The following is a 116,156-nucleotide window of genomic DNA, read 5'->3' on the forward strand; positions in this document are numbered from 1 at the left end:
GGAGCGCAGCTGGGAGGTGCTGGGGTGGGATGTTGCCCTGCGACTGGGAGGGGGCGGGCACGAGGTGTGCTTCCCAACTGGGAGTGGTCTCAGCATCATCCCGGGATGCGGGGGCCCGGGGGTGGTGCAATGAGGAGGGGGCTACGGGTGTGATGAGCCTGTCAGGCCTCAACTCCCCGTGTTGGCGAAGCGGGAAGGGACCGGGGGGTGCAGGGACCGGGGGGGGCAGGGACCGGGGGGGGCAGGGACCGGGGGGGGGGCAGGGACCGGGGGGGCCGGCAGAACAGGGACAGGGCAAGAGGGCACGGGAGAACCGGGGCCACCACCGGGGAGCGGGAGGGCCCGGTGCCCTCACCGGGGCGCAGGGTAACGGCCGGGGTGCGCCGGGGGATGGAGGCAGGTGAGCGGTGCAGGGCACGGGGGGGGTGGGAGCGGGGTGGGCGCAGGGCAGGGGGCTACAGGTCCCGTCCCCCCCCCCCCCCGCGCCCCGGGCACCGACCGCCCCGCCAAGTCCTGGCGGCACAACGGCGGGACAACAGCTCCCCCGCGCGGACCGCGGCGGGACAGGCGCGGGGGCAGCCCCGGCACCCTCTCGGTTACCGAACCTCGGTGCCCGCGTCCTGCTCACACCGTGCCCCGTCCCCCCGCTGCCCCCCCCCAGGCTGGGGGTCCCGGGGAAGCTGCTGCGGGAGCGCGAAGCCCCGCGGGAAGCGCCGGGGTTGTTCGCCAGGCGGTGCGGGCACATTTTGGGGGGATGTCCGTGCCCGGCGCTGGGGCTGGGACGTCCCGGACTCGCCCCCGGGGGGTCCCGGCCCCGAACCCCCGGCCCGGGGCGGCCCCTCCGGGCGGCGGCGAGCAGAGCCCGCCTCCCTGTGACGTCACGACGTCACGGCAGCCGCCGCGCTCTGATTGGCTGGCGCGGCCGCCCGTCACGGCGGGGCTGGGGGGTGGGGGGGGCAGAGCGCGGCGGCCGCCTGAGGTAACCGGGCGGGCCCGGGGGAGCGGGCAGCGCCGGGCACCCCCCCCGCCCCCGGGGCCGCTCTGCTGGCGCGGATCTGCGGCGGTGGGAGCGGGGAGGGAGCGGGGAGGGAGGCGGGAGAGGTGGCGGGGCCGGGCTGAAAGGTGGAGGCCTGCGGGGAGCCCCGCGCCGCAGCCTTGGAGCGTGAGGGGGGAGGGGGGGGGGGTTGGGGGGTCCTCGCCTCCCGTGGGGGGTACCGGGGAAGGGGCTGGTTTAGGCTTTGAATCGCCCCCACGGGCCGGGCTGGTGTAACACGCACCTTCCCAGGCCCCAGGGTGGGTCCCCAGTGCCCCCCTCTCCTCCCCGCCCTGGGGGGTCCCCACAGCCCCTTACAGCAGCCTGCAAGTGCCCCCAGGGATCGGGGGACCCCCGCCCTGGGGTGACCCCCACGCCGAAAGCAGGGAGGGCCTGTAGGGCTGCAAGGGGAGTACCTGCCCCCCCCCTGTCCAGGGGTTGCAGGGCAGCAGGGAGGTGCCAGCACCGGGGTGCACCCCCGTGGGTAGGGCTGTCCCCCTGGGTGCTCATGGTGGCCTGTGACACCCTGAGAAACAGCACCACCCAGCCGAAACAGGGGGCAAGAAGGGGTGACAAGGCCAGGAGGGGAGACTTGGGGGGTCCCAAGCCATGAGATCAGACAGCAGCACTGCCTCAAGCAGGGGCAAAGCCCTCCCTGCTCCTGCCACCTCTGAGCTGCAGGGTGGCAGCAAGTCCTGCCCCCCAACCCCCTGGGGAAGGGGCCTGTGGGGTCAGGGCAGCTCTTACCTTCAACTCCCAGGGGCTGCAGTTGACCTTGCTGACACTTGCAGGAGTAAAAAGGGGTGATCTGGGATGAAAATCTCTTCTTCCTCTCCCATCACAGCACAGACCAGCTCCTGCCACCACCGAGCCAAACTGGATTTCAACCGGTGACCTGTAAGGTAAGATGCTGCAGCACCTGCTCCATCCCCAGGCTGCTGAACACCACGCAGGGCCACCCAAACTGCCAGAGCTGCTATAGAAGAGGTTTTGTGTCCAATAGGACACTTGCCAGCAAAGTCAAGCCACAAATACTATCTATTTCTTTATTTGTAAAGGTGTTTGAAGTCCTTGAATTTACCCTTTGGCCACCTTAAATCTAGTTTCTAATCCCCAGCGCACTTAATCACATCCACTGTGGTTTGAATTACAAGATGTCTGGGGGGGGGATTTATAGCTTGTATTGCTGATTATACCTTGACTTTATTATACTGCAAATATCTAACTTGTGGTCATGGCTGAGATTTACAGTCCTCAGGTAGGTGCTTAGGATAACTTTTACCAACTCCAGATGTAATTGAAGGTGACTGATGGGGCTGTTGCCAAAAGATAAACATGTAATCTGTGAAACATTAAGACAGGGAAAGAAGAGGCAGAATAGGTGAAAAGGGTGAGCCTTAAAAAAAAATAATATAATTGGTCTGGCTGAGCTGTCCCTGCCCCAGAAGGGTTTTTGGGTTTGTGGGTCTCCAGAAAATAAAAAGGATTTAGATCTTTGTTCTTCCTGTTCTCAGCTGAAGGTTTTTAGAGTTTGAAACAGCCCTGGGGATGGGTAAAGGATGATAAATAGAAAGGGGGGTACTCACAGAGCTGACACCTGCCCCCCTGTTCTTGGGGGAAGTTTGTGCCTCTGGCTCTTCTGGACCTGACCAGTGGTTTGTCCCTGTTCTGGAGGAGCAGCGAGTCCCGCGCGGGCACGTGCCCCTCGGCCAGCATGACGAGTGAAGTGGTGGAGAATGAGTTTGAGTTCTACTCCAAGGCTGAGAAGTACTGGAAGGACGTGCCCGCCACAGTGGATGGCATGTTAGGGGGCTACGGGCACATCTCCAGCATCGACATCAACAGCTCCAGGAAGTTCCTGCAGAGGTTTCTTCGGGTAGGTGGCCAAGTCTGTCCTGATCCCAAAGCCTTGTCCCTCCAGCATGGAGCTGGGATCTGCCCTCCGAGTCACTCCGTGGGATCCTCTGTTGTGGGTGTGCCCCATACCCAGCCCCATCCTGCATGGTTGGCCCCCATTTCTCCTCTGCAAGTACCTCATACTGAGATTTTTAACCCCTTGTGGTTGTTGTTCTAGGAGGGTCCCAACCGGACGGGGACAACCCGTGCTCTGGACTGTGGAGCAGGGATCGGCCGGATCACCAAGCGGCTGCTCCTGCCCCTCTTCAAGACTGTGGACATGGTGGATGTGACAGAGGACTTCCTCACCAAGGCCAGGAGCTACCTGGGAGAGGAGGGCAGGAGGGTGCGCAACTACTTCTGCTGTGGCCTCCAGGACTTCAGCCCCGAGCCCAACTCCTACGATGTCATCTGGATCCAGTGGGTCATCGGTGAGGGTTGCTCAGCTCATGGGGGGGGGGGGGTCTCACCAGCCTGTTCTCTGTGCTCCCCACCTGAGGAGCAGATGCCCCACACACTGGGGAGAGAGCTTTGGGCAGGAAAGCACAAGGCCTGCGTTAAGGATGAGCATCACAGCAGAGATGGGAGGCTGGCTTAGGGACCTGCCCTCCATGGGTTCTGTTCCTAAAAACCCTCAGAGGCCCGGGCAGACGTGTGGGATGGATGGACTAGGATAGAGCCCGGGGGACACGTTGGACACCCCAAGCTAAAGCTTTCACCTGCAAACAGCTCAGGTATTGAGCTGCCTGAATCAGGAGGGATCCCAACCTCAGCCTCTTGGTTTCCTTCTCTGCTGGTCATGCCTTCTAACTCCTGCTCTGCCCCTCCAGGACATCTCACCGACAACCACCTCTCCGACTTCCTGAAGCGGTGCCGCGCCGGCCTGCGGCCCAACGGCATCGTGGTCATCAAGGACAACATGGCTCAGGAGGGTGTGATCATGGACGATGTGGACAGCAGCGTCTGTCGGGACCTGGACGTGGTCCGTAAGATCATCCGCCGGGCTGGGCTGCACCTCCTGGCTGAGGAGCGCCAGGAGAACTTCCCTGATGAGATCTACCACGTCTACACCTTCGCCATGAGATGAGGGTGGTGGGAGAAGGTCTCTCCGGGGCCAGCTCGGAGCACGGGCCAGCAGGGGGGTTCCTGCTGGGGCCCTTCACCACGGGGTGGCAGATGGCAGCCAGGGTGGTGCGACTCCCTCTCTCCAGGGCTGGTGGCAAGGACGGGGCTTTGTCTTCCAAGTTGCTGCTGTTTGTGAAAAGAGGCGTTTGCCAAATACATTTTCCTGCTGTTGCACTTCTGCACATGGGCTTTGTCAGACACAGTGGTGGCTTGATGCCACCTTTAGGGCCTCTGGCCAGGAGGAAGAGGGTCTCTCCTGCAAGAGGCATGTTCTGTGGGCACAGAACCATGGTCACACAGGGCTGCTGTTAGTGACCAGGAGCTTGGAGCACCTCCATGACGGTTTGGGCTCCCTCCCTTCCTTGGGTGTTTGTCCCTTTCCTGCTCTTGAACTTGCTGCTCACAGCAACAAGCTGGCCAAGGCAAACAGGAGAAACCTGGCATTTCCCTGTGGTGGGTTGGGGAGGCCAACACTAGGGTCTGGGGCTTCGTGGGGGCCTCTTCTTTAAACCCACGAGCAGTTCTCTCACACACACACAGAGCAGAAGAGAAGGTGGATGTAACTGAGGGTCCCCCACATCCTCCCTCTCCAAGCTGCCCCCAGCCCATCACCACAGGCTCATGGTGGTTCCCAGCACCTCCTGAACGCTGGAACAGCACCCCAACCCCACCACTCATTTTTGAACATTTCCATCTCCTTGGCCACATCCACTTCATTTTGCCCAGGTCTGTCACCAGCTCATCAACTCTCCCAGCAGGCAAACAGACCCCCAGTTGCAGCCCCTCCCTCCAGCCAGGCTCACACATGATCCTCCCCCTCCCACCAACCCCTGCAGAGCCCCCTCCTCCACCTCATCCCTCCTGCACAAGAAACAAGCCCCTTGTGATTATTACAAAAGGCCTCATTTAATTGCTTGTTTCTCATTCCAGACACCAGGGAAGTGTTTGATCACATTATTACTTTTAAACATCAATTCAGCAAGACCCACAGCTCCAGCTCCACAGGGTGGGAGAAGGTACAACACAGATGGTGCCAGGAGGGCAAGGGGAGGGGATACAACCCTTCTGCAGCGAAACTGCCAGGGGGATCCCAGATCCACCTGTTACTGTTACCTGCTCAGAGTAGATTTTTCCTCTTTTCATTCTCATCTGCATCTGTCCCCCATTACAAAAAAAGACCCCAAACAACAAAAAAAAATGGGGGGAGGGAGCTCAGCTCTGCAACCAGTCTTTGGCACATCACAAAAAACAAGATGCCTACAAGTGGGGGGCAGGCAGCTGTGGCAAGGCTGGGCCACGGGACCTCCACATGCAGTCCCAGAGTTTGGAGCTTCCAGTAGCAGCCTGGAAAGAAAACCCCAAGTTCTGCTTTGACTTCTCGTTCCTGGGAAGGAGGAACTGGAGACCATGTTGCTGGAACAGTCAGGGAGGGAGAGCCAGGGAACGGGGAGGGAGGCACAAGGCACCCAGCAGTTAGCTGCCTGTTCCTCAGCCTTGTGCAGGGAATATGCACCACAAAGACAAAAAACATCCATCTGTCTGTTTTGGAGTCCAGCACTTCTCAGGTGTCCTTGGTGGATGCTCTTCTGTGCCAGGAGGATGGGATGCTTCCCATGGGAACTCAAGAGGGTGGGGAGCAGCCAGTCATGGCTTCCAGCACCACCTCCCCTCACCCCCACTACACCCCTGGTTTCAAAAGCCTGGATGAGCAAGGAAGGCAACCACATCCACATGGAGATGCTGGGCCTGCCTACCATGGCTGCTCCCACCAACAGGAAACCAGGACATGAATGCCACCACTCTCCTGGCTTGGGAACACCTTCTGCCAGCACCCCAGGACACCTCACAGTTCCACCACTCACCTAAGGCACGGCTTCAACCTCCATGGGCCCAGGTGGGCTTTAAACGGAGTGGAGAGGGAGCCTGTCCCACAGGTCCTGCCCACCAGGCCTTTTCTTAAAATCCACACAAACCAGCCTTCTACCCCAGTGTCCAGCCCCAGGGCTCGCTTCACCCCCCAGGGCTCTACCCACCTCCCCACAATGTGCCCCAGAGCAACGAGGCCTCCACACACACACACAGCATTGTGCCCCCCCCAAAAAAAAAAAATCACAGCCCAGAGACACCGTGGGCAGCAGTGGCCAAGCCATGGGCAGGAGGACAGCAAGACCTCTTGCTGTGGGGAAAACTGTCCCAGAGCAGAGAGATGTGGTGGCTGCAGGCACACCATGACCGTGGAGGGGACACACAGAGCTGTAACTCAGAGGTCATCGTGCGTGGCAGCAGCGTGGTCAATGAGGAGGTACCACTTCAGCCTGTCTGGAAGAGGTAGAGCCTTGATTTTGACATCTACTGGCCATGGTTTGAGGTGCTGCCGGATAAACACCCTGCAGAGATGTTTCAGTGCCTGTGGGGAGCGCTCCAGCTGCTTCAGAGAGCAGAAGAGAGTCCTGATCTTCTCCCCGTGGTACTTACAGATGCTGGTGTTGACCTCAAAGTTGCTGGGCAGCTGGATGGCTTGTGAACTGGCCATCATGAGTTCCAGCAGAGTCTGACCCTTCTGGATGAGGTCTGTAGAGAAGCTGTCATCTTCAGAGATGCTGAGATCCGAGCAGAGGCACTCAAAGACAATGTGGAAGCCTGACCAGCAGGAGGGGCCGTGGAGGGAGCAGTTGTAGGCAGCACCCGACTCCAGCAAGAAACGCAGCAGCGGAAAGTGGTATTTGAAGCTTTGGAAGCAGAGGTGGGTGAGGGACTCAGGGGCTGGGCACTCACTGGGGTTGGCACCATGGGCCACCAGCAGCTGTGTGACACGAAAGCAGAAGTGACTGATAGCCTGCACCTCCTCAGTGTTGTTGCACACCATCTCTCCCAGCAGGAAGATGACATAGGTGAAGACAGTGTCACCATCTTCGGTGGTGGCTCTGACATCTGCACCTGCAGGAAGGGACAGAGAAGGTTAACTGGCACTGTAGGCAGTGAGGCCAGGGCTGCACCAACTAGCACTGCTGGGCTTTGCTCTTGCTCAAGTGCAACATGAAGGAGTTGAGAGGGCAGTGCCTGGCAAATTGGGCCTGAGGGATGGTGGATGGAGAGGGGAGAAGGTTGTCCTCACCTCCCTCCAGCAGGAGACGGATGCTCTCGGTGTTGTGGATCTGGACGCCGTCACTGCTGGCCAGGGCATGCAACAGGGCTGTCTTACCTGCAGTGGAGCCAGCAGTCAGACAAGTGGATGACCCCCCAAAAGGCAAGAAGGAAAACAATCCACTTCACCAGCCAGAGAGCCAAACGTGGGCAGAAACAGCCCTTTCCCTGCTGGCAGGTTCCTACTGTCCCCATCCCAACACACAGCTGTGGGGACAGGGTGACAGGCCACACATGCAGGGTGGGTAGTGTCCCCAGAAGGCACATGTGCCATGGCAGTTGGTTTTGGACTATGTGAGCACCCAGGGCTGTGAGGGCAGAGCCCTGTCCCATCTCCCACAGCCTGCAGGGCTGGTTTCAGCTCCCTCCTGCACCTGACCTAGCCAAGACATGAGGAGAAGGCACAGAGCACCAGGGAGGTTCTGCAGCCTCCACCATCTTCCGAACCAGTTTGTAACCAGAGCTTGCAGTAGCAGGAGGGAAGGACCTTGACCCCATGTCCTGCTCCAGCCCATCCCTGCAGGTGGATACTGGGGACACTGGGGCTGGGGGAGCCAGAGGGGGCACACGGACCATTCTTGTCAGCTGCGTTGACATCAGCCCCCAGCTGGAGCAGCCTCTGGAGACATGGCAGCCGCTCAGGCTCCTCGCTGGCCAGGTCCAGGGGGCTGCTCTCATGGATCTGCATGGAGCAAGAGCAGGAAAAACCACTGGTGAGGATTAAAGACTGTTTGTGAGTGCCTCCAGGGAGTCACTGCTGGGGTTTCACCATACAAGAGTGTGTTTCATCCCATCCCCAAAAACTGAAGTGAACCTTTCCTGGTGTGTCCACGGGGAGAGGTTTGTTTGCCTCAGCCCCTTCCCACCCATCTCAGCCAAAGGCAACCTGAGCTGCCACAGCAGCAGAGCCCTATGGACAATGGGCACGGGAAGGGGAAGCAGCATGCAGGGAGGGGGGGGAAGCAGGGAGGGCTGTGCCCCCACACCCATCCTGCCCAAGGGGACCCAGCTGAGCCCCTACCCGGTCTCTGCGGTTGACGTCGGCCCCGCGGTGCACCAGGAACTCCACCATGCCCGGCTGGTTGCGCAGCACTGCCATGTGCAAGGGGGTGTAGTAGGTGACTGGGTCTGAGGACAAAACCACAGAGTCAGACAGAGAGCCAAGGGCTTCCCCAGAGCAGCCCTGACACAAGTGCAAGGGGGCAGCTGGGGAGCGCCCCGAGAACACAACGGTGCCAGCGAGAACGGGGCTGTCACAGCAGCCCCAGCTCCTGCTTTTGTAACGGCTCCACCTCTGGGAAAAGCCCCCAGAGCTGCAAACTGGCCCCCCAAGTCCATAACCATCCCCCCAAGACCATCCCTATGGCTAGATCTGGACAAGGGCTGCCACAAGGCACATTCATGCTATCCCAGCTGGCAGCAACCCCCCCCTTTCTTTCCCAGCTATCACCCAGGGCAGCTTCTCACCAGCTGGTTCCTCCTGGCCAGCCCCAGCCCCCTTCCCTCCAGCCTCACCTTCAAAGCTGAGGTCAGCTCCAAACTCCAGGAGGGTTTCTGCAGCAGGAACAAGCCCCAGCTCAGCAACCTTCAGCAGGGCATAGCTCACACCTTCCTGATAGAACGGGGAGTGGGTCTCCCTCTCCAAGACTCGTCTGACAGCCAAGAGCTGGCTCCTGTCACTGCCTAGACAGGCAGGGCTTAAGACACAAACACAACCGGTTAATCAGCTCCACGGGACACATCTTGGGTGTGTTTGCAAGGGTCAAAGTAGCACCAAGGAGGGGTGGGTGGAAAAAGCCCCAGTGTCTCCTCTGGTGGGTCTCCAACCAGCTAGCTGTGGGATTATGCAGCAGCATCAGGGTCACAGCTGCACCCCAGCTCAGGTTTCAGTGCCATGGATCAGGCAGAAAGGGCTGATCCTGGGGAGTCTGTGTTTGCTCTGCTCCACCCCCACATTCCCAAAGAACAGCAGCAAGAGGAGGGTGCACAGGATGAGCTCCTCACCAGGGCCAGGATTTGCTGCCAGCCAGTGCAGTGCCCACCCTCGGCCCCAGCCCTGAGCTCCAGAATCACCCCCTAACACACCAGCTGGGTGTTTACCCCCAGAGCCCTGCCCATAGCCCCTTTTCCTCACCTCCCACAGGTGCTCTGCTGCTCCACACCTGCTGTCACCAGCAGCCCCAGGATCTCATCTACCAGGGGTTGATACTCAAAGATGATCCTGCGGAAGCCGTGCAGGAAAGGCATCGTGCTCTGCTCTGACACACTGCCCAGGGCTCTCCAGCATGGCACTGGGGCCTTCCCCCATGCAGGACTCCTGGTGCTGCCTCGTTTTCCAAAGGGCTTTTCCCTCCTTTTAAAAAAAACAAACAAGCCTTTCCAGCAATGTTGTATGTAGAAACAAACAAACAAACAAACACCACAGTCTTTTCCTCCCTCCTTTGTCAGTTTCTAAAAAGGCAACAAAGACCAGCACGGGGATCTCCTCCCACACCCCACCGAGGTGTATCCAAATTATCTCCCGCACGCAGAGCTGAGTTATCCGGGCACAGGAGGGAAACACACCCAGCGGGGCCCAGCCTGAGGGCAAACGCCACCGCAGAGGCTCTGCCAGGAGCCCGCACACGCTGAGGGAGCTGAGAGGGAAGGCAGAGGGAGCAGAAAGGGCCGCCGAGGTGCCTGCGACCAGCAAACCTCTCCCGTTTTCTTGCCGGGAGAGCAGGGCTGGAGCAGCCCCCGCAAGGCCGAGGGAGCCGTAACTGCCCCGCGCCCCACAGGGGCCACCCACCCCCCCCGGGGGAGAACCTCGACGGCCTCAACCTCACGGCGCCCTGCGGGGGCAGGCGCGGAGGCCCCGGAACCCCGCGGGGGAGCCAAGGCCGAGGGCCCCGGGAGCGCCCCGGGACGGGCTCCGCGGCTCCTCGCGCCCCCAGAAGGAGCGCGGCGAGCCCGGGATTGGCGGCAGAGCCCCGAAAAAACCCACCGGACACCCCCGGACGGCCCCGCGGAGCGCGGCCCCCGCAGCCCCGTCCCTCCTCGGCCGCTCCGGAGGCGGCGGCGGAAGCGGAAACCCCCGCGGGTCCTATTTATGGGCGTGGTCTGCGCGAGGAGGAGGCGTGGCCCGGGGAGGGGGGCGTGGTCCTGCCGAGGGGGCGGGGCCTCCCTGGCGGGGCGGGGCGGCGCGTGGCCGGCAGGGGGCAGCACGCGCCCGGGGGAGACACGCGCCGGGGGCGCGCGCACGGCCCGGCCACGCCCCCCGGGGCAGCCCCCAACAAACCCTCCCCCCCCACACCCCGCCCCCTCCTCCCCCCCCTCCCCCGGACGGCCCCCGACGTCCCGGTCAGACCCACCCCCCCCCGGTGCAGCACCCCCCCGGGACACCCCCCCGGGACATCCCCCGGGACACCCCCCCGCTTTGCAACCCCCTCCCCCTCCGGGACAACCCCCCCCCCCAGACACCCCCTCCCCGTACACGCCACCCCCGGGCACTCCCCCACCCCGCGCACCCCCCCGGTGCATCCCCCGCCCCCGGTATACCCTCCTTCCTTCCCCCCCCCGCCCCGCCACGCCCCCCCGTGCACGCGCCCGGAGGGGGTAGGGGGGGGGGGGCAGGTGTGCGCGGGGCATTTGCACACTCACGGAACTACACCCGCGCACCCGGGGGCAGCCCCCTCCGTGCACACACAAGAGCACGACCCCCTCTCCCTTCCCCCGCCTCCCCGGGCACCCCCACACGCATCAGCCCCTTCCAAACACCACTCCCCCCCCACCCCCAACCCCCCCTCCCAGATGTGCGCAGATGTGCGCGCAGAGGCACGCGCACACGTGCACGAGCGAGGTGCGAATGCGGGCACTGAGCTGCCCCCCCATCACCCCCCCCGCAGCGCCTCCCGCCGCTTCCGTTCCGGCTCCGCCAGCCCTGGGGGGGGGCCGTTTGGGGGGGGGGGGTGACAGGTTGGGGGGATGCGGCCACGCGACCCCATGCAAACCCCCCCCCCGTCCCCCCATCAACTCCCACCCGCAGCACCCACCCCCGGGGCTGCTCACACACACCCCCCCAACCCCCGGCACCGGGTGGGGAGGGGACACCGGGTGGGGAGGGGACACCCACGGGGCTGTCCCCTCCCCGGGGATCGGGGCTGGGCGGGGGGCTCTGCCCTCAGCACACCCGGACCCTCCCCTGCTGAAAGAGCCGCCGGGGGGAAGCGTTAGCCCAGGATTTATGGGCGTTATTCTCATCATCGTTATTTTTATTATTATTATTATTATTCTGGTGGAGTTTCCAGGCGCGGGGAGCTCCGGGGGGGGGGGCGGCGGTGGCTGAAGCCGCCTTGGGTTTCCTATTTACGTATTTATTTTATTCTGGCGGAGAACTTCCAGCCCTCGCGGCAGGCAGCCGTGCCCCGGGGGCAGAAGACCGGCCGGGCATTTTTCTGCCCTGCCGTCACCTTCCCCCACGGTTCCCACCCTTCCCTTCCTTCCCCACGCCAAGCGGGGTGCCTGGGTGGGGGTACCTGCAGCCCCGAGCCCACCTCCCCAGGGGTCCCCAGCCCCTCTGAAGAGCAGTGACGGGCTCCGATGCCGCGGGGACGTGCTGCCGTGTGGTGGCACCGCCCTGGGCATCAGCCTGGATCCCCTTCTGGGAAGGTGTTTGTTTTTTTTTTTTTTGGGGGGGCAGTATCTCCTTGTCATCATGAGTGGGGTGGAAATAACCCCACCCAAGCTCCCTGGGCGGGGGAGAGGGAGGGAAAGCAGCAGGAGGAGTAACCGGGCAAAGCCTGGACCCCCTGTGGTGCAGGAAAACCCTGGACCCTTCCCTGTCGGGGGGGGCAGCACCAGGCACAGTCACTGTCCCCTGCTGCGTGGCACGGCTCAGGGTGCAGCCCCCCCATCAGACACCACTCCAGGGGGGATCCCCCTGCATTCCCCACCCCTGGCTGGGAAAGGAGAACTGGTGAATCTGGGGTCACCCCACAGCACCTCCAGCCTCAGCCATGTCGAGAGGGGACCCCAGGCTGCCCCAAAGGGCCTTTGCCTCCACCTTAATAAACCCTCAGCTGGAGAGGAGGCTTTTGGGGGTGCGGAGTGAACCCAAACCTGGCTCAAAACCATCCCTGGGAGGTGTCAACCCCAGAGCCCAGGGCCAGGCACAAGGGAGCCCTTCCCCACATCATCCCTGCCCTGGTCCTGCCATCACCCAGCTACAAGCCACATCCTCCGGGGAGGTAACTCCTCATCCTCACGTTTCTTGGGCAGGAAAAAAATAAATAAAAATTAAAATAAAATAAATAAATAAATAAATAAGCCATTTTGCAAACAGGGATGTGGCTGGTGTGGTCAGCTGGGGTTTGGAGAGCCTGGCTAAAACAACAGCATGGGGATCTGCCCCCTTCCTCCCCACGGCCTTGGCAGGGAGGACTAGGAAGAATGTGAGTTGGCCATCCATCAGGGAGACAGAGCAACAGCCAGCCGAAGAAAGAGGGGCATTTTAGGAGGAAAGCCAGGGAAATTTGATCATTAAGAAATCCTCCTGGCTGTCTGGGGGAATTTAATTAAATTGCTGGAAAGGGCTGTAAGCACATCTGGATCCAATATGTGCAGCTTTGATTTTTTTTTTTCTTTCTTTCTTTCTTTTTTTTTTTTTTTTTAGTTCACTCTTTTCCCATCTCGCTGTTGAAGGAGGGGGGGGAATAAAAGGGAAATAGCAGAGCCACAGAGTATTGGTTCATCTGGGACTGGGATTGCTGGCAGGGAAAGAAAGAGAGGGAGAGAAAGAAAGAGCAAAAGAAAAAGGCAGAAACAGAGAAAAGCTGGGAGAAAAACCTTCACCAAGGGCCCGGCCAGGGTGTTTTTATAATGCTGCTGACCACAGAGACAGGGAGCTGGGAGGGAGCAAGGGGGAGCTGGGAGAGCTCTGGGGGGAGAGGGGAGGAGAGAAGCCAGCCCATTCCTGTGGGGACAGGCAGGGTTGGGCACGGGGATCTCCTGCAGCAAGAGCCTTCCCAGCTGTCACCCCTGTGGGCAGCACTGCCCAGTGCCCTCGGTGCCAGGGGCAGGGTGAGGATGCTCCAGTCCCCTGCCCCAGGCAGGACAGAGGGCCACCTGTCCTGAGCAGGACACGGGGCCACCTCACCTGAGCAGGACACGGGGCCACCTGTCCTGAGCAGGACACGGGGCCACCTCACCTGAGCAGGACACGGGGCCACCTGTCCTGAGCAGGACACGGGGCCACCTCACCTGAGCAGGACACGGGGCCACCTCACCTGAGCAGGACATAGGGCCACCTGCCCTGAGAGCAAGTCCCTGGGTCCTGGCCAGGCACCATCAACCCCTCACTATCTCCCCATCCCTCTCTTTACTATCTCCTCACTCCAGAAACCTTACAGTGGAGCAGAGGTGCAGCTCCATAATAAGAAAAACCCTTTCACCCATGGGGGATGTGGGCAAGCCAGCCCGGTTTCCGTGCACGATCACATCCAGAAGGCAAGATTTTGGGAATACTAAGGAGAATGAGCACCTGGGTGCTGAAGAGAGCAGCCCCATTCCAAGCAATGCTCCAAGGATGCTGCGCTGTCCTGCCCCAGGAGGAGGGCTGGGGCTGGCAGGGGATGAGCTGATCTGTGCCATGGCCAGAGCTGTGCAAGTGTGAGATATTATCCCAGTGTGAGAGAAACATCAGGAAATCCCTAGGAGGACACAAAGCCAGATTATAAAAAAATCATCTTTCGGGGTCTTTTTTTTTTGTGTGTGTGTGAGGTTGTTTTGTTTTGTTTTGTTTTGCTTTGGGTTTTTTTTTGTTAAAATGAAGGACTGGCAAATGAAAATGAAGGATGTGGCCCAGAATCACTTCACCAGCTCCAAGGTCCAGTTTCAATCACTTAAAACATTATTTTAACAAAATAGAAATAAAATCAGAAGAGCTTGCAAAAGAGAATTAGGAAACACCAGGAAGGGGGTTTTAAACAACAGGGTCTTGCTTCAAATGCCTTGTGTGGCTGGTGGAGTTAAGGAAAAAAAAATGATGCTGGGAAAAAAAAAAAAAAAAAGGGAAAAAAAAAGGAAAAGCAAATCCTACAGCTAAAAAGGAAATTGCATTAATACAGATTGTTTTATTTAAAAAAAGCAAACCCTGACCTCTACTTCAAAAAAGTCATTAGACATTCTCCTTCTGAAAGGCCGACAGGGGATATTACTGAAAGGCCAGTTAATTTCTCAATGACTTACTGTTCTTGCTCTGCTCATGGAAATGTGTAAAGAGTCGGAGGGTAATTTAAGGCACCCTGCAGAAAGGTGTGTAAATCTTTGCATGTCTAAAGAAACTTTACCAGACCACTAGGATTGGGAAAAAAGAAAATGCTTGCCCTCTTTTCTTTTTTTTTCTTTTTTTCTTTTTTTGACTTTCCTTTGGAACTCTGATCCCCTTTGATCATAAAAAAGGTCGTATTTCACCCAAAAAAATATCAGCAATCACAGGGCCCGAGGAAGTGCGAACCCAAGGGGGTTTCAGTGATGATTATTCCCTCCATTTAATTATTTAATGCTGCGAACTGAGGGAAAGCTGTCTGCCCTGGAAAAGCCAGACAGTTCAAGAACAAGGTCTGGCCCTGAACAAGGAGGAGGAAAAGGGTTATAAATGGGGCTGGGGCTGCTCTGTCCCCCTTCCTGCCCCTGCCCCTTCATGGGCCAAGACCAGCCTTCCCACAGCCCCCCCCCAAAATAATCACAGCAAGATGTTTCCAGCCTCTGCGGCCAATGGGGGAATGTTGGGGGAAGGATGGGGGTCCTCATTGCCCCAGCCCCTTCACCAGCTCTGGTTAATCATTACCTTCCAAGAGGACGTTTCTGTCCCTGAGGTTGATCCTTGAGCAGTTTTTCCTGGACGTGGTGTCAGTCCCATCCTGGGAATGATCTGTGCCCACAGCTGTGGTGGAAAAAACCAGGAGAAAGTGGGTAGCTGGGCAAGGAGGAGGGGGACACGGGGCTGTGTTGGGTCCCCCAGAGCCCCAGTCCCAGGGGTGACACGGGCATCTCCCCACCCTGAGAGCAAGGAGCAGGAAGGGGGGGGGGGGTTGAATGACAAGATATGCAAATTATATACTAATATATGCATGGAGTGCATGACCACAGCTCACGGGATCGCCTGGCACCACGCACCGGCGGGGATCCATCCTGCTGGGTGCTGGGCAGAGGCAAAACCCCCGCCCTTGGGGAGCAGCCTGCGGGGGTGCAGGAGCAGAAAGTGGTGTGACAAAAATCCGTGATTTACACATCCAGGACCAGACACGGTGCTGACTCCCAAAGCAGCCCTAGGGCTAACCCATTGGATCAATAAATGGACTCCCCCCCAAAAAAAAAAAGGAGGCAAGGGGAAGGGGGCTTAAGCTGGTTTGCCCACTCGGGGAGCCCCCCGCGGAGTAGGAAAGAGCCAAAATCTGCCTTCAGCTACACCCCTTCCAAGCTGGAGAGCTCTGGGAAGCCGCTTCCCCGTCAGGAAGATCAGATTTGGCAGCCCTGGCTGGCTGCAGACCCCGCACGCCTCCGACTTGGAGGAGAAGGGAGAGCAAGGAAAAGCTTTCGACAAATGTTAAAATAACTCAGCCAGGGGTTTGCCTCCCTCGGCTGCTCTGGAGCCGAGATGTTGATGAGCTCAGAGCTGAGCTGCCGTGGCCCATCTCGCCCCGAGATTCCGCCTCGAGCACAGCCCGGCCCGGTGTGTCTGCCCTGCTGGGCCCGGGGGAGAAATCACGACCCTTTTCTGCTCCTCACCCCGAGCCTGGTCCTTGCTGGACACCAACAACCAGCCCGCAGGCTCTGCTCCCCTCCCTCCTCCCCACCCCCACCTGTATGGGTATATATATATATATATAAAGATATATATATAATTTTTAAAGAGGAAAAACTCCTTTTTCCTCTCCCGGTGGCTGGTTTTCATTAGGGAGGTTTCTTTCTAACCCCAAGGGAAGCAGCCTATGAGTTTTTAACTGTGGTGCAGGACGTAATTATCTCATTAAGGCGAGAGAGCCAGGCTTTTCCCAGGAGAGGTGACCTTGCTCCAGGGTTGATGGGGACCGGGGCGGGGTGTGGGGGAGGCTGGAGGTGTGGGGGGGGTTTATCCCGCTCTAACCTGTGGGTCACCTCTTCCTCCAGCCCCACTTGGGGCTGGGGAAACCCGGCCCCTCTTCCACCCCCTATCCCTCCCCACGGAACGCAGCCACTTACACTTGTTGATAGAAGCACTTAAAGCAGAGGTTGGGGAGGGGGGAGGATGATGTGGATGGGGTAAGGGGGGGGAAGCGGGTCTCCTTTCCTCTCTGCCCCCCCTCATCCTCCCACCCCCCTTCTCCGCGGCTTGGCTGCCGGCGGGGCTCGGCCCTTGGCAGGGGGGCAGGTCGCAGTGCTGGGGAGGGTTTTGGGGGGGGGGGGGGGGGAAGAGGGGCCGCCCCGCTCAGCTCGGAGCAGGGGCGTTTGTTTGAACAGCTCCAGAGCAAAGAGTAAGGGAAGAAAGTTTGGGCTGGGAGCGTGGCTTTTTTCCCCCGACGTCAGCATAAGGCGGAACAGGGGCTGGGGAGGGAGCCGGACTCACAGGGCAGCCGTCATTTTTTTTCCCCTATTTAAAAAAAAAAAAAATCTTTTTTTTTTTTCCTTTTTTAAATTTTTTTTTTTTTTTGAGGGGATCGGGAGGGAGGGGTGAAGGGGAAGGGGGCCGGGGAGCGGCCCGGCACCTCGGGGTGGGCTGGGGGTGGGAGCCATGGACTCGGCGCCAGCCTTCGCCATGGACAAGCCGTTCGCCCCCAGCGCCGTGCGCGGCCCGGAGCCACCCGAAAATCCTCAAAGCCGGAAAAACTTCAGCGTCAGCCACCTTCTCGACCTGGAGGAGGTAGCGGCCGGTATGAACGGGACCCCTTCGGCCGCCCCTCCGCCCGCCGGGGGCGGCAAGGCCATGCCGGAGCCCTCGGGAGGCAGCAGCGGCAGCGAGGCAGCGCCACAAGACGGTGAGTGTCCCCCGCCCTGGGATGGACCCCTCCGGTTCGGGACAATTTTGGGGATGGGGTGTCCCCGGTGTCTCCCCCCGCACCGGTCCGGGCTGCGGAGCCAGCGGCCAGTGCGCAGCGCAGCGCGGACAAAGGGGGTCGGTGTCTCCCCGCAGAGGGGTTGGGGGGATCAGGGAGGGATCACCCCGGTCTGGCTGTCAGAGGCACACCGCACCGGGGCTGCGGGACACCGCACCGGCTGCCTTCCCGCCGTCACCGGAGGTGCCGGGTACGGGACGGTCCCGCGCGGCTGGTGCGTCCCGAGGCTCCATAGTCTGAGGGGTCCCCCCAGTTCCCCGGGGCTCCCCGCCTCGGTTTCCGGGCCCGAGGAGCGGAGGCGGCCCGGCGGGGCAGCGGGGACCGGGACGCGGCGGGATCCCTCCCGCTGCAGCGCGTCTCCGGGCCGGTAACACCGGCAGCAACGGGTCGGCGGGGACACAGTCGGGGCTGGGAGAGAGGACAGGAACCGACCCAGGACCCGGCTTCGTGGCGCGTTTTTAACGGGACAAGCCCGGCTCTCGCCCGCACCGGACAGCGCTCAGCCCTCCGCGCCGCTCCGCCGCAGCCCGGCCCCGGCGCATCCCGGCTCCGGTGTCCGGGGTGGGTACGAGGAGGATTCGTCCCGTCCCTGTGGCCAAAACCCCGGTCCGGGAGCACCTGACATCTCCCAGAGCTCCCCCGGAGCCGGGTGTCTCCTCGGGGGGCAGAGGCAGCGGAGGGGAAACAGGGATGGAGAGGGAAGACAGAGCATGGGGTGCAGCCCTGCCACCTCCCCCCGCCACGGGCCGTGGTGCCCACCCCGAGGGGACCCTGGGGGTGGCATCCTCCAAACCTGCTCCCTGGCTGGGTTTTGGTACCCCAGCTTTGTTTCTACAGCCCTGGGGTGCTGATGGCCTGACCCATGCTTGGCCAGGGGTACAGAGCCCACCAGAGAATCTGTGCCAGTGGAGGGGGCTCAGTTCACCCCAGAGGCTGCCCAGACCTGCAGCGAGGGGCTCACAAACACACAGGGAGCTTCCTCTGTCCCCTCCCGCAACTCCCGCATCGCCTGCAGGTCTGAAGCATCTTTCTCCCACCCCGCACAACCTCCTTCCTCTAACAGAGAACCCCCTCCCGAGCCCCGCAACCTGCCTCTGCTTGGGGTGCTGAGGGCTGGGTGGGGCCGGGCGCTGCTTTCTGGGGTGGGATCTGGTATTTTCAGCGTTATTTTCCATCCTCCCTCCCCTTCCCTTGGGTTTTGTTTGTCATTCTTGCATTGCCTTTTGGGACCGTGGGGAGGTTTTCACCCGCTGATGGGACCATCCGGGGGAGACATCATGTCATGTGGGATCAGTGCAGCTTTTGGAAACCCAACCCAGCAGCCAGCCCGTCTCACGGGGCTATTTGCAAAACAGCAGAGCAACTATCGCCCTGCTGAGCTCCTAACACACCCAAAAGAGTGGGGACTGAGGGTGGTGCAAATACCAGTGAGAGAGAACGAGAGGTAGGGGGGCTGGCTGATCCCTACAAGCCCGTTTTTTACCCTAAAAGCCCGTTCCTCCTGGGGCAGGGACCCTGTGGGGTTTGGGCTGCTGATCTCAGCACGGCGGGACCGCGGGGGATATTTCCCATTAGCACCTGTTTTGGTGAGGCTGCAGGGATGAAGACACTGCCAGCATCTTGGGGTGCTCCAACAACTCATCCAGGAGTGGAAACATTTCTCCTCCGATCCCACCTGGAAAGAGAAATACCTGAGCAATGGGAACAGAGAGCAGCGAGCAAGAACAGAACAAGGAAACGGAGAAGAAAACCTGTGTGTGCACAAACATCAACCTGTAAGCCCCGTTATCCACTCCCTAAACTGGGATGCAATTCCCTAAATCAAGATGGGCAGACTCTAAATACCACGCAAATGCCCTGCCTTAGCGAGCATCAGCCAAATTTTCGCTACACATCTGGGATGCTTTTGTGATCAGCGTGATGACAGCAGAGGAACTTTTACTGGTAACGTTATCTTTTATTGGCATCCTGAAGTAAAACAGCCTCGCAGAGTTTTCTCTCGTCTTCCTCTTCTCCATCGTGGGTTGGTTTTGTTGGTTTTTTTGGTGTTTGTTTTGGGTTTTTTTTCTGCCAGATGCAAGTTTGGAGCCTCCCACGTCGGTGGCAGAGGGTTCAGTATCAGTGCAAATGGACCCCGGTTCCCGAGGGTGGCTCCGCAGGACGCAGCTCAGCGCGCCGGGGGGGATGGAGGAGGAGCAGCTTCGACCCTGCAATGAAGCCAATGTCACCCCCTCGGCCGGGCAGGGCTCACGATAGTGCGGGGACCGCCTGCCCCAGGCTGTGCTCAGCAGGCTGTGACCTCGACAAAACCCTCTGCTCTTCCCCAAGCGGCCGCAGCCTGAGAGGGCTCCTGATCCCGAGGCTGGCAGAGCCAGAGAAGCTTGGGGCAGGGGGTTATTCTTTATAGAGAGGGACTCAACCCCTTCCTGCCCTTCCTCACCAGCCCCATCCCACAGCATTGCCCACTGTGGACAGAGGCAGCTCCACGTCTGGGGCCCTGAGCTCATCTCTCCTCCAGGAGCAGCCTCTTCCTTAGCCCCTTATAGGGCTGGCACATCCCTTCCTGCTGGCACCAAGGACCAGACCTGTCCCCACCTCCTTCTTCAGCCAGGGCTCAGCCCCTGCCTTGGCCCCAGCCCCAAACTGGCCTTGAGCACATGTGGCACATTTTTGCTGGGGGACAGTTGCAAATACCAGCCGTTGCTCTCATGGCACCTAAAAATGAAGAAGCAGAAATCCCACAAGCCAGGCAAGACCAAGGAAACCCCAAGGGGCTCCTCATCCTCATCACCTTCACCCTCCCCTGGAGCAGTGCAGCAGCTTCTCATCGAAAACCTTCTGCACAACTTCTGAGGTCTTGAAAGCTTGTTCACCTCCTTTCATTAGACTAACAAATAATGTGTAACACGAAACATCTGTTAACAACAGCCCTTAATGTTCTCAAGATGATAAAGCAGGAGGGTAATTTTAGCCAGCAGGCCTTGACTGATGGCTTTTCAAACAATGAACTTACTTTTGGTGCCGCCTGGGGATGGGAGAGGGAGTTGGGTGCTGGCTTCAGCGTCGCTTCAGGGCTGAAAACTCAGAAAGAGCCACTTTGTCATGGCCAGGCTCTGAGGAAGGGCTGTGGTCCCTCTGAGGGGATCCTCTGGCATGGGGTGGGCAGGCACTGCCTGTTTGGCTGAGGCTGGTGTGACCAGGCAATGGGATGGGGAGATGTAAAGGCCCCTGAATATCCCATTTGCAGAGCAGCTCCTGTGGGCCCTTCCTCAGCCCCAGGGTGGCCAGGACCCTCCAACCTGCACCAGGGCTGTGGAGATGCTGAGCAGGGCAGTGATGAAAAGAGAGGAGAGGCCACACCCAAGGGTGCAGAGGTGGTTAAGATGATGTTACAGCAAATTGGTTTTAATTACATAAATGAGGGCAGGTGAAAAGGGGCAAGTGAGGTAGGGAGGGGCAGGGACCTCGTAACAGAGTGGAAAAGGGGAAGAACTTGCTTTTGAGGTCAAGTGGTGGCTGATTGCCCTGAGCAGCTGCCAGGACTCAGGCACCTTCCCTGTGGCAGGGCCATCCCAGCTGATGCCCCCCATAGTGGCCTAGTCCCAGGGTTGTGCTGGTCTTGGCCCAAATGACACATTTCTGTTGTGCTTTTCTGCCTTCCCAAATGCCTCCTGTCTCCACTGGATGGGTGGCACAGCCTGGGGATACCTTGACCCCCTCCAAACACCACAGTTGCAGAAAAAAAGGCTGGGATGTGCTCATGGGTATCAGCCTTCCCTGGGACATCCATCTGTGTACGTGGCTTGGCTGCAATTAAACCCACTGTCATTAACTTAGGGCTGACCTCCTACATCTGGCTCAGGGGAATTCAGCTCTGGTGGGCCACAGGTATGAGGAGCCATCTGTGGTCCCCCTGCCTCATAACTACAAACCCATAAAACTCCTCTTCAACACTCATCTACTTTACATAGTTCCAAAGGTGCTGGAAATGCCCCAAGCCCCTCTACTGGGAGGTTTTCCAGGGTTTCTGGGTGACCACTCAGGGGGGGAATGGGGTTGTTGGGACCTTGACTCAGTGCCCACGATGGGCAAAAGGCTTTGAGAGGTGTCTGCTGGATGTGGCTACAGCTCTCCACAGAGATGCTCTTGTGCTTTTGTTCCCTGAAGGAGACAGCAGAAGTCCCAGCTGCTCGGGGTGGCAGCAGGACCTGCTCACCCCAGCCTGGAGGATGAGGTTGGGGTGGGACATGACCCGCCGGTGGGCAGCAGGGCTGAGGTTTGGGGTTGACAGCACCCATGGTTCCTGGCTGCTCCCCCAAACAGCATCAGCTGTGGGTACCTGGGCATGGGAGCTTCTGTCCATGGCATCTTCCAGGGCTTGCAAACCTCCTGCAGGCCCTCGGCAGGGACAATTCCTGTACAGCAGAGCTGGGAATGGTGGCATCCAAAACAGGGAGGGAGGCAAGTCGTCTCGGTCCTTGTAAGGCCAGCACAGGCAGGCTGGGTGGCACTGGGACAGAAGCCATCCTTGCACAGCCAAGACTGTCACCTTCAACTGTATCCAGCCCCTGTTTGGGGACATCTCCCTCCTTGGAGGGCTTTGAGGGTGGCAGACCCCAAGACAAGGGGTTTGTCTCCATGCAGGAACGGTGCCGCGGGGCTGCTGGAGCAGGACAGTCCCCAAGGAGGGGACAGCACAGCTGGGCCTTGTACCCAAGACCAGCACTTGTCCGGTGCCCGCAGTGGCAGGTCCCGGGTGCAGCATCCCTCAGTCTGTACCGAGCAAGCGCCGATAAATCCGGGCGGGTGCTCCCCGCCCCGGCCCGCCCCCCCGGCCCGCCCCCCGCTCTCCACATTTGTTAGCGCTTACCCGAGGCTGGCGACAGGCGAGGGATGGATGGGGAGTATGATGTGTCCCGGCTCGCCAAGACAGTTTCCAGCCGCTCGCAGGGAGCCCAGCGTATCCCAGTCAGGCACAAAATAAAAATGGCCAAAGGGACAAACCCACCCTGCACCCCCTTGGGCTGCTGCAGGGGACGGCCCCAGCCTGACCCCTCCAGCCAAGGCTTCTCACCCCTAATAGGGGATCCCCGGTCGTGGCTCTCACCCTCCGTTGCTGCTGCCGGGACCTGCTGTCCTGCAGGGTGTCCTCTCTCCCGTGGACAGGGAGAAACTGATCCCAGATTCTTGCCCATCTGAACCCCGTCAGGTGGGCGGGAGTGATGCTTTCCCATGGCACGGGCAGGCTGAGGGGCTGGGTTAGGTGACAGCCCTGTGGAAACCAGCCAGGGCAGCACGAACTGCTGCCAGGTGCAGGCAGGGAGGGACCCTGGGGTTGGGTCACAACTAGGAGACCCCAGGACTAATGAGGCTTCTGGCAGGGGGTCCACTGTGGTACTGCCACTCTCTACTTCTCTGTCCCCTTCAGCCACACCTGCTCCCCATGCTGCTCCTCCTATGGTGACACCTGCTCACCATCTCAAATCCCCCATACCAGGACCTGGGGAGATAGGTCCCCCCTTGCTAGAGGAGCCAGAGAGCTGGAGCAGCCTTGGCTGGGACAGGAAAATCACTTCACCCCCACCCTTCTCATCACTGGGATTTATCTCCCCTCAGCACCCACAGTGAGCCAGGTTTTTGGCTGCCATTGCTGGGGGATGCTCATTCCCACCTCCCTTTTCCAGCAGGACCGTGGGGCAAAGCTGCAAAAGCCACTCTCCACCAGGGTCTGGAGGGGACAGTGGGGCGGTCCTTTGTGTACTGGGGACGTGGGGCTTTGCCCCAGTCCCTTGGGACCTGGCAGCACCCACTGCTGTGCTTTAAGCCCCATGGCACAGCCATGCCCAGCCCAGGAGGGTGCTGGGGCACCTTGCCTGTCCTCCCCCAAGGTTGTTATGTCTAGCTCGACCAGGAACAGCTCAGTGCACTACTATTTCCCCTCTCCTTTTGGGCTGTTATTTCAGGGAACGGGGCTGATTCACAGGAAAAATATGAAATTTTGACTCCGTGCAGCCAAGACGGGCGAATTTCAACGAATCAGCATTTTAAGAGAGCCTGGGTGTGTGTCTGTAGCTGGGAGGCTGATGAAATGATTTGGGGCTTTGAGGCTGCTTCATTAGGAGCCCTCCTCTCTCTCAGGGATCGGGACTGATCACCCTTTCACCCGGGGCTGATTTCTTCCAGCCACAAGGAATTATCCCTTCAGAGCTGAAAAAACACGGAGCAGAAGGGATGGGGTTAGAAGGAGGAAGGGATCCGGGTGCTTTAGGGCTGGCAGAGGCTCGGTGTCCCCAGGCTGGCACCTTGTCCCCTCCCTGGTGCACAAGCAGCAGCTGGAAGGAGTTCTCCTCCCAGGATGGGATCCTTGAGGCACAGGGCAGGCTCAGAGCATCCTTTAAAATGCCAGGGCAGCAGGTTGAGACCGGGCTGAGCTGGGACTGGGCAAGGATTTAGACTGGGGTTCACGCAAATCAGGTTTTTTTCCTGGCTGGTAAAAGCAACTGCAAAGAGGGTTAAAGTCTGGTGGGCAGAGACGGTGTCTCCTGCCCCATCCCGGGTGCCTGTGTGGGGACAACGATGCCCAGTCGGGTCAGGGAGGAAGGACTGATTTGGGGCTTCAAGGTGGTTTTTGCAAAGCCTGCTACCCAGCGCTGCCATGGCACCGCAGAACTGGGTTGCACTTCACTAGACATCCCCAAATTTCCAAGAATGAAAAAGACCTCAACAAATCCCACCTTCATCCCTGTGGCATTCCCAATGCTCACGTTCGCCCTAGGGACACATGGCTGTGGGCAAGGTTTTCCAGCTTTCCCATGAAGGAAATGCCCAGTCCGTGCTCAGCATCCCTGTCTGGGCACTTCCCTGCCCTGCGCTCCCCCCAGGAAAACCAGCCCTAATGCTGGGACCTGCTAGAGGCATCACTGGGGGATACTGGGGGGGTGTCCAGTGCCCACCCTTGGGGCAGCCCTTTGCCCACGGGCAGCCCGTGCCAGTGGCTCTGGCTGTGGATCCCATAGCAGAGAGATGGCGGGTAAACGGGATGCTGATGCTGGGGGAAATGGTCCCAGCTTGGGGAAACACGCACCCCTCTGGGGACATTATGGAGACAGATGGTGTCCCCCCGGGGAGATCCCCAGCCCTGCACTGCTGGCTGCAAACAGCAGCGCGGGGCGGGAGCACAGGCGTTAATTGAGCAGGAGGCGTAACGAGGCCACAGCGCTGCTCCTTTACCCCGGGGCTGGGAGGCTAAAGAACCCCCGGGAGCCGGGGCAGGGCTGGGGGGGAAGACGACACGACACACAGCTCAGGGCGAGGGGGGACACCGGGGGTGGGTGTGGGAGCCTTCAGAGAGCGGCAGCGCCCGCCGCCGCCCCCCTCCCCTTCCCTCCTCATCCCCCTTTGGAGCGCGTATAATAAAGCAGCTTTTCAGCTGCGGCTGCAGTGATAGATCGGGAAGAATTGTAGGAGTCTGTTACAGTCTGTGTGTCTCGGGATGGAGCCTGTGGCTAAGCCCGGCGCCAGGCTCGAGCGCTGAACCAGATGTGCGGAGGCGCCATCCTCCCAGCCACCCAACCCCGGGGGCGGCCGCTTCACACGCGAGGGGGCTGGAGAGCACATGGCCGGGGAGCTGGGGCTGCGGGGGGCACACGGCGGAGCTGGAGAGAGAGGGGTGTCGGGGGGGGGGGGGGGGGGGGGGGGCAGGGCTGGAGGAACATGGCAGCGCTGGAGGGAGAGGGGAGTTGGGGGGAGGCAGTGCTGGGGGGCACATGGCAGCACTGGGGAGAACAGGGTGTTGGGGAGCACACAGCAGTGCTGGAGAGAATAGGGTGCTGGGGGGCACACAGCAGTGCTGGAGAGAATAGGGTGCTGGGGGGCACATGGCAGTGCTGGGGAGAATAGGGTGCTGGGGGGCACATGGCAGCACTGGGGAGAATAGGGTGCTGGGGGGCACATGGCAGTGCTGGAGAGAATAGGGTGCTGGGGGACACATGGCAGTGCTGGAGAGATCAGGGTGCTGGGGGGAAGAGCTGGGGATGTGAAGGGCAGCCCGGGTAGAGCTGGGGCAGAGAGATTGGGGCAGTGTGTTGTGCTGCCCCAGGCTGGGGGCTGCACCCCAAGTCGTGCAAGGCACTGGGAAGGGTGAGGGGGGGTGTTACATTGCAGCCTGAGCTGTGCGGGGCGTTGCAGTGTGTGTATGGAGGGGCTGCCTTGCTGGGGGGGTGCTGGGATAGGAGGATGCACATAGGGCTGGGCAGCAGCTTGGCTGAGGGGGCAGGGGATGGAGCATTTCCCAACCCCCCGGTGCTGTGGGGCTGCTTCTGCCTCTGGCAGCCTGCTGTGGATCCAGGAGAGGGAATAAGAGAAGGAAAGGAGAGGGAAGGCTGAAAAAAGAAGGGCAGAAGGGATGCAGGAAGGACAGAAGGATGGCATCCCACCAGGGACAGCTGTGGCCGGCAGCTGGGGGGGGGTGGTTGCCCCATGAACTGGGATCCCACATCCCCAGCAAAGGTGTGAAGCAGAGCCCCTCCATGGGGCGCTGTGGAGGGGACATTGGTGACACGGGGACAGTGCTGCTCAGGGCCCTGCTGGCCACGCTTCTTCCTCACCCGTTTCACTTTCTTGGCTGGGCCGGCCACATGGCTGCAATTTGGGGATTGTAAATACCCCCGGGGAATTTTTAAATTAAAAAAAAAACCCTAACAACCCCCACTGTTTTCGTTTAAATTAAAAGACACTGAAGCGTTTCTATTAGTATTAGAGGTTTATGAAACTTAAAACAAATGTCAAAACTGAACTACCAGGCACCGTCCCCTTCGCGAAGCCTTCGTGTGTTCCACGTGACCTGTTACCCACCGGGGGTTAAGTTTTCATGGGATTTGTATGACAGTGTCCAGAGGTCCCTGACCTGCACCCTGGGACCTCAAACTCTGGTGCCATCATGTCCCCCAGTTTGCTCCTGGCTGGGTGTCGGGGCTCCCCATGGACCTGGGAGGGAACGAAGCCTTGCGGTGACAAGGTGAAGGTCTCAGTACCACTGAGCTTTGCAGAAGTGGGACCCCGGTGCAGCTGTCCCCACCCTGGCATCTCTGAGGTGTCCCCTGGTGTCCTCCCTGTGGCCAGCACCTGCCTGCCATCCCTGCCATCCCTGCCATTCCCACTATCCCTGCTATCCCCGCCATCTCTGCCATCCCTGCCATCCCCACTGTCCCACCATCCCTGTGCACAGCTCTGCTTTAACCTGGAAACAGTTAACCAGGCTGGGTTTTAAAAAAAAAAAAAAAAAGAAAGAAAAAAAAAAAGAAAAAAAAAGAAAAAGATACGAGCCACTTATTAAAATGAATGTTTTACAATAAATTTGGCGAGAGGCCACCGACCTCAAATGAAAACCAGACCGGAGGACAGCGATGCTGGCCAGGGCTTCCGGGACGCCTGTGCCTGCACCCACCGGGGTCCTCCCGGGAGTGGTGGTGGGATGGGGTCCTGGCCATCCCATCCCACCCATCCCATGGCTTGTGCCAGTGTCTCCCGGGCAGGGACACCAGGCAGTGGTGACAGGACAGGCTCTCAGCAGGTGTCGGAGCTGGGCTGGTGAGAGGAGGCATCAGGAGGGGACATCAGGGGTGTTTCCAGCTTTCCTCCCAGTCCCTACCCATCCTCTTCCCTCCTCTTGGCAAATCCCAGTGGGATCTGCTTTCCCTGGTAAGCTGGGGCTGGGTTTCGGTGCCGGCTGCCACGGCGCCTGCCCTGCTAGGGGCTTTTGCTTCTTAAATTTTAAAAAACCCCACTGTATTTGGGGGCAAGGTTGGGCGAGGAAGGCTGGGATTGCCATGCCAGGGGACCCTGGGCCAGCCTTCCACACAGTGTTCCTGCCACTCAGCCCCAGCTGATGAGTTTTGGTTTTCAAAGGTCCCAGTGAGGCTCCCAACACCAGGATGCTCTGAGGCACCTGTTGTCCCATCCCCTTCCCAACCCCTCCAGGGAAAACCACTTTGCAGTTAAAGCTGAGTTTTCCGTGGAGCTTTGGAAGTGCAGGCGGGTGCTGCTCTCAGGGCTAGTGCTTGCACAAGCCTCATTAGCATTAATTAATTACACATGCCTCAAGCCCTGCTGGGAAACCATGTAACCTGTAGTGTCAGGCAGCTGCTTATGAGAGATGTTGGCACCTCTGTGGCTGCATCATGGATGCACCAAATGGTGTCTGGAGAGAAGCAGCATCTGCCATGCTCAGCCCCAACATGTGGCAGCGGGGTCTGTCTGTCTGTCCAGGCACCATCCATCCTGGCATTGTCCATCCCAGCATCCCACTGTGGGCAGCTGCTGTGGCTGTCCGCCCTCTGAGCACTTCCTCCTCACCCAGGGCTGACCCAAACCCCGGTGTTTCAGCAGCAGGGCTGAGCTGGTCGTGTCCCAGTGCTGCAGGAGCTGGTTCTCACATCTGCTCCCCAGCCCTGCTCCGTGCTCAGCTATTTAACACAAGGCATGAAGGACACTGGCAGAACTGGGGGGGCTGCAGTGGCCAGGGGCTGCATCCCCAGGGGCATCCTAGGGTGCTAGAGCAGGACAGCCCCAGTGCTGGTTGAGTTGCACCATGAGAAGATCCCCTGGCCAGGAGATGAAAGCAAACCCCCCGATGAATGCCTGCTCTCCCAGCAGCTGGGGGAGAGCCAGTGCCTTTTGTTGGTCCCCGGGCCCCCACTGCAGGGGCTGGCAGATTCATGGGAGAACAAAATTAAAATTCCTGCTCCCCCGTTGGTCCCTGTTGTCTGCTTGGCCCTAGCTCAGCACTTCAAACCCACCACGGTGCCTTATCCTGGGGCTCTTGGCTGTGCCTTGAATTCTTGGGCTTGCCTGGCCGTGCAGCTCCTGCCACCTCCAGCCTCATGGCCATGGGCATCCACCTGAGGAGCCCTTTGGTCTGGTCCAGCCTCTTGGATCACTCCTTGGCAAAGCCAGGAGCCACAGCACAATATGTGTCACATCCCTGTGTCTATCCTGTCTCCCCCTCTTTGGCATTTCCAGAAGACATGATCAGTTTTTTGGAGGCTCAGTGTGGTGGCCCCCAGATCCATCTGGGAAAAGGGGGACCCCAGGGAGGAGGCAACCCCCTGGACCTGTGCATTCCCCTGCCACAAGCAGGGAAGATGCCAGACCCTGGCCAGGCAAAGCCACCCAGGACAGCAGGCAGTGACCACCACAGTGCCACTGTCCCCACCGCCGCACAAGATGAGGGACCTTTCCTGGGACTCCTTTCTCCTCACCCTGCCATCCCTCAGGAGGGAAAACCAGGACACCCAGAGGGGAGCAGGACCCCATCTCGTCCCCAACTTGTCCCCTCTTGTGGCTCCATCCCTGCAGAGACCTGACACAATGGAGGCCACGGCAGCGCTGGAGCCGGGACAGCCCATTGTGTCGGGCTGCGGTCGCAGCCTCCTCGGAGCTCACGGGATGCTCTTGGCAGCTCCTAAAAGCCCTTCTCCAGCCTGGAGCCACCCGCTGCCGCACGGGCACGGCTCTGGGAGGGAATTTTTTTTTTTCCTTCCAGATCCCTGAGCCCGAGGAATACACTCAGTGTCTTTGGGGGCCCCAGGCTGGATGCCCTGGGCTGGTGCCATCTGTTGGTGGGCACAGCCAGGCACAAGGGATCCCGGGACACAGGGAAGCAGGGTGGCTGGGAAAGCTGGGAAAGCTGCGCCGAGCCCCGCGTCAGCGGCTTGCAAGGCTGTTCCTAGAGCAGCTAATTTCAGGGGATGTTGGCAGTGCCAGGCTCTGTGATCTGGGTCCTGCTGAAGGGCCAGGGGCTGGGGTGCAGGGGTGCAGCCCAGAGCTGGTGAGCCTGGCAGCAAAGTCTGTCCATGTCCCCTTCTCCCAGGTGACCCCCACCCCAGGTGAAAGGTGGGGGATGGCACCACCACGGAGAGGGGGGCAGAACTTATTGTGCTGCTCAGACCTCTCCCACTGGAGCTTCATGGGCAAAGATGTTCCCCAGCCCCTTCCTGAGGCTTGACAGCACGTCCCTGATCCTGCCTCCTCCTTTGGGGAACGTGGCTGCAATTAATCCATTAAATGCTTTCCCTGACATAGGAGCAGGTGGTGCCACAGCACCATTCCCAGAGCTCAGTCCCAGCTGGGCAAGCATGACCCTCCAGCCAGGGCAGGATCCTCTGGCATGGTGGGAAGGGCTGTGAAGTGTTCAGGAAGGACTTGGCAGATCAAAATCTTGGGGATTTACCTGCTGCATCATGACTGCAGCCCCATGGACTTCACCAGCTTTCAGTGCACGACGCAACTGGCTGGGTCCTTGCCTGGCTTCTCCAGGATCTGGTTGCCCTCTCCTCACTGGGACACCTCCTGACCTTGTCCTCTGACACACCCAGGTTTTGCAGCAGATAAATCACCAGAGCCCTTGCTGGAGAGCCAGCTTTGAATCCGCTCCCAGTCTCACCCAGGAATTCAGCAGCTGCTGCTGGGCCAGAAACATCCCCAAGAGAAGCAGCATCCTGCAAAACGAGGCTCCTCCTTTCCAGGTTCCTTCTGGTCCCCAAACCCAGCTAAACACCATGTTCCCACCACATTTGCTGTGTTAATGATGAGGATGGGCTGAAAACGGGATGCAGTGCTGCAGCTGGGTTGCAAGCACAGGTTGGACAAATCCCAGCTGGGATGCAGGGATGCTCGGCTGGCTCTCCAGGATTTTCCCAGCTTGCTCAGGCTTCCATCTGGACATGCCATGATGGGTGCCTGAACACCACAGACCACCTCTGGCATCACCACCAGGCAGCAATTCCAGCTCCTGGGAGGTGCGAGGGAAAGAGTCTCCTGGGGCTGGGTGTGCAGCTGTGCATGGAGCATCCCCAGGAAGGATCTTCCTGAAAATCAGGTCCATGCACAGCCGGGAACAGCAAACAGCAGCACTGGGTGGTTTCTGGCTGGGGCAGCAGCAGCTCTATAACCATAAACCAGTCTGCTGCTGCCTGTCAGTGCACATGGGCTAAGGCCCTCCCGGGACAGCCTTGGCCTCTTTCTTGGTCCAGGCTTTTGCTGCTCCTTTTTAACAGAGACACTTTTCCCCCAGCAAAACTGGCAGCCTGTAAAAACGTGTCAGCGTTTCAGTTTTTTCACAATTAATGAGGTGAAACATCCTCGGAAACATTTCGCTGTAATGTTTCTCCAGTAGCTGAGACTTGCCCTTCTCTTAAATATTTCATGTTCACCACTTGAGCCGAGAAAGTTTCCTTCAGACTCAGCACATTTGGACCCCCCCCACCGGTTTCAATCCTAGCCCCCCACAAATCTCCGAGAGCCTTGGGCATTCCCAGGGTCTTCATAAGGCTGGGGCTGGGCTGGAGAGGAGCTGGGAGCAGTGGTGGGTTGGGATGAGGAGGTTGGAGCTGTCTCCCAGGAAGGTGAAGCCTGGGGAGGGGCTGGCAACCCCCATTCCCCAGGGATACCCCATCTCCCATGCCCACAGGTTGTCCCTGGAATTGGTTTGGACCTCACCAAGCAAAGCCAGGACCAGCACTCTGTGGGCAGGGGTTGGTGGCCCCAAGGGGCTCCTCCCTCAGGTATTGGGGTGAAACCACCCAAAAAACTGAATTACTCTGGTGTGGTTTTGCCCCCCCAAGCTGCAACGCTGTGTTGGTCCCACAACAGTTGGAAGACCCAGTCCCCATGGAGGGGAGGCTTCCTGGCTGCTTCCCAGCCCCCCCAAGGCTCCCCCAGATCATCAGGGTAGATGAAAGACCCATAGCAGTGTCAGCAGCTCCCACCACTGCTTCTGTGATAAATCCAGTGCCATCTGTGCCTGCCAGCAGGGATGAGCCCCTGGCTCCCCTCTGAGCACCCCTCCTGCCATCCCTCCTCCCCGCAAAGTCCCAGGTGGGCAGGTAACCCCCCCCAGGGCTCCCAGCCTGTCCCCAGCCACGTCCCAAGGCAGGGCAGCTCTGGCAGTGGCTGCTGAAAAGGGGGTTCAGCCACACTCAGCTGCCCCTGCACCCGCAAATCACCCTCTGCTTTGGGTCATCTCAGCTGAAAGTCACAGGATAAAAAGGAGCCGGAGCAGGAGAACACAGTGGGAGAAGCAATTCCCAAAGCTTTGCTCGGGCACTGTTTGCCACCATCCGCAGGGAAACGCTTCCTCCCCATCACACGAATTCGGGGAACAAGTTAAACAATTGCACATGGAACTCGGGCGGACGTCACGGCCGGAGCTCTCCTCACTTCCCCCGGGTCTAGGGAGGGATGAGGGGAGTCCCACATGTTTACCGAGGGAGAAACGAAAGACATTGTTTTTCCAAAGGATTTCTTGGCTGTAAAAAAGGCCTCCACCACCCTGTGGCTTCCCTGATGAAGGCCCAGCGTTAATTTGTTAAATCCACATCAAGTGCCCGGAGAACCCGTTGTTTATTTTTGCTAATTCAGCCGGCCGAGATCAAATTGGGGTTTTATTTGTTAAGGATAAAACCTTAATTAATAAAAGCTATTTATTTGGTTAGAGCCGGCCGCAGCCCGAGGGTCAGATATGCCACGATCATTATTTCAAGTAAAACAAACCCAAAACGTCTCTCAACAGTTTGAAAAACATAGAAACTTAGAGGGCTGAATTTATTTGTCTTAGGAAGAATTTACAGCTAATTCCCTCCAGGCTATTTCAAACCCTTAAATTATACCCAAGAAGTAAAAAAAAAAAAAAAAAAAAAAAAAAAGGGGTGGGGGAGGAAAGGAAAAAAAAAAAAAAAGCCATTCCAGGCAGAGAAGGGAAGTAAATGGTATGGCAGATTTGATTATTTGGCTGGGGAGGGGGGGGGGGTGAAAAATTTAAAGCTTAAAAGGTCTTTGGCAAACTGCTCACAAATAAATGGAACGCGTGAAATAATTTAACGGCAGAAAACTGCTCAGGGGCCCGTGGAGCAATGGAAAATGAAACACGTTGGAGGAGACGTAGCCTGGGTTGGGTTTTTTTTTGTAGGAGAAAGTTGAACTCAGGCACTCCTGGCATGGCTCCCCCCCAAAAAAGGGAGAGGATTTGCACCCCAAAGCCAAGGGGAAGAGTTGGAGCCAGCGAAGCCTTTTCCCAGGGTGGTGGTTGGTGGCATAATCTGAGGGAGGGATGGGCTTGTGGTTGGCCAAGGTGACCACAGTGGGTTGCAGGGACAGTGCTGGGTTAACACTATGTTCTCTGCAAAGAAACCCCCCAAAATTGGGTGTCTAGAGGGGATCTGCCCAGCAGGATGGAGCTCACCGCCAAAAACCATCCTGAGGGATGAGCTGCCCTGCTGGAGCATCCCTGCCCGGGGACACTGCAGTCCCTGGGACTCAGGGCTTGGAGCTGCTGCCTGGGTCTGGCTCCCAGCTGCTCGGGGCCGTTTATCACTTGCTGATGCAGGTCGTAAGTCACAGCCGAAGCCTGGGTGGAAATCTAGTGAAAATTACCTCTTTACAGCACTCGGCGGCTGCCGGGGGCCCTGCCAGCGTGGGGCCCCCCTTGGCAAGCCCAGGCTTCGGCAGCTGAGACCCGCCGAGTCCTTCCTATGGAAACCTGACGGAAGCACAGAGGGGGAAGGCAAGAGCTGGAAAAGCGGGACGGGTCGGCGCTCGGCTGAGCCGGCGCGGCTCTGACCCGCCTGGCAAACCGGGCAGGACCAGTTGCTGCCCAGTTCCCCGTGGCTTGTCAGCGGTCCCGCACGGAGAAGGGCTTTGGGGTGACTCCCAGCACCCCACGGCACCCCTAGGGCAGCTGCTCTGGGGCAGGCAGTGTTGCCTGAGGTTGGGGGCCGTGAAGGGAAGGGCTGGAGGTTCCCCAGGCCACAGGCAGCCCCCCCAAAACTCGACCACATCATGGGCAAAGAGACTCGTGTCTTTTCCAATGCACTGGGGCAATTGATGGCTTTATTTTTGGGAATCACACGGGGCCCATCCTGCTCTGCTTAAAGCCCCTGTCCCCCTCTCCCTGTCCTCCCCGCATGTCATCTTTCGTTATTCAGTAACATTATCCCCCCCCTTTTTCCCCTTTCCCCTGCATTTTTTTTTCCCTTCGGCGGAAACTGTCATCGGTGGGAGATAAATACACTGAAGGGAAGGTGGCTGGGGGGAGGGCTCAGGAGTCTGCTCTGACCTCAGGGCTGGAGAATCACACCAATCCCTCCAGCCATGCCCCAAACCAACCCCCAAATGATAATGGTCCCATCAGGGCAGGGAACTGGTTTCTGATTCCTCCATCAAGGATTCAGTGAATCCAGTTAAACCCAAATCCCATGGATGGGTGGCAGCGAGATGGCAGGGGGCTTTGGGGGACCCACCCAGTCCCCTGCCCTGTCCCCTCCCCTGTGCCACAGAGCGCTCAGTGATGCTCATTTTTGGAAAGCTGATTTGGGGCTACTGAAGGACCTTTGACAGCAGCAATCGGGCCTGTCTCTGCTCACTGTAAACCTGCCAGGTGCCCACTGCCAGCCCTGAGGGTGACATTGAGCTGGTCCCACCAGCCCACCATGCCCGAGCTGATGGGGAAAAGATGTTGAACGCATTACCAAGGCTCATCCTTAGGCAGAACAGAGGACCCAGGTGCAGAGCTACTTCCCAGCAGTAGGCAGGTGAGATGGAAATTGGGCAGGAATGAACACAGCTGAGAACTGAGCTGGAGAGCAAAGGTTGCTGTGGTTGATTGGGGAGCTCTGAGCTACACTGGGGTGCACCGTGTTTTAGGGGGAGTGTGAAAAGTGGGGAAGGGCTTTTGGTCACTATCATCCTCAGAGAAGCTCCCTGCAGCATCCTACAGAGTTTTGTGGCACAGGAGAAGATCCCTCCATCAAATCCAGCTGAACCAAATGCCCCAACCTGGGCACAGCCCAGGACTTGCAGCTCTCCAACCACCCAGGAACCACCAGCCCCCAGACACAACATCCTGACCCAACTCTGGTCTCATGTCTCCATCCCAGCACCCCTGCCAGCCCCATACAAGAATCACTCAGCACTGCTTGGCTCCCACAGCCATTTTGCTCTTGCCTCCATGGGTTTGGGGAGATAGAAACCAGCCAGAAATGGGGCCAGATCCTACAGAGCTGGTGTGAGAGTTAATTTAAGAAACTTTCCCTCCTCCGCCTTGCTTTCAGCCAAATTAGAGGGGGTGAGAGAAGCCATCACTTATGGAAAAGTCCTATAGCCAGATTTTAAAACAGGGATGAAACCAAAGGGGGTTCATAAATGTTATTTATACATTTACTAGAGTTCTGTTGAAATCATTGCTGGTTCAGTGGGGGGCAGGGGGTGCCCTTCATGACGGCACTTTTTGAACCAAGCCCCGGTCTATAATTTCCCCAGGGGTGGCCATAAACCCACAAGGCAATGTCTCTCACCCTCTTACATCCTGTAGCTCCTTCCCAGCCTGATGGTTCCCATTTTGGTCCCAGGCTCCTGCAAAACTCAGGGACAACCATGGCTGGACTTCATGTATTTTAATCCAGCAGCTCGTTAGCTCGCGGAAGGAAAACAGAACCAAAAAAGGAGTTTAACTAAAAGGGGCAACTGGAAAGCAGAGACTGGCAGAACATTTGAAGCTGCAGGAACAAGGGCTGGAGGGAATCTGGAGAATTTTATTTGTGAACCTTGAAACATGAACAGCAAGGAAGGGCAGCCTGTGGTTTCCTGGCCAGGGAAAGGACCTCAAACCCACATGTATTTCAGGCACGATGCTGTTCACCTTGTCTTTACCCAATCAAGAAGGCCATGTCCCAAATGCAAGAGCTCAGGCTGTTTCCAGCCCAAGGGATGGTCAACCAAGGTTCAGATGCACCTAGAACACAATAAAAGACCCAGAGAAATACCAGTAGCTGCAGCAAGGCCCTGGGAAGCGGGTGGAGCTGCTTTTCCTCCCCTTCTCATCCAGGGATGTTCTCCTCTCCCCTCCCCATGGTCCCAGCCGTTTGTCCCCCAAAATGAAGCAGCATCCCTGCATGTGACTGGGAGACCTGGGCACCACCACTGGCTCCTTTCCCCACCTCCACAAGCCTGCATCTCCTCCCAGCCCAATATTTCATCCCACAACAGGTCAGGGTCATGTGGGAAACTCATCCCTCCCAGGCCCTGGCATTGATCCTTGCTATAACAAAGCACCAGAGAAGCCATCTGCTCTTTCCAGGAGGCCACTGCCATCAGCTATTGGGGTCTTCCTGCTCCTCATAGCTCCTCTCAGGATAGGACAGCCCTTGAGAGTGGTATACCCATCACAAAGGGGCATTAGGAGCTTGATGGAGAAATTGATGGAGATTTCATGGCTTGAATTATTCAGAATTAAGGTCCAAGGTTTTTCTGGCCTTAAAGATCTTGGAACCCATAATCTCAACAGCTCAGTGGTGTCTTCAAGAAGGAGATGTAATATCCCTTCCAGTGTATTTTGTTACTTGCTCAAGTATCTGAAAATGCTGCTCATCTACTTAATAACTATCAAGATAGCTTATTAGCAATTATTTATTCCTTGAGCAGATTCAGGGAGCAATAATTCCTGCCATCATGGCCTCTGCAATGATACAGAGCAGAAAACTCCAATATAACCCTGCTATGAATCAGAACGTCATAAAACTATTAACATTTCAAATAATTCCAAAATACTTTCCCACCAGTAGGTACAGATTGGATCCAGATGCCTTATTAACAGGAAGAACAGTTAACCAGTACCTCTGTAAGGCAGCACGACAGCGAGACGTGTTCCTCATGAAGCCTTTGCAAGCAGCTGCCTGGGTATCTCAGAAAATGACTCTATAAACTTGCCTAAACCTGGTGATATTAGTGACAAAGAGGAGATTAATCTCAGCCTGGCTGAGAGCCCAGGATCGATACTGAGAAACCCAACTACACCCTCAGCTTCATGTTTCCATGAGCCAGCAAAGCCAGAAATAAACCCTGCAGAGGCTGAGCTCTGCGAGACGCGCTGGTGTTTGCTCCTAGCTCTGAGGACCAGGTTGGAAGAGCAGATGTTCAGCTGCAGTCTTGTGTCACCTTGGGGACCATGCTACAGCCAGGGATTCAGGGGCTGTGAGCTGAGACCCACATCTCAGAGATCTTTTGGTGCTGAATTTCCATTGCCATCCATGAAAGATTGAGCTAAACCTTTAGAAGAGCCAAGCCCAAGACTCCTAGTGGACATGTCCCCATTGAGGTGGGGGCTCTGAGATGCAGTCCCAGCAGTTTGGGACCAGAGCTGCCCCAGAGTCCACTGAGACTGGTATTTAAAATTGAGTCTGGCTGTTTTTAGCAAGATGTGAAACCACCACAGGTCTTCCAAATGCTGGGTTTAACCCTAAACTCCAGCAGGTCCTGAAACAGGTTATGATTCTCATGGAGACCACAGGGTTGCTTCTGACAGAGTCCTAGGTGCCTGCAGGGAGCAGAGCTGGTTTGGAGCAGGGCAGTGCAAACCCCCAGGATGATTTTGAGCCTGGCCAGGTCCCTTTGCGGGGTGCCTGGGGTCTTGCTCAGGTCTGGTTCTCACATGGCCTCTCCTGTGCTGTTCCCACAGGTGAGAGCCTGAGCCCAAGCCGGGGGGCAGCCAAGAGGAAGAAGAAGCAGAGGAGGAACCGCACCACCTTCAACAGCAGCCAGCTGCAGGCTCTGGAGAGGGTCTTTGAGAGGACGCACTACCCCGACGCCTTCGTGCGGGAGGAGCTGGCCAGGAGGGTCAACCTCAGCGAGGCCAGAGTCCAGGTGAGCAAAGGTTGGTGTGGGAGAAAACAACACCTTCTGCCTTCTCCCCAGGCAGGAGCAGGGACTGTCCCCTCTCCCATTTCATCCCGCACACGACCACAATCGGTAGGACGGATGCTCGGGACATCCCTGCTCTCACTGGGCTCCCCACTGACCACCTTGCCCCCCCCCCACAGGTTTGGTTTCAGAACCGAAGGGCCAAGTTTCGCCGTAACGAGAGGGCCATGCTGGCCAACAGGTCAGCATCACTCCTCAAATCCTACAGCCAGGAAGCTGCCATCGAGCAGCCCATGGCACCACGGCCCACCACCCTCACCCCGGAGTATCTCTCCTGGACCAGCACCTCCCCATACAGGTAGGTGCAGGCACTGGAGGAGGTGGGGAGGAGGTGGCCATGGGGCAGGCTGCCTGGGGACTACTCCATCACCACGGGACTGCAGCTCTGTGCTGCTGCTGAGGACACAGGGGGATTTGTGGGGCTGAGCTTGTCTGGTTTTGCTTTGGGAACCTGTTTCAGCCCCGTCTGAGCATCCCCTGCCCCACGCTCAGCAGGCTTCCCTGCCTCCAGGCATTTCAGGGCCCAAGTAGGGGCCCTGGTTGTTGCAAGGGGTTCACTTGGCCTCATGCTGACCCTTCCCACATCTTGGCATGGTTGGTGGCACAGGTCTCTTCTGGTTCCCAGCTCTCCCCATCCAGCCATCTAATCCAAAAGATCAAGGCAGGGCCTCCTGGTACATAGTTTGAGGGGTTCCCACATGCATCCAGCCACAGAAAAATGCTGAAGCCTTGACTGCACTTGTGGGAGATGCCTAAGAGGGAATGTGCTGGGAAGCCAGCAGGACCTCACGGGGCACAGGGTCTCTGTGAGCCGTGCCTCATTCCTCCCCTGCTCCCTCCCCACAGCACTGTGCCCTCCTACAGCTCCAGCGGGACCGCGACGCCCACCCAAGGGGTCAACATGGCCAACAGCATCGCCAGCCTGCGCCTCAAAGCCAAAGAGTTCAGCCTCCATCAGAACCAGGTGCCGACCGTGAACTGACCGGGGCAAAGCCCACCCCATGGCCTCAGCTGGGACACAGCGTGGATGCAGCTCCTGGGCTGGTCCAGGAGGAACCCACCACCTGCCCAACCCACGTGCACTCATCCAAAGTTTCAGCACCTCTTCTCTCCTCTTCTCTTCCCTTTTGAAGGTAGAGTCAGTCCCAGGCCGACGTGGCACATAATTATAGCCACATATGGAGCAAACTTGGTTAGGAACTTGCTTTTCCGCACACCCTTATAATAACGGCTATATATACACACACATACCCCCCACGCGCTCTTCGAGGACAAACAGACTTGCCAAGGGAACAAGAATTTGCTTCCAAACATGGAAGGATCTTGGACTATTGGATTTGACCAATTTGGGTATCTCACCCAGAGAGCCAAAGAGTTATTGGGTCTTCTCCTCCCGCAGGGACAGCGGCAGCGGTGGGAGGGTCATGAGCCCACTCAAAGCCGACCCACACGTTCACCTCTTCATGCATCCCCATCCACAGTGCTTGGGAGAGACTTTGGGAAGCTGACAGCTCGTCTCTGCCATGGCTAGTCCCAACCAGCACTGTTCTGCTTCCATTTAAGAGCTGCCTATGTTGATGGCCTCAGGCTTTGCCCCTTCCCAGAGCGACTAGGTGGGGATGGAACATCTCGACAGACTTGCTGGGAGCCTGTGAGCTCTCCCTCGAGCCAGGGGAACATCACTGGTCCCCAGGCAGGCACCACTACCCCTGCCTCTGTGGGTTTGCCAGCGATCCAGCAGAGCCCCAGGTCATTGAACTACCCCAGGGGAAGAGAAAATTGGAAAAAGCTGTTGGGTTCCAGCGGAGTAGGCGGCTCCCGGAGCTTTGTGCCAACGGCAAAGGAGGCTTCGCCTTCCGGAGGCAGCGGCGCAGATGTGCGGGGCTCTGGGGCTGGTGACTCCACGGGGGTGGGCTTTTTTGGTTTTGCAGAGAGGAAATGGTTTCCCCCCTCAACCCACCCTGTTGTGCAGCCTAATAAGGCTGCAAGGTGGGACATGCGGGGGATGGACACGGGGTGGGCAACCTCGGCCCAGGCTTGGGCCGCCCCAGTCCTTTGCCCGTGGGACTGAGCCACGGAGACGCACCCTCCACCTTCCCCTGCCAGGGCTGCAGCAACAGGGGAGGAGTCAAAGAAATTGAGGTTTTACCCTGTGGAAAAAAAAAGCCCTCTGGAAACAAGACCACCCTTTCCTCACCCACTGCAAAGAGCCACCAACCAGCTCAGATGGGTGGCCTTGATGGAGAAGGCACCAGCGCTACTTGCCTGGGAGGGCTTAGCCCAGCTGAGGACTGCAGCACTAGATCTGAGGATGAATACAGCAGTTGCTAAGGTGCTTCTCCAGATAAACAGCCTCTGTCTGCAATGCCAAGGCTGAAAGTGCCCCAACTACATGTGTGCCCACCCAAGACCCCATCATTCCCAGGAGCATCCTCTCCTTTCCCACTAGGGCTCTCACTGCAGCCACACGTGGTACCCAGCAGCCATGACACCAGGACCCTCAGCCTCACCCTGCCTGTCCAGGGGGACTCACCCAGTACCTGGAGCTGGATGTGCTCCAGGTGAGGCTGAACCAGCCCCTCCATCCAGCCCCCAGCCCCAGCTTTCTCTGCTCCACCCAACGCAGCCTCCTCTTCGGCAGGCAAGGAGAGGGCACAGCCTGACCAACCCTACCCACCTCCTCCAGGAAGTAAATTCATCCTAAATCCCCACCCTGTGCCCCTACCCCTATTTCTAGGGCCGGTATCCCCCTGTTGCCATGCCAGAGGGAAGGACACAGCTCCCCAGACCGCAGCAAGACACCACACAGAGACCCAACAGAAGCAGAGACGTGCCAGGCTTGGGGGGGAAGGAGACAGATCCACTGTGGATCAAACCATCCACCATGAGAAACAGCAGGAGGAGGGGGCTGGGGGGGTCCTACTCCCATGGAAAGCACAGGGCTCTTTTTTTCAGTTACACAAGATGAAACCACAGGGATATAAATGTCGCTGCCTCTTTGAGAGCATTAATGAAAATAAACCCATTTAATAGTTTGCAGATGCCGTTTCTGTAAACCTAAAAAAAGCAGGGAATAAATATTTCTTCACTAAATATCTATATGTATATATATATTTGAAAACATTCGCTCCTAATCTTAGGGCCCCTCCTTCACTGTGCTCTTGGCAGCTCTTTGCAGCTTGTCAGTCAACACCAAAGCCTCCCCAAGACCAGATACAAACTGCAACCACAGAGGGGTAGCAGGATGGAGGGATTATTGTAATCTAAGCTCCCTCTCACCCTTTCTATTTGTACATTTCAATTACTTGTAACAAGATCCATGGTGGATTTTTTTTTTTCCCCTTCTCTTTCTGCATGTCTGTGTTTTGGAGATTTTTTTGTAAGGTTTTTGTAAAAACAACTCTTGTGAAATAATGGAGGAATAAATATTTTACTGAGTAGAGACGTGTCCAGGCGTGTGATGAGGATGTGGCTCTTTCCTCACAGGCTGCTGTGGTTTCCCCACCTGCCCTGGACAAGCAGCATGGGCAGGGGACAAACTGCTCTGGGCCAGGGGACAAGGCCACCTTCACATCACGTGATGGTGGCATCTCAACAGCTCCTCCCTAAGACCTGGATTTCAGCCCAGGCTCCCAAAAAGTGAGTGGTTCACATGCCCTGGAAGAGGGACAGGAACAATGGGGGAACAAGTTAAGGCTCCATGAAGCTGGAAGGGGGCAGAGGGACTTGGGGACCCTTGAGGTGATGCCTGGAGATGGTAGAAACTCAAGGGGCACAGAAAACAGCCTAGCAAAGGTCCTAGATAGATCTGGCAAGGCCCTGCAATTAGCTGCTATCTTATTTCATTTTGGAATAATGAGCTGGGGCTATAGAGGAAAGAGCATTAGGGAAGAGGACTCTGCTTTTGCCCTCTCAAAATCCCACTGGGAGCGGCAGAGTTCATAGGCTCTGCCCTATGAACAGCTCTCAAACTCCCCACAAAGCAGCAGCTCATGCTAACACCAGCCCCAGTTCACACCTATGGCCTTGGAAGCAGCTCCCACCTTTCACCCCCAGCAGCAAGGGAACAGCCTGGGATGTGTCCAGGAGCAGGCAGCAGAGCCCCTTGCTGAGGGGTTATCAGGTCAAATCCAGCATTGTAAATGTGGGTGGAGACCTGCAAACACTAATGGATGCTCTACAGACATCAGGGATGAGCATCTGTAACAGACATTCCATCCTCCTGGGACAAGTGACCACCAGAAAGTTATCACACAGCCCTGGGAGGCAGAAACAGGCAAAGAGGAGGTCTGGACCTGCTCAGAGAATTGGACCCTGTGGAGAAATAGGATTTGTCTCCTACATCATCACTGCAGGCACATCCAGGCACTCAGATGCTGCTCTGTCAAGTGCACAGACTCTCTAAGGGCTGGGCAGCACAAGCACTGGGAGCCCAAAGGAGCATCAGATCCTGCTCTTCCAGCCTCCACCCTCTGCATCGAGGAGGGCATTGACCTGGTGAGCTGCACGCTGGGCACTGGTGGGGTGGGAAGATGTGGGACCCAAAGGGCAGCCCAGACTCACGGGGGGCTCAGCAGAGCCACACAACTGAGTGGATTTGGAAGGGCAGAAAGTGCCTTCACTGCTGCTGTAGGAACCCACAGCACAACTAAAGCCTGAAATCCATCGCCCCAAGATGCTGTAGAAATCAAAGGTATAAAGTGCATTCAGAAAGGGCTAGAAAGTTAATGGTGGGTGGGTCTGTTGGGGCAACATGGCAGAGATTCAACTGCCTGTGCAGAAATCTGCTGCCCTGCCAACTTCCAGGGGTGAGGAAGGAATACCCCGGGTTTGCCTTGTTTCTTTTACCTGCCTTAGTCTGCTGAATTGCAGCAGACTCATCTCCTCTCAACTCCTGTGGTGCTGCCAGTGCTTCCAGCAACGTGTCCCAGCTTTCACCAGAGGGGAAAAAGGCTCATCCTGTCTCATCCCAGCACTTCAGTGCAACACCTAGTAGAAGGGGAGCAAGGCCCTGTGTTGGGCATCACCCCAAGCCACTGAGTTTTCTGATCTTCCCGCCCTATTTTAAGTTCTGGGACAGGAAAAAAAGGGTGTGACCACACAACAAAGAGCTTGAAAGGAACATGAATCTTCCACGATGCAGCCACAGAGCTCCTTGTGCCATGCTGAGGGCAGCAGGCAGTGCTATGGACACAGGGATCTTATCTCAGTGCCTGGAGCAGTGCTGGTGTCCAGAACCACGACCAGCTGCTGGGACTTGGGGCACCCACACACAGGTTACAGATCTGACCCGTGGGATGTGCAGCCCACAAATCCATACCCAGCCACGGTCCCACATGCCCACAGCTCCACCATCCCTGTCACACTGCTCTGCTGCTGCTTTGCAACCACTTATTTATTCATTCAGTAAGTGACTAGTAGATCGTTAAGGTCATTTGTCCAACCTCCTGCTTAGCCCCAGGCAGAGAATATTGCCCAGGCAGCATCCTCATGTCCTCAGCATGTGGTCAATGCAGAACATCCCTTTGGAGGGCATCCAGCCCCAAGTCAAAAGACCATTGGAACTTAAGAACTTGCAGATCTCAGGGCAGATTCTTCCAGTGACTCATTACTGCTAACTGCTAGAAATATGTCACTTATTTCCTGCCTGAATTGTCCCAGCTTCAGTTCAGATCCCGCTAGAGCAGAAGGTCCCAACCCCTGGTCTGCTGGCTCCCAGGAGCTGATGGATTTCCGCATGGTCTGCAAACTGGGAGACAGACAAGCATGGAGAGTTACAGCTCACCTGGCAGGGTCTGCACTCCACAGGGAAGGCTGCCAAGGAAGAGCAGCTCGAAGGCACTGTGCTACCTCCCCTCCTCTTCCAGCACAGGGGGCTCTTTTCCTCCTAGGAAGGGGTCTGTCACAGACACATCCGTCACCAGAACTGATTTCTGCAGGAGAGCTGCTTCTCCCTCCACACACCACAACTGCCAGGTGGGATGGAAGGTTGCAAGAACATCATTTCCCAATTGTTTCCTTCCCCAAAGCAGTTGATTTTCAATCAGCTGTCTCCCAGAGGGCAGGTCTCAGCTGCCGGGAGGACATCCCTGTGCCCCTTTTCCTTGTTTCTGACCCCACAGCCTGACCCTTGAGTGTGGCTTTGAGACCGATGAAAATTTGAAGTTTTCCCTGCCTTCTTTTAACGAGACCGATTTTGTATTGTCATCAGCATCGGCTGCCACGGCAGCAGGACAAACCAGAGCTCACATTTTCCAGCTTCGCAGGGATGCCAGCCTGGTTATTCCCGTCCAGAATGGATTGGACAGACAGCTCGTGGTTCCAGCATCCTCCTCTCCCGCTACCCCCGAGCTGAGTCCTCCTCCCTCTGGTGGCAACGAGAAAGTCCGGAGACACTCCGTGTCCTTCTGACACCACCTGGGAGCTTCAGAAACACGTACACATAACAGCAACGTGTCATCTGCCAGCAGCTGAGCCCCTCCGGGCCTGGGGGATGCAAGAGTCGCCCCAAACTCTGTGCTCCGTTTGGAAGAAGCATCTCCTCCCTGCAGCTGATACTTTGCTCACTGCTGCTTCTTTCCAGACCCCTAAAGGAAACAACCTAAGGCAGCAGCAAAGCTTCTGAGGAGCTGGATGGGATCTTATCTGCTGAGGGTGTAACGCTCTGTCACCGTTTGGGAAGGAGGCAGAAGGCAGAGGTTCCCCGGGCAGTGTCACAAAGCCGAGGAAGAGTTTTCACCTGCAGCGGGGCTGGGAGAGAGGGCAGAGCAGCCCGCCCCGGGGAGGCTGGTGGGCACAGGAGCAGGCACCAGCCTCCTCCTCAGCCCGCTCCCCACGGAATGACACGCAGCCTCCGTCCGTCCGTCCCAAACACCTCAAGCCCCTCCCCAGGGCCTGCCCACAGCTCCGGGGGTGCCGGGGGGCTCTGGGGGTGCAGCACCCCCGGGCCGGCCCTGGCAGCCACACGAGGGAGCTGCAGCCCCGCGCAGGGAGCGCAGCCGCCGCAACTGCCGCTCGGCTCCGCATCCCACCCCACGCGGGGCCAGGGACACCCCCTGCGGACCCCTCGTTCCTGCCTGGCACCCACGCGGCCAACAAGGACATCTCGCATCTCAGTTTCAGAGCCGGGAAGCGAGAATCCCGGTGGGTAAGGGTTTTCCTTGTGCCAGTTTCTCCCCCCTGCCAGGGGGCTGCAGGGAAACGCCGTTATCTTTTCCTGGGATGTCCGTGCCTGTAGAGGTGGCTCGTCCCACGCGCCCTACAAGCCACGGGAATCCCAGTTCCTCCAGAGGAAAGAGGGGATTTGAGGAGCAAAACCCTACAGGACGGGATGGAAGAGCTCCACGTCTGTCAGATGAAACGGGAGCTCTGGGGAGGGCAGAGAAGGCAGAGTGACCTGTGTCACGGGAGAGGTGCCCAAGGGGAATCTTGGTCTCAGACCAAGAGGGAAGGCCTGGATGAACTGGAGACATTCGGGAAGCAGCACAGACAGGTAAGGAAGGGATAAGCCCAAAGCTCAGGGATAGGAGGGAGCCTGGGGCTGAGCTGGCTGGAAGTGTGTGGGAGGGGGAAGTGACTGGTGCTGGGTCTCTGCCCGCTTCTCCCCCACCTCCAGACACCCCGGGCAGAGGGCAGACACGTACTGGCAGTGTGAGTCATATTCAAATATTTAGGCACCAACCTCTGTTGTTCTGCAGTCCTAGGAGGGTTTTGCAGTGTTACTATTTCAGGTTTGAGCCAAGCGTGAAAACCAAGTTATTGGCACATCCAACACACACACACCAAACCACAGAGACTGGGAGATGCAACAACCATCCCTGCTCTCCTGGAGCTGCAGGAGACCTTGGGCACATCCTTCCCCATCACCAACTCCAGAGCAGGAATCTGGGAGAAGGCAGGGGATGCTTTAGCACCTCAAACACCTTGGTCCTGGGAGAGCCCTGGTGGGGCTTGGGCTGAAGGAGCAGCCAAGAGCCAGGCCCTGTCCTGCCTCCCACCAACTTCCATAGCATTTCAAAATAAGCACAATGGTTGGGCCTCTCTGGAGTTGGCCTTGTGGGCTTTTTCTGTTTGTTTTCTTGGAGCCAGGAGAGTTCACGTTCCCAAGCTTTTCCCTGCAGCCAGTACAGCAGGGTTTATTTTTTTTAATAAGGAAAAAAAAAAAATAAGAAGAAGAAAGCAGAGCTCTGCATGTAACCTCAGCTTCCCTGAGCAAGGCATCAGCCCCAGGCACTGAACAGGCAGTTTAGAAGAGGTTGAAGGAGCTGGCAGCTCTGGGGACCAGGGAGGTTATTTCTGCAACTCCATTTCTTCCTTTCCATGCCAAAATCTCAGTCCTGGCTACATCTCTAACCACAGCAACATGTATTGGAGAGAGTCCATTTTGTAAAGCCACTGCCTTTCATATGTGAAAGAAAAAAACATAAAGGAAAGAAAAAACTACCAGTGAAGCCATTTTGTCCATTTCAACCACCTAACACAGACACCAATGGGGCAGCACCTCCCAAACACCAGCAGTTAAAAAAAACAGGGAAAAGAGACATTTGTTCCCCAGCAAAAATAAAGGGCTGCTGAGCTGAAAAGTACAGGTAGCTGCTTTGGAAGTCATAAGCACAGACATGAGACCAACCACACTATACCTGAGCTTCTGCAGTCCTCCAGGATTTAAGTGCCAGCTTGGCTCTGTAGCACCAGGTTGTGAAGAGCTGGGACAAACATCTCACCCCACTTCATGCTTTGGGGGAAGCTGGGATGGAGGAGGCTTGGGTGAACTCCAAGCTTTGTAGCAACCTAATCCCCTGGGAAGGAAAGTGGAGCAGGGGCCCAGCTCTGCTGAATTTAAAGGATCAGCACAAATAATCCACACCTGGAAAAGAGCTTCCTCTGCAGACCAGGTGATTCCAGAGGAAAGGGATGGCTCTTTAGGAGTCTCAGGGCACTCCAGGCCCTGCAACAGGGTTTAGCAGAGCACTTTGCAGCTGGGGAGCCATCCTGCTGGGGCTGGGCCCAGCTGCTGCCCAGCTGTATCTGCTGCTCCTGAAGGAAGGATGTATCAGAGCACAATGATTTGTTTTTATTGGGAATATTTGCTTCCTGCCACCAGGATGCATGTGCAGCAGCAGAGAAATGTACAGGGGTCTGAGACCTTCTGCAATATGTGAGGAGCCCAGACATCTGTTGGGGCTGTGTAAATGAGAAGTGGCCAAGAGCAAACTGCTGAACCTGCAGTCCTGCCCACCTCCCCTTCCACAGGCAGGAAGGGCCTCTGCTCCAAGCCTCACCAAACAGCTTTGCCCAGCAGGGTCAGGGCTTCCTGGTACAGAAGCTGCTGCCCAAGCTGGGGAAGGGCTCAGGGCATCAGCCTGAGCTGGTGTTTCACCCTGTGCTTCGTGCACGCAGGTGCTCAGTGAGGTCTCAGGAAGAGCATCTCTGAGGTCAGAGGGGTTCAGGGAACAGCTTCAGTGCTTAGGAGAGGTGGAAGGGGAATTTATTTTTGGCTCGTTCTGGTTTCTTCTTATGATCTTAGTAAACATTTGCATCGTCCTCAGAGGAGGGAGGAGGCACTGAACAGCAGAGGCTTCGTCCTGCCTTGTCCTCCACAGGGATGCTCCGTTGTGTGTGGCTGTGCCCTGGACCAGCCCTTGGTGCTTTGGGACAGCTGTGTGGCACAGCAGCTCAGGAGGGTTTGTCACCCTGCGATCCCCTGGTCCCAGGCACACTGCAAAAGCAGCAGTTTTCTCCCGTGGGACAGTTCAAAGCCACTCTGCTCGTTCCCAGAGCTTTCTGCACACACCAGCTAATCCAGGCAGCGCGGCTGGGCAGCGAGGACAGCAGGAAACAGCTGAAAGAGAACACCCCCCGAGCGCTCCCGGCACATTCCCCAAATAGCAACGGCCCTTCTGCAGCCGGGGAAAGGCTACAAGCTGAGAGGGAGAAATTCAGTCTGCTGCTCTGGGAGGCTTTTCAGTGACATGTGAACGTAGACACCACCCCTGGGAGAAAGCTCTGTCTGAAACTGCAACCCCCCAGTCCTGTGTGAGCATCTCAGTTCTTTCCAGAAATCCCAGAGCTTCGTGTCCGGCTCTCTACAGGGTAAGGGGTTCCTGCTGGCTGCTCCAGACATGTCTCTCTGCATCTTGCCATGGTCAGACTGAGATGGAAAAGGCCTGGCTGCTGCTGGTCTGGAGCTGTTGAATGCCAGCTGTGGAATGTCCTTGGTGGGCCAGGCAGGCTCCTGCCTGCAGCGAGGGACCCCGCAGGGAGCTGCGTCCCGTGGCATCAGTGGAGGTGGAGCTGGGAGCATCAAACACTTTGGTGGCCTCACAATGTCACCCCTGAGCCTGTGACTTCCACACCACAGTGCCTGGCAGGCACCTGCCTCCTGGCCTCCTCGCAGGAGAGGGAACCTAAGGGACCTCCCACCCCACAGACCCGCACAGCTGGGCAGGAGGAGGGTGGTTTTGTAACCCCCCTCTGCTACCGCCCCCCAACAGACTTCATGGGACCCCCATGATCTTCCCTTTCTGATTCTTGGGGTATTTGTGACCAAGAGGAAAGAGCACATCTTCCCCTTCCCAATTCCAAATGCAGTTGAGCCAGAAAACCTTCTTCCTTCCCTCAGTGAACCCCCTCCTTCCTTCAATGAACCCCTTTCTCAAGGGGCAGTCTGGGTGCTTTCCCCCTCCCACCCTTAGCGAAAGTGAGAGCAACCTGCCTCTGCATCCCCTTCCCACTCCACAGGGAGCTGTTCTCCTTCTCTCTGGTGACTTCCCTGCCCAATTTCAACAGCACATGGACTTCACCAAGGCTGCACTGAACACCCTTGAGGCGCAGAAACCTTCCCTGGCAACACACCATGTGCCCACACACACACTTGCACACGCACACCCGGTCCAGCCGGGGAAACCAGCAGAGCTCAGGACGAAGGGGGTTTGGATGGTGGGTCTCACTGGGTGTTACCAGTACGGGGTGGTGGCCAGGAGGATCTGCAGGGCCATGGAGAAGCAGGGCAGCTGAGCCACGCCATAGGCCACGGAGCGCGTGGGAGCCTTCAGCTGCAGCAGGTAGGCGATGGTGTGGACGATGCGCCCCACGCAGAAGATGAAGAAGTGGATCCTGGCCACTGTGGGACTGGGACCCAGCAGGGAGTAGATGGCTCCAAGGAAGAGGAAGGGAAAGATGTTCTCCATGTCATTGCGGTGGGCTCTGAAAAGGAGGATAAGGTTGCTTCTTCCCACCAGGCTTCCCTGCTGTCTCCCACCACTTCCAGCCAGAGCATCCAGCCCAGGGTGGAACTGGCCCCTCTCTTCTGTGGGACAGGGTGGCTGCAGCCCCCAAAGGAGTCAGATCATGTGCAGGCAGTGGGATTTCACCCCCCCTTGTCTCTCCCTTGGGATGCTGCACTCCTGAAGCTTCCCCTCCATGACTGGGACACCTTTGCTGCAGCAGATGACAGCTCGAGGGCTACAGCTTTTAAACAAACAGAGCAAAACAAAGCCCCTGCAAAGCTGCAGAAAGCTGAGAGCTGGTGCAGGGCCAGCACAGCTCGGCCTAGACCCAGATGTGGCCACGTTACACAACAACAGGGAGGTTTCCAGACCGCAGTTTCTCTGGAAGAGAAACTCCCAGGATGGAAGTGTTTGTGGCTTCACCCCTCTCCATAAATGCACCCACAGGGGACCAGGAAGGAGCATCCCAAGCACCCCTTGCACCCCTGTGCTGTGCCAGCAGCACCTGCTTCATTGGACCAGAGGGCTGGAGGGGTGGCTGTGGCTCCACCATGGCCTGTTGACACTGATGGGCTCAAGCCCTGCCCTCTGGGCCCAGGCACCACAACATCACCTGCACACACCCTGCCAGAAGGGGAGCAGGTGATGTCATGGGCTGTGTCTCTCCTTCCCAGGTACCATCCTGTGAAGGAGGGAAACCTGTCCCCCAAGCAGGAAGGCTGTCCTCGCCCTCCCACCTCCTCTGCCTCTCCTCCTTTTGTTTCCTTGAGGTGCCAGAGCTGCTTTCTCCTGCACAGAGCTCCATCCCTATGCTTCAGTGGGGACTCTCAGCCTGTGCCCTGGTTGCTGGGGACAGATCCAGTAGCACAGCCAGCCCAGTTGCCTTTTCCCCCATATCTCTGAAGGTTTGAGAGGCAGAGATGAAGCCTTGATAAGAACTGCCCTCGCTTCCCCATTCCTGTGCCCCAGGACATTTAAATGTTCATAAAGCCCACGGAAGCTTTAATTAATTAAGTGATTTTTTTCCCTGAAGCAAAGGCCAAGATGCCTGTGCTGATCTGTGCAAGCTGAGAAGTGCCTGGGAAGTTTCAGGACACTCAGTCAGAGCTCATGAGTGCAGACACAGGCTGGGATAGATCTGGCTGAAAACTGACCCTGGAAAAGAAGGGGGGCTGTGTTTCAAGCTCCCTCTTCTGCTCCTGGAGTCATGTCTATGGAGCAGTGTCCACCCTGGCAAATGCCAGTTTCTTCAGGTGAAAGTTTGCCAAAAGCTTCTCCATCAGAAACCTTCAATACCAAGTGCCCAGGTTTCTCTGGAGGGTGACTGCCCCAGGCAGGATCAGTCTCTGAGCAGGGAGATGGCGTGTGAGCTGCAGGGAAGGACTCTGGTCTCCCAGCTCACCTCAACCTCTTCCCCTTCACTGCAATGCCCAAGTGAAGGTTCTGGGGATGGGGACATGAGAGAAGGTTCTGGGTCCAGCAGCTGCTTCCCATCACCATGTCACATGAAATGACATGTGTGCTGAATGTCAGCCCCCACCACTGTCCCCCACTGCCCCCTTCCCACACCAGAGCTCAGGCACCAGCTCAGCAGGGCCAGGGCTCCTGAGGGTAAAATTTGCACCTGAGTTGCTTCCAGTTCTGGCTTTGCTGAAGCACCAAGTGGTTGCTTAAGCTGTTGTACCCAGGAAAGAGCTACCCTGAGGGCCTTCAGCACCCCATTATCCCCATAGCAGGCAGGAAAGCAAGGGGCTTTGTCCTACCTGCTCTTTCCACCTCCTTGGGGAGCAGTCCCTAGCTTAAGATCCATGTCCCCAGGAAAGGAGGGTGAAGAACATGGCAAGGAGCCTGCTGGAAACCCTATTTCAGCTGCTCTTTGGTGTGGTTTCGGGACAACATGGAGGAGTTGGACTAGAAAAGACACTAAAATGAGTCCGTCTGTTGTAGCAGCAATGCCAGGAGGACGCAGTGGGGATGAGCTGATCAGAGCCTGGACACAGAGGAGAATATTCCCTGCCAAACCCAGGAATCTGGAGGGGAGCTGCAGGAAGCCCTCTGCTCCTCCTGCCCAGACAGTCCCTGGGCAGAGCCAGACCCTTCCCAGACACCAGGACAGGCCCACATGCTGGAAGGACAAACAGAAGAACAGGGAGGAGAAAGGAAAGAAAAGAGCTGAGACCCAGTCAGGAGTGTCTCCAAGAGGCAAAGGGGAAACCTCCCTCCAGGCTGCTGCTCTGCCCTGCACAGAGCCCAGCAGCCTGGCCATGGCTCTGCTGCCCTCCTGGTAATGCCTGAGAAGAAAACCCAACATCACCTTCATTCAGGGGCTTCATCTGTCTTCCCCAGGGCTGTGAACAGATCAGCAAGGACTGACTCTGAGTGCTTTAATTGTACAAGTCAGATCCCAGACTTCCCCAGCTCTTTGCTGCAGCTCCAGTTATTTATTTTTATGGAAGTCTGTCATTTCTGACTAATAAAAGGAGAATTATTATTATTATTACTTACATTATTTTCTTTTCCCTAGCAAGGAAACAGCTCATTTGCTGCCCTCCTCCCTCCGGAAGCCTGGGGATTAGGTGGCACTGGATGTTTTATAAAGCAAATCTTGTAGGCAGCAAGAGGTGAGTGGTGTGGTTGCCCACCCACAGCTGAGCTGGTGGCCAAGGGCTCAGTGACAGCAGGACATGGCTCCAGCCCCTTCCCTGCACATCACCAGGGCCCCTTCTTCTGGGTAAGGGACAGCAAATCCAGCCCAAGGCTGAATCACCCCATGTTTTACCTCCCAGGAATTGAGCCCCACAGAAGAGGGGGAAGATCTGGAGTTTGCCCTGGGAGGCAGAAATTATTGCAATCATGTCCAGTCTCTTCCCAAACCCCCAAGAAAAGCAGCCCCATACAGCACTGGGACCAGTCACACAGTTCCCTGCCCAAGCTGTGCAAGGATCTGGGGACATATGGGGTCCTGTCGTAGCAGGGCATGAGGAGCCTTTGGGTGTGGGTACAGGACAAGCCCTCAGGGGCTTGAGGAACTTTAAGCATCAAGAAATGGGTTAGAGTGTGTCCAAGTCAGCTGTTAGACCCAAACCTGAGTGTCCTTGCTCCAGCGCACACCGTGCTTCCATTAAAGATTAAACTGCTCTAGTGTGCGAGGTCCCCATAGCCAAGCTCCAGGCATTCAACCCATCTAGGTAATTACTTAATTAATGAGCCCTTTAGCTTCCCCCTGGTTCCTTGCCAGCAGCTGCCAGGGATGACCCTGCAGCACAGGGGGAACACCAGCCCCTCTGGGTACTCGCCTGCGGCAGCGCTCCACGTCGGGGTCCTCCCGGTGGTACTGCAGCCCCCCGTTACGCAGCGCATCCTCCGGGTTGGCAAACGCCTGCAAGAGATGTCCTCCTTAACATACGTGCCTGGAATGTCTTCAGGAGTTTCACAGGTAGAAGTTTTGTCCCTAATCTTTCAGATCTGAGGGTTTCTTCCTGCCCCAGTTTCCCAGCACCTCTCACAAACGCAAGAGCGGCTGCACCTCCGCGTGCGCAGTCCGGGGGGTTAAACCCTGCTCTTCCCAATGGGTTTTCTCTGTCCTTTGAAAAACTCAACTCTGCCCATCAAGCAGGTCCCAAGCTGGGGGCTTCAAGAGAGCTCTGGCCTGATCCCGGTCCATTTCTCCCCATGAGACCCACTGAAAATTTTCCAAGGCCCAGGTGAGGTGCCTGCTGGCACAGAGCTCGCTGGCACCAAATGTGGCATCAAAAAGATAACAGAGACTGACAGATTTGTTCACCCTACCAAGAAAGGATGTTTTCTGGCTGGCTTTTTGGCTGTGATACTGTGTGACTGAAACCAGCCCCACAGAAACCTGACCCTACACTAATAAACTTACAAATAATAATGATTTATATGAGCTCCCCATCTATGTTCAGAAGTTGTTCCTTAGAGACCTGGTTACACGAGACAGCCTCACTTGGAAAAGTGCCTGGAAAGGTTCCTGGCACTTTCTTTAATCATGTTATAAGCCCAGATTGTCCCAGGGCTGGAGCATCATTTAGAAACACAATAGGAGAAGCTGAACCATTCATTACAATGATGCTACAGCAGAGGAATATCTATCTTTGTGTTTTATTTAAGAGCAGAAATCTTCCCTCCTGCTACACTGATGCAGCTGGAAACTCCACAGATACTTTAAAACAGATTTTACAGACAGCTGAGTTTTGCCAAGAGTTCAAACTGAGTTGCAGGCAATAAAAGGTCCAGTTAACCCCTTGTCCTGATGGCAGCTAGAACTCCCAGTCCTCCCTGTATTTTCTCCTGTGATGAAGAACCATTTCCTCCAGCTATTGTTTTTATTCCCCACGACTTTCTGCTCTCCTGGAGCGTTCACTCAGCAATTCTACCTCTGAAAGCACAAAAGCTTTCTGCTACATTGCAAGAAAAAGATCATAGCAGTGATTTGGGGTTTTTTTTCCCCTCTCCTTTTCTTCCAGAGTCAGCAAGTTAACTGTAAACACTCTAGAAGCATCTCACCTGCATGGCATTTTAGATCTGAAATTACTATTTAGATTAGGATTCAGAAATCATAAACATTAAGCTACAGATGGTAGAAACAAACAAAAACAGCTACAGAGAAGTGAGATATTTATCTGCTGCATCTATGAGACATGTTTTGCTTTCAACTTCAGTCAAAGAAAACTCAGCTTGCTTCAGGAAAACTTTGTTGGCCTTTACAGGAAAAAAAAAAAACAAAACCAAAAAAAACCCCACAACAACCCCAAACCACCACAGAAACCTGGAGAAAAAGCCTGGAAGGGAGAAGAAGGAAAAAGAAAATGGATCTTACCTTCTTTCTGAGTCTCACTTGTCCCGTAATGATGGCAACGATATACATTTTGATGATCAAGATTGTGCTGTAGAACGTAAATGACAGAAACACCTCGTTTTCCATCACTTCGGGGGAAGGTGCCGCTCGGTCGCCTGCAGCAGTCAGAGCCAGCAGAGATCTCCTGGGCTGTGAGAGGGCTCTGGGGGAGAGGGGCAGGAACAGCCACGTTTAAAGACAACAGAAGGCACCAGTGTTTCTTCGCTGAAAGCCCCCAGCCCCCACAGATCCCCTGGGGATGGGCAGGAGTACGAGATGTGGCAGAGCTGCCGGTAAGTGAACTCAGCCTGGGATGCTGAGCAGGCGGCTGCTCCTCACTCCCTGACACCACCCGCTCCCTGGGGATGCAGCCCCCCTCCACCGCGTGGGCCACAGCAAGGCTCAGCCTGGCCACAGCTTGACCTCTTGTCTCCTTAAAACAGCCCACCACGACCTCCCCTGCCCCTCGTCCCCTCCTGTCTGTGCCCAGAGGGACGGAGCCGCACAGAGCATCCCGCACCCGGCCGGGCACTGCTCACCCGCTGCACCCGCTGAGCAGCCCTGGGAAGGAGGAGAAGTTAGGAAGAAGGTAGGCACCTACCTCAGCTGCATCCAGTCCTTTGCTCCTGTTTTCTCTCCGTCCCCGATCTCACAGCCCCCCCGCTCCGTGGCAGCGCTCCCAGTACAACCCAGTCCCGCCCAGTGCGGGCTCAGCGCTCAGTGACAGAGGCAGCTCAGCCCTCCCCTGCGCAGCCACCTGCCGAGGGATGGGACACAGGGGACAGAGCTGTCCCTTGCCCCACCAGCACCCATCACCCGGGGGCCTGGGCTGCCCCCGCACACCCCGGCTGGGAGAGCAGCTCCTGGACGGACCAGCCTGGAAGCAGAACCAGGCAGGTCGTGGACTGCAAAGCCCCAAACCTGCAAATAGAAATGAGCAGCAGCCTGCCTGGCCCGTCACGCAGCTCGTCCTGCCTTGCTCGGAGAGGGTGAATCAGGGCAGTCGGGCTGTAATTTTGTCCTGTTTAGAAAGTGGCATTTCAATTTGGAGCTGGCTCTCCCCAGCCATCAGACAGTGGTGAAGAAAGAGTGGGCTCCAAGCCTCTGCAGGCAGCTGGGCTGCTCTTCCAACGCAAACCTTTAACTCCTTCTTCCCCAGCCCTGGCCCCGCTGCTGGCAGCAACAAACCTCCCGCCAGCCGGGGGGGCTGAGACCTCTCCGGGTTGTTAGTGCTGAAGGGCTGGATTTGGGGTTCGGTTCCTTGACACAGAAAAAAACCCCACACACAACAAACTAACAACAAACTTGTTTCAGGCAAATGGAAACTCCTGGAGACTGAGTGGAAAATGAAGGCTTTGAGGATGTGAGCATTTTTATAATTGATACATTCAAATAAAAAAATCTCTTTCAGGCTACATCTAGCCCCAAAACCAATGAACAGAGTACAACAGTTTGTCATTTACAAGACCATCCACCAAAGCACTAGTGCCTCTAGGACTAGTCTAGTGGGAGGTGTCCCTGCTCATGCAGGAGCATTGGAACTTGAGGATTTTTAAGGTCCCTTCTAACCCAAACCATTCTATGGTCCTATGATTCTATCTATGACTCAATTTTGTTCTTCAGGGCTTTTAAACTTTTTTATTGCCAAACGAACCCTGTTTTTTCCAACAGAGTCCAGAGCAACCAAACGTGAGCACTGCACTCAGCCCAGGACCAGGCTCTGCTGCCATTGCTACAGACCCTGTTGTACCCGGTATTCCCAGCAAACGGCACTGCTCCCAACCTGGCAGGGCAGAGCTCAGAGCCAGAAAGACCCTTCAAGCACATGATCTCCCCCTCCCAGCACAAAGATCTGCAAATTATTTGCATTTGCCTCTGAATCTCCCTGGCCTTGGCTGCTCTGCCCTGATGCTGCAGACCCAGGGTTGCCACAGGCTCCTCACGATGCCCTGGCTCAGCCTCGTGACACCCGAGTGTCCCGAGAGCCTTTGGAGACCCCAGATGCTTGGTTTCCAGAAAGAGGTACTCACAGGTGGTCACCACCAACTTGGCATCAAGGGCTACTGCAGAACAAGTCCCAGCACAGCCTGGCATGGAGCTCTGCAGTCAGAGATGGAATGTCTCCATCAGGCTGCTTCCATGGAAGTGGGAATGAGGACACCAGGACACGCAGCAGCCAGGTGGATGCAAACACTGGGGTAAGGTCTGGGATGTTCATCCCAGGTCCCAGAACAGCTTTGCCACCAACCTGCATCCAACCCCACTCACATCTCCTTGGAGCTGGGAGGCTCCCAGGAGCCTGGGGGTAGGGCAGGCAGCCAGACCCTTCAGCAACACATCATGCACTCCATGGAGCCTCTCCAGTTTTTACCAGCTGAGGATCCAGCCCACGGGCTCTTTGGCAGGAGACCTTTTTCCCTCATGCACCCTCTTCCCCTCCCAAGGCAACCAGCACACCTCACTGAGCAGCAGGACTACACACAAGCTTGGTACCACCTGCAGACAAGCCAGGACTTCTCCTGTTTCCCAGAAAATACTTTCTCCTCCTCAGCTTTACTCAAGCACTGGCAGGGAGCCCTGGGCAACTTGCACCATCAACTGGCACAAATTTAAATTGAATGGAGTGATCAAGAAGCACAGTTTGTTTAGGCACAAGCCCCTGGGGCATACCCAAGAGTGGTAGTTGTATGTGCTGGGCAAGCTCTGTGGTGTATAAAACAACATGTGGGCAAATAAAGTTGTTTTTTCATTGTGTTTCTGCATTTCAGACCCTCTTCCCACCACCCTGAGCTGAAGCTCAGTGGGGAGAAGGGGTGTCTGTCAGCACAGCACCTGCCTGGAGTGGGATGTGGGGCAGGAGCTGCCTGTAAAGGCAGGTGTGATGCTGCTGGGGTCCTGGTTCTGTTTGATCTCTCAAGTTTCAGGGCCTCAGGCTAGGTAGGACATCCAGAGCTGCATCATCCTGGCTTTCCTGACTGTAGGCAGCTGCCAGGAGCACGTTCAACCATCCCATTAATCCGGGTAGAAGCAGGCTGTTAATATTCATGGTTTGATCCTCCTCCATGGGTAACATCCTGCTGTGACAGAGCCATTGCTTGAAGGAGACCAGCTCCTAAGGGTAGTGTGTCTTTAAACTACAAACCTTCAGCACAAGACGTCTCAACCCAGGACAAGACCTACCCAAAAGCAACACCACTAGCAAAAAACCACTTTTCTGGAGAAATGATTAATGAGAATCAGGGTTACGCTTTGAAAGATATAGTCATCAGGTAAGGCTTTCCCCACAGGGGAAAAGTAGGAGGGTTTTCTGGAGGAGGATCTGAGCTGCAGCAGGCTGAAGGAATGAAAAATTCATGGGAGGTGCTTGAGAAAAGTACTTAAAAATAGAAGCCTCTAATAGCAATTCTGCTTTGGAAAGAGTATGGAATAGAAATCACTCTCAGTTCCCACACAGGTTGTTATTTATTTAACCAGCTGAATTACACGACACTATTATAACTCCATGTTTTTCCACTATTGCTATGCTGGGGAATTTCCTGGTGGCAGCTACATGAGAGGACTGGTTGTGCAATCAATCCTTGTCAACAGAGCATGGGCATGTCTGCTGGGCTGGCATGGCCTGGGCCCCAACCTGGGCTCAAAGGGCAGCAGATGCTTTGGGCAATTACAGCTCAGAATCCCCAAAATTTTCCCAATGAGCAATTACATCCCACAGCCTGGGCTGGGCAAAGAGCCCGAGGGGACATCTCCAGCCTGGAGGAGACATGCAGGCGGGTGGCATTTCTCCAGCATGTTCCCACAAGCTGGTGGAAAAAGGTGAAAAAGACCCCAGCTGGAATTGTTTCCTGCCCTGTGCCTGTAGCTCAGCCCAGGATTCCAGGCAGCACTGAGCAACTTTCCAAGCTTGTTCTGAAGGTACTGCAGGCACTGGTGCCCTTTTCCCTGCCATTTCTTCCTGTTTCTCCCAGCACAAAGCCTTGGAGCCTGCAGACATGCCCTCCCCAGTGATCATTTGCCCTTGGCTGCACCCAGCCCTGGGAAATCCAGCTGCTCACGGGAGGATGGCTCATCGAGCACAGCTTCCTTTTCAAGGCATGAATGGTTGAGCTATTAAAGAGAAAGGTTTCTTCCCCAGCCTGCATGAAAAGTCACCTCACCATGCCCCACTGTCTCCCCTGGATGAATGAAATCCCCTTGCTCCACCTGCAGGTCCCTGTCCCCCAGCTCCTGGGCTCCTCACTGCTCTCTGCAGCGTGCAGGACAGCAGAAGATACTGCAGAGTCACTGAGCAGTGAAACCACCAGCATTAGCATCTCCTGAGGCAAACGGGATGCTTCAGTCCTTGGCAAACTCCAGCAGATTTTTTCTGTTTTGCATTTTAAAGTGACTGTACTGGCTGGAGCTATCTGAGAGACCTCAGGCAGGAGGAATGTAGGATCAGACTCTCCCAAATAGTCCTTCACACTCAGAAGATCAGATGCCTGCAGCAGGAGAAAGCCAGCAGGAGAGGCCCGGGGAAGGGGCAGGGGTGCAGCAGCTCTGGGTCTCAAACAAGGAGGAGCAGAGGAAGATGCTGTTCCTCAGCCAGCCCCGGGACAGGGACCAGGCCCAGGGCCAAGTGAGAGGCAGTGGCCCATCTGCCTGCCTTCTCCTTCCATCCATCCCTCCCTGCCTGCTCCCATGCGGCTACCCAGCTCTCAACCACCCTCCTGCCCCAAGCTGTCACACCCATCCTGGCTGCAGGGGAGTCACCGTGTCCCCTGCTGCTGTGACAGCAGGAAGACACTGGAAGAGAGGCCGTCAGGCTGTGAGCATGTGGGAGACAGACTGTTTTCTCTTACTCTGATCCTCACATGGATTCACGCCTGGGCTTTCTGTTAGAGGAAAGAATTCCTTGGCTATGCTGCTCTGTGCCTTCAGGGATGCAATCCAGCTGGGAGAGAGGCTGAGGGAAGTTATTTCTCCTCTTCTTTCTCCCCCTGCCCCAGCTGGTCTAAAAGCTGGCTTTAGGCAGAGCTACACCTGCCACTGCTGCCACCAGGAAAGGTGGGAGACAGGCCCTGGGCTGTGTGGGAAGCTGACATCTCTCTCACTCAGCCACACCACAACAACTCTGGATGTGTTTCTCTTCCCAAGAACCAGATCCCATCAGCTGTAAACAACAGGCAGAAAGCACTTATGTTGTTGCCCAAAAAACCAGGGAGTTTCCCCACCAGGCTGGAAGAGATGAGAAACAAATCCTGCTGCCAAAAATTTCCGAGTTGGGAAATTTTTCCTAGGCTTCAAGCATTTGCAAAGCTACAAAGCAAATACAGATGCTGTGGTGGGATGCTCCTGAGCAAGAGCAAAGGTAAAGGATGCTGCTTGATCCTGCTGCCACATGCTGTGTTATGGAGCAATGGGAATCAGGGCATGTTTTACAGTATTAGGAGCACTGGCTTGTTAGCAGGGCTGGGAGAGAAAGCAGATGTGGTCCCAGATTTCAGCCTTATGGAGACCAGCAGATGAGCAACAGCAGATGAGCAGCTTCAAGGAGAAAAGTAGAAAACAAACCAAGATGGCATTTCTCTTCTGCAGTGCCTGACCAAGGGCTGTGATCTCCTGCTGTGCTGATCCACAGGGCTCCGCTTGCCTTCAGAAGAGCAATGTGGTGTCCAGCTTAAAAAGAGAGACCTTTTTTTGGGCAGGTGGGTTGCTAACCCACCCGGAAGCCCAGGGAGGACAGCAGGCTTCAGAGCTCGCCCATTTTAGAGCTTTGTATTCAACAGAATTCAACACATTCAACAGAAAGGCATTTTCAAGTTGTTAAAGAGTCATGGAAACGTAGCACAAGAGGGAATGGAAAGGTCAGCACTTCACTGCTTGTCCCTGACGCCAGCTGAGAGTGGCTACACCATCCTGGTGAGACCAACTCAGAGTTCTCCTCCACAGCCATGCTGTAGAGCTTCAGCCACCCCAAAGCTTTCCAAAACACAGAGCTTATTTTTCAAACACCAAGTTCTTGGTGTCCCCTCCATCACCCCTAGACTAAACAGCAGCAATTCCTCCCACCCTTCCTCATAGGTCATGTTTTCTAAATCTCTTTATCACCTCTACTGATCTCCTAAATGCTCGTAGGGCTAGATCCTTGGCAGAAGGAGGGTGCTCCTATGGCAGCAGACCAGGGCCCCCTTCTCAGGAGTCCTGACTCAGGCAGAAGTCAGAGCTTCTTGGCAGTTTGAGGTTTCTGAGCTGAGTCCCTTGTCAGCCCATAGCTATGCTCCAGATCCATGGTCAAACTTTCCCTTTCTTTGTCCTGGGTGATGCACAAGATGTCTTTCAGGCTTGCTCCAGCATCTCAGTAGCCAGAAGAAAGGTTGTCCAGATCTTAACTCTGATGTTATTAATAAACACCCCCACATGCAGTGCTAAAAACACCTTCCCCATAATCAGTCTGGAAAGCAGGAAGTAATTTAGCTGCATTATTAACAGTCACAACTGGCTGGAAGGTTTTTATTGTGGTGTTGTCTGAGCTGCCCTCTTGCTCACAGAGGTGGGAGCACTCCCAGAGCATGACCCAGGCTGGAGGCACATCCCAAGGGAGCAGAGCAGGAGATAAGGAGAAGGAAAAGAAGCTCACAGGCCCCTGCCTGGATATCAGAGCAGGGATTACACACCCTGTGCAGTGAGTGCAGCACCCACTACACTTCAAAGTTAAAAACAGCCTGTGCTTTTCTCACCCACAGTGAGAAAAGAGAAAGGGATGTAGGACCATACAATCTCCCAGAGCAATTACCTGGCTTGATTAAGACCAGAATCCAGCCTGAACAATGACAGGAAGTAGAGAAACCTCTCCATGCTACTCCACAGGCTGTGATGCTTGCACTAACTGTCCTAAGATTTCTTCCCCTCCTAAATGATCCATCTGCAGGACTCCAGGAACCTGCCCAGGTCCCATACTTGGATCACTCTCCTGATTTGCAGCCTATGTCCTCTCATCCGTGATGTGTGCCCAGAAATCTGCTCCACCCTGTGTTTATCCAACCCTGGCTGCTTCAGGCAGCCCTACACAAGGAGATTCAAGTTCATGACAAATATTTACAAAGCAGCAGAATGCATCTGTCTAGCACAGCACGTTTCTGTTGACAGTGCCACCAACTCTTGCAAGACTGAACAAGGAATACTCCTCTGTTAGCAGGAGAGAAGCTGGATCCAGGTGGGAAGGCAGCTATGTGTAAGGATGGGAGGTTATGGGATGTGACAACTACATTAGCAGGGCTAGAGCTGTCCCACAAGCAGAGTGAGGCAAAAGAAAAGGGTAGGGAGCTGTGCTGCACCATACCATGCTGGGGGGAGTTTGTGTGTGTGTTTGCTGGCAGAAAGGAGCTGCTGCTCTTCAGCAGGAGCAGGGACTTGGCTGGGTTGTAACAGCCTGAGGATCATGTGGTTCCAAGGGAGTACAAGCTCCTTTGGTAGCCAGCAATGGACTGAGGCTCTCAGGCCCCATACACCCTGGTTCAGCCTTTCTTCAGAAGTCAGAGATTAACTGAAGCTCTGAATCACAAGGTTTAATTCTCTTCCTTGCAAATGTGTTGTCATACACGATGGTAACGCTTGATAATTACACGCGTCAAATCACTCTCTAAACTGTTGAAATTCAGTTCCTTCCTGGGACAATAAATTCCACAATGAAACACAATTTGAGCTATGATAATAATAATAATAATAATCTTTTTATGGGATCTCCTTCCCCTCTTGTTCATGTCACGGAGAGACATGCACAGGGTTAGGAAGAGCAGCAGTTGTTGCTCAGCTCTGCCTAGTGAGCTCCTCCTTCCATACATGTCTGTGAAATTACCTCTTACTCAGCTTTACCACACTCCCATTCGCTTTCATCTCTCTTCAAAGGAGCTTCCTCCATGCTTTTGATTATCCCAGTCATACTTTTTTATTTCCCTCTAACACTGAAGCAAGCAGATGACCAGCACATGACTGCCAGCTCCTTTCACCCTTTGCACTCCAACCATCCTTGGGCCTCCTAATAGCTCATTTTTCTTCTAAACACACTGAGTCCTCACTGAGGGGTCTAGGGTGACTCCACACTAAGTTATTTAGTAGTCTGGAGGGGTTACTCCCAAACTGAAGGAATTCCAGCTATGTTCTTGCAGAAGACAGATCTGGGACACTCACTCCAGCAACAGATCTGGCTCACTCATCTCTTTTCCTCCAGGGCCTTCCAAACTTCCAGTCTCCTGTTTTCAACTCATTCCAGCTCACTGCTGGCCACAGGATTCTCAGCTCTCAAACACACATTTCGAGAAGAGCTGGCAACTAAAGTCCTGCATTTTCTTCCTGGTGCCCTTCTTTTGCCTTGCAGCCAGCAGGTAAGCACTGAGCCCAGCTCCACAACCTCCACGTGCAGCCAGCCCTGGACTGTTGGAACAAATGGGGAAACTACTACAGCAGTAAATAGTTGCTTTCTCCTGGTGAACCTACTTGTTTGTCACTGCCAAGTGCTAAAGCTGATTAACACCAGGTAGAGGTCTTTATTCAAGCAGGAGTTGGAAACAGAGGAGTGGGAATAACAGCAGTGCCAGCCAGAATAGCTGCTTTGCAAGACTAATTTTAGCCACCTGTATTTAAGGCTCTTCCACAGGGGGATGGGTGGAAAAGCAGGGTGTTTAGTTTTACAAACCCCAAGTCAAACACAGCCTCTTATTCTCATCCAACCCAAACCCTACCAAGCACTTTTAAGTCCTTTTTCACCTCAGGCTCCCAAAACATTGGATGGGGTTGTCTGCTTAATAACAACACCACCTTATGTGCTTTGGATGAAATACAAGCCACTGGCCACATCAGAGCCTGGGGCTGGAGTGAGGGCATGGCATCAGTCATGCCATAAAATCCTCTTCCAGAGTGTTTTCTTCTTTCATCAAGTTCAAGTTTCACCCCTTTCACACAGCCTTTATCCCTAAATTATTATTTGCAACAGAATTCAAGTTTTAAGATAGAATATGGGCAAAAGTTTTCCTATTCTTTCCTGTTCTCTCAACGAGAGCTAGTGCTGCTCACAGCCGACAGGGTCACTACTCTGCTCCAGCTGCTTCTGAGCCAGCCCAGAGAACAAAACCAGAACACAGGTCCCAGACCCAGGCTGGAGCCCAGTCAAAGCCAAACAGGAAGAGTCTCCAGTTTCAGATTCTGGGCTTAATTTTAAAAATAAGGGAAAAAAACAAAGGCAGGATTGAGGTGAGTGGAACTGAGCTCCCACAGCATCCCCATCTTACCCATGAGGAACGTTCAGCAGAAGGTTTAATTCTCTTTCTTGTCCATTCATTGTTGTACATGACAGTAATGCTTGATAATTCTATATGTCAAGTCACTATCCAAACTATTAAAATTAAAGTACTTCCTGGGACAAGAAGTTCCATAACGAAACACAATTTAAATTAAGATGATAAGAATAATCTTTTTAATGGGATCTCCTGCCTCTCTTGTGCATTCCATTGGGAGACACACGGGGGATTAGCAAGAACAGATGATGTGACTTCCCCAGTGTTGCCTGGAGCTGGGTGACAGCACCTTGGCTTGACCCCTGGAGTCCAAATGCAATCCCCAGATCTAATCACTAAACCACAGAGGATGTCTGCACCAGGAGTGTTTAGTTTACAAGTCAAAACAGAGTCGAACTGCCAGCATGCAAGTGCAACCCGATAGCCCATCCACTGGGTTTATCACACCACTTCATACATTATTCATCTCGACCTTGCTCAACACAGGCCTTGAAATCAGAACCCAGGGGCAATTAGGCAGGAACAGAGCCAGGTCTGCAGTGAGGGGTGAAAAGGCGAGGCTGGTAAACCAGCGGTGCTCTACTTTGCCCTCCTCAGTTCCTGCCCCAAGGGTGCCTCTCTCAGCTGCCAGCCCAGGTGGATTTGCATGGTCCATAGGTGGCTGCTACTCATTAGCACCTGGTTTTGGGTGGTACCTATAGAACCTGAGCTGCTGTATCCTCATGCCCTGCAACACCAGACACCCAACCCAGCACATAAAACACCCACCTGGGCCCCAGTGTCCCTGCAGCACTGGTATTTAAACACTGAACAGCAATTTTCTCCAAGTTATACCTTAACCTCTTCAATCCTGGAACCAAAACCTACATGAGCTTGGAACATGTCTATGCCATGAAAGTCCATTTTAGAAATGGACACCTGTTAAGATCACCCAGCTACAGATTAAAAAGCTGTTCTCCTCAAAGCCTATCACTACGGCAGTCTTGGCAGCTCCTGCTCACACGAGCAGAAACCTCTCATTTTTTCCAAAGCCAAAGGGCTGCTTCCCCCAGCTCCTCTCCCTCTGGAGCACACAGTGATCTGTGGAGGAGCAGAGTCAGTTTGGCTGCTGGGAACTTAAATAACCCCCTGTGCTTGTTCTGAGAACAGACCTTCTCCAGCCATCATTGCTTGATGGAGTAGGTATGACTGAAAGATCAGATGGGTTTCAGCACCAGGTCTCACCCTATAAAGAGCAGAGAAGTGCCCTGCCAGCTTGTCACCTTGCACTTCTCTGTAAAACATGATCTTTCAAGGAAGTTCCCACGGGAGGCAAGAAATGTGAGACAGCAGCTTCCCTCATCCCCACTAATGCTGGAGATCAAGCGTGGCTTTAAACACCTTCTCTCCCCTACTTTTCACTCCTGCCCCTACCAGGTAACACAATCTGTGGCTCCACCTGCTGAAAACCACTTCTTATCAGATTAAAAATCACATTTGTCTCCCTCTGCAGAGCCTGCCAAAGGGCACAGCAGCATTGATAGGCTCTGCTGGGTCCCCAGCTGCTGAATGCTGCTCTGGGTTGGTGCTGTACCAGAAAGCTCCAGTAAAGCTCCAGTCTGGACCAACCATTGCATCCACATGCTGCAAGGTCCTTAGGGCTGGTTTTTCATCCTGCTGTACAGCACAGTGAGGCTCTGGTCTCTGACTGCAACACAGGCTCAAGCAAAAAGGGCTTTAAGGCTGGGTATCCAGATGGGAAACGCTTTCCCTTGTGGTAGAACCTCTCAATTGCATTTTCTAGAGACAGCAACCAGAACAAAAAAACGCTGCTGGCACAGCAGATTTTAGCAAGGCTTCAGACACAAGCAAAGGAATTATTTCACATAGGCAGATGTATTTGGACAGGTTTATGATGTTACACTTCACCCAAATCCCAAGGTCATCCATACCTTTCCTTGTTGGATTGTCCCTCTTCACCCAGCACAGCAGCACACACTGACCCAAGGGACGCTGTGATTTTGTACCCCAGACAAGGATTTTTAAGCCTGCCCAAGGGAAATCATGGCTCAAGCTCTTGAGTAAAAATTTCAAAGGCAGAACAGAATTGCTAAACCCTTTGCTATGAACTACCATATTAAAAAGAACTTTCATCATCTGCAAACCTCAGTTCTCCTACCTGCAAGAGAAGGATGACAGTCTCTTGACTCCCTGGGTGTTGCTAGGATTAGACAATGTTTGCTCAACATGAATGTAGATTTTGGTGTCTTGTGCTATTGCTAGTGTCACATTATAGAAAGGTCAACGAACACATTCCAGTGATTCAGAGCTTTTCCACAGCATTAGCACAGTCCTCAGAGCTTAGCCAGACTCTGTATTTGGCTAAAGCCCACCACAATCCCACCCTTAAAAGAGCCCAATGTACGTCAGAGTGGCAGCCCTTTCCTGTCACTGCCTCATCTCTATGGTCAGGATAAGGAGCACTTGGAAGACCACACTGAAATTGAAGCAGGGAGAGAAAACAAACCCAAACCACACATAGAGGAGAAAAAAAATATAAAAAAATAAAAGGGTAAAAATAAACCAAGATACATGTTTAGGTAGAAATTAAACTGAACGGAGGAAAAAATGAGTCTCCCACTTCTTCTCCAATTAGAAACCTTCAGCAAGAACTTCTTGCCAGCCCAGCACCTCGTGTAAAATAACAGTCACGTTACCAAACCTCTCCCATAAAGCACTTGGAAATATTGAGGACCTTATACAACCTCCAACAAAAGTACAGACTTTTTCCGGGAAAAGCATCGATTCATTGACTCTACAATTCTTATTGGAAACCTCTTGCTTTCCATGAACTCAAGGCAGGGCTGTGGCACCGATTCCCAGCACCCTGTTCCCTGGCTGAGGACATGATGTTTCTTGGCCCACCAGCCAACTCCAAGGTACTCTGCCTTGGCATCAGAACACCACACTAACCAGCTGTATCCCAGATTCTCTAGGCTCCCTGCCATGGAGCTGTGAGCTCCAAGTTCTGGGAATGCTGACTTCAAACCAACAACATACCGCTGAAAATTTCAACACACCAAAAGCAGAAGGGCAGCCATCTGGGGCTGACTTCTCTTCAAACCCTTAGCCTTAAATATTCCACCTGTGCATCCATTGCTCCCTTTGCAACACACCCACCCCAGCTCCACCACCTCCCATCACGATAGCTTCAGCACTCTGAATTACTCACTGCAAACACCCCACATTCTCCAGCTCATACCACTGCTCCCCAAATCCCGACCTTCCTTCCTCCTGTAATCCCCACCCACCTCCACCCCTCTCCCACACCCTCACCTTCCCACCACACCACCTCCACTGCTGATCCACACCACAAATCACAGCTACCCCAAGCCAACTATTGCACACCAAACACTTTTTGAGAGTATAACTTTCAAACTTTCAATTCTGCTGTACATTTTCAGCACCTTTAGCTTGTGGCAGCTGATTTCAGGTGACCTACTGCTGCTTGGCCACCCCCATCCCCCAGGCTGGTCAGGAGGGCAGTGTAGGTACATGACAGGATACAGCTCTCTGCCCAGCACACAGGAGGGTGTTGAGATGGAATAACAATGTGGTCATCAGCTCAGCTCAACAGGCAAGAAGGCATTGCACTGTGGACTGTGTGTTGTGGGGTCTGTGCTCCACTTGGAGCTTCCAGACAGCTGTTCAAGGAAATTGCCATCAATGTCAGGCTCACCACCACTATTAGACATCTCATCCATGTCCAGGCCCAGCTTGAACCCATTTAACTTGTAAGGGATAATGAGATAACAGTGTGACATGTTGCAGCTGAAGGTTATTTGAACACCCATCTGGTACCTGTTATGCAGCATACATCCTATTGTTGTATGGGAAATATATGCCACCTCCCTCCCACATGGAGAGGAGAAGATCTATAGATGTGTCTCATGCTACCCTTTCTTATTGTGTGGATGAGGTAATTCTCCATCCCTGTGTTGTTTCCAGTGTATCACTTTACATCTCCTATCTGTATTTCCCATCCTTTCCAGGCTGGTGAGACCTTGTGAAAGGACATAAGACCACCACAAAAAATTTACTGTGGACATCCCATCTTCCCCTTCACACACCAGTCAGAATTGGCTCCACACCAGCCAGGTTTGAAGGACTGGACCATAAACCATGAAACTGACTCCCACTTTGAAAGACATAGCTTGGCACTACCTTTTAATCCTGGAGAGACTCAGAGGTGACAATCCATTTCAGTGTTCATGGGACTGTACTCTGCTGCCACAGAGGAAGGGTGAAATATCTCCTGAAGTTTGTGAGGTGAGCAAAACATCCTGCTTGCACTTTTCATTCCAGCCAGGAACTATACAGCCAGAAAAATCTACAGATCCCAGCTAAACTGCCTCATTTTCTAATTCAAACTCTCCATCTTCCTTTGCAAGATGACTGACTGCTCTTGGTTCTCTGCTGAAATTACCTGTGAGGCTGTTGCTCTCCATGAATCCCAGGTTGTGTTGCATCCCAAGAAATCCCATTTCATAACACAAGTGGCCAGCTCTGCAGGCGTGTGCTCTCTCTTCTGTTTTCCTCAGGCATGACTCGGTTTTCTGCAAAAGCTGTTCTACGCTGCAAATCCTGAACTAAAACCTTTGTCTGACACCCCATCTAGTGCTCAGCCCAGACAAATGCAGAGGAGTGCTGCACCACGGAGGCAGAGCTAACTGGAAAACTCCGAGTGGTATTAAACCACCTTTGTAAAAATATCACTTGAGTTGACGTCAGGAGAGCTTGGACAGAGTCCAGAAAACATACAAACCTACATCTGCCACGGTCAGTCCTCCCTCTGGCCTTCATGCAACCTGTGAGTCCCCTGATGGAGATTGCAGCTGGACAGCCCAGCAAGCCCCACTCCTCAGGCATTATCTCCTCAGCAGCCCAAACCCTGGGGCTTTGAGGACACCCCTCTGGAGATGAATCATCCAGACAAACTACCTTGGAATAACGAGGGAAGAGCCTAAGCTGTGCCCACCTCAACACTCAACAGCAGCTGACTCTGAGGACTCTCTCAAAACAGGGACCAAAGGGGCTTCCCAGATGCTCAGCAGCACAGGGTACTCATTTCCAAGAGAAACATCAGCTCTTGAGCATGAATTCTGAATGCTCAGTAGTGCTGCTCAGTATCTTTTCAACGATAATTTTTAAAATAAAATGAGAATTACTTAAAAAGTGCTTTTTACATTTTTTTGGTTAAAAGAAAAAGTTTGCTGAGAAAATGAAAGCTGTTCCAGTGTTTGTCCTTCCCCCTCTTAAACACACGTCTTTGGCAGTGGGGGATCACAGTTATCAGGCCAAAGTAACTGCTCTGAGAACCTGGTTTTAATAAAGCAGCTTTCTGATATTCAGTCCTATGAGCTGCAGAGCTTCAGCCACCACTAGAGGACTCTCAGAGCTCTGTGATGCTTGGGGTACACCTCACCCTGGACTAAGCCCAGAAGAAGCAATGTTCTTGGTGAATCACCAGACCAATCAGCACCTTGGTTAGGATGCCACAAGGTTTCCCTCAGAGCTGGCATTGTTCTCACGAAACTCTTACTCTACCCACGTGGCAAGACTTTGCTCACAACACTTTCAGTTCTCAAGGAGTAGTGTGATAAGTCTATTTACTCATTAACATCTCCATCTTTACAGGAGACTTGGTTTCCATCCTCTTCAACTGCCTCACACTCCAGGAAGTTACTTTGCAGTTTCTGTTTTGCTTTCCTTTCCTGCTGAGACAGGCTGGCTTTCAGTTCGCACCATGAAGCTTCTGAATGCTGCTGTAGTCTCTGTTCTTGTGCCCACTTTGACATCAGCTTTGGACCCTCTCAGCACTTCAGTCATCATCGGGGCTGCTGCTGCCTCTTGGCAGCTCCTTTCCCCTGGCTCCTGGCTCCAGTGCAGTCTCCTGAAGTGTTGCAATATGAAGGACACACTGGATTTGTCAGGTAAGGCAGTGTCAAGGGCAACCTGAGCCAAATTATCAATAGGACCACCTGATGGTCCTTCCCAGGGTGGTGAGGGCTTCCTTTTTAACACCAGCCTCCTCTGGGGTGGTTGGGGAAAGATGAGAGCTACTGCTCACAGTAGCTTTAGAAGGCAGAGGTTGTACTGACCTAACCTTGCTTGTCCCACAAGCAGTCATGTGCCCTGCTTCTCACAGCAGAACTGGAGCATTTCCCTTGCTGCTGTCTTGGTTTGTCCTGGCAGAAGCAGGCAACATTCTGGAGGTGAATTCATGGCTAAGAGCTAACCAAATGATCCCACATCTTCTTGAGATGGACACCCCAGTGGTACCCCACACCTCAGCTGGTGGTTGCCTGGAACCCATGTCCAATGAGTAGCAATTAGTGGTAGGTCTAGATCCAAAACATGCTGCCTCACTTCCCCGAGGCAAGCAGGCTGGCAGTTCTCAGTGGAAGGGGAAGCAGGGGTTGTTCTGCCCTGCCAGAGGGGAACTAGTGCATGGTCTGAAGAAAAGCTTATGCAACCTTGCAACCATGAACTGCTGATCCTGCCACCTCGAAATCCCCCTTCCCTTTGGCACAGGATTACAAATATTGCTTCATTTCAGTGCTGGGCCACAGATTTCAAAACAAACCCTCCTCTGTTGGAGACCTGTGTGCCCCACGTTCTTCAATATATATTCCTTCCCAGCAGCTCTGGATCTGGCTGTTACAAACAGGCTGTTTGCTAGTACTTCAGCCACTGAAACAGCAGTTGTGGTACTTTTTTAAAGAGAACTAGACAGAGCAACAGAAGCACATCTTTCTATAAATGCAAGGATGCCCCAAAAAGAGTTAACCAGAATTTAGCACATGCAGTGAACAAGTCTCTGCAAATACATCAGATCCCATCCCAGGACTTTGGAGGGGACAGTAACCACAACACTACTGGGACTCCTGCCTGTCTCATCCCAACTGCTTGGTTCCCATAAATGCCACCAAGGGTCTGAATCATGGGTCTGCTCTTCAGCTGGATGCTGTGCTGAGCCACAGTCTTGTCATGGCCAGAGGGCAGTGAACATCTGTTCTCCCTGATGGTCATTCAGCTGCAACAAAAAAGAATCATTAAAAAAAAAAGGAATAACATGGCATTTTCTGACTCTTCTCTTCCTTCATTCCTTCAGTCATAAGGATGGATTTTGAGAGAAAAGTCTTTGGCCAGCATCTTGCTATCCAGATAATTCTGAGAGCTCTGACTGCAAATATACACTCCAAACAGCCCAGGAAGCCCCTGGTGATGTCCTTCCATGGCTGGACTGGAACAGGCAAGTCATTTGTCAGCCGTATCCTTGCAGAAAACCTCTATCAGCACAATGCAGCAAGAAAGAGGTTTGTGCACCACTTCAGCACAGTTCTGCATTTCCCACACCTTTCACGTGTCCAACTCTATAAGGTACTTCCAGCTTTAACCCACCTTCTCCAATTTCTCTGCAATTATGCACACAAATCCCAGCTAATTTTGCCTCTTCTCACAGGAGCAGCTGCAGAACTGGATTCGGGGCAATGTCAGTGCCTGTCCAAGGTCCCTTTTCATCTTCTCTGAAATGGATCAGATGCCACATGGCCTGATAGACTCTATCATGCCATTCCTTGGCTACCACGAGGAGATTGATAATGTTTATTACGGCAAGGCGATCTTCATCTTTCTGAAGTAAGGAATGTCAAAGGCCAAAAGGGAACTACAGTCCCACAGATTCAGCAGGGACAAAAGGAGTAACAACTGCTGATAGGTTTGTTGCTGACTGGGACACTGCTGAGCAGCTCCATTGCTGTCTTTAGAGCATGTTGACAATGAACACGGCCAGCCACCCTACCAGCCAGAAGATCTGAGCTATTCAACACCATAAAGAGAAGTGATCCATCCCAGGGCTGAAAAGGGTCCCATACCTCAAGTGAATAGGAAATGGACTATCTATGGTGGCTTCCAAAAGTTCTGGAGGCCACTTCTACAGTGGTCAGTAAATATGTTTTCTCCAGCTTTATAACACCACCGTTAGGCAGAAAGGTCTTTGTAGGGTGGATGGGACTCCACCAGGGAGCTCTTTAGACGCAGAGAGGGGAAAACTCACCTATTGCAGACCCTTGCATACAGAGATCAAGGGAGAACAGTTCCTCCAGGTGTTGTTCCTGGGAAATCTCTTTGCTAAGGGTCCCCCCAGCACTGTTGACTTCACATGACTGAAGCAAACCCAACCCCCAAGCTTTGAGCTGGTGCACCTCCCAGCTCGTGGTGGTCATTTCCCATCTCTGGGCAATACCCACATGTAGGATAATGTCACTTCCACTACAAGTGCAGACTCACAGAGTCACCAAACAAATCTGAGCAATAAAAATGGCAAAGACACAGCTGTAATTAGCCAGTGAATTTCTCTCCTAACAGTAATGCAGGTGGAGATAAGATAACAGAGATTGCCCTTGATCACTGGAGAAGGATGAAGAGAAGAGAAGACATTCCTGTGAAGGAGCTCCAGTCTCTGCTGTCCAACGAAATTTTCCAGAACAGAAACAGTGAGTACCTCTGGGCTCAGAGCTCAGTCCCAGAACTGCTGATGCCTTCTGCAAAATGATCCATGAAGCCCAGCACTCCAATGGTAAAGCTCCACATTCTCTCTTCCAGGTGGTTTCTTTCAGAGTCAACTGATCCAGAAGAACCTCATTGACTATTTCGTCCCTTTCCTTCCTCTGGAATATAACCATGTCAGGCAGTGTGTCTGGGAGGAGCTGCGGGCACAAGGGCATTCCAGGGAAGAAGACCTCATCTCTGAGATTGCCCTTGAAATGACTGACTACCCCAGTGAAGAAAGACTCTACTCCAGCAAAGGCTGCAAGACTGTGGCCTCCAGAGTGACTCTGAGCATCTAGGCACTACAAGGCCAAATGTCTCATCTTCTGTTGACTCCTGCCTTCCTGCAGCTCAGACTACACACTCCTCCTCCAAGGGTTTCAGGCCACCACATACAAAAGGCACCTTTGGTGGAGTTCTTGAAGAAATAAATACATAGATCACTGCAGCAATTATGGTATGGAGTAAGAAGAAGAGGGACATATATGTGGGTGGTGAGCTTTGCTCTCCTTGCCACAGCAACATTCCCAAATGAAAGCATTTTGAAGAGGACAATCTCCCACTATTGTGGCAAGAGTGTTTACACCTGAAGTCCTAGCATCGCCCTAATAAATAACATTTATTAATAAGTCACATTCTCAGTAATAGTATCAGCCTGTTTTAGACTTGTTTCTCGTAGAAACCACAGAGACCAGCATCACTCTTCCTGCTTCCCAGGTGTGGAAACCAAGCCCAAAGGATGAGGTTTCCACACCGTCTGCCCATGCACAGCATCTCCATCTCACTCCGGTGTGGTCACCCCATCCTGGGCGAGCTGTTTGTGTGGGGAAGAAGATGCAGAAAGCCCCTCCTAACCCCCCCCAGTGTCTCTGTTGGTTTCCTCAGCCCAAAGCACCCACCCAGGCCTGCTGGTGTGCTCCTGCCCGGGCTGCTGGTGTCACCCCCGGACACAAGGGAAGAGGGGCAGGAGGGTCGTGCAGAGGGAGCAGCCCTGGCTCTGGGGTCTTGCAGAAGCTGGTGGGGTGGAGCAGGGAGCTGGGGCCAGAATCACAGAACTACCTTGGCTGGAAAAGGCCTGCAGCATCATCAAGTCCAACCATTAACCTGACAAGTCCTTAACGAAACCATAAACCATACACCTCAGTGTCTACAAGACTCTGAAACCCCTCCAGGGACGGTGACCCCAGCCCTGCCCTGGGCGGCCTGCCCCGAGCCTGACGACCCTCTTGGTGAGGTAATTCCTCCCCACATCCCACCCGCACCTCAGCCTGCTGCAACGCGCGGCCATCACCTCCGCTCCCATCACTCGTCACTCCAGCGCAGACGGGCCTGGGTCGCTCGGAGAGGCCCGGGTCGCTCAGAGGGGCCCGGGTCGCTCCGGGCCCCCCGGCCCCTCAGGCCCCTCTGGCGCCATCACCGCCCCCCGCGCCTCATCGCGTGACGTCACAGCCGGGCAGCAGCGCCCGGCCCGTGCCCTTCACAAAGATGGCGGCGGCGGCTACAGGCGGAGCGGCTCCGTATCCGGCCGCGGGCGGAAGCGGGGCGGGCGCGGAGCCGCCATGCCGCGGCCGGTTGCGCTGCTGCTGCTGGTGCTGCCGGGGCTGAGGGCGCTGGAGCCGCTCAGCGTGGGTCTGGCCATCGGTATCGCCTCGGCCCTCACCGGATACTTGTCCTCCAACCCCCGCTTCTACTGCAACTACGTGGAGTGCTGCCCCAGCGCCGGGCACCGCCTGAACGCCACCGGTACGGGGGGAGCCGGGGCTGCGGAGATCGGCCGGTAACCGGGCACTGCCCGGGGGTGCCGCGGGGAGCTGGGTGGGTGCGTGGCCGGTGAGCGGCACCTGTGGGTGGCCACGCTGAGCTCAGCCGGTGCGTGGCCAGTGACCGGCGCTCAGCAGTGGCCACGGTGCGCTCCCCCGGGGGTGCGGTCACCCGTCGGTGAGCTGCAGCCGTCGGTGAGCTGCACCCACCGGTGAGCAGCACCCGTCGGTGAGCTGCAGCCGTCGGTGAGCAGCACCCGTCGGTGAGCTGCAGCCGTCGGTGAGCAGCACCCACCGGTGAGCTGCACCCGTCGGTGAGCAGCACCCACCGGTGAGCTGCACCCACCGGTGAGCAGCACCCACCGGTGAGCTGCACCCGTCGGTGAGCTGCACCCGTCGGTGAGCTGCACCCGTCGGTGAGCTGCACCCGTCGGTGAGCAGCACCCACCGGTGAGCTGCACCCGTCGGTGAGCTGCACCCGTTGGTGAGCTGCACCCACCGGTGAGCTGCACCCGTCGGTGAGCTGCACCCGTCGGTGAGCTGCACCCGTCGGTGAGCAGCACCCACCGGTGAGCTGCACCCGTCGGTGAGCAGCACCCGTCGGTGAGCAGCACCCGTCGGTGAGCTGCACCCACCGGTGAGCTGCACCCGTCGGTGAGCTGCACCCGTCGGTGAGCTGCACCCACCGGTGAGCAGCACCCACCGGTGAGCTGCACCCACCGGTGAGCTGCACCCACCGGTGAGCAGCACCCACCGGTGAGCTGCACCCGTCGGTGAGCAGCACCCGTCGGTGAGCTGCACCCGTCGGTGAGCAGCACCCACCGGTGAGCTGCACCCGTCGGTGAGCTGCACCCGTCGGTGAGCTGCACCCGTCGGTGAGCTGCACCCGTCGGTGAGCAGCACCCACCGGTGAGCTGCACCCGTCGGTGAGCTGCACCCGTCGGTGAGCTGCACCCGTCGGTGAGCAGCACCCGTCGGTGAGCAGCACCCACCGGTGAGCTGCACCCACCGGTGAGCAGCACCCACCGGTGAGCTGCACCCGTCGGTGAGCTGCACCCGTCGGTGAGCTGCACCCGTCGGTGAGCTGCACCCACCGGTGAGCTGCACCCGTCGGTGAGCTGCACCCGTCGGTGAGCTGCACCCGTCGGTGAGCAGCACCCGTCGGTGAGCTGCACCCGTCGGTGAGCTGCACCCGTCGGTGAGCTGCACCCACCGGTGAGCTGCACCCGTCGGTGAGCTGCACCCACCGGTGAGCTGCACCCGTCGGTGAGCTGCACCCGTCGGTGAGCTGCACCCGTCGGTGAGCAGCACCCGTCGGTGAGCTGCACCCACCGGTGAGCTGCACCCGTCGGTGAGCAGCACCCGTCGGTGAGCTGCACCCACCGGTGAGCTGCACCCGTCGGTGAGCAGCACCCACCGGTGAGCTGCACCCACCGGTGAGCAGCACCCACCGGTGAGCTGCACCCACCGGTGAGCTGCACCCACCGGTGAGCAGCACCCACCGGTGAGCTGCACCCGTCGGTGAGCAGCACCCGTCGGTGAGCTGCACCCGTCGGTGAGCAGCACCCACCGGTGAGCTGCACCCGTCGGTGAGCAGCACCCACCGGTGAGCTGCACCCGTCGGTGAGCTGCACCCGTCGGTGAGCAGCACCCACCGGTGAGCTGCACCCGTCGGTGAGCTGCACCCGTCGGTGAGCTGCACCCGTCGGTGAGCAGCACCCACCGGTGAGCTGCACCCGTCGGTGAGCTGCACCCGTCGGTGAGCAGCACCCACCGGTGAGCTGCACCCACCGGTTCGCCGTGCCGAGCTCCCCTGGCCGCAGGGCGCTAAGCTGCCCCTCTCCCCGCAGCGCTGAAGGAGCGGCTGGATGCCCGGCTCTTCGGGCAGCACCTGGCCAAGGACGTGGTGCTGAAGGCGGTGATGGGCTTCAGCAACAACCCCTGCCCCAAGAAGCCGCTGACGCTCTCACTCCATGGCTGGGCCGGCACCGGCAAGAACTTCCTCAGCCAGATCCTGGCGGAGCACGTCCATCCCGCCGGCCTGCGCAGCAAGTTCGTCCATCTCTTCCTGGCCACCCTGCACTTCCCCCACCAGGACAGAGTGAAGCAGTACAAGGTAAGGAGGGACACGAGGTCAGCCAGTTCCCTCCAGTCCCTAAACCCCCTCGTACAGGTGTCTGGCTCTTTGTGAAGCCAGACAACTGGAGGGGTGCAGCTGGGTATTCCCAAAGCTGGTGCTTAGAAGAGATGGAGGGGGAAGTGCAGAAAGTGAAAGAGAGGCACGTAAAAGCCAGGAAATCCAAAGTGAGAGTTATTTCCTGGTGCTGTCCTCTCACTGACGTCACCTGCTGATTTCTGCCTCCCTGGCCGTTAGGAAAGAATCCCATCATTCAATCTGCATGCAGGGATTGGCTGGGATGAAGGGACCTTTCTCCAGAGCAGCCCCTGCACTTCCTTGTTTTGCATTTGTGGCTAAAACAAACGCTGATAAACCACCAGGGTTTTGCTGTTCAACTGTGCTGGCGCAGCCTCCAGGCTTGGCCTCCCCACCCCATGCACAGCAAGCAGGTGGGCAAGGGACTAGGAGGGGACACAGCTGGGACAGCTGACCCGAACTGGCCAGAGGGAGATTCTGTGCTCTACTGTCATGCCCAGGAATAAAAACTGGGGTAGAAGAAAGAAAAAGTGTGTGAGGGTTTTCTTCCAAGAAGAAATGCATGTGTCAGGAGGTGATTCCCCTTGCTTGATTGTCTCCTCTTTCCATCACCTACCAAATTGTCTCTATGTTGACCCATTTCTCACTTTTATTCTTTGTTCTTTCTCCTCCATCTTTCTGGGGTGCTTGCCCTGCAGAAAGTCTAGCCTGTATGAGAGATTTGTCAAGTTACTTTATTCCTTGACATTGCAGACTTCTGATCTTTATGATTTTAATGTTTGAAGGTACCCAAAACTGATGTTCTGATAGATGCAGTTTCTGTATGAAAGAAGAAACACTGATTTAAAAAAAAACAAACAAAACCAAACAGCAGCTTTATCTTCTCCAGTGCTCCCCATCTCAGCCTGGTTTTTGTGCCTTATCCATGCACTGAGCAGAAAGAAAGTCTCCCATTTGTAAGCAGAAAAAGAATTCACCTTTAAATTCAGGGGTCAGTCACAGAGTTCATGGTCCTGTCTTCAGGAAAAAGTGCAACCAGCAACTGGGTGATGCTGCCATTTGAGAGGCTGTCCCTGCAGGCTGTCACATATGGATACTTTGCAGAGACCTCATTTTTCAGTGTTTTACAACCTCTTTTTCCAGGAACAATTGCAGAGCTGGATTCGGGGCAATGTCAGTGCCTGTCCTCACTCTGTCTTCATTTTTGATGAGATGGACAAAATGCACCCAGGTCTCATGGATGCCATCAAGCCATTCTTAGACTATTATGAAGAAGTGGATGGGGTGTCCTACCGGAAAGCCATCTTCATCTTCCTCAGGTCTGAAGCACCTATCTCAGGCATTTTGAGATACTGAGATAAATCTGTTTATGATGATAACAATGTTCCTGTGGGACCTCGTTCAAGGAACAGCAAAAGAACTGCTCTGGAGCAGAGGCCCTGTCTGTGAGGACAGAGGGAGCCCTGTGAGCTCTCCTGTAGTGGAGCAGGTGTGGCACCATGCAGCTGAGCTCACAAGCCTGGACCAGAGCACAGATCCATATGGGAGTTCACATTTTGGGGAAGTTCTCTGGGGTGGGTGCACGGCGTGTGTGCTGGGTCTGGCTGGCATGGAATTCACTGTCTTCACAGCAGCCAGTCTGGTGTTTAGTTTCGGATCTGTGGCTAAAAATCAGTGCTGATAACACCCCAGTGTCGTGGCTGTTGCTGACTGCTGCTTGCACAGCCTCAAGGCCACCTCTTTTTCCCATGCTGCCTCCAGGGGGTAGGCTGGGTTGGGCAAGAGGGTGGGAGGGGACACAACTGTGACAGCTGACCCGAATTGGCCAGGAGAATATTCAACACCCTGTGATGTCATGCTCAGCAATAAAAACTGGGGTAGAGAAAATAGAGGAGGTTTCACCTTCAAAGATGATGGTTCTTCAGAGACTGCCAGGGTGTTAGTCCAGCTGTGTGTGGGGGGTGATTTCCTTAGCTTTCCTCATTTGTTTTTTTTCTCTTTTCATTATTAAACTGTCTTTATCTTGACCCATAAGTCTTCTCACTTCTGTTTTTCCAGTTTTCTCCTTCCATCCCTCTGCAGTGGGAGGGAGTAAGCAAGTGGCTGTGTAGGTGCTTGGCTGCCAACTGGGGTCAACCCACCACACACCAAGGGGTTTTTAGAGAATGGGAGACTTTCCCTAGGGTTTTGGCTCACAGGTTTCTGTTTTGGTGATTTGTTGACATCAAGCAGATTAGCAATACCTGTAACCAGCTAAAAAAGAAATTCTGGCTCAGTTTTGTCTCTGTTCCCCACTGAGCATTTTTTCTTTTATGAACAGCAATGCAGGAGGTGACTTAATTAATAAAGCAGCTCTTGACTTCTGGACAAGTGGAAAGAGCAGGGAAGAGATTCAGCTGAAAGACCTGGAACCCATGCTATCTGTAGGAGTCTTCAATAACAAGAATAGTAAGTTCACTTTTCCCAGAAAATGAGAAAACCCTTTTACTTCATACCACATGGTTCACCTCTTGACCTTGCCCTGCTTTTCCCTTTCCCCCAACCCCTCCAGGTGGACTGTGGCACAGCAGCCTCATCGACAGGAACCTCATTGACTATTTTGTCCCTTTCTTGCCCCTGGAGCACAAGCATGTGAAGATGTGTGTCAGGGCTGAAATGAGAGCCCGTGGCTACGCTGTCAATGAGCAGGTTGTCCAGGCTGTGGCTGATGAGATGACATTCTTCCCAAAGGAGCAGAAAATCTACTCTGATAAAGGCTGCAAGACTGTACAGGCCAAGCTGGATATTCATGAAGACGTTGCCATGAACAACATGAAAGCCAAGGGCTGATTATCACCCTTCAGGTCTCCAGAGCACTTTCAGAGCTTTTGGAAATCTGTGTATTTGCACTCAAGCTTTTTTATTTTACTGTTGCAGGGGCTATGGTGAAGTTACCAGAGTGAGCTGTGTGGGCTTTTGAACTTTTTTTAACATCTCACTGTTCATCTCTGAAGTGGCTGCTATCCAAGTGTTGCCTCCTTTTATTCTTCTTTTAACCTATAGAGAATTTCTGAGTGTGTCACTTATGTAGCACTGGATACAGCCTTTCCTTTATTCTTCCAAGTGCTGGGATTATTAAGTATTCCTCTTCCCACACAAACTAGACTAGAGCAAAGAAGAGAGGAATTCTTCCAGGCAGTTGTATTCCCTTCCTTGTACAGGGTCTCACTGATGGGTTATTGAAATGGAGGGATATGTGGTGTGTTCAGGACTGATTGTGTCTGCAAGGGTGAAGACCTTGATGTGCTGCAAGATGATGATGGTATGGTGGGAAGCTTCCCATCCTTCACAGCAGGCTGTGAAGCATGTGCCTTCTACATCATCTATTCAGGGACAGAAGGGTGTGATGATAGTTTATGTCTTGAGCTGTGGCATCTATCACATCTGCACCAGTAACATGGAAAGCCATGACGAGCTCAGGGAAATCTGTTACTAAATAGTAGAGAAAGGGTGAGGTGGGGAAGGAACTGCTGGTCCCTGTAGAGAAAGAAACTGTAAAAAGACCTTTATATTCTTTTAAGGGGGTTAAGTGAATTTGTTTAATAACTCCAGGGTGTTACACCCACTAGCCTAGGAGAGGGTAATGCTACTTTCACCTTACTTGGAAGACACTTTCATGGGAGAAGTTATTTTTAATAGTGTATTTTTATACTGAAGTGTAAGCAACAGCAATACAAAGATCTTCCTAGAGAGCCACAGAGAAGGGAGTTCGGGAGCAATCAACAGTCCCATACCTCCCTGGAGAAGTATGTTTTATAATAGTGGATTTTTTTTAAAGAATGTCTGTGTGCAAGGGTGAGTGATGGGTTAGAAAACTGGGAAAGATGATTTAACCTTCACCCAACTCGGTAAGGCTGGGCTTTTAAACTGTGTTGCAAGCTTTAACTCTTCATCATCCATCACTTGTGGCTTAAATACTGCAGTGCAAAACAGAAGTGCCTATTGCTTGGTTGATTGTAGTATGTTTTTTTTTTTAAAACTGTATGAGAGTTTGGGCTATTTTTGTGCTGCAAAACCTTTAAGTCTCACTACTATTATGTTAATTCAGATTATAAGAGAGTTTAGCATTTATGTCAACCTCTAAATTAAGAGTGTCAATTGCCTTTTACAGCCCCATGTGGTATTTGTCAAATGCTGGCCAACTGTTCACACTGATGCAACCTCCAGAGCCATTAACCTTGGGACATTGGACTGTTGCTTTTCATGTATAATGTTTTGCCTATTAACTGATCTATTCATAGGTGTAAATGCTGCAACACTTGTGCAGTTTCAACACACTAAACACGACTACTGTATTGCAGCTGGAATAAATCTTAAGTCACTTTCCTCTCTTGGTTTAATAATTTTGAGCTATAGGAAAGCAGTAGTTTATGCAGTTTGCACCCAGTTGCACTGCAGTTTTCTGTTAAGCTTCCTTTAGACTTAAAAAAATTGTTTATACGAATAGATAAGCAGATTAGATAGCCTGTTGATATTCAAGTCATCCCACAGCACAGTAAGGCATTCAGCAGTTAAATACAGCTCAGCAGAAACAAAACACCTGAGAAAAAGCCTTGAAGCTTCTGCCTGCTTCATAGTCATCAACAGGTATCTCCTACCACACTGCAAGGCACTGCAGGACAAATAAGCCTCAGGAAGCTTGTTCAGCTATTCCTCCTCTGTCTCTCCTCTAGCTGGCAAAGGCTTTCATCCTATATCCGTGAGCCAGAGCACCTGCAGCCTCTCCAGCTCTGAAAAAAAAAAACAGCCAGTGTGTAAATAACAGCCTCATTCAAGTGAGGTACAGCAGTTGGCAACAACTGGCACCTCAGGTGAGGTCAGATGAGAACTGTGCTGTAGCAGTGTAACAGGAACTCAGGAGGGAGCACAGATTGGAAGTGTCAGCTGTGCTGTTCAGCAGGACTTTGCCCTGTGCCTGCCTGGCCCTGCACACACACAGCTCAGCTGTCTGCCCTGGGGTGATGGGCAGAGGAATCTCCAGGGCCTGGCTGCCTCTTTCTACCAAAACCAGGACTTAATACCTCCCTGTATTTTAGCCATAGCCTCTAACTTGATGAGCACAGCATGAGATCTTGGAGCATACCCTTCAGAAAAAGGCTGAATCAGAGTAGCAGTGACTTGTACCGGACTTTGGTAAGAACAAACACTCCACTGGCTCTTCAGCTACACTCACCAGGCCAATGGACCATTCCCTAATGATCAGACCTTTCCCCCATCTGGCATTTTCTTTTTAAGTTGCCTGATCCAGTTTCAAGTGGCCTGTTAAAAAGAACAACAGCCCAATCTACTCAGTCACAGATCTCAGCTTGGGAACCATGCAGTCTGAGGGGGAGGAATGATGGCAGGAGCAAAGCCAGGAGTGATTCAAGGCACACACATTTCCTACCCTCAGATGGAGATGGGTCTGCAGTTCTCAAGGTCAGAAGAGAGATTAGGCAGAGGCAGTCTCCACTCTCTTAACATCACTTCTACACACTCTAGAGGAAGCTTCCATCCATCTTAAGACAGCCAGGACTGTGATACAATTAAATACTTGCTATCAATATATATCAAACGCTAGGATCTGTACTGCAGTGGCACATAAAGCAGTTAATGCTGGAAAAGCCACAGTACTGCTTGGTTGCACTCTATTTTCATTAACAGGTATCAGACAGCATTAAAAGTTTATCATTTTCATGTCTGCTTTTTTCCATTAGCCAGTCATTTGCTGGTATCAGGAGGTCAAAAGAACAGATAAAATACCCAAGTTCAAAGCGTTCATTTGCTGACAAATCCTGGGACTGATAATTTGCATATTGCACAACCCCAGAGCAGAACTGGACAGCTGAAGTCTTAATGACCCTTTTTTCCCCTAGCAGAGAAAACTTCAAAATGCTGCCACTGAAAACACGGGTGGCCCCAAGCAGAGCCTGCAGGGTGTTCAGTCAGAACACCATAGTGGGAGGAGGAGATGAGAAGCAGAGTTTTCACTAGGCTCTAGAAGACAAATTCATCTTTATGATGCTGTTCAGCACATACACAGCTAGAAAGACCTCTCCAAAAGCCCTGCGAGTGTAATTAGTACTGATGGTCTAAAAAAGTGCAGTTTCCACTCCAAACTACGTTTGTTTCCCTTTCACCAGGGAGAAAAGAGTCAAATCTCCCTCTGAACTCAAGGACTATAGCTGTATTGAAGCACAGCTGAACACCTCAGCCAGAAACACAGTATGTTCTTCCTCAACAAGTCTGTAAGTTTGTGCAAAATGAACATGGAATCACTCAACGCAAAAAACACCAGAAGGAAGCTAAAAAATACATTTCTGACGAGAAGTTTATTTTGAATAGAAACTGGAGTGAAAAAAGCCTCTGCAGTGCTCACATTTAGAAACAAGTCTGATACTCTTAGTAACTGCAGTTGACACGTGTCACATTTTCTTTTCAAATGCCTTTGGATCTGTCTCCATCCCTGCCTCTCAGGCACAGAGTGAGAAGATAAAAGAGAGAAAACCCTGCAAGCTGCCCCCTGAATTCTACATGCAGGTGAAAAGGAGAATCCTCTTTTCCACCTCCTTGGTGTAAGATTTAATCTCTACATGTTCTCCATTAATTACACTTTTTCCATGAAGCTGCTTCACCAGTCAGAAAACACACTCCTCCCTCCTGAGATTACACCTGGCAGAACATACTGTGAGCAACGTTGTACATAAAAAAACACCCTCAAAACAGGAGCCAACTACACTGGTGTGGCAGCCAAGGATTTTAACTCACTTCCTCTTAACATTAAGTCTGCTCTCTGAACACTAGTCACACCAAAGAGCTTCATACTCCTGCTTTGACACTGAGGGAGCCAATTTAAACCACTGCGTGATGGTGGAGAGAAGTCTCCCAATGTTTTTAAATCACAGAATCCTCCCCCCTTATCTTTACTGGAACCAAGCTGTTCAAGGAGAAAAGACACATACCCTATTTTTAATGCAATTAGAAGAACATTCCCACACAAGCCCAGTGAAGACTTTCAGAGACGTAGTAACTTGATTAAAATTCTCAACATTGCCTAGAGATGATCCACATTAAACCAAACTCCAATTAAAATTAGCTCATGGTCGGTCCTGTAAGTGCCAAAAGTCCACCAAGCAGTTCTGACAACAGAGACATGATCCAAGAGGAGTCTTCAGATCTGTCATACACAGACCCCCACGTTCACAACATGGTTTATTCTTACCTTGGCAACACAAGGACGAAGAACTCCAGAGCCATGACTAGTGACAGAATGAAAATGTAGAGGCACTGCTGCTTATTTACACACCAGTTAAAAAACCACAATGTTCCTTTCCTTAAAAAGTGCTTAAAAATGAAATGTTCTGGGTTCTCCACTTGATGATTAAGTTATACTGGCTTCTTTGCAGGTTGGAGCAATAAAGCATTAGAAGTCATAGTAATAATCCAGCTTTGCATCCACAGTTTTACATCCTTTATCTGAATAAATTCTCTCCTCTCTGGGAAAGTAGGTCATTTCATCAGCTATTCTGCTTAAAATGTCTTCATCCACAGTGTAGCCACGTGATTCAATCTCCACCCTGACACACATCTTCACATGTTTGTATTCCAGAGGCAGGAAGGGAACAAAGTAGTCAATGAGATTTTTGTCAATCAAGGTGCTGTGCCAAAATCCACCTGCAAAGGGAAAGAGAAGGGGTTTGCTTAACTCCTCTAGTTAAACAGTACCAAGGGTTGAACAGGAGCAGGAGACATCTGGTAGCCCCCTGCTACATACCAGTAAGAATTCACCTGTGTTTTTAGCACCCTGTAACATACCAGTAAGCAGAAATACAAGCCCTTTCTCATGGTACTTTGTGCAGTAAATTTTGGACAGACACATCTATGGCCTATTGGAGCTGAATGAATGACTTCTGACTGAATGCATTTAAGGCTTGCTCCCCAGGGGCTACTCTCATCCCTTCCCCTCTCTTATCTATAAAATAACACATTTTTTTAATCTCTTACCAGGTCTCCCAGACCAGCTTTCTTGTCTTCAGAGTTTGCATCTAACCTTTCTAAAAACTACAGTAAGTTTGCTTCCAATGCTTATTTTAGAGCATAATTATGATAAAACCCCTTTTCACCAGAAGATATGTGCAAAGAGACCTAGGAAGAATTGCACTGCCCACAGCTGGCATGTCAGCTTGTTCCTCCTAAATAGCTGCCTGAAGGCTTTTAACAGACTGAGAAAGACAGGCTAGGTGGGTTGGGGGCCAAGGAAGTGGTTTCCCTCTAATCAAACATTTTATTGGCTAAAGATATTTCAGATACTGCAATATCTAGCCTTAGTGTCAAGATTTCTGTTTGTTTTCCCTCTAGCATGTCAATAAAGGCACAGAACAGACAATAAAAGCACAGAATAGACTTTCCCCAACATATGCAACCCAAGAGACAGCGAGGCAGCCAAGGTGCAGACAGAGCTCCTTTCACCTTCATCTCCAGAGCCACCTGTAGGCACCAAAACTGCATCATAGCTCCTTACTAGATGAAAGCTGGAGGACACATCAAGTAGAAACCACAGCTGTGAAAATGCAGCCTGCCCCTTTTGTGGAACTTCTACCACCTCAAAAGCAACCACAGTTTTACTCACTATTTTTGTTGTTGAAGACAGACACAGAGAGTGCATTCTGCATGTCTGCGAGCTGTATATCTTCCCTTGTCTTCCCATTTCTCCAGAAGTCTAGTGCCACCTCAGTTATCTTTTCAGCTCCTGCATTGCTAAATGAAGAGAAAGCAAAGCCTGTAGCTGCAGGCAGCTTTAAAAGTGCACAGAACAACTAACCTGAGAAGCCACTTCTTACCTGAGGAATATGAAGATGGCTTGTCGGTAAGACACCCCATCCAGCAGCTCATAGTAGTCCAGGAATGGCTTGATGGAATCAATGAGTCCTGCATGCATTTTATCCATTTCATCAAAGATGAAGAGTGATCTGGGACAGATGGTCACATTTCCCCGAATCCACGACTGCAACTGGTCCTAAGTACCAGTAAAAGAAAAGATGCTCAAAGAGTTTGTGTTGAAAAGAGAGAAAGTGGCTCTTCTGCTCATTGATTTCTGTCCTGAAAGAGCCATTTCAATGGTGTCATCTTAATATCGTTGACTTCTTGACTAAAACGTGGCTAAAAGCTGTAAATAAAACTCTCGTGCTGGTTCTGAAGACAAGTTTAAGGGACAAGCAGGAAATCTCATGAGAAAGATACCCCTGTAAATGTAACAAAAATTAAAGTGCAGAGCAGGACAAAGGATGGGCACCACCAAGGAACAGCAACACCAAGCAAGGCCCTGACAAGGAAGATGATTCTTTTTGGCAGCACTTTGGTCTAAACATCCTTAAATGTCAAAGTTACAAACACTATTAAATTTGCTACCTGAACACCACCAGTGACAAACTGCACCTGGAGGCAGTGGCAGAAGAAACAATTCAATTCTCAGCCCTATGTTTTAACCATGGAGTAGTTAAAGGGAAACAATTACAAGCCCTTTTTACAACCCAATATTGTTCAGCAGGGCTGAAGGTTTATTATATTAAAGATTCTTTCACTTAAGCATGGCAGTTTTCTTTCCCTTTGTTACATTTAAGAACAATAGTGAAGTAATAAAAACCCATCTTGAATGATTAATTTTTAATTATTATTTTTTTAATATTCACTGTTTAGTCAGTCCCTGAACTGTCGAGGCAGCAGAGGAAGGTGGCACTGGGTGTATTGTGGAAAAAAAGTGCTAACTTCTTCTGCTGTCTCAGGCAGCAAGTTTCCCAAGTGTAATCACCTCGAAACAAAAGCAGAGAAGGATCCATTCTACCTCAAAACAGCTCAGCTGCAAGAAGGGAAAAGAAAGCTCCGAAAGAGGAAGCAGGTACTTTCTTCATGTAGAAATTAGGTTTGTAGACCACCCCATTCCCATTTTTGACAGATACAAACATTCAGTCTGACAAAAGACAGTGGTACTCATTCAAACTCTGCTGTTAACCAAGTTAATTAGAACAAAAAACCTCAGAAAACAGGCGACTGAGCTACTGCTCTGCCCCATATCCACCTGCCTACAGAGCTGCACTGACACCAGACTGGCAGAACAATTCCAGATACATTGATTTGTACCTTTCTGACAACAGGACTGTTTTCTCATTTTGTTTTACAGCTGGGAAATGGATGCACAGAAAACCTAAATAACCTGCTCAGTGTCCAGTAAAACTGAAAAATACCCCTATACCTCAAAGAGCAAACTTCAGCTTGTCACAGCACCTGACACACCTGGAGGTCACTGGGTGCTTCCCCAGCAGCATGAACTATTAATTTCAGTAAATAAAAAGTTACATTCACAGAAAAATCAGTCCTGGGATTTACCCAGCTCTGTACAGAAGACTCCAAAACTGCCAGAGGTTACATTTTATACCCTAAAGCAACATCTATGTGCCTAGTACTGATTGTGCCCCAACATTTGCACACCCACAGAGCAGGGCAGCAGCAGAGCTGTGCCCCACGGCTCTCATCTTACCTTGTAGGTGTTGATGCTCTGAGCGTGAGGGAAGTGTAAAGTCGCCACGAACTGATGGACATACTTGCTCTGCAGGCCTCTTTTATAAATGCTTTCAGCGACTATCCTACTGACAAAGTTTTTGCCTGTTCCAGTCCAGCCGTGCAAGGAAAGGGCGAGAGGCTTTTTGGATTTGCTGTTGTTCAAGAAGCCCTTCACGGCCTTCACCACCACCTTTTTCACCAGGTGCTGCCCGAACAGCTTCTTGTCCAAATTCTCCTGCAGAGCTGAATGGAGACAACACACCGTCAGCGAGGGAAGAGGAAGAAGGGGGTCTCGCTGGCTTCTGCCTCCTTCCAGGAGGGTCTCGTTGGCTTCTGCCTCCTTCCAGGAGGGTCCCTCTGGTTTCTGCCTCCTTCCAGGAGGGTCCCTCTGGTTTCTGCCCCCTTCCAGGAGGGTCCCTCTGGTTTCTGCCCCCTTCCAGGAGGGTCTCGCAGCCGCCCCAGGCCAGGGAGCGAAGGGCCGGCCCAGCTGGAGCAGGCCCCACGGGCAGGCCCTGCCCGGCTCCCACGGCCCCTGCCGCCCCGCACAGCCCCCCTGCCGCCCCCACCACGTCCCCTCAGCCCGCCCTATCCCCCCCTCAGCCCGACCCGGCCCCGCACCGGCCACGGCGCGCTGGTCGCGGTGCTGGAGGCAGCACTCTCTGAAGTAGCAATAGAGCCGCGGGTAAGAGATGAAGCCGGTGATGGCCGAGGCGGCGGCTCCCGCGATGGCCAGCCCCAGGCTGATGGGCTCCACGGCGTTCGCCGGCCGGAGGAGCGGCAGCAGCGCCAGCCCCAGGGCCGCCCGCAGCAGCTTCATGGCCCGCCCGGCCCCGCCGCCCGCTCCGCCGCGCCGCGCCACGCCCGCGCCGCCATCTTGGGTGCGGGCAGAGGCGGGGCCGGCGCCGGGCGCGGCCGCCATCTTGGGTGCGGGCAGGGCGGGAATCGGCGAAACGGCGGCCCCGTGTGGCGCGGCGGGCGCAGCGCAGCGGGGAGGGCGCGGAGCCGAGAGACGCGGGCAGGCACCTGGGCAAGAGAGCCCTCCTTTCTGGAAAGAAAGGGGAAAACCAGAAAGAGAAAAAAAAAACACAGAAAGAGAAAAAAAAAACACAGAAAGAGAAAAAAAAAACACAGAAAGAGAAAAAAAAAACACAGAAAGAGAAAAAAAAAACACAGAAAGAGAAAAAAAAACACAGAAAGAGAAAAAAAAAACACAGAAAGAGAAAAAAAAAACACAGAAAGAGAGAGGAAAAACAGAGAGAGGAAAAACAGAAAGAGAGAGGAAAAACAGAAAGAGGAAAAAGAGAAAAAGAAAAAAAGAAAGAAATAAAAAAAAGAAAAAAAAGAAAAAAAGGGAAAAAGGAGAGAGAAAAAAAGAGAGAGAAAAAAAGAGAGAGAAAAAAAGAGAGAGAAAAAAAGAGAGAGAAAAAAAGAGAGAGAAAAAAAGAGAGAGAAAAAAAGAGAGAGAAAAAAAAGAGAGAGAAAAAAAGAGAGAGAAAAAAAGAGAGAGAAAAAAAGAGAGAGAAAAAAAGAGAGAGAAAAAAAGAGAGAGAAAAAAAGAGAGAGAAAAAAAGAGAGAGAAAAAAAGAGAGAGAAAAAAAGAGAGAGAAAAAAAGAGAGAGAAAAAAAGAGAGAGAAAAAAAGAGAAAAGAGAAAAGAGAAAGTACAGTCTGGGGCTATCCCAGCCTTCCCTGGAGTTCCACTCCTCAGTGAAGGGACACAGACACCCGTACAGACCTGGCTCTCGTTACCACCAGCACCAAGAAGTCAATGGCATGTACACCACAAAGGAAAAACATCTTCTACGATCACTTAAAAACACTTTTATTGTTTTCAAGTTCCAAATCTTGGAAGCTCCCACACATCACACCTCCCAGGAAGACATGCCCGACAGCAGCTGTGAAGCCTCTGGCCTCCAGCAGCTGCCCTCAGAGCTGAAAAGCAGATTTTCCTCCAATTCAGCAGTTACAACCCAATACAATTTTCCTCTTCTTCACAGCTATAGTAAACAGCAGTGAGAACTGCTATAGAAATAAGCCTAAAGGGAGATAAAGATAGAAAACACAGTGGCAGAAGATACAAAATCCCTGGTGCTGCATGACCTGCTGCCATTTCTTGTGCTGCTGACAGACCCAGCCCAGGCACAGCCAACACTGTGGTCTTTCCTGAAGGATTTTCAAGCCAGGCTGAGGAGCAGCAGCACCAAGAGACACTGCTGCAACACCTCAGCCACACACTCTGCACAACAAGGGCCCTTGGGAACAAAGAAGAAGTCTCTTACAAAGTTAGAATCAATCCCACTGGTGTTAAACCTTCCCTTTATATTTACAATGCAAACAGCACTGCTGCTTTTAAAGGATCTTTTTTTGTGTATTTTTTAAGAGGGTGAAAGAATCTGTAAAAGCAAGGTTGTTTTCTCACTAAAAAATACCAACCATGAAAGCTCACATTCTTATAAAATAAATTTTGTAAGTGAAAATAAGGTATATACAAGATTTTTACTGACCAGAGTTCACAATCACCTGCAAACTGATTCACTACAAGATCAGAAGAAAAGCTTTGTGGGGAACGCCAGCATGTGAAGGTAGTGACTCTCCACAACTCCATTTCAGGTCATTGACACCTTTATTAATGGGCGTCAATAAATCCTTTATTAATGGAAAAATAAAGAACTGCAAAGACTTTAGTCCACCTTCATCAGTATCGCCTATTCATCTTCTTGAATTTCTCATAGTGGTAATCATCTGTTGCCTTTTCATTCAGAGGACGTTTGCGATTTGGAGGAGACCCTTCAAAAGAAAAGAGAAAGAAGGATTATTTCCTGCCCTTCCAACCTCTTGAATTTCCCTTCAATGTGTTGCTTCTTCATTGGCTGGATGTTTGCAATGTGGAGATCCTTCGAAAGAAACAGAAGGAAACAATTCCTTGTCCTTTCACAAGAGCCATTTCCTTAACTCCACCACTTCCCTTATATGTGACAGGTTATTGCTTTAGCTGTCACTGTTCCTCAGCCTTGCACCCCTTCCTGTTCCAGCTTTCACCAAACCCTTGCCAGCCACCTTTGCCAACATGTTTCAGGTGTGAGCTTTGCTGCTCCACCCTTGGGCATCCCTAAAGAGGTCCTCAATCCAGAGGGCTTCATGTGTGACCTCGCTGGGGTACATCAAGTTCATCAGCCTCTCATGGACTTAAGATTGCTCTGTTGCCCCACTATCTCAGGGCACCAGGAGGAGATAAGAGCTAAATCATTTCTCTGTGCAAGGCCCCTGGAGAGCTTTGGTGTCTCTCCTCATGACATTTCAGATTAGGATCTTACGCTCAGGTTCTGGCCTCTCTGTATCCCCCACTCTCAGAGGACGGGGCTTTGGCTCTTCTTTGTTCCTTCGCACTGGTGCATTTAGCTCCTCATGATAAACTGAAAAAAAGGAGAACACCAGATAAGGAATTTTATCTGGAGCAGTGTTATTCAGGCAGACATATTTCTATAGCATTTGTTCCAACTGATCTTCAGCAGAAACAACAGACCCTCAGAATGAGCATTCTTGTCATTGTTTTCTATGGAGAATCAATACAGGCAAGACGGGAGACAGCAAATTTCAATAGCACTATTTCATCAAAAGTGGCCCAAAGACTCTTCATTTCCTTCAGAACACATAAATCTGACTCCAACCCACTCCTGTAAGCATGGTTAGACACAGCAGAAGGCCTCCAGATGGCTGTGGTATGAGAGGCTCTCCCGGAAATTAATTCCCAACTCCTGTCTAGTAAAGTCTATGTTTGCTTGACCACCTGTCTACTTTGGCAGCCTACAAAATGGATTATCCCAATTATAAACCATCATTTAGAATCACAGACAAGGCAAGCATTTCCAGCACATGCTCAAGACACAACTTAAAGAAAAAGTCTTGAAATTTATGGGGTAGTGTGAGCTGGGAGTTCAAGAGCAGAAAGTCAAGCCAAGAGTCATATGTCCCTCTCCTTGCTGATGGATGGAAGAAAAAGACCAAGCCAGATGGGGTCTGTGTGAGCATCCCAGAAAAAGGAATCAGGCAACTGCTTGTGCTGATACATGAACTAATCTCTCCTGCATCAGATTCTGTCCCAACTGCTTTTCTTCAGCAGCAGAGAAGGTCACACCTGGGTCAGGAGAGCTACATGACACTTACATCTGTTGTGCTGGACGTAGTTAACGGCCATGTTGGTGGGAACAAAGGAAGTTTCACTGTCTTTCTTTTTGTTCTGCTGCTCTGCCAGCAGCTTGGCCTTGGCCTCTTCAGTTGAGATGATGTTTTTTATTTTTGCACTAGAAGAAAAACAAATTAAAAACAAATTAATTCATATTTAGGAAGGGTAACAAGCACAGAAGTGCAAAGTGGACGGATTCTGGGGATAGTAACAGCACTGCTATGATATTTGGTGTGTTTCTTGAGAGAGGAGGCAGTGTTACAGAAACAGATGCTTTGTTTCAAAGTCAAAGGGGAGCAGCCCATCCTCTAGGCCATCCTCTTTCAGTGCAGGGCTTAAACTGATCCTCCAGAAAGGAGATTCAAGTCACAAAAATTAAGGGCCTTTTCCCAGAAGTCATACAATGGAGCTGCACTGGAGCCCTAAAACTGTGTAGAACAATCTGTGCCAGATATTGTGCTAACCCAGAGCAAGGCTCAGTCCCATCCCAGAGCCAAAGTGGGGCAGTATATCCAGCCATCCCACTGCTCTGCTAACCAGCAGTTGCTCACCCTGGCAATTCAGGCCATAACCAACAGATCTGTGAACCACATACTCAATTCCCAGATCCACTTCAGGAATGCCACTCAGCATCTGGTTGGACAGCATCTCCTCAGTCTTCTTTGCAGAGGAGACACGGATGTTCTCTGGCAGCTCATACAGAGAGTCCTCGGCGTTCTTAAGCTTCACCTTCTGCTCCTCATTCTCCACAATCCCCTTTCTCTTCTTCAGCTCAGTCTCAATGTACTTCATCCTAAACAGCCACACACAAAGGACACACAACTGAATCCTGTTTGCTCTGCTCTGTGGCAGCACTGCTGGCACAGCTGCATCACTGCCCTGATAGCCAGGAGAGAGGCAAGAATAACTTCTCCAAAACAACTCAGCTGACATCAGTTGCAAGAAGCAACTGTCCAAGAAATGATCACATCCTGCAAGCTCTTTCACAACCAGCAGAGAAGGCTCCTGCTGGTATTTAATTCCAAGCTGACTGGTTGGCACCTCCCATCTTTGTCCATGAAAAAGCCCTCTAAAGCCTGGCAGCCAAGTGAGTTTCAGGGAGAACTGGGAAGATGTTCTGGGACTACTCAGCATCCAAAACAGAAAGAAAAGGTAATTTTGAGGGCCCCCCCCAAGCCTGAATTCAACATCCCAGACACAAGGCAGCACAACTTACATGTCAGCATCTTCATCCCGCCGGTTGGTTTCAGCCGAGAAGGAAGTTCCCAAGTTCAGGTCTTCCTCCTCATTAATCCTAAATAGAAAACAGAATGTTGTGGGGTTTTTTTGTTTTGTTTTGTTGAGGTTCTTTTTGGTCTGTTTTGCTTTTTCTTTTGTTGTTGTTTTTTCTCCTGGATATAAAGGAATTTGGCAAGTCAGGGTCATAGTAACTGGCCAGCCTGCATTATGCTGAACTCTTCAAAGTGACACCACATCTGGTTACTTCATTACTAACTGTCATTTAATACTAGTCCAGGCAGAGATCTTCAGAGCTCATATGCACCCACCTGTCCTTGCCTCTTTCTTTCAGCTTCTTCATGTCCACCATTCCCCCAGATTTTATCTTAAACGGGTCATCCTGTAAAATAAGAAACCACGAGAAACCCTGAAGCTTCCCTCTAGTTTAATGCTACAAGATCTGGATAAAAACACAGAAAACATGTAAGTATTGAGCTATGACATCAGTCCTACCCCAGACCAGACTCCTCACAGTGATCTGGACTACACCAATGTTTACATCTCAGCACTGAAGTGATGAAAGTGTCCAGCACTTACCACAAGAGTTGCTTCTTCTTGCAGCTTCTCTCCCACAAGCAGAGCTACAGCACTAGGCAGGAGGATAAAGCAAATAAAATTCAGTGGAAAGAAACATTACCAACAATCCTGCATTCCTTTGTCTTCAAAATCTAGCAGATGGTCTCACACACAGCATTAACACTAAATTGTGATGATTGTGGCAAGAACAGGGTTTTGGCACTCTCTGACATGGAATGGTTTCTACTGAAAGGAGGCACAGGACAAGAGGGACATTCACTGGTACCTTCCACTGTTGGACAAAAGACAACTTGACATCCTTGGTGCTACAGCCCTTACCTCACCCCATTGGGTCTCTTTCTGAGGCTCTGAACCTCTTTGGCTTCCTCAAGTTTTAACCTGAAAAAAAACCAAAACATTTGACTTAGTATGTGATAGTTTGGTTTCCATTAAATAATTTGACTTTTGGCAGTTACCACAGAATCTTCTAGACAAACTTTGCCCCAAACCTCTGCATTTCAGTGCTCACTTTGGCTACAAACTAGACAGGTATTTTCTATTTTACTTTATTTTTATTTTATCAGAAAAAATCCCAACCAAACAGGTGCCATCTGCTGGATCTGTCCCTTCACACTGCCTTCCCTCAGCTGAGGAAAGAAGCACCCAAACACTGAAAAGCTTTAACAAGAACCAATATGGGAAGAAGCAGCCAAGAATCCCTGGTCCATTAAGCTCTCCAGACAATATTCTCCTCCCAGTAACAGAGGGTCACTAGGTAAGATCAATTAACACCTTTACTCCTTCAACGACTGACACGAGGTGAGAAAATAGTACAGCCATGTCTCAGGAGGAGGGAAAACTGATGAAGCCCCGAATTTACAGCATGATTAGCAGAAGCTCAAGTGAGTGCAACGCAGCTGGAGTGGCTGTCAAGATACATCAGTGCACGAGTAACTCAGGAGAAAGTTTATGGCAGCTTTAAATATTGAGTCACTCTATACAGAATCACGATGGGTTTGGCTTGGAAGGGACCTCAAAGATCACCCAGTTGCACCCCCCTGCCGGACAGGCTGGCAAGCATTCTTCATTTCTCCAGCTATTTAGGCTTTTCCTGATTATTCACATCTTTCACCGCCCGCCGCGAACGACGCGTCACACCGGGTATTTCAGGGGTTAAAACGGTAACAAAGCAACGCGCTCCGCGGCCCGGAGGAGGGAGGGGGCAGCCGGGGGGCTCTGCGGGGCAGACCCCGCAGCTCCGGGGAGGCCGGGCACCCCCGGGGGACGGGCCGGCCCCCATGCTGGGGAAAAGAGACCCCCCCACACACGGCCGGGACGGAGGCAGAGCCCCTCAGTTCCAGAAGGGCAGGGAACTGCTTGAGAGAGCCCAGCGCAGAGCCACGAGGATGATGGAGGGAGGGGAACATCTCCCTGGTGAGGAAAGGCTGAGGGAGCTGGGGCTCTTGAGCTTGGAGAAAAGGAGACTGAGGGGTGACCTCATCAGTGTTTACAAATATGTAAAGGGCAGTGTCAGGAGGGCAGAGCCAGGCTTTGTTCAGTGATGTCCAGTGACAGGACAAGGGGCAGTGGGTGCAACCTGGAGCACAGGAGGTTCAGTGTGAATATCAGAAAAAAAATTTTTACTGTGAGAGTGACAGAGCCCTGGGCCAGGCTGCCCAGAGAGGCTGTGGAGTCTCCTTCTCTGGAGACATTCCAACCCCCCTGGACACGTTCCTGTGTGATGTGCTCTGGGTGCCCCTGCTCTGGCAGGGGGGTTGGGCTGGATGATCTTTCCAGGTCCCTCCCAACCCCTAAGATTGATTCTGTGATTCTGTGAGCGGCCGGGACCGACGGGGGGGAGGTCACCGGGGGACACAACACGAGGCAGGACACGACGAAGCCGCCGCGACACGACGGGGCGATGTGACGCGGAACCGCGGCTGGGTCTCCGGGGCTGTACCCCCCCCCCCCCCCCCCGCCGCCCGGTCCGGCGGGCCCAGCCGGGCTCTCCGCCGCACCCCGACCCACCTGACCTCCTCAGCGACCTGCTCGTCCTCTTCCTCCTCCTCGTCCTCCTCCCTCCGCCGGCGGAAGGACTTCTTGGCCCGCATGGCGCCGGGGGCCGCCGCTCCGGCCTCACCCCCCCCCCCCACACACACACCCCGGAGCCCCGCGCCGGGCGCGTCGCGCGGCGATGACGTCACAGCGCCGCGACGAAGCCGGGCGGTGCCAGCAGCGGGGCCGGGCAGGGCCCGCGGGCCTCGCTCCGCCCGCCCCGGAGCAGCGCCGCCGGTTGGGCACACACACACATCCCCCCCCCCCCCCCCCGCCCTCCCTGCCGTTAATCCCGCCCCCGGCCTCCCCCAAGTGCCCCCCGGGGCTTCTTGTAGAAGCCGCCCCCGCCCCCCGCCGGCGGGACGGCCCGCGTGAGGCGTGCGGAGCTTGCGGGGACAAGGCGGGGAACCGGGCAGGAATTAACGGCCGCCCGCCTCCTCCTCCCGCCCCGTGCCCGCCGCTCGGCCCCGCCGCTGCCGCCTGCCCGGCCCGAGGAGCGGCCCCGGGCGCCCCGCAGGTGAGACAGGGCCGGGGGGCGGCTGGGGCCGGGGCCGGGGCCTGTCACGGGCCTCGGTGCTGCGGGGAGGGCGGGCGGGCCGGGGATGATGCAGCAGTAGCGGCCTGGGGGGGGGGGGGTGGGGGGGCTCCGGGCCCTGCAGCCCCTGGTGCCTTCCCCGGTGCTGGTTCCGCACGGATGGAGGTTCCGCTTCACGCGTCTGAACAGCTGTGGCCTCTGTTAGGGCAGGACTTGCGTTCTGGGCGCCTGCTGCCCTCGAGGAGTGATAGAGCAGGGCGAAGGGGAGTTCTTAAAGGTGCTTTGTTTTTTTCTTAAACCTACATCTCCAGGTGTGCCGTCGTGGCCGTGACTTCCAGTGATAAATCTGACTTAAAATCTTGGTCTCTTCTCCCTGTTCTACATAAAACGTCTGGCTTTCCCATAGATGATGTGGTGCTAACGTTGAGCTAAGGGTCAGAGGCTCTTGGTGTCTGGTTCTTCCTTGTCAGCAGGGCAGGTCACTCGTTATTTCTTTCTTCAGTAGCTCAAGTATAAAACGTTGCTAAGAGCAGCTGCAGATTTCTCCCTTATCTCGGTGGGTTATGCAAGATGAGCAAGCTGACCTGGTAGTTGTTTTGCAGATGAACAGTGCTAGGATTTCATTTATTTGTACAGTTACTCTGCAGACTGGGAATCTCTGTGTGTCTGAGATTCCTGACAGCTGGCTCCAGCTTTGGTACAAAACAACAGGGTTGTTTGAAGCAAAAAAAAAAACCCAAACCAAACCAAAACTGAGAAACTTGTTCCTGTAGAAGGCAGAGACACTGGGTTTGGCAGCAATTTAAGCAACCAGAAGTAGGCTGCAGTTGCCACTGAATTGTTCTGACATGTTCATGTACTGCTCTTCCACAGTGCTGCCTGAGAAAGACAGGCTGAAGGACTTTGTTTTAAGGTACCTTTTTTTCATTTCCCATCACACACGGGACATTTTGACAAGCACAGTTAAGCTTTTCTGGCAGTGCTTTTATTAAATTCCTAGTGTCCTGAGCAGTGCTTGAGAGCTGTGTGCTCCAGCTAAAGCTCTTAGGGCAGAGTCATGGGGAGGCTGGGTTTGAATACTTCCTTCTGAACAGTTGCAACTCAGACCTTTTCTGATGCCTTCAAATCAGAGCTGAGAGGCAAAAAAAAAAGAGGATTTCCCTGTTTTTTTCAAAAAGAGAAGACCTAGCTGGGAAGATCAGCATCCCAGTGCCAGAAAGTTTCAAGGCATGGTTTTAATTTTTAGGGGTGGTCCCAGGGAATGCACTAAAACCATCCACAAGACTGCACTTAACAGAGTGTGCCCCAAAGCAGGTTCCCAGGTAGCTGAAGCTGGTGAAGAGGAAGGAGTCGAGTTAATTTTAAACCAGTATTTTGTTCATTAGGTTTTTCCATGAGATAAAAAACCCAGGAAGGAGAACTAGCAAACATGGTGTTGATTTTTCTTTTTTAATTGGACCAGCTGATGCATTTGGGAAAAGGGATCATCAGTTTTGAGGAAGGAACTCAGAGCCTGTAAGTGCCCCAGTTTTATATATTAGTCAAAGATACTGCATCTTGTCACTTGTCTTTTAATTCAAGGTGTGTTACTTGATACTATTTTGCTTCCCTCTGAAGGTGCATGAAATTTCTCAGTTGTCTGTCACACGTCTCTTCACAGGTTACTGAGATCCTGGTTACAACCACTGTTGTTTTTTGGCATGCAAGGATGATTCCTTCCCCCTCCCCTTTTGCTTTGTTCCTCCAGTTCAGTTTATTGCACTCCAAAGAGTGCTGGAAAAACATTGTTACAAAACTATCCTTGAGGTTTGTCTTCTGCCAGGGCAAGGTGCTGGGCAAGCTTTTCAGCTCCCAAGATAAGTGTTGCTGATAAGGCTTATTCCTTTATACTTCTTTTTTTTTTTTTCCCCTTTTCTCCCCACTGTCAGTGATTCAGATCAGATAACACTGAGAATTCTTTCAAATGTCCTCAAGATGTGAAAACAACAGTGTAGTGACCAGGCTGCTGGAGTTGTTAGCTTCCAGTTCATCAGATTTTTTACCTATTCCGCTTTTTAATGATGGGGGCTTTTCAGATCTGCTTCATTTCCAGCCAGCAGTGATATTTTGGATGGTGATCTATGTTGTTAGTATCACTTGTCTTCTTTTTTAACAAACACAAGTGAGGTTACTAAACTATGCTTCAAAAAGCACACACCTTTTTTAGAGCTGCATGTTTAAAGTCTTTCAACACACCCATGGATCACCACAACAGTGTTTATTGTGCTCATAAGCTGTGAAATCCTCTATTTGTGGTGCTTGGCTGTAGGAGCTGGGTGGAACAGTGTGGTCACATTCTGCACAGTCTTTGAGAGCTGTGTGCCTCACATTGGTTAAAAATCTACCTATGAAATGGTAAATTCCTCAGAGACTGAAGATCTGTTATCTGTGTTACAGATCAGTTGGGTCTGATTCCCTCTTGCCCAGCTTCATTTACAGCAGTCATCATATTTTTAGTGTTTGATATAATAACTAAACATTAGATTGAGATCACAGGGTGGGCAGCATGAAGCCCCTAGACGTTGGGGGCTGCATACTCATGTCTTGGGCTGCAGCACCCTTTCACTTTTAATCCAGGTTTCATGCACACAGGCTAATTAGACTTGTATCTCCTCGTGCTGTTGTGTTTGGCAAGAGGAAGCCAGTTCAGATCACCACGTTGTTTTCCCACCCTACCTGCTGAGGCAGCACAGAACACCCAGTTTCCAGGGAGAAAAGCCTGGCTTAGGTCTGATATACTGATAAATCAGCTTATACTGATACAGTCTAGTCAAGGTTCATGGAGTACAGTGTTCATGGTATACAAGGCCAGCTAAGGATGTAAACCTTGATGAGTTAATGAGTTTGTACTCACTACAGGGCCCTGTGTCAGTCTGAGATGCTGCGTGATCCAGTCTGGGAGGTTACGATCAAAAGGAGGGGTCCCTCTACCACTCCTTTCCTTTTCAGGCCACAGCAAATCCATCCCCACTCCTGAAACAGAGTCAGAGCTGTGCCCATGCTCTGAGCACCTCCCTTCTGAACACACAGATCCCTCCTTCTACATCTTATTAGCTCTGCTCATCTTGTCTTCCCCCCTGCCTTGCTCACTCACCCGCGATCCCACCGTGCAGCCACTCAGCAGCAGGTCAGAACTCATGTGACTGACTCCAGATTTACATTTGTTTTTATCTCTGAACCTGAAATAGTCACATCTAATACACGAAATATGCTAATTGATCTTCTTAACAATCTGTGAGAGCAAATCTGCCATGGTGCTGAAAGGAACTATCCCTTCTTGTCCTAGGAAAACAGCCCCCGCAGGTGAGCGCTGGTGAAAATGGGGGACACAAGAGACATCTGTCCTCACCTGGATTCCATAGGAGAGGTGACCAGGGATGATCTGCTGCTCAAATCCAAGGTACAGGGTGTTCTGGTTGTCAGTCCTTTCCCTTTTAGCTATTGTGCAGGGGTTTGCACATTTCCTTTTCAAAGAAAATGCTGCCTGTCTGCAGAGAGGAGAGGCAGAAGCTCATTTTCCAACCCTCCACAGGTCCCATGAAGGGAGCCTTCACTGACCCCAGCTGAGCTATTACTGTCCTCAGATGTGTCAACTAGCTAAAACACTGCAAAATGTCTATTCAATTGACAGTGTGGTATTAAGAAATTAAATACCATGAGCTGCAGGCCTGTCTCATAGAGGAGCTTCCCCACTCTTGAACGACTAGGTTACTTATAAACTAAACAAGCAAACCAACTTTCTTTTATCATGAATATGCAGGGAACTTGCCAGTCTTGTGGAGCTGTGGGACCAAATCTCTGGGCTTGTCTTCAGGTAAAAATGGCTTGTTATTTGTGTGCATGATGTGGTGGGTCTTCTTTTTAATATATTTAATAAAAAAGAAGTATTGTACTGAAGAAAAAAGAGTGGGAAGCAAGGAGGGGGGTTCATGGTAGAATTCTCCACTGTTTTTGGATGGATTCCAAGGAAAAGACTCCCTAGGCTAAAGGCTAATGCTGCCAGAATATGTCAAGATGTGAGAGTTCACCCTTCATAGGTGATTGCCCCCTGGTAGTCTAAGTAAGAATGAATATAAAGCTCAGCACTGACTGCTGGTTGGGTCCTGCCTCTGCTGGCAGCTGGGACAGGAGGCAGCAAGTGTGAGACAGCAGGAGGTGCTGCTCAGGGAGGAAGGCAGGAAGGAATGACCAGGGGTGTCTGGGCAGGCAGGGGCAGTTTATTTTTACGCTGGAATTGCCAGATGTTTTGAGACTGCTCAGATGAGCTGCCCATGGGAGCAGCTTCCTTGGAATGGAGCCTTTCTGGGGGTGCTCACCTGCTTCCAGGTTTTCTTTCTTAAATGAAACAATTCCAGTTTTCCATCTTACTCTGGGCCCCAAAGAAAAAGCAGGTTAGAAAACTAGCCAGACCAGTTCTGAAGTTGCAGCTGCTGCTGGGACAGGAGTTGCAGACTGTTTTGGGAAGGGTCTAATTTGGTGTCCCCATTGTACTTTTGCTCCTTGCTCTCCCCAGATTGGCTGTCCTTACGTTGGTTGTGGGGAGTCCTTTGCTGACCACAGCACACTTCATGCACAGGTGAGATTTGCTCTGCAGTCCATCTTAAAATGGACAGCTGGATTTTTCCTGGCTACTGAATCTTCCTCTGCCCTATCCTGCTAGCCCAAGTGCTTCAGCCTGAGCCAGCTGTCACATCCTCTTCTTTCACCTTTTGAATTTTTAGGCCAAAAAGCACAACCTGACCGTCAACCTGACCACCTTCCGCATCTGGTGTTACTCCTGTGAGAAGGAGGTGTTCCTGGAGCAGCGGCTGCCAGCGCCCCCCCAGGCACCGCCAGGGAAGTTCACTGAGCCGGTAGGTCTGGATCACAGCCTGGCAGGGATTTTGTTGACCTGTTGCCAAAATCAGCCCAGAGGTTTCCACTGTTGCCCAGGCTTTTGTGGTGATAGGAGCTCTCACTGCAAGTGGGGACCAGTAGCCAGAGGACCAGGCCTTGCCTTACAGAATCTCCCAGCAAGGAGACTTCCAGATGACTTTAATGTCCATTTTTACTTCATTTTTAACCTTTCCCAGCCTCTTCCGTGGGTTGTTTCTGGGAGGACACAGAACAGGTTTTCATTTTCAATGCACAGCCCATGGAAATGTCAGACCAGAAACACATCTGCTTGTTTTGTGCTTGCTGCATATTCCTGATGCCTCTCCTACCATGTGTGCTGGAACCAGTACTGGTACTATTTCCACTCCCTCCATGCATTAGTGAGAAGTTTAGACAGTGCAACTGGTTCTTCTCTCTCCTTTTTTTTAAAGGCTGGCTCCATTTCTGTGTAAGATAACATCTCCCACAACTCATCTTTTAACACAGGCCTCTCACTGATGCTTATTTCTCTGTCATTAATGTAGGATTCTCCATGTCCTGCTCACCCTTTGAAAGCTGTTCCCATTGCAGTGGCTGATGAAGGCGAATCTGAATCAGAGGATGATGATTTGAAACCCAGAGGTAACTGCATCTGATGAAAGGGGCTGTGAGGGTAACTCTGCAAGCTGTAGGACTGCCTAGAAAGGGCTGAATTCCCTCTCCTTTGGGGAGGAAGGTAGAAAGCAGGACTTCTGGAAAGTGTTTGATGCCTCTCTTGTTTGTGCTTTAGGCCTTACTGGAATGAAAAATCTTGGGAACTCCTGCTACATGAATGCAGCACTTCAGGCTCTCTCTAACTGGTAGGCATTAGGGCCTTTCAGTAGAGTCTTGACTAGACTTCATACCTAAAGTGGTGCCTCTGATCTGAGATCTTCATGGGTCTTGCAAAGAGAAACCAGCCAGGCTAGGTGCAGAAAAGATTAATTCAGGGCAGCAGAAGAGATACAACAGGAAGCTGAGGGAATAGCCAACTTGGAGCCACACACAAGACTCACTTTTAGGTGACTGTAGTAAATCTTCATCATTTCTCTTGCACCAGAAATGTATTTGTCCCATGGGAAGGCATATCACATCTCCATTCTCCCCAGTGATATCACTCAAATAACCCATATCCTAAAATATTCTCTAGCCATCCTGCTGAGAACAAATTCCAGGATCTCTTCTCTGTACTGGGAAGATTCAGATCAGCCTTATAATCTATTTCAAGTTAGGAGTCAGGTCTCCATCTGGAATCACTTCCTCCATTAAAAAGCAGTGTCTTAAGCATGCTTTCATAAAGGCAAACATTTCAGTTTTGATAAACCCTTAAATAGAATTAGATGAGCAATTTCTATGCACTGAATTCCTCTCTCTTTTTTTTTTTTTCCTTGCAGCCCACCTCTCACACAGTTTTTTCTGGAATGTGGAGGGCTGGTCCGTACGGATAAGAAACCAGCACTGTGCAAAAGTTACCAGAAGTTGGTGTCTGAGGTTTGGCATAAAAAACGGTGAGTGGACACTCCCTGATCTAACCTGGACAGGTTTCATGCTGCTCTTAGCCCTCAAGTCTGGCATCAGCAAAGAGGAAATCTGATTTTCAGGGCTTATCCCTGAAAATGCATCATCTAAGGCAGGCAGTTCAGACCCTACATAGATGGGTAGATGAGGATTCCCCCATATCCAGGAGATCCCATAAACTGTTTCTGGTGATTATATGTGCATCAGTGATCAAAAAAGAATACATTCTTAAGGCTTTAACTTGAAAAAGGAAGAGATTTTGGTTTTAATATAGCTTTCCTGGGAAGTTGTGGCTGCCCCATCCCTGGAAGTGTTGAAGGGCAGGTTGGATGGGGCTTGGAGCAACCTGGGCTGGTGGGAGGTGTCCCTGCCCATGCAGGGGGTTGGGACTAGATGATCTTGAAGGTCCCTTCCAAATAAGAACATTCTGTGATTCTGTCATCCCTGTTGGCAGTGAAGTAAAAATGGTGGAATAAGGGAATGTTTGTGGCCATTTCTGAGTAATTTACAAGAACTGACCAGCACTTAATTGCACTGCTCTTGATTAGCCCAAGGATCGATGATGTTGATGGGAAAAGAGATACAGATATTTTTATTAAAGAGAGTGGAGAATGCAGGTGATGTTTTGGGAAATGGTGGCTGTTGGTTCAAATTCTAGACCAGTTCAAAGGACAGTGTGAAATAATGCAGCTCTGCTTCAATCTTAAGATGGCTGCTCTGTGGAATCAGTTGGAAAAAATCCAACTAGGAATCTAAATGGCAGTTTCTGGAAGAGAGGGGACTGCAGACTTTGAAGCAATAGAATATAATTAATATTATTAATTTAAATACCGGTTTTGATTTACCTCATTTGCTGTGTGGCCCACCCAGATTCTGAGGCAGAACGTGGTGCTGCAAAATCAAACCAAGTAGCTTAATTGCCAAACCCTGCTCTGGAAAGAATCACTTGAGCTGATCATCTCTGGAAGGACAGACTCAGATGACTGAGAGATGGTTGTTTTTCTCTTCATTTGTATGGGATCCAATAGTGAAACACATGGCCAGGCTTTGCAGGTGCAGAGTTGGCTTTTGTCCACACCCTGTTCTATGGCTGATTGGACAAACTTGGCTCCAGGCCTGATAAGCAAACTAACTTCTTTTTTTTCCCTCCCCTGTATCTAAACAGCCCGAGTTACGTTGTTCCCAGCAGCTTGTCCCATGGGATCAAACTTGTCAACCCCATGTTCCGAGGCTACGCGCAGCAGGTGGGGCCTCAACCAAAGCGTGTCCTTATTCCAAAGGTGGTGGGACTTTTCTTCCTGCTGTGGTGGTGCTTGTGTTCAGAAGGCAGAGCTGGAGCTCTGGGCTCAGTATCATTGATCCCAGAGAGCAGTTGGGTGGGATTGAGGAAACCTGGGTTCAATTCCAGGCTCTGCCTGAGGCTTGTTGGTACCAAATCAATGCATTTTCCTTTGTCAACTTTCTCACTTCTGAAATGACCATGGTCATCTCCTTTATAAAGGGCTTTGACATCTATTAATACATGCTATATGAGAGGTATTATTTATTCACATCACAGCTGGGAAACCTGGATGAATCTTTCTCAAAAGTTAAAAGATAGGAATGTTCTATATTCTTTTTCTGGGGAATTACAGCAAACTACATCTATTTAAATATGGGATATTTTTTCTTTGAAGTTTTTTATCAGCATCTCTCATGTTTATTCTTTAGAAATAAAACGTAAACATCAAACTATGTTTGATTAGCAAACTTACAAAAGAAGTGACTGTGGGACAGTACATCTAAACAGTGATACTGACAGGGAGTCAAAACAGGATAAAACAATGATTAATGAAACAACTTCTGTGTTTACCTTTGATGTAAAGCACACTGGATTGGGAAGCTCTCAGCTGTAAGGAGATAAAGTTGAAAGGCAGACAGGGCAGGCTAAATGCCAGACTTACAAAAAATAACAGAAACATCATCATTAACTTTTTGGAGTTGTCAAAACACCATCTCACTTTTCAGCAGGTCCTTTGAAGCCAATGTATCAGCTCTTCTACCATCTATTATGAATGTAGGAGCTGGCACTGTCTTAGATTTCTGGTTCCACTCCCTACTTATTAAAGATTTTAATCTGCCCTATTTAAGACAGGGACTGTCACGAGAAGAAGTGAAATTTGCCTTGTGGGTAAGAGTCTGTTCTCTACACTCTGCTGCCTTCATTAGGTTTCTCCTTGTCTCTCACCTCTTATCAGTGACAAACCCTTGAGAAACGAGCTCATGGCTGGTGTGCAGCTGCTCTCTGGCTTTTCAGTGTCTTTCAGCTGAAAATGTTCAGATGAAAATTGGGCTTTTTATCATTTAGGAGTTAAAAAACATTTATGTGGTGGACACATTCCTTGGTCCATCTCCAGCCACCCTCTGCTTCAGCAGAGTCTCCTTGTGGTGCAGAGGTGACTGACCTCTGTGAGCAGCACTGAGAGGCTGTGAATGGAACCATCTCCTCTTTTGTCCCATTGTTGGATGGACACTAACATGGAGTTACTCCTGGTTTTCAGGACACTCAGGAGTTCCTGCGGTGCCTGATGGATCAGCTTCATGAAGAACTGAAGGAACCAATTGTTGCAGAGATCAGGGATTTGGATACCAGTGACCAGGACGACAAACGGGAGGGTGACCGGAGTCCTTCGGAGGATGAGTTCCTCTCCTGTGACTCCAGCAGTGACAGGGGTGAAGGAGATGGCCAGAGCCGGACCACAGGGAGCTCCCTGGCAGAGACAGAGTTGTTGATCCAGGATGAAGCAGGGAGAGGCATCTCTGAGAAGGAGAGGATGAAGGACAGAAAGTTCTCCTGTGGCCATCGGCGCAGCAACTCGGAGCAGGTGGATGAGGATGCAGATGTTGATACCACCATGATGCCAATTGATGGCAGAGCCTCACCTGAGATGCTGCCAGCACCCCGTCCTGCCAGCCCTTGCAGGACACCAGGTATGCACCTCACCTCATCTTATTTGTGAGAAAACATGTTACCATCCCACACAGTGGCAAACACCACATCGTGGAACTGTTCCTTTCATGGGTTTCAGGAGATTTTGCATGCAAGGTTTTCTTCAGTGACCCTGGTTCTGCCTTTGAGCACAATTGCTGCTGTAAGAAAATGTAAGACTATGTGAGGCAGAGAGCTGCTTCACTGGGCTGCAGTGCTGAGGAGCACAGTGCCAGCTGCCCCTGCCAAACCTGCAGCACTATTTATGCCCTTCTCCTCATTTAAGAAAAATGTTCTGTATGTGTACGTAGCTGATGGGCTGGCCCAGGGAATTATTAGCTGTGGAAAAGGTGTGGAAGGAGGCACTTACTAATGTTGGACTCGGGGCTCTGGGGAGAGAAAAGTTTGTGCATTTCTGTGTCTTCAGAAGAGAAAAGAGCAGCAGTTCAGACGTAGGTGTGGAGTCACCTCACCCTGAACATACCCCATCTTTCAGCACTTCTTTATATCAGAGTCTGACTCTGCCAACTGGCACTGGAGGCAGCAGTGCTGTTTGTGTGGATTAGGGAGACAGGAGCAAGCTGGGAAACCTAATTAGTTGTAAGTGTGAAAAAATGTCGGGTTGGTTTTATTTTTAATTTTGAATGCAATCATTAGCTGTGCAGTGGAGCTGGGTGTGCACTGGGGGAGCTGCATCTGCCAGCCTGTGCTTGCAGGACAGCCTCTGAACTGCATCAGAACACAGAGCTGGGCTGGCACTGCCTGCCAGTGTTGCCTTCCATAACTGGGCTTTTCACCAGGGCTCTCCTCCCTCCCCATTTTCCCAAACAGAACCTGACAACGATGCCTACGTGCGCTGCTCCTCACGCCCCTGCAGTCCTGTCCATCATGAGATGCACTCCAAGCTCTCCAGCAGCCCTCCCCGCTCCAGTCCTGCCAGGCTTGGACCTTCCTATGTACTCAAGAAAGGTACTGCCACCGGTGCGTGCTGGGGGCAAAGAGGGGAGCATGTAGAGGAGGGGCTCTTTTCCAGAAGAGAGAAGGAAGCCATCGTGATTCTTGATTAGCAGTTGTAAGAAGTGCTGATTCCCCTGAACATCAGTGTCTTCTAGAACAGACCTAGGCAAAGACCTAAAGCTGCAGGTAAAGTCAAGCTCTGGGCACAACAGATGTTCTTGTATCGGGCTTCAGGCTTATATTGGAGCCTGAAATGATTTCCATGTCTGCATCTGCAGGCTGTGTTTGTTATTCAGAAGATGGCTATGAAGTCCCAGGCACAAGCTCTGTCCCTCCAGGGGATTGTGGAGATGTGTAAACATTTTGTCTGCCAGACTTCGCTTTCATAGCATGTGGGCCAAAGAGCTGCAGGATGATGTTACCAGGAAAGAGCTTCCTGCTTCTTGGTCATCTTGGGCTCCTGATAACACAATTAAGGCTGCAGATGTCAGTTCAGTGCTGGGAGCATTGTTAGGCTTCAGAGGGAAGCCTGGCTTCTCTTGTTGTCAAACTGGTGTCTTCATCCCAAGCAAACTGTAGATCACAATCCCTCAGCATTGCATCACCTGCAGACACAATGGCAAGTGCTCACTCCACTGTCCCTGCAGCTGCTCCATCATGGCATTCCTCCCCCAGCTGTATCCCAGCCTCTTGGCTGAGGTTAGCACAGCCACAGATGTTCTGGCAGGATAAAAACCACTCTATTTCCATGCACGTGTTGTGAAACAAAACTGTGTGTTTGGCCAGTCCCTGCTGTGGAGACACCTTCAGTCACCTGGGGAACATGTGAGTGTCGGAAGGGAAGGAAAAAAAGGACCAAGTAGAGGGGCAGGTGAGGGGAGTGTAAAGCTTAGAGCAAAATGTTGCAAGACCTCAGAAAAGCAGGGACTCTGAGGCAGAGCCAGGCTTCTAAACATGTAGTAAGAGGATGGCAAGAGGCTTTCTAGGGAGGCAGTTTCTGCCTGCTGAGAGCTGGCACGTCCCTGCTGGCTCAGTTGGCTGCCTGCCCTTCCTGTACCACATGGAGCAGTCGACTTCTCCCTGGCAGCTGATGACAGGCTCTGCTGTCTCCCCGGCTTGCAAGTGGCATCTGACCATGCAGGACAGCTGCAGGACTCTTTGGAGTTGCTACATGATGGGGCTTCCTTGTTTGTCTTCCAGCCCAGATGCAGGCTTCTGGGAAAAAGAAGAAGGAGCTCCGTTACCGCAGCGTGATTTCGGACATCTTCGACGGCTCCATCCTCAGCCTGGTGCAGTGCCTCACCTGTGACAGGGTGAGCTGGCTGTTGGGCAAAGAGCATGGTCTCCTGGCTTATAGATCTCTTCTTAGGAAATGGTGCCCCTGTTTCCAAACACTGTGGGGTGCAGCAGGCCTGCTAACAGGACCGTAGGTGGATGGTGGGAGGTGTGAGAAATACGCCGTGCTAAGAAGTTGCATTTCTCTGAGGGGTCTGTTTGCTTCTCCCTGTTACTGGGTTGGTGCAGAAATATCACATTAGCATTAGAAAACTGATTCCAGAGCTACCAAAACCATGACAGAAGTCATACTGCTGACAGCAGCAAAGAGTGATTATCCAGAGTGAGATGCTCTTATTCTCAGCTCAGGTTTCCAGCCCAGACAAAACTGAAGCAGTGATAAAAGGTGCTGAAGATCAGGTCCCAGCTCCATCACACACACAAGAAACCCAGACTTCTTCCTCTTGGATATTTCCAGGTTTCTACAACAGTGGAGACATTCCAGGACCTGTCACTCCCAATCCCAGGGAAGGAGGACTTGGCCAAACTGCATTCTGCCATCTACCAAAACGTGCCAGCTAAGACAGGGGCATGTGGGGACAACTATGCCTCCCAAGGCTGGATTGCCTTCATCATGGAGTACATCCGGAGGTGTGTTCCCTGTGCAGGACCTCTCTTCCCTGGGGTTTGCCCTGCAGTGCTGGAAGGCAGCTTTCCCTACCCAGTGTGTTTAATTGGAATTGTCCAAGGATTTGTAACCATTCCTTGGCCATCAATATGTGGTACCTCATGGGTCTTTGAGCCTTTTCATGTAGACCAGTTGCTACTGTTCTAGATCTGCCATACACCTTGGGACCCCTCACTTACTTCTGCCTTTAGCTCAGTCTTGCCCTCCAGAGCAAATTCCTGCTGTAGTTTTCCAAATTATTTCCAGTTTGAGCAATCACAGTGGGAATATAAGCTGAGAGAAATCATGCTTGCCCTGCTTCTCTGTGGTGTGTGATGACCTGAGGACCTACAGCTAGAAGGAAACCCAGCATCCCTTTAGGGTTTTACATGCCAGAGTGTCCAGATATTTTCCATGTAACTCTTTCTCTTAATCCCCTCTCTTCTGCAGGTTTGTGGTGTCCTGTATCCCTAGCTGGTTTTGGGGTCCTGTTGTGACACTGGAGGATTGCCTTGCTGCCTTTTTTGCAGCAGATGAATTGAAGGGTGAGTTTTCTTCAGTGAAGACTGACAGCATGAAAAAAAAAATACACATGGAGGAGTATTTCACATGTATTTTGGAGGCATAATAAATATCCTTGGATATCCTGCCTTACTCTTTCACTTGGAGACTGGCAGTACCAGAAGTTGGCAGTTCAGCATCTCTCAGAAGTGAGTTTTTCCACCTGCTCAGGGGTAGGAAATCCAGTTGAGAGTGTCCTTAGTGAGGAGCAGATGTAGCTGTTGGCTGGTTGATGGTGCTGGGGCTCCTCACCCACCTTAGTTTCTTTGCTGTCTCCATCAACTCCTGCAGCTCTAGAGGACTGAAGCCATTTGTTGTATTCATCTCTGTTGGTCACATACTTTCCTGCTAGTTGACTGCATCCTTGCCTCTGCTTATTGAGAGAAGGGTTTGCTTTGATCCCTTTTCCTCCTGCCTTCCCCAGGAGGTGGTTTATCTCAGTTTCTCTGCACTGGCTGGAGGTGCAGCCCTGTCACCCTTGTGTGCTCTGAGTATAATGGCTTTCTCCTCTTGGTCTGCAGGGGACAACATGTACAGCTGTGAACGGTGTAAAAAGTAAGTTTGCATTATCTGTATTTCTGGAACTTTGGTTTCTCTGTGGGACTGTCAGACATTTTGCTGTGCCCTCAGCTTGGAGATTTCTGCTGAGTGGTGTGTAGAGTCTGCCATGGATTAGAGTTCTGCTCTTGGTGGGTCACTGATGGCAGGGAGGTGCTGGCTTTGGGGGAAAAAGAAGGACATGAACAGGATATGTGGCAGTAATGGAGTTATTGTACTGGAAAGAAGAGGCAGGACAAGCTGTTCATGCCATGCCCATTGGGGAAGGATGCTGCAAAGGGCCTGAAGTTGTTGCTGCTGGAATTCAGAGTTTGCCTTGGATTTCAAAGGAAGCAAGACCCAGCCTTGCCTTCTGGCATCCCTTCGGAGATTATTACAGCTGGTTTCTTTTCCTCCCTCAGACTGCGGAATGGAGTGAAGTACTGCAAAGTCCTCCGGCTGCCAGAGGTGAGTAAATGCACCTTGTTTCCTACTTTTCTTATAGCAGCCTCTGAGGAGGTTGGGAGGCCAGAGGTAGAACAGAAATAGTTGGTTTTCGTGGCAAAGTCCTGTATCTAGACCAGAAGAGACTTAGAATGGCAAAGCTGATGAGCCAGCAGGATTCATGGGTAACAGGTGAAGTCTTGCAAAGATCAGACACACAGATGTGCTGTTTTATCAGGATACTCATGGAAAAAACTGTGCTTTGCTGTCCTCTGTGCTTGGTCTTTTAGATTCTTTGCATCCACTTGAAGCGGTTCCGGCACGAGGTGATGTATTCCTTCAAGATCAGCAGTCACGTCTCCTTCCCCTTGGAAGGGCTGGACCTACGACCTTTCCTGGCCAAGGAGTGTGTCTCTCAGATCACCACCTATGATCTCCTCTCTGTCATCTGTCACCATGGCACAGCAGGCAGTAAGTCCTTCTTCTGTGAGTATGAGTGTTCCAGGTGCAGCCGACACCTCTGGGCTGAGGTGCAGTGTAAGGCCTCCCCCTCCACCCCCGGGCTTGGTCAGCCTCTGCCCTTGGAAAAGTGAACCCAGCAGCTCCTGACAGATCCCCTGCAGCTGTTTCATCCTTACCACTGGGTTGGCTCAAACCCTTTCCTGATGTTCAGCCTCACTGAGAGGCCCTTTCCAAGGAAGGCAGATCAGGGTGACAGTGCCAGGCTCCCCTGCTCCTGCAAACCTTGCCTGAACAGGAATTACGCTTTTTATTTTTTGCCTCTCTCTCCATCCTCTGCCAGCAGAGAATCCTGCTTGTGCTGCTGACATTATCCCAGGCCTGACTTCCCTCTGTGCTCTGAATCCCAGCACTGTTGTGTGTTCCCTGTTCCAGGTGGGCACTACATTGCCTACTGCCAGAACGTGATCAATGGCCAGTGGTACGAGTTTGATGACCAGTACGTCACCGAAGTCCACGAGACCGTGGTGCAGAACGCAGAAGCCTACGTCTTGTTCTACAGGTGAGCTGTGCCCTGGGTGCAGCAGTTCCTGCCTGCTTGCACAATACCTAGAAATGCCTTTGGAAAATTGAAGTGTTCAGGAATCACTGTTTTTTTTCTCTTCCCTACTAAAGGAAAAGCAGTGAAGAGGCTGTGCGGGAGCGTCAGAAAGTCGTGTCCCTTGCCAGCATGAAGGAGCACAGTTTACTTCAGTTCTACATCTCTCGAGAGTGGCTCAATAAATTCAACACCTTTGCTGAGCCTGGTCCCATCACCAACCACACCTTCCTGTGCTCTCATGGAGGTAAAGGTAGCACTGCCAGATTTGGGAAGAGCAACTCCCAGCTCTTCCTTTATGCCTTGAGAAAAAAACTCCAGCTGTCATCCCGATAGAGCACATGCTGCAGTGGGATCTGCTTCCTTGGCAGACACTCCAGCCTGCTCAGGGAGGGATGAAACAATCACCCCATTGTCCTGCTGATCAGAGGCCTGGAGGGATATGTAGTGCTGGGAAACAAGGATTTTCAGTTCTCTGTTTGTTTTTAAAAACAAACCTGCAGAAAGCAGATAAAGCAACATTTATCTGTGTTGCCCTATCAGCAAGGTTGGCCTCTGGTGTTTGTCTGGAGAATGGGGCACGTGCCACTGAAGAGAGCTTGATAACAACATTTTACTGCTCTGCTTCTTCATCTGTCTTGTGGGGATTCCTCGTATCTATAAAATCTCCAATTGGAAGTGAAGCACTTGATTAGAAACTGGAGCCATGAACTGAGAAACCTCCACAGTTAATGACCTCTCTGCTGTCTTCCATGAGCAGAGGAAGCAGATTCTGGAACCAGGGAGTTTTCAGCTAAGGAAATCTGCCTTTTTTTATTTGTGTCTTTCCCCAGCAATAAGGAGTTCTCTGGTTAACTCTCCCTCTTGCTTTTCCTCCACAGGGATCCCTCCTAATAAATACCACTACATTGATGACCTGGTTGTGATTCTGCCCCAGAACGTGTGGGAATATCTCTACAACAGGTGAATGTGGCTGTTTCATTCTTCCTGCCAATTACTTTGGGTTTTGTTTCACACCTTGGGCAGTGGCCAAGACATAATCCCTTCCCAGGGCACCTGCAAGGCATGTGGTCTGGCACAGACTTGTCTGGTAGAGCCTCCTCATCTAAATCACCAGGAGCTGTGTCACTGTTCCAGAGCAGCATGGTGACCCTCACTGTGCCGAGCAAAGGCAAACAGCCACAGCTGCTCCTCCTTCATCAGTGTCTGGAGCAGTATAAAAATCCATCTCTGTAGGATTCTAGGCTGGGAAGCATTTCCATTCTTCTGCAGTTCTCCATTCCCCTCCCTCTTTTCCTGTGCTCAGGTTTGGGGGTGGCCCTGCTGTGAACCATCTGTACGTGTGCTCCATTTGCCAAGTGGAGATTGAAGCACTGGCCAAACGCAGGAGGATTGAAATCGACACCTTCATCAAGGTTTGTGGGGGAAGCATCTGGAAGCAACAGCAAAGGGCAGAGGTGGGAAATGGAAACCTGCCCCAGCCAGGTAGTGGAAGACTCTTGCCCCTGTTTTCCAGAATGTGATCTACAGCATGGCCAGGAGATTGAGCCTGGGGTTCCCCGGGGCTGGCAGCACAGGGAGGGCAGCTGGAATATGACAGTGCTGTGTGTGGCTGCATCCAGTTTGACACCATCCTAGACTCCTGTCTGCTCTAGGGAGCAGACACAGGTTGTGAGGAAGGTGGTGGAATTACAAGGGGTTCTTCTGAAGAATAGGAAGGCTGCCTTACAGTGAGGGGCTCCTCAGGAGTGACTAAACCCTTCCTGCATGTCTCTGTTCTCCTCTGCTCTCCCAGCTGAACAAGGCTTTCCAGGCAGAGGAGTCTCCAAGTGTCATCTACTGTATCAGCATGCAGTGGTTCCGTGAGTGGGAAGCCTTTGTCAAGGGGAAGGACAATGGTAAGAAGCCAGAGACCTCTGGAGTCTGCTGGGGGTGAGAGGTAGAACAGAAACAAGTCTCTGTGCTAGGGTACACCTCCTCAGTAAGCACTGCCTGTGGCTGGTGTCACCTGAGGCTGAACAGAGCTCAGACACTCACCACTCTGACTGCCAGCAGGTCCCCAAGGGCAGGGCAGAAATAACAAGAGAACTGGCTTGGGAAATAAGCTGGATCTGGTGGCAACATGGAAAGCAGAATGGGTCTTGACATGTTTGTTCTCCCCTACAGAGCCTCCCGGACCAATTGACAACAGCAAGATTGCACTCACTAAAGCAGGTGGCCACGTTCAAGTTAAGCAGGGTAAGGCTTGTGCTGTCTTGTAGCTTTCCTGGAAGGTGAAGCAGAATGATCCACTGGATCTGTCTCTCCACAGTGAAGGGTCACAGAGCAAGATGGTGTTGCAGGGGATGACAGTTCTCTGCACACACCCCTCTGCTGCCCACCTGGAGCAGGCCACCTCGGTTCCCCACTGGCAGCTCCTGCACAACCACCTTGCTGGTGGCACTTGCTGTAGTGAAGCCTGCAGTCCCCCATCTGGGCCTGCTCTTCCCAGGCCCCTTCCACCACTCCCCTATGCCCAGCATTGTAACTGTGATCTTGTCTTGCATCCTGACTTGTCTTGACTCAGCATCTGCTGTGGTCCAGCTTGTGAAGTAACTGGTGCTGCTGTCCTCACTGGGCTCTGCTGCCCAGCTGATACAGATGGCATCTCTATCTTGGTTCTCCCTCAAAGCAGTCCCTTCTGATTCCTCCTTCTCTGTAACCTCGATGGCAAAGTTCTCTGCTTTCTGCTTTCACCATCTAAAGTTGTTGCTCCTAGGACAGCTTGGAGGATTATTCAGTCTCTCTCTGGCAGTGACACCCCTGCACACACCCACCTCTCACCACTGCTCTTGTCCCTTTCAGGTGCCGACTATGGGCAGATTTCTGAGGAGACCTGGGTTTATTTAAGCACACTCTACGGAGGGGGCCCAGAAATTGCAATCAGACAGAATGTGGCCCAGGTCCAAGAGCTGGAAAACCTGCACGGGGAGCAGAAGATTGAGGCGGAGACGCGGGCGGTGTGAAGGGGCAGGGAAGGTATGACACAAACATGCAGGTGGGGATGGGAGGCTGGGGAATCCTGAGGAGTCAAACCTCTTCTGCTGTCTGGTACCCCAAGGCATGTGCAGCTCCCACCACCACTTCTGGGGCAGGCAGGTTTCCTCCACCAGCCTTTCATGTGTCTTTTTGGTGGTGCTGGGCACGACTGGGAGAAAAGCAGCTTCTCTGCAACTCACCTCTGGAAAAAGCCGTGGTAGGAGGCTACAGCCAGAGGCCACCCCAGCCCTCTCTCCCATTGGTTTGCTTCCAAGAAACCAGCACTCCCAGCTTGCCCCCCCAGTGAACTGGGTCTGCTCCTTTGCAGATTTTGCTTTTGGCACTTTTTAACTCAAATGTATCAAGATAATGGCACCTCACTTCTGTTTCCAGTGTTGCAACTAGAGAAGCTTGTTATTTGAAGCTGACCAAAGCCACCAGGTCTCCCAGTAGTTTGGTGCTGGTGGTTCACAGCTGCCACAACTTCCTAGTTTTGCCCTTTATCTAATTCTTGCAAATTTAGTTGCAGTAGACTAAGAAATTTTGAAAGAGGCCATTTCTTTTTCCCTTAGCCCCTAAAGCCCCTTCATGGCTCTGCAGTTTATTATTTTTTCCTCTTTGTATCTGACTTCATGTGCTCAGCATGTTTTCAGAGAACAAAGCTGGAAGATGAGTTCTCCTTCCCAATGGATTCCCACTGCACTTTCTGCTAAAGCTCCTGGCAGTGCAGCTCTGGGGTGCTGCTTCCAAGGTGGTTCAGTCACAGGGGTGATACACAAACAGCTTAAGCTCAGAGCTGTTCAGGGGCAGGGGTCATTGGAGCAGGGTACAGGACAGCTCTGATCAGGCTTCTTGGTTCATAACCCCATTCTCAGACCCTGCTGTTGGCCTCCATCTGTCTCCACATCTGTCATGAGAAGCAAGGGGCCATGAAAGATGAGGAAGAACCAGTTTGTTTGCACAGAGCCTGTAGAGATGGGTCACCCTGGGACAGGGTGGTTGTTCAGCCCTGGGGAAGGGGCCTGGCTGAGCAGGCTCCAGGTTCTTGAAGCAGCTTTTTAGGAATGAGCTGCTTTCTGCAAACAAGCCCCCACCTGTGTGCTGAGGTCATTCCAGCTTCTCCACACAGAGGGCGTTTGTGTACACAGTGGCTCATTTAATGACCAGAAATAACTTGCTCTCCAATCACTGCTGCCAACACAGCCACCAAGTATCCAGTAGCAGGAGGTGGAGAGAGACATGGAGACAAAAAAGGCTAAATGTTACTTTTCTCAGCAGGGCTGTTTCTTAGAAGTTCTTTGTTTATCTTGTAAGCCAGAAAGGCAAGAGGGAAATCTTTGCAAGCATCTGAGTGCAAATTAATGGAAGGAGAGCATGGCAGAAGTGGCCTGACATGGGGCTGAGGAACCAAACTGTGTGTTCCCTGTGCTGGAAGCTGAGGCCATCAAGTCTGGCCTTGGTGGTACCAGGCTCAGTGTGGGGCTGAGCTCCTCCTGTAAAAAAAAAGAGGGAGGGAAAGGCTGTGCTTTGACTTGAAAGAGTGGGAAAGTGTGGGAGACAGGAGAATTTGGAAAGACAAATGTGGCCTTCTGATTTTTTCTTTTTTTTTTAGACCAAATGTTTGCTGCAAACAGCAACTTCTTCTTTAAAAGTGTCTGTAAATGGTTCAGCATGTTCATTTTACTATCCTGTTTATTGGATGCTTGTACATACCCAGCCAGGCCTGAGGGGAGGTCTGAGAATGAGCCACTGGTGGAATTTCTCATTGTTTTAAGTTGTCTTTGTTGGCTACTGCAGCTGCCTTGGGATCTGCTGCAGAGCCTGTAGGGCTGCATGTCCCTGTTGTCTGTGCCCTTCAGAGATCCTGTACAGGCTCTAGTCACACTCCTGTGCTTAAGTGTTATTCTTTGTGCTGGAAACGTGTTACAATAAATACATGTGCATTCAACCTGGTGCTGCCTCCTGCCTGCCTCGTGTGGCCAGAGGGGCTGGCTGCTGCCAGGGAGCTGATGCTGTTGAGGAAGAGAAAAAAATTACAATTTTTTTTAAATTTTTTTTAAATTAAAATCCCAAACTTCCTTCTGCAAAGAGCCCTGGCAGGAACAGCTCCTTCTGGGCTGGGGTAGCTCAAGTGCCCTCAGCCACCCTGTGCTCCTTCAGAGAAGGGTGCTGGCTCCTTTCATTCTCCCCTTGTCAACATTTCCTCTTCATGTTTCATTTGCCCAATTTCAGACAAGTTTGTCTCAGAAAAGCCCCTGTTGTCCAGACACACATGCTTATCCATGACCATCATGCCATGAGAGGAGCTCGGAAGGGAAGTAGCTGAAGTTCCATTGATGAGCTGTTCTAGGTTTCTGGAAGGCTTTTCTGTCAGTCTGTTGTGTGGCTAAGATGTCCTTATTGATATCATTCACTTCCCTGGTTACATGTGGCAGCAGCTTTGCTGCAGACTTCCCAGGAAACACCATGTTCCTGCCAGCCCAGCTCCATGTTCTGCCACCCTGAATTAACAGCTGCTCAACCAGGCAGGAGCTGTGAGCACTGCCCCAGGAGCTGGGGACAGGGAATGACACCCCCGGAGCTGAAGCCTTAAAGATCTGAAGAAACAGAGCTCGAGCTGGGCCAATAAGAACGTGCAGCTTGTTCTTTAGCAACTTGAAGTCAACTGCCAAAACTTGCATCTCACAAACAAACCCGTCACCTCAGCAACTGCAGAGCAGCTCCAGGCTTTGAGGAGACACTGACGCCCTCCCCTAGGGAGGGATGATCCAGTGTCTAGACAAACTGCTCTGGCAAACCCACAGTTGTACTTTTTGTTACCCTCTGTCCGTTAGAAGACTCAAAGCTTGGTTGTGCATCTAGATTTCATCTGCCATGTGAGTGCAGCCTTGCTGTCCTCTGGCTCCCACAGGAGGGGGCTGGGACATTCCTCAGACACAGGAGCTGCCTTCAGGACCCCATGCCAACCTCAGCTACATTTCATGGCTGAACTCCCACCAGTTCTTTTTGCAAATCACTTCATTTCCCCCTTATTTTCTCAGGTCTTTTGCTGATTGCAAAAAGAAACACAACAAAGGGGAGATGAAAGAACTGTTCATGCACTGGGCTGGTGGAGCCAAGCTCACTGGTTCCATTATCCACTCCCTGCCCCAGCCCTCTGGTAGAACTGGGGAGTTTGATTTACAGGTGCTGCTGCTCCTCCTCCCTTGGGTCCTCTCCAGACCAGAGCAGACAGATCAGAGCTGTGACACAGAGATGACAAATCCTCTGCCCCACTCCCCTGCTCACAGCCCTGCCCAGCAGCCCATGCACACAGCAACCTGTGCCCTCCAACATGTTCAGTGCTGCAGCCCCACTAGATAAAGCTCAGTTTATTTTCTTCCCAGTTAGTGCTCAGCTTGGCTTCAGTTTCCAGCCTTCACTCACATATTTGGCTGTGCTGTTTCTAAAGTTAGCAATGCCAATTCTATTTCAGAGAAATCAAAGTTAGCACCAGACAGACACCCCCTGCTAGACACTGTTTCCTAAAAATGCACAGACTAGCAGGCTGTTCATAAACAGTTCTGATTTGTCCCAAATTGACAGGGCTGTGAATTACTGCTGGCAAAGAACAACTGAAATTCTGTTAAAAAAAAATAAATTAAAAAAGCAATCTGACCTTAGAAAAAATAAGACTCTTCTAGCTGGTTCAAATGGAATGATCACCAGTGCCACCAGTACAGCTGCAAACCCTTGTGGCTCCCAGGTGAGGCTGTCTGCCCTGAACTGGACTGAGAGGTGATGGAGAAGCTGTCCAGGAGTTAAGTCACAAGATCATAGAATCATAGAATGGTGAAGGTTGGAAGGGACCTTAAAAAGATCATCAGGTTCCAACCCCCCTGCCATGAGCAGGGACACCTCCCACTGGACCAGGGGTTTTGTCTCAGCATGAGGGAGACACAGACTAAGCACCAACCCCACGTAGGAAAGCAGAATTGTAAATGTCCTCACCCAGACTTGCAGAAATGCATCTGGTTTGCAGCTCCACCAAACAGGTGGAGGGAAACATGATGGTATTTCCTACACCTGTGTGCACAAAGGCATCATTTGCAACAACAATCAGCATCAAAAACACCTGCCAAGACTCCCTGTTAAACCAAAGCATTCACTGGGGCATGACAAGGTTCACCTCTGGTAGATGAAATGTCTTCCCCAAAGCTTCC

General features: G+C 52.8%; 9 protein-coding genes across 20 annotated transcripts; 5 read left to right on the top strand and 4 right to left on the bottom strand.

Moving 5' to 3' along the window:
* Nucleotides 1–928: 928 nt before the first annotated feature.
* On the top strand, nt 929–4,228 carry NTMT1 (N-terminal Xaa-Pro-Lys N-methyltransferase 1). Of its 2 annotated transcripts, none has more exons than XM_051636599.1 (5): nt 929–979; nt 1,878–1,935; nt 2,708–2,909; nt 3,108–3,360; nt 3,760–4,228. In XM_051636599.1, exons 3-5 carry the CDS (start codon nt 2,748–2,750, stop codon nt 4,014–4,016), a joined length of 672 nt encoding a protein of 223 aa, XP_051492559.1. In that variant the 5' UTR covers nt 929–979; nt 1,878–1,935; nt 2,708–2,747; the 3' UTR covers nt 4,017–4,228. The 2 variants fall into 2 exon arrangements, with proteins under 2 accessions (XP_051492559.1, XP_051492558.1); XM_051636598.1 differs by having other exon boundaries at nt 2,714–2,909.
* Nucleotides 4,229–4,944: 716 nt separating this feature from the next.
* On the bottom strand, nt 4,945–10,251 carry ASB6 (ankyrin repeat and SOCS box containing 6). The gene is made up of 7 exons (XM_051636596.1): nt 10,182–10,251; nt 9,333–9,551; nt 8,714–8,895; nt 8,220–8,326; nt 7,772–7,880; nt 7,170–7,256; nt 4,945–6,991 (listed from the first exon to the last, which is right to left on the bottom strand). The coding sequence occupies exons 2-7, from the start codon at nt 9,443–9,445 to the stop codon at nt 6,315–6,317; spliced, it is 1,275 nt and encodes a 424-aa protein (XP_051492556.1). The 5' UTR covers nt 9,446–9,551; nt 10,182–10,251; the 3' UTR covers nt 4,945–6,314.
* A 6,695-nt stretch (nt 10,252–16,946) lies between these two features.
* On the top strand, nt 16,947–38,419 carry PRRX2 (paired related homeobox 2). 2 transcript variants are annotated; one of them, XM_051636690.1, is made up of 4 exons: nt 16,947–17,203; nt 36,789–36,960; nt 37,137–37,315; nt 37,864–38,419. In XM_051636690.1, exons 1-4 carry the CDS (start codon nt 16,947–16,949, stop codon nt 37,997–37,999), a joined length of 744 nt encoding a protein of 247 aa, XP_051492650.1. In that variant the 3' UTR covers nt 38,000–38,419. The 2 variants fall into 2 exon arrangements, with proteins under 2 accessions (XP_051492650.1, XP_051492651.1); XM_051636691.1 differs by having other exon boundaries at nt 16,947–17,190; nt 36,776–36,960.
* Nucleotides 38,420–45,595: 7,176 nt separating this feature from the next.
* Nucleotides 45,596–72,336, bottom strand: PTGES (prostaglandin E synthase). 5 transcript variants are annotated; one of them, XM_051636721.1, is made up of 4 exons: nt 72,227–72,336; nt 53,083–53,263; nt 51,542–51,624; nt 45,596–48,222 (listed from the first exon to the last, which is right to left on the bottom strand). In XM_051636721.1, exons 1-4 carry the CDS (start codon nt 72,265–72,267, stop codon nt 47,973–47,975), a joined length of 555 nt encoding a protein of 184 aa, XP_051492681.1. In that variant the 5' UTR covers nt 72,268–72,336; the 3' UTR covers nt 45,596–47,972. The 5 variants fall into 5 exon arrangements, with proteins under 5 accessions (XP_051492681.1, XP_051492683.1, XP_051492684.1 ...); XM_051636723.1 differs by having other exon boundaries at nt 45,597–48,222; nt 72,256–72,336; XM_051636724.1 differs by lacking the exon at nt 72,227–72,336 and adding an exon at nt 66,838–67,028 and having other exon boundaries at nt 45,597–48,222.
* LOC127392585 (torsin-1A-like) lies at nt 68,158–71,422 on the top strand. The gene is made up of 5 exons (XM_051636726.1): nt 68,158–68,344; nt 69,526–69,794; nt 69,877–70,052; nt 70,782–70,909; nt 71,019–71,422. Exons 1-5 carry the CDS (start codon nt 68,158–68,160, stop codon nt 71,261–71,263), a joined length of 1,005 nt encoding a protein of 334 aa, XP_051492686.1. The 3' UTR covers nt 71,264–71,422.
* A 171-nt stretch (nt 72,337–72,507) lies between the features above and the next one.
* TOR1B (torsin family 1 member B) lies at nt 72,508–79,244 on the top strand. The gene is made up of 5 exons (XM_051636666.1): nt 72,508–72,707; nt 74,575–74,840; nt 76,023–76,198; nt 77,200–77,327; nt 77,431–79,244. Exons 1-5 carry the CDS (start codon nt 72,524–72,526, stop codon nt 77,706–77,708), a joined length of 1,032 nt encoding a protein of 343 aa, XP_051492626.1. The 5' UTR covers nt 72,508–72,523; the 3' UTR covers nt 77,709–79,244.
* A 1,966-nt stretch (nt 79,245–81,210) lies between these two features.
* On the bottom strand, nt 81,211–86,327 carry LOC127392561 (torsin-1A-like). Its single transcript, XM_051636667.1, has 5 exons — nt 86,073–86,327; nt 85,432–85,697; nt 83,738–83,913; nt 83,527–83,654; nt 81,211–82,571 (listed from the first exon to the last, which is right to left on the bottom strand). The coding sequence occupies exons 1-5, from the start codon at nt 86,269–86,271 to the stop codon at nt 82,321–82,323; spliced, it is 1,020 nt and encodes a 339-aa protein (XP_051492627.1). The 5' UTR covers nt 86,272–86,327; the 3' UTR covers nt 81,211–82,320.
* Nucleotides 86,328–87,257: 930 nt separating this feature from the next.
* C19H9orf78 (chromosome 19 C9orf78 homolog) lies at nt 87,258–93,600 on the bottom strand. Of its 2 annotated transcripts, XM_051636870.1 has the most exons (10): nt 93,459–93,600; nt 91,770–91,829; nt 91,452–91,503; nt 91,184–91,254; nt 90,853–90,930; nt 90,232–90,429; nt 89,618–89,754; nt 88,768–88,866; nt 88,144–88,240; nt 87,258–87,489 (listed from the first exon to the last, which is right to left on the bottom strand). In XM_051636870.1, exons 1-9 carry the CDS (start codon nt 93,539–93,541, stop codon nt 88,149–88,151), a joined length of 870 nt encoding a protein of 289 aa, XP_051492830.1. In that variant the 5' UTR covers nt 93,542–93,600; the 3' UTR covers nt 87,258–87,489; nt 88,144–88,148. The 2 variants fall into 2 exon arrangements, with proteins under 2 accessions (XP_051492830.1, XP_051492829.1); XM_051636869.1 differs by lacking the exon at nt 87,258–87,489 and having other exon boundaries at nt 88,058–88,240; nt 93,459–93,599.
* A 184-nt stretch (nt 93,601–93,784) lies between these two features.
* USP20 (ubiquitin specific peptidase 20) lies at nt 93,785–113,902 on the top strand. 5 transcript variants are annotated; one of them, XM_051636943.1, is made up of 25 exons: nt 93,785–94,002; nt 97,009–97,186; nt 97,346–97,459; nt 97,820–97,873; nt 98,573–98,635; nt 98,781–98,912; nt 99,459–99,555; nt 99,704–99,773; nt 100,347–100,460; nt 101,636–101,714; nt 103,011–103,440; nt 104,270–104,407; nt 105,596–105,708; nt 106,149–106,321; nt 106,788–106,882; nt 107,420–107,453; nt 107,858–107,903; nt 108,170–108,350; nt 108,774–108,900; nt 109,014–109,183; nt 109,818–109,899; nt 110,243–110,351; nt 110,732–110,834; nt 111,103–111,174; nt 111,781–113,902. In XM_051636943.1, exons 3-25 carry the CDS (start codon nt 97,379–97,381, stop codon nt 111,939–111,941), a joined length of 2,724 nt encoding a protein of 907 aa, XP_051492903.1. In that variant the 5' UTR covers nt 93,785–94,002; nt 97,009–97,186; nt 97,346–97,378; the 3' UTR covers nt 111,942–113,902. The 5 variants fall into 5 exon arrangements, with proteins under 5 accessions (XP_051492903.1, XP_051492905.1, XP_051492902.1 ...); XM_051636945.1 differs by lacking the exon at nt 97,009–97,186 and having other exon boundaries at nt 111,781–111,954; nt 113,567–113,902; XM_051636942.1 differs by lacking the exon at nt 97,009–97,186.
* Nucleotides 113,903–116,156: the final 2,254 nt, after the last annotated feature.

Source organism: Apus apus, chromosome 19 (genome assembly GCF_020740795.1).
Source record: "Apus apus isolate bApuApu2 chromosome 19, bApuApu2.pri.cur, whole genome shotgun sequence".
Lineage (NCBI taxonomy): Eukaryota > Metazoa > Chordata > Aves > Apodiformes > Apodidae > Apus > Apus apus.

Bases quoted from the DNA above. Each gene is read 5' to 3' on its own strand.
- PTGES (XM_051636721.1), bottom strand. From the start codon at position 72,267: ATGGGAGCGGAGGTGATGGCCGCGCGTTGCAGCAGGCTGAG. The intron at 51,625-53,082 runs GTAAGATCCATT...CATCTCTTGCAG, and splicing joins AAGTGAGACTCAGAAAGAAG to GCGTTTGCCAACCCGGAGGA. The intron at 48,223-51,541 runs GCGAGTACCCAG...CCTCCTTTTCAG, and splicing joins GACGTGGAGCGCTGCCGCAG to AGCCCACCGCAATGACATGG.
- LOC127392561 (XM_051636667.1), bottom strand. From the start codon at position 86,271: ATGAAGCTGCTGCGGGCGGCCCTGGGGCTGGCGCTGCTGCCGCTCCTC. The intron at 83,914-85,431 runs GTAAGATGAGAG...ACTGGTACTTAG, and splicing joins AGAGCATCAACACCTACAAG to GACCAGTTGCAGTCGTGGAT. The intron at 82,572-83,526 runs GTGAGTAAAACT...TTCCCTTTGCAG, and splicing joins TGTCTTCAACAACAAAAATA to GTGGATTTTGGCACAGCACC.
- NTMT1 (XM_051636599.1), top strand. From the start codon at position 2,748: ATGACGAGTGAAGTGGTGGAGAATGAGTTTGAGTTCTACTCCAAGGCT. The intron at 2,910-3,107 runs GTAGGTGGCCAA...TTGTTGTTCTAG, and splicing joins TCCTGCAGAGGTTTCTTCGG to GAGGGTCCCAACCGGACGGG. The intron at 3,361-3,759 runs GTGAGGGTTGCT...CTGCCCCTCCAG, and splicing joins CTGGATCCAGTGGGTCATCG to GACATCTCACCGACAACCAC.
- LOC127392585 (XM_051636726.1), top strand. From the start codon at position 68,158: ATGAAGCTTCTGAATGCTGCTGTAGTCTCTGTTCTTGTGCCCACTTTG. The intron at 68,345-69,525 runs GTAAGGCAGTGT...TCATTCCTTCAG, and splicing joins GGACACACTGGATTTGTCAG to TCATAAGGATGGATTTTGAG. The intron at 70,053-70,781 runs GTAAGGAATGTC...CTCTCCTAACAG, and splicing joins GCGATCTTCATCTTTCTGAA to TAATGCAGGTGGAGATAAGA.
- ASB6 (XM_051636596.1), bottom strand. From the start codon at position 9,445: ATGCCTTTCCTGCACGGCTTCCGCAGGATCATCTTTGAGTATCAACCC. The intron at 8,327-8,713 runs GTGAGGCTGGAG...TTTTGTCCTCAG, and splicing joins AGCTGACCTCAGCTTTGAAG to ACCCAGTCACCTACTACACC. The intron at 6,992-7,169 runs GTGAGGACAACC...CCCTTCCTGCAG, and splicing joins CCGTCTCCTGCTGGAGGGAG to GTGCAGATGTCAGAGCCACC.
- PRRX2 (XM_051636690.1), top strand. From the start codon at position 16,947: ATGGACTCGGCGCCAGCCTTCGCCATGGACAAGCCGTTCGCCCCCAGC. The intron at 17,204-36,788 runs GCCCTGGGATGG...TGAGAGCCTGAG, and splicing joins CAAGACGGTGAGTGTCCCCC to CCCAAGCCGGGGGGCAGCCA. The intron at 37,316-37,863 runs GTAGGTGCAGGC...CCCTCCCCACAG, and splicing joins ACCAGCACCTCCCCATACAG to CACTGTGCCCTCCTACAGCT.
- USP20 (XM_051636943.1), top strand. From the start codon at position 97,379: ATGGGGGACACAAGAGACATCTGTCCTCACCTGGATTCCATAGGAGAG. The intron at 99,774-100,346 runs GTAGGCATTAGG...TTTTCCTTGCAG, and splicing joins CTTCAGGCTCTCTCTAACTG to CCCACCTCTCACACAGTTTT. The intron at 106,322-106,787 runs GTGTGTTCCCTG...TCTCTTCTGCAG, and splicing joins ATCATGGAGTACATCCGGAG to GTTTGTGGTGTCCTGTATCC.
- TOR1B (XM_051636666.1), top strand. From the start codon at position 72,524: ATGCCGCGGCCGGTTGCGCTGCTGCTGCTGGTGCTGCCGGGGCTGAGG. The intron at 72,708-74,574 runs GTACGGGGGGAG...CTCTCCCCGCAG, and splicing joins GCACCGCCTGAACGCCACCG to CGCTGAAGGAGCGGCTGGAT. The intron at 74,841-76,022 runs GTAAGGAGGGAC...CTCTTTTTCCAG, and splicing joins ACAGAGTGAAGCAGTACAAG to GAACAATTGCAGAGCTGGAT.
- C19H9orf78 (XM_051636870.1), bottom strand. From the start codon at position 93,541: ATGCGGGCCAAGAAGTCCTTCCGCCGGCGGAGGGAGGAGGACGAGGAG. The intron at 91,255-91,451 runs GTAAGTGCTGGA...CTTATTTTACAG, and splicing joins AAGAAGAAGCAACTCTTGTG to GATGACCCGTTTAAGATAAA. The intron at 89,755-90,231 runs GTATGTGGTTCA...TTTTTCTTCTAG, and splicing joins GAAGTGGATCTGGGAATTGA to TGCAAAAATAAAAAACATCA.